At 45.8% G+C, this 133,555-nt stretch overlaps 3 protein-coding genes and 1 long non-coding RNA gene across 8 annotated transcripts; 2 read left to right on the top strand and 2 right to left on the bottom strand.

Moving 5' to 3' along the window:
* Positions 1-13,121: 13,121 nt before the first annotated feature.
* On the top strand, positions 13,122-25,415 carry FABP3 (fatty acid binding protein 3). Its single transcript, XM_040467472.1, has 5 exons — positions 13,122-13,215; positions 18,070-18,168; positions 21,509-21,681; positions 23,678-23,779; positions 25,099-25,415. The coding sequence occupies exons 2-5, from the start codon at positions 18,096-18,098 to the stop codon at positions 25,150-25,152; spliced, it is 402 nt and encodes a 133-aa protein (XP_040323406.1). The 5' UTR covers positions 13,122-13,215; positions 18,070-18,095; the 3' UTR covers positions 25,153-25,415.
* LOC121025080 (uncharacterized) lies at positions 13,835-17,893 on the bottom strand. 3 transcript variants are annotated; one of them, XR_005787920.1, is made up of 3 exons: positions 17,565-17,893; positions 16,912-17,040; positions 13,835-15,191 (listed from the first exon to the last, which is right to left on the bottom strand). It is a non-coding gene; the product is annotated as an uncharacterized LOC121025080 (long non-coding RNA). The 3 variants fall into 3 exon arrangements; XR_005787921.1 differs by having other exon boundaries at positions 17,657-17,893; XR_005787919.1 differs by having other exon boundaries at positions 16,912-17,893.
* A 709-nt stretch (positions 25,416-26,124) lies between the features above and the next one.
* ZCCHC17 (zinc finger CCHC-type containing 17) lies at positions 26,125-87,479 on the bottom strand. 3 transcript variants are annotated; one of them, XR_005787918.1, is made up of 9 exons: positions 87,354-87,478; positions 78,682-78,802; positions 71,491-71,548; positions 57,039-57,139; positions 54,847-54,938; positions 46,937-47,037; positions 45,021-45,166; positions 26,428-27,028; positions 26,125-26,319 (listed from the first exon to the last, which is right to left on the bottom strand). XR_005787918.1 is itself a non-coding variant. In XM_040467452.1 (8 exons), exons 1-8 carry the CDS (start codon positions 87,476-87,478, stop codon positions 26,867-26,869), a joined length of 906 nt encoding a protein of 301 aa, XP_040323386.1. In that variant the 3' UTR covers positions 26,125-26,866. The 3 variants fall into 3 exon arrangements, 2 of the variants coding, with proteins under 2 accessions (XP_040323386.1, XP_040323397.1); XM_040467452.1 differs by having other exon boundaries at positions 26,125-27,028; XM_040467463.1 differs by lacking the exons at positions 26,125-26,319; positions 26,428-27,028 and adding an exon at positions 35,233-35,628 and having other exon boundaries at positions 87,354-87,479.
* Positions 87,480-87,636: 157 nt separating this feature from the next.
* Positions 87,637-122,279, top strand: SNRNP40 (small nuclear ribonucleoprotein U5 subunit 40). The gene is made up of 10 exons (XM_040467436.1): positions 87,637-87,817; positions 90,051-90,180; positions 91,570-91,663; positions 92,856-93,021; positions 106,293-106,415; positions 112,221-112,341; positions 114,074-114,156; positions 115,887-115,948; positions 120,440-120,543; positions 121,756-122,279. The coding sequence occupies exons 1-10, from the start codon at positions 87,674-87,676 to the stop codon at positions 121,803-121,805; spliced, it is 1,077 nt and encodes a 358-aa protein (XP_040323370.1). The 5' UTR covers positions 87,637-87,673; the 3' UTR covers positions 121,806-122,279.
* Positions 122,280-133,555: the final 11,276 nt, after the last annotated feature.

Genomic DNA, 133,555 nt, shown 5'->3' with positions numbered 1-133,555 from the left:
AGGAGGGGTTAAGGGGGAGGACTGAAGGGGGGAAGGGAGGGGGGAAGATTTGAAGGGGGACAGGGAGGGAGGAATTGAAGGAGGAGAAGGGAGGGAGGGAGGAAGGGAGGGAGGGGGTTGGGGAGAAAGAGAGAGAGAGGGAGAGAGTGGAAAGAAAGGAATTAGTCTGTTGCACCTTGAAGAATAAAGTCAGGGGCATTTGCACTGCAAACAAAGTCGAAATGGTATTCCAAGCATGCTAAGGGAACAGGGTGGACAAAGGCACCCATGGGTGAAAATTCTCCAAGGGCAGCACCAGGAGGACCTGTGGTTTCAATGCCCTCAGCTGAATCCCCAGGATTTAGGGGAAGTGGGAGGATGGAGGCAATGCCTGCCCTCTGGAAGGAGCTGTCTCCCTGTCTGTGGGCAGAGAGAAAGTCCTGGAATCCAGAAGAGGATGTGCCAATTAGTGCCCTCACAGGGGCCTCTCCTGTCATTGGGGGGTAGGAGAAATCAGTCCAGGAAGTTGAGGGGAGCCAATGGGACAGCTTGGCTCAGGGCCAGGCCTTCAAGGCTGGATGATTTTCATGACTCCAATCAAAATGCCTTTGCCACCACTGGGCCAGACCTCAGGGCCTCTGACTCAGGGGTCAGCACCTCCTGCCCGGCACCCCATGAGCAAAGAGTCTTCTCTGGGCCTCAAGCTCCACCTTGGCCCCCCTTCCCCCGGAAACTGGTGGTCACCAGAGTCCCAGAACCAATAAGAAGTTCGAAAAGGCCCTGGCAGTGGGTGCCCAGCTGCTGGGCAGAGAGATAATGACCTCTGGGGGGTTGTGGGCATAGAGCTTGGTCCTGCCTGGCAAGGGAAAAGGACCAGAAGGCTACAAACCCTGGAGGAGTTTATATCGCCAATCTGGGTCCCTCTACTCCTCCCCACCTCCTACCTCCCTCTCTCCTTCATTTCCACCCTCCTAGCCCCCGTAGCTTTCTTTCCAACGAGCTTGATAAATCCCGCTCATTCTTGTTTCAGGGCTTTTGCACTTGCTATTGCCTGCCTGCAACGCTTGTCCCCCAGCTCTAGCATGGCTGCTATCATTAGGCAGGTCTCAGCTCAAACACCGCCTCCTCACCAAAGGAAACTGTAAGCGTCTTCCCCAGCTGGACGCATAACCAGCCCCTCTCCGCCTCGTGACCTTGTTTGACTTTCAGCTTGCTGGCCCAGAATCCTACCCCTATCATCTCCTAGCTTGGGCGACTTGCCAGACCTCTCTGTGCCTCCATTTCCTCCCCTATGAAGTGGGGATCCTTGCGGCATTTACATCCTCGTGCTGTTGGAAGGAGTAAATGAGAGGACACAGGGTCCGGCACATAGTAGGGACTCCGTAAAGAATGGCCATGATGACCATCACTGACTGCCCCCCTCCAGCTCCCCTTGAGAGAAGGGACTGTGTCTGTTTGCCCAAGGCTGCAACCCCAGGGCCTGGAGCAGTGCTTGGTACATCAAAGGCGCTCCGGAAATAGGTACTGATGTAACCGATCTGTGTCTTTCTCTCCTGGTATTTTGCCCTCTTCCTACACTATCCTCCCAGTACAGGCAGGCGAGAGGCCTCCCCAGGCTGGAAGGCGAGGAAGGATGGAGGAAGTGCTGAGGACAGAGACATCAGTGGCCCTGCAGAGGGCAGCCGGAGTCCCAAGGGAGGACCTGCCACAAGGATCCCAAGCCTCAGTGTGACCCCCAACTCAGCAGAGTTGTGCCCTCCGGTATTATAACCCGGAAGTGGAGAGAGAAGTCGGCCACAGAGGAGCCATTCAAAGCAAAAGGGACAACAATGTCACAGAGGTGAGCTGTATGGACAGATGACTGGGAAACACGTGGGCCCACCCAAGCCCGAGCTCTATAGGGATTCATCTCCCACCCTAATTTAGACAAAACCCATTGAGGAAAAAGAAAGTTCTATTTGTTGCACCCTTGGGCGGTGGCCTGGCAACTGGACCTGGTGCCCAACTAGAACGTTACATTGTGTTGCCCACTGGCTGACCTCTCCGAGCCTCAGCTCTGTCATCGGTAAGGTGGAGGGAGTTTCACCCCTCTCCCAGGATGCCAGCACAGGTTTTAGTCGTGATAAAAAGCTCCCGAGGACTTTCTGTGCCTCTCACTGAATCCTTTCAACAACTCTAAGGACGACTATGATCTCCGCTTTACAGTTAAGGAAACGGAGGCACAAAGAGCTGAGTCACCTGCTCTGAGGTTGAGTAGTGGGTCTGACGGCAGCCCCCCTGGTCTAACCCCAGCCCCACCCTCTCCTCCACGCAGACAGAGCAGATATGCAGAGAGCGCCCCTGTCCCCGAAACCACAGATCTGGGCTGATAAAAGGGAGGGGAGGGGACGGGGTGCCACTGGACACAGCAGGGACCAGGCAGAGGTGTGGCTCAGCACAGCCTGGCCCAGGACCACCTTCCCAGGGCTGCAGATCTTTAATGAAAGGAAAAGCCCCGCCCCCAGCCCCCTTCAGCCATCCATACGGCTGGTGTCAGGAGGCCTGGGTCAAGTGCCAGTTCTGTCTCTGGCTCTCAGGGTGACCTTGGCAAGGACCTCGCAGGACCTCTCTTTTGGCGGCCGGCCCCCAGTACAGATGAACCAGGGCTCAGTGAGCAGATCACTCTCCCAGCTGGGCTCGGTAGTGCCCCCTGGTGGACAAATGAGCGCATGCTTCTAGCAGCTCTGAGACTGGGACCCCTGGAACCGCTCCTCTTCGCCCTGAATGCATGAAGGAGACACCCTCAAGTCTCATTTCCAGGCCCCAGGAGGAGGGGGAAGGTCTGGAGGAGATCTGGGTGGGCCAGGAGAATTCTCTGGTTTTGTCCTTCACTTGCTGTGTGGCTTTGTGCTCACCTGCCTCTCTCTAGGCCTGTTTCCCTGACTGTTAAGAAGGGAATCCTTTAAAAAAAATTTTTTTTAATGTTTATTTATTTATGAGAGTGGGAGTGGGAGAGGGGCAGAGAGAGGGGGAGACACAGAATCCAAAACAGGCTCCAGGCTCCGAGCTGTCAGCACAGAGCCCAACACAGAGCGGGGCTTAAACCCACAAACCCTGAGATCAGGACCTGAGCTGAAGTCGGACGCTTAACCGACTGAGGCACCCAGGTGCCCCATCTAAGAAGGGAATCCTAGGGGCACCTGGGTGGCACAGTCTGTTAGGCATCTGACTCTCGGTTTGGGCTCAGGTCATGCTCTCACGGTTTCTGGAGTCCGAGCCCCGCATCACACTCCGCGCTGACAGGGCAGAGCCTGCTTGGGATTCTCTGTCTCCCTCTCTCTCTCTCTCTCTCTGCCCCTCCGCTTCTTGTGCTGTCTCTCTCTCTCAAAATGAATAAATAAACTTAAAAAAAAAAGACAGGAATCCTGATCTGGGAGGCATAAGGTTTGAATGAGCTGTGCGAGCTTGGGCAACTCCCTGCCCTTCTCGGACCAAATGGCCTCAGGTCCCCTCTGGCTTTGACATTCAGAGGTCCAAGGGGAAACTATGTATTTAGGGAGATTTAAGAGGAGGTGCAGGGGTGCCTGGGTGGCTCAGTTGGTTGACTGTCCGACTTCGGCTCAGGTCATGATCTCACGGTTTGTGGGTTCGAGCCCCGTGTTGGGCTCTGGGCTGACAGCTCAGAGCCTGGAGCCTGCTTCGGATTCTGTGTCTCCCTCTCTGCCTCTGCCCCTCCCTTGCTCATGCTCTGTCTCTCTCTGCCTCTCAAAAATAAAGAAACGTAATAAAAAAAAATTAAAAAAAAAAAAAAAAGAGGAGGTACAAGGGGCCCCAAGGGGAACTTCCTTGAGGGAAGAACTGAGTCCAAATCGTCTCCCAGGGCTCAAAGGAGTCCACCTGGCATTGACTACGTATTCAGGTTTTTTAATTTGACATATTTAATGAGAAAATATCCAGCGCCAGACCCTGCACGAATCGTCACTGTCCACACAGTAACATACAACACACACAGTCTTTGCCCTTGAGGAAAACTTGACAGCCTAGTCGAGGGCAGTGATTACTGGGCAGACATTCACATTCTTGTCTCAAGTAACAAGAGGAATAGGGACAAGTCATAGCCACAGCACTGTTGGAAGATGAGTCTTCAGAAGAGAAGGGGCGTGTGAGTGGGGTTTTGAAGAATGGACAGGAGCCTATCAGACGCTGCGTTCTTTTCAATTTAAACAGCTTTTTCCTGTCACACTGGCTTGTGCAAAGATACCGATCTTAGTGAGAGTTCCGCCTTTCCCTGGGGAAGAGAGTTGTGATGCGGGTGGAAAAACCTAACCAACAAGATCTGGCTGCTCCCCTGGGGGTCTGGGGTGAGAACAGGCAACTACTGACCATGATGAGTGGGGTGAGTTTCAGGCACAGGGTGGGAGGCAGAGGTAGGCTGAGGCCACGGGTCAGACGCCTCACATGTTGATGTGGAGGAAAGAAAAAGGCCGTGACAAACCAGCTGTGTGGATGTGTCCCGCCCTTAAGTTTGCCCTTGAATCTCTTCGCGTCGTTTCTTCCTCTGCTCCAAGGCACAAACCAGCTCAGACTTTCCCAGGGCAAATGGGCCTCACCAAGTCTCTCCCGCCACGGGAGTCTCTTGTTGCCACTGTGCCGCGGGATGCCTTTGGGTGGAGACGTGTCCGCAGTGCTCTGGAGCTGTCACGAGTTGGCGGAGTTTCAGGAGTTTTGCAAACCAGTTGTTGGGCAGTCATCATTAAAAATGAAATAACCTAACTTTACAATCAACTAATCTTTACAATCAAATGCAGTTTATTAAAATAAAGACAAGACTCAAAACTCTTCACTTCCTCGTGATTTTACATTTTGCCATCATCGAGTCTCTTGAGGTCATCCGCGTCGATGGTATCTGTCTACCGGAGACTTGACATAACGACGTGCTTCGGCACATCTCTTCCCAACTCTGTGTGTGGTGACATCACATTGGTAACTTGAAACTGGCCAAGGCGGGATTATTTACTACCAGGAAATTGGTAAACGCTGCACATCAGGGCTTGATTTGCTGTTTTGACTTTCTAAAGAAAGTGATGGACAAAATGGTAATGGCACAGACTATACCGAAGTGATGAAATATAGTATGACAGTAGTTCATGTATCAGACCTAATGACAATAATTTATTGAGAAAAGAGTTAGGAGACCGGAATGGAACCCCGCTGCAAATTTTGATTGAGTTGCAACCATAGGCTGACCAGAGATACAAGGGTTTGGCAACAATTAACAACAGCATTCTGTGAAATTAATGGACTATACAGAATGTACAGTCAAGGGTGCATGCCCTGTGTTATTTGTAAACTGTGTGCAACACATCCTTTATATCCGTGAAATTCATAATAGACATACATACGTGTATAATGAATGTCTTTGGATTTCTGAAGAACCAGTCGTCAAACATTTGCCAGCACACCACTGGACAAATCTAAATCCAGGTTTAATAAAGTCCTTTTCAGAGCACGTTTCTTCTGGGGGAAGCCCTTTTCACCACAGGGAAGTGATTTCAGGACAAAGAGACAGGTGACCTCACGCTTCCATTGTGGACATTCCCCTGACCTCGGTGGCTCTGTGCCTTTGAGCTCCGTCATTTTCAACAATGACAATAAAAGCAACACATCCAGGGCCTTTGTGGTACTTTATTTACATTTGCCAACTGAAGCGCCTTAAAAAAGGCCGATTTGACCGCAAGTAACAGCAATTTCGCGGGCTCGTTGAAACAAGGCAGGAATTGCCGGAAGTATGAATTCGGGCAGAGCGCGAGAACTCTCCTCTGCAAACCTTCATCACTCCCTCACCCTTCCCCGGCCTGCGCACAGCTTCCTGCTTCTTTTCTCTTGTGCAAACAGCAATGAGGGGAAAGGCAGTTACTTTACAGTCAACAGGTTGACCCTTTCTTAGGTCAGGGACCAGCCTGAACGAGTTGTGCCAGTCCGTATCCCCCGAAGGATCTGATTGGCCCGCTTGGATCAGGTAGGCTTTCCTGGACCAATCAGCCGCGGCCATGGGCGTGGAGGGGCGGAGTCACACGCGCGTTGCCCTGGCCTCCAAGTCAGCGCCACCGACTCGGACGGGAGGGGCTCCTCCGGGGAGACGGAGGGTGGAGCAAGGGCTGGGCCAACGCTCGGAAGGTCGTGTATCAAAGGAGGTCACACGTGAAGTGCAGCCGGGTGGACGCCCAGGACTCCCCGGCAGGGCCGATTTCCTTTCATTCCCAGGGAGAAAGTCTTCTGGGTAACAGGCCACCTCGTGCACTGTCCGGTATCACATTCAGTTGCCGCTGAATATGCCTTAATTACACACTTGATAGTTTTGTCTGTAAAGAGGTGAAAAACATGGCTTGCGCTCAGATAGCTTCTAAATATTGAGATCGAAGTAGAAGACAGTCATCTCTGTTTCTCCGGTCTGGTGACCAACCTGGGGCTCCCAGGGTTGCCCGTGGGTCCCCATGGGGGGGGGAGGATTATGATGCAGATTATGATGCTGCGTCATAATCATGTTGTTTCCTTACTTCACAATACGCCCTGAGCACCTCCCCGCCCCCTTGCCCAGGGTGGGCCACAGAGCCACAGGGTCCACAGGGCCTGGCACACTCCAGGTACTGAAGCAGCTGACAGAGCAGGCTCTTCCGGGGGCGGATGGCCTGCCTGGGTTCGAATCCCGACTTCCCTACTAGCTGTGAGAGTCAGGCAAGTGACAACTATTCTGTGCCTCAGTTTCCTCACCTGTAAAATCGAGATAAATAACTGTGCCTACCACATATGGTTGTAAGGACTGAATGAGTTTGCTTTTTTAAATTTTTAATATTTATTTATTTTTGAGAGAGAGAGAGAGAGCGCAGGGGAGGGGCAGAGAGAGAGGGAGACACAGAATCCGAAGCAGGCTCCAGGCTCCGAGCTATCAGCAACAAAGCCTGATGCAGGGCTCGAACCCATGAACTGAGAGATCATGACCCAAGCTGAAGTTGGATGCTCAACCGACTGTACCACCCAGGTACCCCAATGTTCAAGTCTTAAGTATTATTATTATTAGCATTAGCATTCCACTCTCAGCTGCACCCCTGCAGACTGGCGTGCAGAGTGGCTGGAGGGGCTAGCATTTGCCGTCTCGTCTGTCATCCACTCCAAGCCGGCAGGCAGGCTGGTGTGTGTAGGGGGAGGAGCTGTGTGGGGCAGAGGGCAGGAGAGAGATGGCAGTCCTGATAAGGGGTGAGTGTAAGGGCCCTGGGGGTGGCTCCATCTGGCCCTCCGGGGAGAGGCCCGGGCTCAGGGGAGGCTCCAGCAGCACAGGGGCCCTTACAGCGGCGTGTTTGGGGCGTATGGCCTCAGTGCGGTGAGTGTAGGGGTGCGAATGTCTGCAGGTGAGTGTGTCTCCGGCCGGTGTCTGTGGGACTGTGGGTCCCGAGGAATGGCCTGAAAGCCCTGGGGATGGGACCACCCTCAGGGGTGTGCAGTCTAACAGCGCCTTCTGCTCTGAAGGGCTCTGCTCTTGGTCTAATGCTTGGCTGTCACCGTCTCGACATTCTTAACACATTTTTTTTTTAACCAGGGGCCCCTATTTTCACTGTGCAGTGGGCCCGCCAGTTATCTAACCAGTCAAGGGTCGGGGGTACGTGTGTATGTATCTGGGGGTGCGTGCGAGGTCATGTGCGGTTTTAGGTATATGTGTGTCACGTCTGGGCTTGCATGTGTGTCTCTGGGATGGGTCTTCCTCTGGACTAGGGGACCAGGATGCTGGTCTCTGTGGGAATTACCTCCCCCACCCCCACCCAAGACACAGAGAAAAGCCTCTCGCATCAGTTCCGCCCTGCACCCCCCAGCCCAACCTCACACCCACACCAGGACCCCTCTGTCTCTGCAAGATCCCAGCGCCCCACTGGACCCCTAGTCCTGCCCCTGTGGGAAGATGGGAAGAGAAAAAAAAAAAAAAAAAAAAAATCAGTCCTGGGGAAAGGGCTGGGAGAGGAGAGGAGAAAGTGTGGCCCTGACAAGGGACCACGTTCACCAACCTAGTGGCAGAGGCCGAGCTCAAACTGAGTCTTCCCGGCAACCTTGCCCCAGCCTCTGACCCCCTCCACGCCTCTGACGGCTGCGCCCGCCATCACTGCCTCTGAACTATGAGCAGGATTCTATCTCTCTTGGGAAACACGGCACCCATAGCACAGTCTCCACCAGCCCCCATCTCTCCTCCGGCCACAAATGAGAAAGGGGCTGAGGACATTGACATCATCGCGTTCATCCCTCATTGTTCAGACGGGGAAACTGAGACCCAGAGAGGCATGGCGGCTGCTCCAGATCACTTACCCAGGGTGGCACCAGGAGCTTCCTAACCCCAAATCTCGTGGTCTTGTGCTCACTCCAGCCCAGGGACCGGAGGGGTCTTCAGGGGTGGTGATTGCTGCCAGCTCCCAGGGATAGAAGGGCAACCTAGGGTGGGGGTTCTGCCTGCTGTTTGTCACAGCTGCCTGGACCCCCATCCCCACCCCGCCTCCACCCCAGGCTGCAGAAAGAGCAGGCGGTGGGGGGGGGGGGGGTGGTGGGCAGCCAGGCCCACAGAGGCCCAGAGATCCGGCCGGCACTCTTCACCAGCAAGGGCCAGGCCCTTTCTCGGCTTCCACCATACAGCCTTCTCTTATCTCCTGGACGTGCATCTAAGAGTTTGTTTGAAGACAGCGTTCTCCGGTGTAAACGTAGATCACCTGACCCACCCGCCCCCGTTAGCTCTCTCGTCCCACCCTGTTTTACAGTCCGCAGCCTGGGGACTGGAACACAGGCCAGATGAGGGAGAAGTCAGGACAGCAAGTGGCTGCAACGCTCCGCCCTCCTGGGAGGGGTCACACTATCATCTTTGGCGACCCATCCCTCCCGGGTGTTTAGCCCTGCAGACGCAGGCCAGTTTCAGAGCCAGGACAAACATCTTCTCAGCCATGTGGCCAGAAGGCTGGGCCAATCGATCTCCAGCTTCTGGGTGGGAAAACCGAGGTCCGGAGAGGGGCAATGGTGGCTGGAGGCCTGGGCTCACACAGCAGCTATGAGCCTGAGCCCCGCTTCAGGTGCCCTTGACTCAAAACTAACCACGTCCTCCTGGTTCTGGGGGATCTGTAGTCCCGTGAGAAGGAGCTCAGGGCTGGGCTGCCTCTGAAACTCCTGAGTCCCGGGGTATCTTTTCTTGAGCTACCTATTCTTTTTTGTCGTTGTTGTTAATGTTAAGATTAAGAAAAAAAGTTTTATTTATCTTTTGAGAGAGAGAGAGAGCACAAGCAGGGGAGGGGCAGAGAGAGGGGGGTGGGGAACAGAGGATCTGGGCTGACAGGCTGACAGCAGTGAGCCGATACGGCGTTCGAACTCCTGAACCGCAAGATCATGACCTGAGCCGAAGTCAGACGTTGGGTTTCCTATTCTTGAATCCCCTCCAAAATCAACCTTTCTTTTCCCAACATCTTCTCCCTGCCTCTTCTGCCTCAGCTAAACCATTGGTTTAAGGGGTGGGGGCTGGATAGTTCCAGATGTCCCAGCCATACATCAGCCCCCCTATGGGTACCTCAGCCCTGCCAGGGCGCTCAGGCAGAACCTGTCCCCAGAACATCCCCTTGTCTCAGAAACTAAAGACAGCCCTGGACCTCACTGCGTGCCAGGCTCTACTCTAAGACTTGGCGTATCAGCTCGTTGTGCCTCGACGAGGTGACGGAGGTGCAGAGAAGGCACGTAATCTGCCCACAAAGCTGACATGGTAAGGTAAGGCTTTAGCTCAGGAAACCTGGTTTCAGAGAGAGGACTTTTAACCACTGTGTCAGGGACCTTGTGTCCCGTGATGGCCACCCTCTCTGTTTTCCAGACGCACAGGCCGTCCAGAACAATGAGCATGTGTCCCAGTTTCGCTTGCAACTAGATGTGGCCACGTGCCTCATTTCTGGCCAAGAGGGAGGCCATAAGTGCAGCTGCCAGGTCACGCCTTTAATTAGGAGAGGTGTGTCCTCCTCTGTCCCCTGCCTGCTGGCTGCTGGTGAGAGCCTGGGACGACTGCCATAGCCTCCTAACTAACCAGTGTCCAGTCCAGCCTCCACACGACAGCCAGAGAACTCTTAACCATGATCTGAGTCAGATCATCGTGCTCCCCCACCTGAGCCCTCAGTGACTCCCCATGGCCTTCGGAAGAAAGGCCAGCCTCCTTGATGGTGGGCAAGGCCTTTTTTTCTCCGGGCCGAAACGATCTTCCTATCTTTATTTATTGTTTATTTATTTATTTGAGAGACAGACAGAGAGAGAGCCTGCACATGAGCGGGGGAGGGGCGGAGAGGACAGAGAGGGAGGGAGAGAGAGAGAATCCCAAGTGCCACCCGTGCACAGCCGGACGCGGGGCTCGATCCCGCGAACCGTGAGACCATGACCTGAGCCGAGATCAAGAGCCGGACGCCCAACCCACCGAGCTACCCGGGCGCCCCTCATTTGCCGCTTTTATCCTCTGCCCTCATCCCAGATCAATCACCAGGAAAATCTCATCTTTCCTTAACTGTCTACTCCTCCTCTGCCTTCCCAATTTCTCACCCCACACCTGGCAAACTGCTATGCATCCTTTAAGATCTAGTCCAAAGGGTACGTCCGGTATGAAGCCTTTCCTGACTCTCTGGGCAGAGTGAGTGGCTTCCCGCTCCTGGCCTTCCGTGGTCCGTGGTCCGTGGTCCGTGTGCGGTCCACACGTGGGATAATGATAGCCTTTCTGTATTGCCATAGTCTGTAGGCATCCACCTCTCCCCTCTCTCTGTAGGGGTGGGACCTAAGTTTAGGCCATCGGTTGGTTGCCAGTACGGGTCCAGGCACCAAGCCAATGGCAGTCAAGTTCAAGAATGCGTGTGTGTGTGTGTGTGTGTGTGTGCATGTCCTGAGCTGGCTGGAGGCCCAGGCCAAGGAGACAGGCAGGACATCTAGAAATAGCCACCTCCCTGGGTCCAGACCAGGCCTGGCCCCCTGATTAACTGACCCTGAGTGAGGGTGTCGGGGCCCAGGATGGGTGGGTGGAGACCAAGAGGTATGACTCAGGCAGAATGTGGCCCTACTGCCCTCTGGGGTCTGCTAGCCAAGGCAGATGGGCCCTGCCTGACCGTTAGTGGTCTGTTCTGGGACTCAGACCTCAGTCACCCTCAGTGACCAGTGGGTATTTCAGGCCAGGGCTGGGCATCACCTGCTTCTTTGGCCCCGCGGCTTGTAGGTCAAAGGGGAGCCTGCCAGCCTACCCCCTGAGGAGGTGACGGGATTGGAGCAGAGACACTGGAAAAGTTTGTCCTCTCCTGGTTCTGGCCCCACCCCACCCTCTTCCCCCACTTGGAAGTACCCTCCCTGAACCACCAACTGCCAAAGCTTGAAGGATTAAAGGGTTCATCTGGCCCAACCCCCTGCCATGGCGTTGGGGACACTGAAAGAAAGAGACTGGCCCAAGGTCACAGAGCGAGGCAGGGCAGACTGTCTCTGGGAAAGGTGTGGAATGGTGGCAGGCCATACAAGGCCTCGGGGCCAGGGTCCTGGGTCCAAATCTCGGCTCTCATCTGTAACCTGGGGATGGGAACCAAAGTGCCTACATCACTGGGTTACTGTCAGAACCGCAAGAGCTGCGAGGCTGAAACCTGCTGAATCCAGTGCCCGGCGCTTCGTGAGTGCCGCACGGCCGCGGGCAATCGTTTCCCGCACCGCGCGTCACAGCGTGTAAAGGTGCTCTGTCCCCACGATCTCATGCGCTCCTTCCTCCCACCCTGGAAGGTAGACATGACTGTCCCCATCACGCAGAAAAGGAGACAGGCACAGAGAGATTGACTGGCCAGGCTCACACAGCCGGTTATCGGGTCTCCCAACTGCCCTGCCCGTGGTCTTTCCCCCTCTTCCTCCTGGCCCCTGACAGCTCATACAGTGACTCAAATGGAGAGAGTGACCGCGCACAGGCCAGTCCTCAGCTCCTGATGCCACCCTGGGCTGTTCTGACCCCTGCACGGAACAACCCCATTGCCCATCTGACGTCACCCTCCCGACTCTGGTCCCACCCTTCTAATCTCTTCCTACCTCCCACCTCTAGGAGGGCAGCTCTTTCACCCAAGTCCACCCAGTTCAAGTCCAAGTAGGCTCCTTGCCTTTCCTATCTAGTGTCTTTGGTGACTACGGGGCCCAGAGATGCTGCCCCCCCCCCACACACCACTCCCCACCCAAACAGCCGACCCCAAGATCCCAGGTCCCAGACTCCTGAGTCCAAGATCCCTTCTCTGCCAGACCCCTGCCAGGGCTTGCCAACCAGCTGTCCTCACCTAAGGACACACAGGGGTCACCTGTCCACACCAGCTAGGCTCATCAGATCTCCTGGAGCTGCCTGCCTCTTTCCAGAATCTTAAGCGGGCTGTTCCTGAATGAAGTGTGCTCTAGGGAGCGACCATTGAACCAAACGTCTGTTTGCCGCTAGGTCACATGGCACATGAACCCGCCCCGGACCTCGGGGTAGTGTGCTGTTGATAGGTTTCCCTTTCTTATTATACTTTACTCAATCTCATATTATTTGTAGTTTTATAGGCATTAGGTTTCCCTTATTATACTTCACTCAGTCTAATCTAATATTATTTGTAGTTTTGCAGAGGCAAATTTTTCATTGGATAGAGGGGAAGGAGTGTGGGGAAGGAGCCAGGGGCTGTGTGGAATCTGGTTTGATTGACTTCCCAGGACCGGAGCTGTCCCTAAAGAGAGCTACTGTCCCTAAAGAGGCACCTGGCTGGCTCAGTCAGTAGAGCAGGCAACTCTTGATCTTGGCGTCGTGAGTTCAAGCCCCACGCTGGGGATAAAACTCACTTACACACGGATGATAATAAATTAAAAAATAATAAAGAGCTACAGTTGAGATTCTGGCTACAGCTATGTGCTCAGAAGGGCAGTTCTCAGCCCCACGACCCACAGGACAGGGCGCCGTCTCAGGGCCCTCAGGGATGGAGTGGAAAGGAGGCTACGAGACAGGATACTCTGGCAAGAGAAAAGTTGAAAGTAACGGGAAAGTGGGGGGGACAAGTGGGGGCAGATTTTGCAAACCGAGAACTCTGAAGGAGACAAGCGATTTCCGTTGCTCTCAGGGAGACTGTCTACTTCGCAGACCCATGCCAGGCCCTGTGAGAGGCTCCGTGGACATGGCAGGGTCGGTGTAATAGGAAAAGTCAGACTCTGAGTCGAGTGGACCACATGGAAAGCGGGGTGAGTGCTTTGCTAGGGAAGACGGGGCTTCCCGGAGGAGGGACAGTCAAGCTGAAAAGTAAGGAATAACTAAGAGAGTAGCAGCTAGGGAGGAAGAGTCCTCTTAGGCAAACACAAAAGAGATACATGGCACCCCTTTGAGATACGAGAACAGAGTGGCTGCAGCGTGGAGGGTGTGGAGAGGCAGGTGGAGGCCAGAGCCTGGGGGCCTCCCTGGAAGGAGGCTGAGAAGAGAAACAATTACTCTTTGTACTGCATTCCCAAGCTTATCTCCCCAGAGGCCCTGGGAGGCTGGCTTGGTGGGAACTGTGATGTGCTTTTCTCAGATAAAGAAATACAGACCCAGAGAGGTGGTGACTTTGCCCAAGGCCACACAGCTGGTCTGTAAGCAACAGGGGCAGGAATGGAAGCCAAGTGAGTCTCACTCCAGAGCCCCCAAAGCTAGAGACGTAGACAGATTCACTCACGCACCCACTCGTTCATTCATTCATTCAATCAATATTCCATACACTCCTTCATTCATTCGTTCAATATTCATTCATTTATGCCAACCATCTGCCAGGCACTATTCTCGGAATAGGATTTCAGTAATAAACTTAACTAATGAAACAGACGGAGCAAGGCGGAAGAGTTTGGGCTTTATTCTGCCAACAGGGAGGACAGCTGGCTTCTGGGAAAGCCGAGGTGACCGCCCCACCACCCTGAGCTACCCCCTCTCCTCCCTGGGCAGAGAGAACCATTGTTCTCCTTCCAGGGAGCATGTGCCACAGGCAGCAGTTTCTCAGAAGCAACTGGTGTTGAGTAAATCCCGACCTCTTGCCATCATTTGTTCTCTCAGACCCACAGTATCTAGAACTCTTGGGGAACGAGGAAGCGATTTCCTTGTGGCAGAAAGAACACGGCATTCCAGCCACCGCGCTGCAATCCCCCTACATAGTGAGCTCAGGGAGGATGGGGGCTGTGGCTCTTCTGTCTCCCCTGGAACCTGCTGAGCCCAGCACAGCGTCTGGGCGCAGGAGGTACTCACGGAGACTGGGAGAGATGTGGAAAACTTGTCTGCAGTATCTGAAGGCACTTAATGGCCCCAGTGAGGAGACAGACACACCTGGTCCTTTGCTATTGGTTCAATGTCTCAAAGGGCCTTGGCTCATTCACGTGCGTCTCTGGGAAAACTGCTCCGGGGAGACCCAGAAGGGAGAACGTAATCACCACTCATTGAGTATTCTGTGTGTTAGGCTTCCATATGTTGTCTCTTTTAATCCTCCTGTCAACCCTGGGAGTAGATGGCCCTTCCTCCATTTGGGAGGAAAGGAGACTCAGAAGGGGAAGGGACTGGCTCCTAGTCTCTTGACTAGTAAGTTGCAGGCTTGGGATTTAGAACCAGGCTTCTTTCCAAAGATGCCGCTTCTGAATACATCATGCACCAGGGGAAGCTATGGAGGGTGTGGAGAGAAGGGTTAAGGACTTGATTCCGTGGCAGAGGGCTGCACCACCATTACCATAAAAAAAAAAAAAAAAAATTCCAGCAGCAGGTCCTGGGGGTGGAGTGGGGCAGTCAACATGCACAGATTAGGCCCCGAAGAGGTTATGGGGGGGTCTCTATGTCCCTGGGTCAGTGGAGGCTCCAGCTCAGCTTCTTTGGCCTCTACCTCCGGCATTTCTCCCCGTGCCAGTGGCACATCCCCTATCGGAGGCGTCCAGATGGCGGGGAGGGTCCAGGAAGCAGCCCAAGATGCTGAGTAGGCCCCCTGCTCTCCCCCCAGCCCCGCCCCATGGCCCCACGGATCATCCGGTGCAGCTGGCCCATCTCATTGGCTCTCTCTCGGTTACTCGGCTCTCCTCTTCTCCATCTTCCCAGCCTGTGGTTGCCGTGGAGACACAGAACAGTGACATCACCATAGGGCGAGGGCTGCGGAGATGCGCTCTTGGCAGGGACTGGCCCTGCGGCCTGACAGATGTTGTATCCACAGCTGGATCTGCCAAGGGCAAGAAGGAGGGGCAGGAAAAGGGAAGGGCTCACATTCCCTCCCCTTACCCCTCGTTCCCCAGATGCAGGGAGTATCACGGGGCAGAGAGGATGCAGGTAATCGGAGGGATGAGAAGCTGTACATATTTGGAAGGGAGAAGACAGCCCAGTGGAAAGCAGATAGGGCGTGCCTGAGGAGTCAACTGACTCAGGTCTGGGTGTGCTGGGGAGATGGGGGTAGGGCAGCAAGGCTAATGGGTCTAGGCTTTGTCTCCAGGCTGCTCAGCTTAGGCAGGGGACAAAAGAACTTTGTGGCAGTGTCCTTCTCAACCCATCCCCCAAGTCTCTGCAGCTCCTTCCCCACGGCTGCAGCAGGTTCTAATCCTGCCCAGAAATGAGAAGACTGAGGATTGGAGAAGCCAAGCGATCTGCTGGGGGGGGGGGGCCCGGCAGGTGAGGGACAGGGCCTGAGAATCCCACCCTATCCAAGGATGACAGTAACGATAAAGCAGTGGAATCGAGCATGGAAGTCCCCCATGCTCAGCGTTTTAAATGCATGATCTCGTTTGCTCCCCAGACATCTCTAGCGGGGTAAATACTGTCGTCACTTCCATTTTCAACATGAAACTGAGACCCACGGCCACACGCCCAGTACCCAAGGGAATCAGAACTGGCTCACAGATCTACCTGCCCGCAGCTGTTAGCCCCAGCCCTCCACGGCTGCATCGGAAGGACCATGTAGGGAGACCGCTCTGGCCTCTGGGGTCTCTGGCCACTTGGTCCTTCAGAGAGGAGGTCCAGTGTCTAAAGGTTGTGACCTTGACTTAGAAACCATCCCACTCTCCTCCCCACCCTCCGCTGCACCTGCTCCGGCAATGAGGTCAGCAGGGCTCCGTGCCCGGCCCTAAGGCCTTCTGGCAAGTGGACCTGTCCGCACAAACCAAGAGCTTGGCCAAGCGAGGGCTCTCCCTCCCTGGCTTCTTCCCAGAAAGTCAGGTAGGGGCAGATGCTGTCCACTTCCACATGGAGACACAGAGGCCCAGGGAGGAGGGTCTGCCACACTGCACATGTGCAGAGCTGCTGGGACCCCAGGGCTAGTGTGCCCTGCGCTCCTGCAAGCCCCCTGGGTGGACCTCTGCTGGCTTCAGTTCCGTCGGGCACCATTCACTTTTTTTTTTTTAATATTTATTCATTTTTGAAAGGCAGAGAGAGAGAGAGAGAGAGAGAGAGAGAGAGAGCACGCGATGTGGGGGAGAGGCAGAGAGAGAGGGAGACACAGAAACAGAAGCAGGCTCCAGGCTCTGGGCTACCAGCACAGAGCCCGACGCCGGGCTCGAACTCACGGACCCTGAGATCATGACCTGAGCCGAAGTCGGCCACTTAACAGACTGAGCCACCCAGGCACCCGGGCACCATTTACTTCTGCAGGGCTTCCTATCTGTTCGGCACTCGCTTACCGCTCACTTCCTCTGGGGAGTCTCCTCCAAGCCCCTAGGTCAGGACAGGTCTCCCCTCAAAGCCACCAGGCTAGGTGAGGTCTGCCTGCCCAAAGGGAAGCTACACGAGTGCGTCTTATTCATGGTGGTCTCTCCAGAGCCTAGCCCAAGGCCTGGTGAAAAGTAGGCGCTTTAATAACGGGCCCCCCCCCCCCCCCCCAGATTAAGAAATGAATGGACCCCTCCAAGCTTCAGTTTGCTCATCTGTAAAACAGTGGAAATGATAAAACCTACTTGGTGGACTTTGCTCCGGAAGTTCAAGGAGAAAATGCACTTAAAGCCCTCGGTGTGCAAAAAAACCACATCAATACAAGGTGGATCTTCCTATTAAAAGCGCTTTGTAAAGTGTCCACACCGCAGGCTCTGTAAAGGAGGTGAGGGACATTCTGTGAAAGAGGTCAGAGAAGGGCCGGCAGGCAGGTCGGGGCTGCAGCGGTCAGGAGGCGGGGAGCTGCCCTTGGGCCTGTCAGGTGGCTGGGGGACGGAACTTCGGAAGGAGGTGAGGGGGCAAGTGACCCGATCAAATGCTCTGAGCCCTGCGTACAGGTCAGAGAAGCCTGAAGCGTTGGCAAGGAGGATGGGGAGCAGCCCTGCAGGGCGGAAAGGCCCGCGCCGGTGACATTCCACGGGGAGGGGCGAGCACGTGCGGGGCGGGAAGGGTGCGGCGGCTTGGGTCGCTTTCGCCAGGGGCAGGTGGAGGGCACAGGGGCAGCTCAGCCTCCCACTGGTGCCCCCCTGGTCTCTTCCCGCCACCGGCCAGTGCGGAGTGGCGGGAAAGCGCGGCTTCCGGGACCAGCTAAGACCAGGCTTGCAATCTGGGCTCCAATTAACCCTCGCCTTATTGCCTGCGACCTTGTCACTTCCCCTCTGAGCCTTGGGCTCCTCACCTGCAAAATGAGGACCGAGATGCCTGCGCCGCTTAGGGTCAGCGAGAGCTTTCCCGGCGTGGGCATCAGCCCTGTCTCCTCTAGTCTCTCACCTCTGCTCTAACCCCAAGCTCGGGGAGTCACTGGGGGACGAAGATGTCCGGAGCGCGCGCCCCACCTCGCGGGCACCGTGCCCTCAATTGCTTCCTCCTCAGATTGCGACGAGCGCCTGGAGGCCTGGGAAGAGAGCAGGTCCCGCCAGCGCGGGGCAGGGACTCGGAGGCCGGGCCCCCGCGCTGACGCAGGAGAGCCGGGAGCCACTAGCTGTCCCCCTCCCCCGGCCGGGCGGGTCGTGGGGGATGGGCAGCCAGCTCCGGGCGGTGGAGCGCCCGCCTGAGGCTTCCTATTTCGGGAGCTGGGGGTGTGGGCCACGCCTCACCACGTGATGCAAGGGCTATTTAAAGCGGCAGCGCGGGCAGGGAACCGCGGGTCCCGGAGTCCTTGCACGCGTGTTCTGTCTCCTCAGCTTTCTCGGCCTAGCCCAGCCTCACCATGGTGGACGCCTTCGTGGGCACCTGGAAGCTAGTGGACAGCAAGAATTTCGATGACTACATGAAGTCGATTGGTGAGTGCGACTCGGGATGCTGGGCGGGAGAGGGCCTGGCCGCGTGCGCAGCCCCGCGCAGCGTTCTGGCTCTGGGTGTTACTACGCGAGCCTGCTGCGTCCCTCCTGCTCAAGGTTGGGGAGTAAGGGAACGCGGAGGGGGTGGCAGCATGGGCTAGGGCACGCGAGGCCTGTTGGAAGGGGGTTTTCATGGTCTGAACCCGGCTAGAGGGATTCCCAGGTAGGGAGGAGCAAGGAGGTAGGTAGATATATATATATATGTATGTATATATATATAGGATCTGGAGCTAGGAGGTGGGTTTGTATGAAAGGAGAGCATTGACCTAGAAGGTGGGAGGCTAGCCAGAGGAGCAAAAAACCAGGAGCATGGGTGGTTTAGGGATTGGAAAGTGTAAATTCGCAAAGGGAATGGGGCGGATGGGGAGTGTACTATGGCGTAAAGAAGCGGGAACCCCGAGGAGGAAGGAGATAGAAGAGGGAACTACCGGAGAATGGGATATGAGGAGGCGCTGCACAGTTAGCAACAACCCCTGCCCCTCCACGTTGAACTAGGGAAAGGATGGCTGCTGGAGGATGCCCTCCTTCTCACCATCCAGTCTCTGACCTTGTCCCGCAGTGGTGTGTAACCAGGCTCTAATCGCGGTCCGAGAGCCTAGTGGTAGGGTGGGGCAAGAGGACCCATTATAAGCTGGCTCAGCCACTTGTTGGGGAGGGGTCTGGTGGAGAAAACCAGTGGACTTCTGGAGTGCAGCAAGGGTCCTGGAACAAGGCCAAGATCTGTTAAAGGCAGGGAGGGTCTTTGGTCTCTGAGGGCGTGGTGTTGGCTGGGGAAGAATAAAGATTCCGACTCTTTACAGGTGAGGTGCTTGGAGATCCCCATGCCTTGCCTAGTTTGACAGATGGGGAGACTGAGACCCAGAGAGACTGGAAACTGGTCAGATCAGCCCCACAGCAGAGCTGATAAGAAAACCTAGATTTCTAGATGTGCAACCCAGAACTATTTTCCCCTCTGGACCCTGGGGGTGGGAGTGGTAGGAACTGCTTAGCTAAGAATTGGTCTCCGCGTTTCCCCTCCTTGTCTGGGCTTCGATGGAGGTGATGATGCCCTTTCACCCAAATCCCCAGGTGTGAGATTATCTTAGTCCCCCAGGCTGGGACAGGGAAACCAGCATATCGTTCATAGTCGAGCTCCATTCCATGCCTTCCTACTAGGGAAAGGGGGCTGGATTCTGGCAGATATCCAAATAAGGTGTGGGGGACCCACCTCTTAGCTCTGTTCCTAACCGTTTCCTGAACTAGGGACCACAGGTGTTGGCTCTTGAAACCAAAGCTCTCAACTGCCCCAGCACAGTATGCTGGGTACTATGCCCACAGACCCCAGGAAAGCAGCCACACTTGGAGCAAGTGAGCCCCGGGACAGCTGCTGGGAAGTCGGGATGCCCAGAGCCAGCCCCTCCTCCCTTAGTAGACATTCCAGCCAAAACCTGTGTCCCTGAAGTGAGCTGCAACATCCTTACCACCTTTGTCCCCTTATTTTGCCCCAAATAAGGGGGCGAATTTGGGCTGCAGGGCTGAGAATCCATCCGGCCTGCTCTTCTCCATATACAGATGTAAAGAATGAGAGGCCCATGGGGGAGAAAAGACCGTGTTCAGCTCTGACAGTAAATAGCTTCAGCTTCATCTCTAAGTAGAACCCAGCTCTTTCTGAGCCTCCAAAATTGTCAGCCCCATTTTTGGTCTCAGTTTCTCTTGGCTCAGTCCCTCACTCACCTCTCAGTGGTTTCCTTCCTCAAACACACCACACCTCTGGGTGGGTCCTGTGCAAACAGAGCTCCTTCCATGGCGACAAGGCCCTGCTCTCTGCTGGGGAGTGGGATCGGCCTCACTCTGACAGCAGGGCTAAGGCCAGTGCCCTTACTGGCCAGGCAGGACAGAATCCGCCCTCGCCCCTCTAGTGTTAGACCCAGGGTTCTCAGGACATCCAGGCAGACAGACCCAGCCCAGTTAGTACCAGTGATCACAGGCACACCTGGTGGCCGTGCTGGGAGAATGGCCCAGGGAGGAACAGCGAACAAGTTTTGGAGCCTAGATCTGTGTCTAGGTCAGTCACTCACTCTTTGACTTTGGCGCAAGTCACCTCTCTCCAAGCCTCATCTGTTAATTGGGGATATTAAAATCTGTCCGGGGCTGTTACGAGCATCAAGTGAAACAACCCGTGTAGGGTCTGGGTGAAGTCCCTCACTTCCAGCCAGGGCTGTGTAGCCCGGCACACCACCTCCCCACGCTGGGCTGCTTCTGCAGGGCTCACCACAGCTGCTGGGGGCAGAAGGGTGGGCAGGGTGTCGTGATGGGACGTTGGAGGCAAGAGGGCAGATCTCAGGGAAGCCATGACCCGAGGGGCTGAAAGCTCTGTCCAAGAGCTCTTTGTTGCACACTCTTGCGGGACACTCGGGCTTTGCCCAGCACCCAAGGAAGCGGGGCTTGGGTCAGCAGGGAGTTCCCACAGGGCCTCAAGACTAGGAGCCAAGAGACCCGGACTTGCATCCTGACTGCACTAGCACCTGAGGCGTCTCGTAAATCTGTATACTGACACACACACTCCCTTCTGGGTTATGGATGAGAGGCTTTGAAAATACCTTGCCAATAAATAAATAAATAAATAAATAAATAAATAAATAAATAAATAAATAAAATGTTTTTAAAAGGTTAAAAAGAAAAATAGAAAATATCTTACTGCTATACATAGGGGACAAGGGTACCAGTGCATTTCAGGGCAAACACTTCCAAGGTGGGAAATTCTTCTCCCTCAGGCTCTGGAAGGCAAAGTCTACATTTCTCTTCTTTCCTCAGCCTGTGGGCTGAAAGCTGCTCAGGTGCCCTGGAAGGCAGCCCTTGCTCCAGCCTAGGGAGGCCATATAAGCCCGCTCTTCAGTCTAACAGTTCTGGGTGTGAATTCCAGGTCTGTGACCTTTGGGCTTCAGCTCTGTTTTTTTGCATCTGTAAAGCAGAGCTAATAGCATCAAGCCTTCAGGGAGAATGGGAGGGCCGAGGGCGATAACATGCACACGAGGACAGTCCTCACCACACAGAGGCCCCTGGGCCACCGACTTGCTGTGGCATGCCTGTCCCTTAAGGTTCTCTTCTGTCTATTGCAATCAAGTGTCTCTTCACTGCACAGAGCTAACAGGAAAACTGAATTTAAAAATGGCCAGGGTCTCTGAAAGCTCTCATACTCCTCTGCTCTCGGTCCCACGTCCAGGCCTGAGAGTTGTTCACTGAGGTCCCTGTGCTCTGCCTTCCCGCTTCACTCATATGCTCATAACCTTCCCCCTGCTCTCAGGTGTGGGTTTTGCTACCAGGCAGGTGGCCAACATGACCAAGCCTACCACAATCATCGAAAGAAATGGGGACACTGTCACCATAAAAACACATAGCACCTTCAAGAACACGGAGATCAGCTTCCAGCTAGGGGTGGAGTTCGACGAGACAACAGCGGATGACAGGAAGGTCAAGGTGAGTCATGGAAGGGGGTCTGGGAGTTGGAGGGTGTGGAGACGTGGCACCTTACTGTTGCACCCCGAGGGGCAGGTGGTTATGGGGGACTGAAATGAACAAGGTACATAAAGCCTGTGCAGTGCTGGGATGCCCCAGGTGCTAGAAGCACACTAGTCCTGTCTTCCTCCCTCTCTTCTTGGGGAGCATCTATCTGGGAGTGGGCAGCACAGGGCCAGGATGTTCTTCTGACCTCAGCGTTGACTCCAGCTCCAGCTCAGTGACCATGCATGGCACGCACTAGTTCTGGACTTCTTTCCAATCCATAGACGGGAGAGTTATGTGGCCATGGCTGTGACCTCCAAGTGCTTTAGGAAGAATGCCCAGAATTCACAGCTCTTCCCTGATTGAGCAGATCATCCTGGCCTCCAGCAGCACAGGGGGCAGCTGGGAACAAGAGGTGGGGACCTACTCAGAGGCTTCCTTTTCTCCAACCTCCACCTCCCAGCCTTGGCCAGTGACCCTGAGGAACTATTTCCAATGTTGCCAGCCCACAGGCAGGAAAAGCTGTGTTCTGGATGGGGCATGGTCTATGGTGTGTTTGTATGGCTTCTCACCAGGCCTTAGCCCCTCTCCTCCTAGGGAGGGAGGGGACATCTACCTCTAGTCTCAGGGCTTCTCACCTGCGGTGGCTCTTGTCTTTGCTGCTTGCCTCAGGCCTCCCAGCCCTCTCGGCCACGCATGGCAGAGAGAGAACTAAGGGGCTTTGATCTCTAAAGGGAGTTCCTATAGCAGTATCTCCACCAGACCCTATCAGTCAGCCCCTCAGCTGTTTCCCGGCTTCCTCACAACTGCCCCAGAAAAGACAGGACAGGGTCTGGTCTTCTCCTTGTGAAGGAAGCTGGAGCCCAGGCCAGAATCAACAGGAAGCTGGCGGCAGAGCTGGGATGGTGCCCAAAGATGTCATCCTACCTTGGAGAGAGGTAGCTGCCCTATCACATGCATGCATCTGCCTCCTTGACTAGCCCACTTTTTGAGGAATAAGAATCCCAATGAAACAGTAGTGCTCTGGGATGCCTAGGCTAAAAATAATCTGGAGTGGGCCAAAAAAAAAAAAAAAAACTAAGAAAAAAAAAAAAAAGAAAAGAAAAAAAAAGAAAAGAAAAGAAAAGAAAAGAAAAAAACCACCACCTTGGGGGATGGGAATCAGGAGTAAGGTGGTGGGAGCAAGGATGCACAACTACTCCCCATGTGGCCCCGAACACACACAGAGCCTCCTCAGATTCTCCTACTGAAGCCTGCTCAGCCAGAGTCCCCTAGCCTGACCTAGAGCCCCCAAATTCCTCAACAAGAGAGACCTGGGAGAGCTGCCAAATGAGAACCAGCTGATGCAGGCTGGCAGAGCCCAGAAGACTAAGTGGGCATTTGACCAGGGTCTGGAACACTCCAAGGGCACCCAGACCCAGGACCCGGCAGTTGCTGTCCACTTGTCAGCTGAAGGGGTCACATGATGTGGATCGGGAAGAGAGAGGAATACAGAGCAGGAAGTCTGATTTCCCAGCACCTCCCATCTCCACGGTCTGTTAGACGTTATGTGTGATCAGCACTCGGGCGGAAGGTCTCAGGACCCCTCCTCACCGGTCTTTCCTGGGGATATAGGATGATTCATGTCCCCTGTATCTAAGGGGCTCTAGGGCTGTGGACATCACCCAGAGGAGGGGATGAGTGCCCATTCCGAAGGCTGGTGGCACTTCTCAGAACCGGGCTGTCTGGCTCCACCATGCTGCCGGCGTCTCCCTACCCGCGCAACACCTGAAGGCCCCCGCCCCAGCCAGGCAGTCGTGGAGCAGAGGCTGGAGGAGGACTAGACCGCCTGCGGGGCTAGGTCGGAGGCGGCCGCCTGAACTCCGTTAGTTTGGGACAGAGGCAGGGTCCTCTGTGGCCCCAATGACCGGACACCATCCTGTCACTCAGTCCTGGCTCAGATCGCAGCTCAGACCTCTACCCTCTTTCACAGTCCATCGTGACGCTGGATGGAGGCAAACTTGTCCACCTGCAGAAGTGGAACGGGCAAGAGACAACACTGGTGCGGGAGCTAGTTGATGGGAAACTCATCCTGGTAAGACGGACAACTTTGGAGCCTCACCCAACCAGTTACCACTCCTTCCCCTTCAGTCAAGCCTGTGGGAAAGCCAGGGAAAGTCTTCCCCTGGGAGCAGTGGAGGGCGGAGGCGGGGTTGGGATGGCTTTAGGTGGGAGTTTTCTGTGTGGTAGCTTTGGACTCAAACAGGCCTGGATTCACATCTCAGTTATACGAAACAGGGCTTCACACACGTCACCTTCTCCGTGTCCCACTGTAAAAGGGGCGGGAGCAACACCAAACTCGTGGGCCGCTGGGGCATCAGGAGACCGTGACGTAGAGCACACAGCATCACACGGGCGAGGCAGAGGGCCACCACACGTGCTCCACGGCCTTAGTGTCCTCCTCTGTTGCCACCTTGCCTCACCCGGGAGTAGAAAGCAGGGCCAAGCTGGATCCCAGGCCCCTAGGAGAGGCTTCCCTCTCCTCCCTGGGACGGCGCTGCCACACAGAAAGCCTCTGGGCAGGGACAGTGGGGCAGTGACAGACCAGCCCTTTCCACCTCATTCCAGCCCCACCGCCGGTCAGTGCTTTGCATGCCTGGCCCTCTGCGAGTACCTGATAACAGCCTGGGGAGGAAGGGACAGCCAGGCTGGCACGTGGGCCTGTTTGGGGACAAACTTGGGGCCTTCGCTGGAAGAATGTAGCCGTGACTGAACACCCCCAGGCCTGGGGCAGAGACAGCAGCCCCTGTGGTCTCTGTAACGCTCTCCCTGCATTGTTGCATCCAGGAGGCCCTGCAGAGTGAAGAATGAGGTGTCTAGGTCTGGTGGGAATGTGATACGCAGGACCAAACACTCACTGGGCAGTTCGGCCTGTGGTGAGGCCACGGGCCTGGCTCTACGATGCCAGGCTGGATGATGGTGGCTCGAGCCTCTGGTCCCTGCACTACTCTAAGTCGGGGAAGGAACGGAGAGTTGGTGGCCTAGCACAGTTCTTGCCCAAGAGTCTCTGGACATTTGTATTCACTATTTGTCTTCTACGCGCCAGGCACCATCTTAGGCACTACGGGAATGGTGCAAGGGAGAGAGAACACCCTGAGATCTTGACCAGTCACTTCCTCTCTCATAGCTCGTTTCCCCAACTTTCTAACAGAGGAAGTAAGTGCCTAACGAAACTAAAAGCTTGGTGCTAAGTATTAGAAAAAAAGACATGTAAAGTACCTGGCACACAGCAGGCAGTCAATAAATGAAGATTATTGGGATGAAGGTAGAGGCCCCTCCCATCAGGATGCGGAGTGCCCCGATACCTTCGATGCCCTCACCCCTGCCCTAATCTGACTCTGTCTCTCCTTCCAGACACTCACCCACGGCAGTGTAGTTTGCACTCGTACTTACGAGAAGGAGGCATGACCTGTCCACTCCTTCACCGACTGCTCCTCTGCCAATCGACTAGCCCTGGACTCAGCACCGAATTGCCTCATTTTTCCCTTTGGCGTTTTGTATAAATCCACCTGGGTTGGGGAAATTCTTCTGGGGTCAGGCGACACCAGCCTAGATCCGTTTCTGGCTCCCAGTGTGTATGTTTGTTTTTTCAACTGCATCCAAAGGGTGCTCTAAGGTCAATAAAGCAGAGCCAAGGTCACCAAATTGCCTTTTTGCCTTTGGTGACACGACTCTGGGAGTCTTGGTTTCCTGTGTGTCGGAGAGTGGGCAGAAATACTGCCTGAAGGTCACTCAGAAGCGGCACAGATGAGAGACTGAACTGGAGAGTCTCAGGGACAGCGGTAGCTGATCACGTAACGCGTATAAGAGCAGAAGAGCTGCACCTACACCTTGCCTTTACACTGTCCCCCCACCCCATGGCCAAACGAGCTAGTCCAACCTGGAATAATCCATCAGTGGCCCGGCTTCCCCAGGCTTGGCTACTAAACTGTCCCCTCAGGCCCATCCTGCACTGAATGCCCTTGGGTTTGGGAAGCCGCTCTTGTCTGTGAAATGCTGTGGTCTCTCTCTTTGCAGAACGTAGGCTCGGGACACAGGATGCAGGCTTGTGCCTTCGTAGTAGGAGCAAATGCTCGCTGGCCAAGATGACTGCTAAGCTCCCTTCTATGCCCTCGGCCATTCAGGGTTATGAATTCTTACCGGTTCTCTAATCAGCTCTGGGGGGAGAGGTCATCTAATCATTACAGAAGGGAGGGCTTGTAAGTGATCTCCTAAGAAGGCTGTGACCTGCTGGTGCCTCTGGCTCTGTACCTCAGCTGGGCCTCTCTCCAAGGTCTGAAGTAACATATTAAATGGTTTTCTGTCAACTAATACAGACTCAGTGACTTTTAAGGCTGTAAATTACCCAGGAAGAGGGATTACGGCAATAAGAACCTTCAGTAAGTTTAAAACCAAACACACTTCCGTTTAGTGCCAGGAATTGAAGCAGAGACCTGAAGTGGGACCAAGGGACTCACACGGTAGTGAATACAAAGTAAAGCAATGATCTTGGCTTGAGCTGTCTGGTTCAGTGGTCTGGCAGAATGTCACACACAAGCTCAGTCACTGCAGACGATGGTTTTCTGGCTGTCACTTCTAGCATGACTGAATCATGTCAGGGGGAATGGAAAAAGTGAGCACCACTTCTTACCATGTTCTCCCTCATCCCGCCGATCTCCCTCAGCACCCGTGTTGGATGCTCACCAAGCAGCCCAGGGCAGACCCGACGGGGAGGGGCCACTCACTCTGTTCTCCAACTACAGCCAGACTCGCCTCCACAGCGGTACCTGTGGCTGGAGCCTGGACCCCTGTGCAGGAATCTGGCTCTGGCAGTGGCAGCTGGAGAGGGTAATAGGACCTCCTGCTGGATGAAGGAAGTTGAGTGAACGAACGGGCGAGCTGCAGGGGTCACTTGCAAAGGGACCAGGAGTGATAAGTGGACGACAACTCATTCGGGCAGATGCTTCTGACTTCTAACTCCCAAACCTGCCTGCTGCATGAGGGGAAGTCATCTCCCATGGGCAAGAAGCCAGCGGGGTGGGAGGCCACTTTCTCACTACTGAGTCCTTCCGGGAGCCAGGGCCACAAGGCACCGGGCTCCTGGTTCCTCCTCCTCTCAGCCACCCCCCTACTCTCTCCGCTCTCACTCCTTGTGCTTCTTCTTGTGCTTCTTCTTCTTCTTCTTCTTCTTCGCTGCCTTGCTGTCCTTGCAGGTGTGCCTTGCCCTCTTGCCTGTGTCACTCTCGGAGTCTGAGCTGTCCGAGTCAGATGACTTCCTGTCTCTGTGTTTCTTTTTCTTCTTCTCCTGAAAAGAAAATTTAAAAAGCGGCGTTGCATGTGTGCGTTTGCTTGAAAGTCTTGCGGCATATAATCGATAGGGGACCATTTAACAGATTATAAAGCATTAAGAAGAGTACGTTAAACCTTCAAGTATCAACGAGAAAAGATACCCCAAACGAGTGACAGGGCCGAGTCATGCTACAGCATGTGTCCTAGAGTCCAGCGTGTTTACCATACCATACAATGTGTGTATTTACACATACCTGTAGACGTGTAAAATACACAGGTGTGTGAAATACACAGAACAACGGGAAGGACACAAACTGGCGACGAGTGACCTCAGGAATGAATGAATGGAGGGAAAGATGGAGTCTTTTACTTTTTACTTCATAGAACTCTGTCCAGTTAGATTCAAAAAACCAAAAAAAAAAACAAAACACGAGTGTCCTTACTTTTATTTTTAAAAAGCACAGGTGAAGGGAGTCCTTAGAGATCATCTAGCGTAGCTGGAGGCAGCGCCCCCAGGGGCCCGAGGTCCGCGGAATCAGAGTGAGAGCTCCAGGACCTGGGGGTCCCGCGCTGGTTTCCAACAGACCCTGATGCAGGGAGCAGAGCTGCCATCAATTAGAAAGGCTCCCGCTGCCGCCCTTGATGTGTGTCCTCTCTAACCTGCGCAACGGCCCTGTGAGATTTTACTGCGAGAGGGAAGAGCCCAGAAAGAACTTTCTCCAAACTACAACCACCACACCATGCCGCCAAAGGAACAGCACAGACTCAAAGGATGGGAGGCAGATTTCTAGACTTCCGTGCGGGGCTTCAAGCGGTTTTTAAGCAGTGCGTAGCTTTTTCCTTGAATTTCCAACGTCTGTATTGCCTCAGGGAGGTTTCTAAGAAGGGGATATTAGGGGTAAGAAAGAGACGGGGCTGAAGAGGCACGGCTCCTGCTCCCTCTACGGGTTCCCAGCCGGCATCCCGAGGGCTGTCGAGTGCGTGAGTGATACGCCAGGTCTTAGGAGCCGCTGTGAGAAATGATGGGCGGAACACCGGACCAGGTGTCAGACCCAGATTCGAGTTCTGGCTTTGCCACTTACGATCACTGCTCTGCAACTCAGCGCGAGCCATTTTATCTCACGAGACCTACTCTCCTCAAATGTGACGTGGAGCTGGGAACAACACCTGTGTCACACGTCTGTGGTGAAGATGTGATGAGACCGTATCCGCAGCTCAAGAGGTTGAGAGCCACTTGCCCCAGACCACATGGGCAGGGCTGGGACCCGCACGGCACACGCATGAGACAACTGGCAAGTTTTCCTGTGTGGAAAGTTTTCCTGTGTGGCGCACGGCCTCTCCTCCCATACAGCAATGGCAGGCCTTGTGGTATGGTGGCCAGTGCAACGATTTTGGAATCAGACAGAGTGAAGTTCAAATTCCAGCTGCCGTTTACTAGCTATGTCACTTGGGACGAGAGACTTAACTTTTTGGAACCTCGGTTTTTTCTTTTGTTAAAGAAGCTATGCGGATTAAACAAGACAAGCACTAGTTACCAGGCACAAAACGCCTGATACGTGGTAGGCGCTCAGCGGTAGCTACAAGTACTGTTCTCTCATTTCAGAGAACTCCCGGAATGTTCTGACAGTCTAGTCAGGCATCTCTGGCAGGTGCGTCAAAGTTTTGAGAGAAGAGTAGACCAAAACTGTTTCTTGAAGTCTCCAGTGGAGTAGGGACACGGGAACAAAGCCGCCCCGGCCACATCACCAAGCTGTAGGGACCGCGGCTGGGGGAGCGGAGAGCCAGCAGATGCACGGTGCTGCACCTTCCGCTGACAGGCTCATGGAGACCAGTCACGGGGTACGGGGCCCGGGGAGCCTCACTGCGTTCTGCCCCTGAGGTAGGGCAGGGTCCTGGCGGAGCGAGTCTGGCACCTGTCCCTCCAAGCCTGGCACGGCGTGGATAAATATGTGAGGAAGGGGAGCAGTAGCGTTTTACATCCAAACAGTACTTTAGTTTATCGAGCTTTCTGCACCCGTCCCGCTACAACAGTAATCCGGTAAGGTCAGACTTCAGGAATCCCCACCCCCACCGTGCAGATGGGAAGGCTGCAAGTAAGAGCATCACTACAAGGTGACCGAGGCCCAAGCGACAAGAACAGTGTACTTTGTAACTCACAGTGGGCGTGATGTCCACTGTGCTTGCTCTCAAAAATGTAAGCTCAGGAGGAGGAAAGAGAAAAGTCACAGGCCATGTGCGATGTGGACTCTACCTAGAAAGGAGGCCGGGGGGGGGGGGGCGCCGGGGAGGGGAATGGCCTTCTAGACCTCACTCTTGGTGCGAAGGCTCTTTTGTAAGCTGACCAAAGAAAATCTAGTCCTCCAGCAGGTGGCGTCGGTCGCTTCAGCGGGGGGTGGTGCAAGACGAAGGTCTGGAGTTGGGACTAGGGAGCAAGATGCACAGCCAGAGCCTACACCAGCTTCTGGTGCCCTGACTGCATTCAAGGGGCAAGTGGAACGGAAGAGAAAGGGTAAAAAAAATGACCCTGGATGTGAGTCCCTGGCAGACAGGCCAGGAGGTGCATGGGAAAGAAGCCACTGCTCAGAACTGCTCTCCAGGAAAAGCCAGTATCCAGTGACAGCAGCGAGCCCACCCATTTTCTCGGTAGTTCTGCAACAGGTTAGCAGCAGCCCAGGAGGAGAAAAAAAACAAAAACAAAAACTGCGAAAGGGGAATAACAGCAGCTAACTTTTAATAAGCACTTCATTCTCTAGGTGCTGAGCTGGGCACTTTGTACACATACCTCCCTCTGACCTTCACAACAAATCTGTTGTTTTTTTTTAATGTTTATTTTGGAGAGAGAGACAGAGAGACAGAGCACGAGCGGGGGCAGTGCAGACAGAGAGGCAGACAAAGAATCCAAAGCAGGCTCTAGGCTCTGAGCTGTCAGCACAGAGCCCAACGCGGGGCTCGAACTCATAAATCATGAGATCATGCCCTGAGCCAAAGTCAGACGCTTAACTGAGCTACCCAGGTGCCCCTCACAACAAATCTATTAAGTGGGCATAATTGCCCCTATATTTTCAGGAAAGAAAAAGGTAACTTCAGAGGGGATGACTGAGATGGACTTGCCCACATGGTAGGACATGGATTTGACTCAAGTTGAGTCCCAGAGGAGACGTTCTTTTTAGCCCTGTCTGCATTAAAGGCAGCACCTAACTTAGTACCTGCCAACCAAAGGCACTGATTTTTGGCCCAAAATCAATCAAGTGAGCATTTATTCTTATTTATTCTTAAGAATTATTCTTGAGAAATGATTAGTTCTCAAACTGAGAAGTTCACTGGGGTGAACTTTCGGGAACTAAGATAGAGTGTAATTCCTTGATAGAATTTACCTATAATGCACCAGTTTACCATAGCTTGGAAAGGGTAAGACCAGAAGAAAAAGGTTTATCAATCAACTCATAAATATTTATTTAACTTTACCTACAAAGCACTTTAGGGAGCCACAGGGGCATACAGTGTTGCTTAAGAGATAAGGAGAACATACCAATTTTTAATAGAATTCAGGCACAGTACCTACTATTTCACTGAGTAGTGGAACTTGGCACCATTCCTCCAAACCTGAGCCAACCTCGTCAAATCGGAATAACTCATCCGACATTTATTGAGTGCCTTCTGAGAGCCAGGAATATCCATTAATTAATTTGTCTCTTAAAATAGGATAGTCGAGTGAGGTCGGAAATCAGGGATCATGAGCCTTCAAGAAACAAATTATCAAAGATAAAAACTAATGGAGATACTAGGGAGTCCATGGTGGTAATGTTAAGCACAAAAAACATGCCATTAACACACAAGGGAAAAATCGATCGTGTCTGAGGAATCTGAGGCTGGCTTCATGAGAGATAATATGTAATGTGTTATGCTTCCGAAGCATGAATATGGTTTTGGCAGGTCGAATGGTGGTGGTGGTGCTGATGGAAGAAGGAAAGTGGGGGGGGAGACGGGATGAAGGCAAATGCTTGGAAGATCTTTCAGGGGGTGACAGATCACCTCCTGTGTAGCTATTTACTATGCACTGGATTCCATCCTTTCTCTTCTACTCAAAGTCATCGATCCAGGAATTGTCCTCTCTCCTGGATCAATTTCCCCCTCTTTACTGGCTCATTCCCACCAATAAACAAATATGCTATAATAGTCCCATGAAAAAAAAAAAAAAAACAAACCACAAAACCTGGGGGGAGGGGTACTTGAGCAGCTGAGTGGGTTAAACATCCAATTCTTGATTTTGGCTCAGGTCTCACAATTTCTGGGATTGAGGTCCATATTGGGCGCTGCACTGCCACAGCAGGGGTTTTCTCTCTTTTTCTCTCTCTCTCTGCCCTTCCTCTGCTCACATGCTCTGTCTCTTTCAAAACAAATAAATAAAGTTAAAAAAAAAACAAAAAAAACAAAAGCCTCCTGGGGCACCTGGGTGGCTCAGTCAGATGGGCATCCGACTCTTGATTTCGGCTCAGGTTAATTATCTCGCGGTCGTGAGATCCAGCCTCAAGTTGGGGCTCAGCACGGAGCCTACTTGGGATTCTCTCTCCCCGCCTCTGCCCCTCCCCCACTTGCTCATGCTCTCTCTAAAAAAACAAAAACAAAACAAAAACCTCCTGAACAACTTTAACCACACTGTCATCCTGGCACTCCACTGAAACAGCTCTTGTCCGGGTTACCAACGACCTCCACGTGGCCAAATCCACGGTCCTCATTTACTTGACCTGCCAGATGCATCTGACACACTCCATCTTCCTTGGAACATACTCCTCACTAACTTCCACCGCATTCTCTTACTTGTCCGCTAACTTCGCTGGCTGTTCCTTTTCAGTCTCCTTTGCTAGTTCGTCCTCACCTCCATAACCCCTAAAAGTTGGGACACTCCAGTGTTCAAAGACCTGCCCCCTTCCTAGATTTATTCTCCAGGTGATCTCACACATGAACGTAAACACCGTCTGTATGCGCCGACTCCCACATTTATCTCTCTTACCTGGGCCTCTCCTCTGAACTCCAAACTACACATGCAACCGCCTACCGTGGGTGGGTCCGCGTGGGTACCTGGCCGGGGTCACTACCGCCGCACCCTGCCCTCACGCCACCCCCTCCAGCTTTCCTCCCCACCATCGTATGTAGCAACTCAAACCAAACCCCGACTACTCCCCACTCCCCTACTTACTTCTGCATTCCTTCTCCTCTCAACTCGAATCTTCCAGTTACTCAGTCCAAAACCTCTAGAGCGCTCTTCAACTGGTCTCTTCCCTACCTCACATCCAATCCGTCAACAAATTCTGTCAACTCTGCCTTCAAAACACATCCCCACCTCGACTCCCTGCTCACCACCCCCACCGCCTCTCACGGGGACTGTGAATACTGTCTGCTGACGAACGAGCTCGCTGCCCAGTCCCCACACAGCAGCCAGGATGACTCTCCTCAACGGCAAGCCAGATCATGTCGTGTCTCCAGGCAGAGCTCTGACGACACCCGCCTCCCTCTACTAGCACAGCTGCAGTCCTCACGCTCTCCTATGAGGCCCCCCATGACCCGGCTCCCCAAACTTCCTCTATTCTCCCTCGCTTCACCCTGGCTACTCTGGCTTCCTTACTGTTCTTTAAACATGCCAGCTCATCCCCAGCATCTGGCTACTGTACTGGCTGAAATACTCTTTCCACTTATCGGAGGGGCCTGCCTCCCCTCTTCCTCCAAATACCCACTCTGATGATGCTTTGAGAAAGGCCTGCCCTCACCACTCAGCCTGCGATGGTGAGCCACCCCTCCTCCATCCTCCCATTCCAGCACTCCCTCTCTCTCAGAATCAAATAGGCTTTTCACCACAGCACTTAGCACTACCTGGCATATTGGTATTACTCTGCGTTTGCTTACCAGTTCATTGGCAGTGACCCCCGTTGGAATGCAAGTGCCGTGAAGACAGGGACTTACAGTTTTGTTCACTACTGTCCCTGCAGTGACTAGAACAGAGCTTGGCACCCAGAAGCTCTTTTAATGAATGAGGTTAAAGAACAGTTGTGTGTGGGAAGGAACTGGTCAGAGATGATGCTGGGAGGCTGGACAGATTGTGAAGAGTCTCAAACTCAGACTTCATTCCATAGAAGGGGAATGAATCACTCAAGGTTTTTGAGTAGACCACCCTAGACAGCTCTGTGTGCTCTATCTGAATGGGCCCAGGATTGGCAACCACCTCTCTCTCGCAGATGAGCACCAGAAGTTCTCTGGACAAGAGGACAAAGCCAGCACTGCAGCCAAGGAATGACATTGCTATTTCTGTTCTCCTGGATACAGTACAGCAGAGAGTAATTGCGGTAGCCACATCAAAAGAAAATTATATTCTGGGGATCAAATATAGTTAAATGTCACTATAATTAGTGGGCAGCCTTACCTCAAGGCACATGCTATCTCATAATATCGTACTGATTCAGAAAGATCCATGGTGGCATACAGTTAAGTGAAAGAAGCCAGCAACGTACAGACCGCAGGTTCATGGAAACATTACCCAGGGTTTTGCAACAAAAACCGCTATTCCTATTTTACCAACCACTTCATATCCCATTTCCATTTTCCATACACAGTTTCCTCTTGTTCTAATTATGCCCAACAAAAATGACTTACAATTTTCAGACACTTGGACAAAAATTGTCATGGTACTGAATGGGTTTATAGGACTAAACCAGTGCATACTAGATGTTTGGACAATGCGTGCATTCAGTGTGTGTATGTGTGTATTTTAATGTTTTTATTATTTGAGAGAGAGACAGAGAACAAGCAGCGGAGGGAGACACAGAATCGGAAGCAGGCTCCAGGATCTGAGCTGCCAGTACAGAGCCCGACTCAAACCCACACACCGCGAGATCATGACCTGAGCTGAAGTCGGCCGCTTAACTGACTGAGACACCCAGGCGCCCCCCCAGTGTGTGTATATTTGATAAAACGAGGTGGGGGCCTTCGGGCCGGGAAGCTCTCATACTCCTGTCCCTGTTCCCTTCATTATTACCTACTGGCACAGCAACAGGAGTCAGTCTTTGCTCCAAACTAAGGGCAGGTCTCACTGAGTCAAGGGACCTACAGAGCTGAGAGCAGAGATTATGGATCTATCTATTCAAAGGTAGCTAGCGTATGCCTATTATATGCCAGGCATTATGTGGAACAGGTGACATCCTTCCTTTATCCTGGACCACTTTCTGGTTTCCCAACATGCCTAGCACCTTCTCCTGTCTGAGAAGCTTTGCGTTAGACATTCTCTTCACCAGATTGCAAAAAAGACGTGGGACAATGAAGTAGTCTAATAAAGAAGCAGAGATGAGGGGTGCCTGGGTGGCTCTGTCAGTTAAGTGTCCAACCCTTGATTTCGGCTCAGGTCATGATCTCACAGTTGGTGAGTTAACCCCCCGCACCCCTCCTTAGGGCTCCATGCTGACAGCATGGAACCTGCTTGGGATTCTTCTCTTCCCTGTCTCTCTGCCTCTCCCCTGCTTATGCACTCTTTCTCTCACTCTCTCCTTCCCTCCCTCCCTCAAAATAAATAAATAAATAATTAAAAAAAAAAAAAAAAGAAGAAGAAAGAAAACAAGCAGAGATGAGAACCCAATAGCCTATTTCTGACTTTCTGGTTCCAGTTCTGAGTGGCCCAACCACACTTCATTTCCTGTTGCTAGATTTCTATGGGATCCGATAACCACCCCTCCTTGGAGTGGGTGCCTGTCCTTCGTCCCCAGAAATACCTTGGGTGCTTATCTTTCTCCTTCTGCTATTAGCCGTTGGGTGTAGCTGTCGTGTATAACCTTTATATCATGTGACTTGCCCGTTGCCTAGGCCTTCCAGACACTAGGCACTCCCGCTACCCACTAATTTATTCAGCAGCATGGACTGCTAAAGGCATTTCCCTTCAGGTGACTCTACCTGGTCCCACATTTGGTTCCCAGAGCCAACTAGTCTGCGACAGGTATCTGAATCTGCCACTGTCACACCCCCAAAACTTGCATCGCAAGTAGAAGTGTTTGCTGGTAAGGAAAGTCAATCTCCTGTTGGAATCAAAGGTTTGGAGGGTAGGGGAGCCTGGCTGGTGCTTGTGACATCCAATCTTGGGGTTGTGAGTTGGAACCCCACGTTGGTTTTAGAGATTACTTAAGGACATTTTTAAAAGTATTGAAAAAAAAAAAAGATCTAGAAGGTAAAAGGAAACAGACAGGAGGCCTAGAATCTTGATTTATGCTTGTGAACAGAAAGAAATAGATCCACATGAGAAAACAGATCAATAGATAATGTCAAATGGTTGCTAAGGGGTAGCTGGTGACAGAGCAAAACTAGCAAAAAAGTGACCTTACGAGTCCTGATAAGTCGAGCTCCTAGCAACATACAATGACATGTATAAGGCACTCAATACGTATTTGCTGAGTAAATAAAGAGAGCGCTAACTGAATTAGTGGTTGACGTGCAGGATATAAAAAAGAACACAGGGTGTGCAATCCAAGGGCCTGGTTCTTACTGTAGGTCCATCTCTGGTAGCCGTGTGCTTTAGGGGAGACAGCTTCTTTTCCTCTCCATTTTCCATGTAAAATGGAACAGTAGTACCTACTCTGGCCACTTCACAGGAGTGATAAGGATAAAACAAAATAAAAAACATGAGGATATTTTATAAACTGTCAGCCCTAAAGAAATACAAAGCATAAAAGATAATGAAGGGATTAACAAGGAGGTGAAAAGACAACACTAGATGAGATCTTCGTAGAAACGGGTGGGGGGAGTTTTCACAGTTTCAATTCTCTAGAGCACTTTTTAATCAAAAATGACTGATGAAGTTAGAAGTTCAAATACACAAAGGTACTTGAAAAAATAACGAGATACGATGATTATTACTGTCATTGTTCATCAGACCATTCCTCTACTAAGTGAGGTGGAGGGTAGGATAATGGGTTGACTAACCAGGTCATAAAGAGCCTCACATCTAGCTGATCCTTAATAACTGTTTTTGATGAAATGAAATACACATTTCGAAGCAGCTTTAGAAACAAAGCAAAAACTTGGGAACGCAAGCTGGTGCAGCCACTCTGGAAACCAGTATGGAGGTTCCTCAAAAAAACTAAAAATAGAACTAACTACCCTATGACCCAACAATTGCACTACTAGGCATTTATCCACGGGATACAGGTGTGCTGTTTCGAAGGGACACGTGCACCCCCGTGTTTATAGCAGCACTATCAACAGTAGCCAAAGTATGGAATGAAATGTTGTCATTGGCAACTATGTGGATGGAACTGGAGGGTATTAGGCTAAGTGAAATTCGTCAGTCAGAAAAAGACAAAAATCATATGACTTCACTCATATGAGGACTTTAAGATGAACGTAAGGGAAGGGAAACAAAAATAATCTAAAAACAGGGAGGGGGACCAAACAGAAGAGACTCATAAATATGGAGAACAAACTGAGGGTTGCTGGAGGGGTTGTGGGAGGGGGGATGGACTAAATGGGTAAGGGGCACTAAGGAGTCTACTCCTGAAATCATTGTTGCACTATATGCTAACTAATTTGGATGTAAATTAAAAAAAAAAAAAAAAAAACAGAGCAAAAACTAATTGTACCAGATGTATTAAGCAATGCAAAACAATTTAACCAAAGACCCACAGAAGTGAAACAGCCACAGAACCACTTTAGGAATCTGACAATATCATTTACACACTAAAAGGTTAAAAGAGAAAGAACAATCCTTGGAACACAGAAGCAGAATTGCAGTCAAATATCAAGCTCTATTAAAGAAGTTAAATGGCCTGTTTGTAGACATGTTCTTAAATGCAGAAAATCCTAAAGATTCCATGAAACAACTCTTAGAACTAATAATGAATTCAGCAAAGTTGCAGAAATACAAAATCAACACCCAAAAATCAGTTGCATTTCTATACACTAACAATGAGCAATCCAAAATGGAAATTAAGAAAACAATTTCACTGACAATAGCATCAAAAAGAATAAACTTAACCAAGGAGGCAAAAAGACCTATAATCTGAAAAGTACAAAATGCTGCTGAAAGAAATTAAGAACACCACAAATAAATGGAAAAACACCCATGTTCATGGATTGGGAGACTTAACATGGTTAAGCTGTCAATACTACACAAAGCGATCCACAGATCTGATGCAACCCTATCAAAATCCCAGTAACATTTTTCGTAGAAATAAAAAAATCCGTCCTAATGTTCATATGGAATCTCAAGCGATCAAAAATAGTCAAAATAATCTTGAAAAAGAAGAACCAAGTTGGGGGACTGACCTATCCTGATTCCAAAACTTACTACAAAGTTAGAGTAATGAAAATCATGTGGCACTAGCCTAAAGACAGACATACAGACCCATGGAATAGTGTAGAGAGCCAGAACTAAATAAACCCTCACATATACAGTTAAATGATTTTCAACGATGATGCCAAGATAAATCAATGGGGAAACGTTTTATTTTTGGGACAGAGAGAGACAGAGCATGAACAGGGGAGGGGCAGAGAGAGAGGGAGACACAGAATCGGAAACAGGCTCCAGGCTCTGAGCCATCAGCCCAGAGCCTGACGCAGGGCTCGAACTCACGGAGCGCGAGATCGTGACCTGGCTGAAGTTGGACGCTTAACCGACTGCGCCACCCAGGCGCCCCAAGGATAGTCTTTTCAAAAACTGGTGCTGGGAAAATTGGAGATAAACATGCAAAAAAAAAAAAAAAAAATGAATTTGGAGCCACACCATATACCAAAAAACCCTCAAGATGGATCAAAGACCTAAATAAATGTATGAGTTAAAACTATAAAACTCTTAGAAGAAAACGGAGAAGAAAAGCTTCGTAACACTGGCTTTGACAGTGGTTTCTTGAGTGTGACACCAAAAGCACATGACACGAAAGGAAAAAATACGTATGCTGGGCTTCATCAAGATAAAAATTTTTGTGCATCAAAACATAATCACAGGGTGCATGGGTGGCTCAGTCAGTTAAGCGTCCAACTCTGATTCTGGCTCAGGTCATGATCTCCTGGTTTAGTTCGTGAGATTTTACTCCGCACCTGCTTGAGATTCTCTCTCCCTCTCTCTCTGCCCCTCTCTGCCCCTTTTTCTCTCTCAAAATAAACACACACAAAATCATGTGAATGTACTTAACACTGTCACAAAAAAACATACACTTAAAAGTGACTAACATGGGAAGTTTGAAGTGTGTTTTCACCACGAGTTTTTTTTAAATGTAAATATGGAATAAAAACAGGACACTATCAATAGAATGAAAATGCAATTCAGATAATGAAAGAAGTATTTGTAAGAAGTCCTGTATCTAATCAGGGATTGACATCCAGAAAATGTAACAAACTCCTTGAACCTAGTCTACTTGAACCTAGTCTCTGACCACAAAGCCTCTATTTTGAAGCACCAGCTACTCATGGCTGACATGCACTGGGCTGTGCTGTATGCCGCCCTCTGTGCTCAGAGTTTTACATGCATTACCTCATCCTAACAACCTTATGAAGGAGATGCTTATTATTCCCATAGTGGGGCACATGGGTGGCTTAGTCGGTTAAGCATGGACTTTGGATCAGGTCATGAACTCACAGCTTGTGAGTTCAAGCCCTGTCTCCAGCTCTGTGCTGACAGCCCAGAGCCTGGAGTCTGCTTCATATTCTGTGTTTCCGTCTCTCTCTGCCTCTCCCTTGCTCGTGCTCTCTCTCTCTCTCTCAAAAATAAACATTAAAAACAAACAGTGTTCAGAGAAGGTTAGTAGTAATTAGTCTAAGTTCCACAGTGAGAACGTGGCTAAGCTAAGATTGGAAACTGGGCAATCTGTCTCACAGCCCAGGTTCTAAAGTGCCACTCTTTACTGCCTCCACAAATCCCTCCACATTCACCTGATATTGTATAGCACTGCAAACGAGCATCATGAGACCATGTGACACAAATGGAAAGATGCTTATGGCAAAGCAAAAAGAGCAGGAAACAAAACTACATACATGTTTATTACATGTAGGTAAAACAGGCATCTGAAAACAGAAGCAGTGTTGCCACAATAATACATATTCTGGGGGTGCCTGGGTGGCTCGGTCCACTGAGCGACTGACTCTCGATTTCGACCTCATGATTTGTGAAGTCGAGCCCCACGTCGGGCTCTGTGCTGGTAGCGTGGAGCCTGCTTGGGATTCTCTCCCCCTCTCTCAGACCCTCCCCCGCTCATGCATGCACAACTTTCTCTCAAAATAAATAAACTTAAAAAAATTTTTTTTAAATATAAATTCTGGCAAAGGAGTGTGGTTATGGGTTGCCTTTCTTTTGTTGTGCATTTCATATTCTTATCTGTACACGTAATATTCTTATTACAACATTAAGAATAATGTTATAAAATAGTGGAAACTTCCCTTTTCCCTCTTTTTATAAATTTTTTTCTAATTTATTTTTGAGACAGAGACAGAGCATGAGCAGGGGAGGGGCAGAGAGAGAGGGAGACACAGAATCTGAAGCAGGCTCCAGGCTCTGAGTTGTCAGCACAGAGCCCGACGCGGGGCTCGAACTCATGGACTGTGAGATCATGACTTGAACTGAAGTCGGATGCTTAACCAACTTAGCCCCCCAGGCGCCCCCCCCCCCCCCTTTCCCTCTTTAAATCAAGTCCTCAGACCTCTGTGTAGAAGCCTCTGGAAACACTAGCATGAAAAACAAAGGTATGTAAGGCCAAGCCCTGCGTTAAAAAATCAGCAATACTGCAGACAGGATGGGTCTGGGGTTGCCCCTGTGAGGGAGCAAGGCTAAATGTGGCAGTGCTGAAGGTTTGCAGAGGCTCCGAGAAGACAGTGCTGCAAGCAGGGGCTTTTGTAAGTTTCTATTTCTTTGGTTCACAGGAGAACAGTACCGAACAGAAAAATATCTCCACAGTTCTAAATCAGTGTTTTCCAAGTGCCAGTCATTCTTACAATATGATCACAGTTTTTATTCCATGTGTTTACAAACTGCTAATTTTTTACTTAAAATTTTAAAATTTTATTACTTTTCTTTTTACTTTAAGAAGTTTTACTTTATTTATTTATTTTTTTTTTAATTTTTTTTTCAATGTTTATTTATTTTTGGGACAGAGAGAGACAGAGCATGAACGGGGGAGGGGCAGAGAGAGAGGGAGACACAGAATCGGAAACAGGCTCCAGGCTCTGAGCCATCAGCCCAGAGCCCGACGCGGGGCTCGAACTCACGGACCGCGAGATCGTGACCTGGCTGAAGTCGGACGCTTAACCGACTGCGCCACCCAGGCGCCCCTAAGAAGTTTTACTTTAAAAACAACAACAACAAGAAAGTTTTACTTAAAAGGGAAACTTTATAACAATAACTATAAATAGAAAGCCTGCATCCCTTGCTGTAAGTAGAAGGGAACTATAAAAATAAGTACATAGGGGCATCTGGGTGGCTCAGTCAGTTAAGCATCTTGACTCTTGATTTCAGCTCAGGTCATGAGCTTATGGGGTCGTGAGATCCAGCCCCACATCTGGTTCTGGGCTGGTGGTGCAGAGTCTGCTTGGGATTCTGTCTCCTTCTCTCTGCCCTTCCCCTGCTCGTGCACATTCTCTCTTAAAATAAAAATACACCAAGAGACGAAACAATGCTTTAGCTAGATATAATTCACTGCCTGCTAAAAGCAGTAGCTGTGGGGTTAGACAGTTTGCTTTCAAGGAGGCGGTTTGGATTTTATTTTAAGTACAGTGGAAAATCACTGAAGGATTTTAAGTAGGAAGACACATGGTCTGATTGGATATCTTAACAACCCTCTCTTGGAAGTTTTTTAAAAATGAGAAAAAAATGAGAAAAGACACAGAAGAACTGAACTGAACAACACCATCATCTACTTTTACCTAAATGACAATCACCAAATGCTACACCCTGATGGAACCCTTGTGCACTACCGGTAGGAATGTGAAATGATACAGTCACTGTGAAAAACTGTATGGTGGTTCCTTAAAAAAAAAAAAAAAAAAAAAAAAGAACAATCTAAACAGAATTACCCACTAATCCTGCAACTCCAATTCTGGGTATATACGCAAAGGAACTGAAAGCAGGCCTTGAAGAAATATCTGTACAACTATGTTCATAGCAGCATTATTCACAATAGCCAAACAGTAGAAGAAACCCAAAGTCAGTAACAAAATGAATAAATAAACAAAATGTAGTATATATACACGATGAAACATTATTCAGTCTTAAAATGTAAGGAAAGTGACCCATGCTATAACATGGATGACCCCTCAGGAAAATTTATTAAGTCAAATAAGCCAGTCACAAAAAGACAGGTACTGTGTTATTGCACTTACCTGAGGCACCTACGGTAGTCTAATTCTTAGGGACAGAAAGTGCTATGGAACTGTATGACGTTTCTGGACATAAGAGACTCCATTTGGAAGCTCTTTTTTCCTCCCCAAACTGGAGAATGCTCGAACTGGGACAGAATGTCAATCGTCTTACAGGCGGTTGCTCATAAAATTTCAACACGGCAACTGGTATTTGGATCATATGAGGACAGTAAAGTTCATTAATACATACCAGGGCCAGTTTCATTTGACAGCGCAAGTCAAATAATCAATAAGAGAGTCATCAGAAGTGGCTCAAGCGGTCAACCCCAAACTAGCCGCGTCTTTCTTTTCTTTTCTTCTTTACCTAAATCATGTAATTACCCCATTTCCATCTCTCTCATAAAAAACCCTGCTTTCCCTAGATGAGTGGGACACTTCTCTGGTTATTCCAAAATCTGTGCTCCCCAGATTGCAATTCTGAGACCCCAAATAAAGGATTTTGCTCTTTTTCAGTTTTGCCCCTCTTCTCAGTTGACAACAGGACGGTGGTTCCCAGGTGCCGGGTGGGGAGAATGAGGAGTTAGTGTTTAATGGGTACAGAGTCTCAGCTGTGCAAAATGAATGGTTCTGGAGACGGGTGCCGGTGAGGACAACCATCTGCACTTAATGCCAAAGAACTGTACGCTTAAACATGGCTAAGGCGGTGGGCGCCTGGCTGGCAAAGTGGCAAGAGCATGTGACTCTTGATCTCGGGGTCCTGAGTTCGAGCCCCACACTGGGTATAGAGATTACTTAATAAAACTTAAAAAAAAAAAAAAAAGTTTTTTACATGGTGAAGATGGTAAACTTTATGTAATGGATATTTTACCACAATTTAAAGAAAACAACATTAACACCAAATCCAAAGGCTGCAGATTTTGCCTTGACGAACTCGGTGAGTGGTGACCTATTCACGGAGATAGGGCAGAATGTGGAAAGAGCAGTTCTGGGTAGAAAATACAAGAGTTTTGGGGTGGGGCGCCTGGGCGGCTCAGTCGTTAAGCACCTGACTTCGACTCAGGTCACAATCTCACGGTTCCTGAGTTGGAGTCCCACATCAGGTGAGCACGAGCCCCACTTCGGGTGAGTGTGAGCCCTGTTTTGGATGAGCTTGAGCCCTGCTTTGGGTGAGCCCGGCTTCTCTCTCTCTTTTTCTCTGCCCCTTGTGGGACTGTCTCTCTCTCTCTCTGCCCCTTGCTCACTTGTGCCCCACCCCCCAAATAAATAAAAAAAGAGTTTTGGGGTATGTTAAGCCTGATGCAAACTTGACAATTAGATGGAGATGTTAAGTGAGCAGTTAAATTTCTTTTTAAGCGTATTTATTCTGAGAGAAAGAGGAAGAGGGTAGGAGAGGGGCAGAGGGAGATGGAGAGAGAGAATCCCAAGCAGGATCCGCTGTCAGCACAGAGCCTGATGCGGGGCTCGGACCCATGAACCATGAGATCATGACCTGAGCTGAAATTAAGAGTCTACGTGTAATTGACTGAGCTGCCCAGATGGCCCTAGACAGCTGGATTTCCAAATGTGAAGTTCCAAAGAAAAAGTCAGGCACAGAATTACAGATCTAGACAAAAATAAGGATACAAATACTTAATTGGGGATTATTGGCATGTAAATAGGATTCAAAACCACAGGACGGGGTGAGATTACCCAGGGAGGAGGCAGAGAATAGAAGAGGGAGTAACAAGACAACCTTGGAGCACCCCATTATTGAGAGTGAAAGCACAGGGCAAAAAAGCATAATAATGAAAAGAATCAAGCAGTGAGGGAAATAAGGGGCCGCTTAAAAAAAAATCAGATGTCTAGACCTAAGCCTGGGAACTTGGAACTAAGAGGCGAAGGGCAAATAAAATCTCCCTAGGCTGTGAGAGCCGGGAGGGAATGCGCACGTGGCAGAGGCGGCGGGAGGAAGAAGGAGAACTGAATATTTGGAAGGTGCCACCGACAGGACTTGGTGACTGACTAGATGTGGGATGGAAAGGAGAGGAAATTAAATGACACGGTGGTTTCTTTTTGGCAGGTTACTGCTGTCATTAAAAGAAGTAATACAAGGGGCGCCTGGGTGGCTCAGTCGGCTGAGCGTCCGACTTCGGCTCAGGTCACGATCTTGCAGTTCGTGGGTTCGAGCCCCGCATCGGGCTCTGTGCTGACAGCTCAGAGCCTGGAGCCTGTTTCAGATTCTGAGTCTCCCTCTATCTCTGACTCTCCCCCATTCATGCTCTGTCTCTCTCTGTCTCAAAAATAAATAAAAACGTTAAAAAAAAAATTAAAAAAAAAAAAAAACAAGTAATACAAGATGGAAGGACAGAAATAAGGGATTTGAGTTGTTTCTATAGTGGTGGGTCGTGTGTGTGTGTGTGTGTGTGTGTGTGTGTGTGTGTGAGCGCGTGTGTAGGGAGGAGGGCCGAAGAAGAATGTTAGTCATGACAGCCAACATTAATTGAGCACCTGTCAGTGCTATCTATCTATTTTGGAGAGCTGGGGCATCCGTTTGCAAAGAACACTGTCATCAAGGAGCACAAAAATCCTACGTTGAAAATTAAGGAAGTGAAGTTAGCCCAAAGCCACACAGGTGGTATGCAGCACAGAGGGCCTCAAACCTGGGTCTGATGGACTCCGAGCCCAAGTTTGAGGTACCCATGGGATAGTAGTTAGGGATGCGGGAGTCATCAAGGCAGTTAAAGTCTTAGGAGGGATGTGATCACCCATGGAGAAAATATGCAGGTCAGTGAATTATATTATTCATACACTTGACTAACTCTTACAATGGTACAATAGACCTTTTCCTCACCTACAAAAAGGAAGTAATACCTAATTTGTAAGTAATGCCACTGAGGGCAGTTTTTGTATTCCTAGGGTTGTATTACCTGGAACAAAAGGACCACTCCACAAAAGCTTGCTGAAGCTGTGAAAAACCAAAACCAAAACCAAAACCCAATAACTGGCCACAATTAGAAAGTTATTAAACAATGTGAGAACAACTATTTCCTGACCAAATTACAGCATAGTTTTTTTTCGTTCCCTCTCTGTGTGGCACGTGACAAATGAACTGGTTCTTCCTGCACCACAATAGTGTCTGTTTTATGAATTGTTCTGTGATAAGTAGTACATGGGAGACAGAACTCAGTGAGACAGGACCTCTTACCTACCACTGAAAGGTTAAGTAGGATCTGGAAAGACAATGTGATACAATGTATCAAGAGCCTCAAGGCCTTAACTCAGTAATCTTATTTAGGAATTCATCCAAAGAAAACATTAAGAGATGTGGCCAAAGGTTTAGGTTAGAAGTAATAAAATATCCAACCATAGAAAAATTATTAAATAAGCCATCATACAGACATAGGGTAGAGCACCATATGTGGCTCTCAAATCAAGTTTTTGAAGAACACTTAAAAATACAAGAAAATGATTTTGATAAGTATAATGAAAAAAGTAGAATATAAACTAGACTGAGTACGACCATCTTTCAATGTTTCAATGTTTCCGTGTTTAAATGTAGATGTAGCTATCTATTTATCATTACCCAGCAAAAAGATTACAGGAGATCATAATATTCTTTATGTTTTTCGGGATTTCTAAAATTTCTGCAGAAGGTACATTTTCACTTTACAACTCAAAAATGTATGGTAAATAAAATGAAAGACAGCACTCACCTTCTTTCTTTTCCTAGAAGAATTCCTCGTGGGGTCAGGCTTCTCAAACTCTGCTGACTTTGCCTCTTCCTTCTCCTCTTCCTCATCTGGTATCAGAGAATATTTGGTCCCTCCTGGTTGCATAAAACAATCCTTTGCAAAGTGGCCTGCAGAGGAGAGGCAGAAGAGGTAAGCAGGGGAGAAGCAGCCTCTCCGCTCAGCATGTGGACCTTCCCCAGAGGCTCCTGAAAGGGGTAGCTGGTCCAGGAGGTATGACTGAGTTCGCTCAGAGCGGCTGCTGGGTTCAGAGCAGATTTTCTGGCACCTCAAGATGCCATCGCTCACGCAGCCAGAGTCAGGCCAGCATCTGGTCCTAGAGCCGGGGGAACGACTGGCACTCCTGTGGACATGGCAAAGGAGATGAGGAAGCGGGTCTGTGCTTCCTTCCACTAGCAATGGGGCTTATTTTTGAAGATCTATTTGGAACTTACTCCTGACATCCAAAGGCTGCTCCAGAGACAATGCTTAGCAGAGGGAGCTGAGTGGCAGGCCAAGCCCTACAGGAAGACAGCTCTCAGGCAGCCGGCAGGAAGGTGGCATTCGCCTCCGAGCTAACACACTGAGACAGGCAGTCGCCTGGGGGCACTCAACATCCAGACGGTCAGGTCTGGCAAGGGCCTTAGAGCTCATCAAATCCAACACGGCATGTGCAGAGGATATAAAGGCCCAGGGTAGAGAAGTAGCTCAACGTCACAAAGAGAGCAGCAGAGCTAAAAGTTACCCCTGGTTCCTGCCTCCCTGCGCTGTGCTCTTCGGGCTGCACCAAGACCGACCACCTTGGGTCTCTGCTGACTGGGCCCAATTCCGCGTGTTATATTCTCTGCCCCACGTAACACCTGGAGGACGCAAGCCGAAGGTAAGAGAACCCCACCTTAGGCTCCTACATTAGGGAGCCTAATGTGCTGTCAGGGGGCCCTTTAACAGCTGCCACGGAGCTGGTTTTGTCCAAGCTTGCTACAGACCCTGTTTCGGGGGCACAGATGATCCCATGAGATCATCAAAAAGCTCTGTGTCAACTGCTTTGCAACTCTGAGTCCAGAAGCTGGATGGTGCCTTCAAGGGGAATACAGCATTAAGTTTTCCAAATATCTGGACTGTTCCCACAATTCCCCTGAGGAGGTAGTCTTTCAATGTCATTTTTCCCTTCCTCCCTCTACATTAATGGTAAGTAGGGGCTTAAACCCCACCACAACAATCGGGGCACAAATCTGCTATAGAAAATTCAAGAGAGAAGGGTAAAAGGAAGGCAAGGGAGATGGGGTGACAAATTGAGGTCACCCTGAAATGAGACGCTGGCAGTCCCTCTCATGATAGCTCCGGAGAGGGAAGTCAGGCTGAGTGAGCTCTTTAACACCCGAGTAAGACTAGAAGAAACCTGAGGAGGCAGCTTCAAGGAAGAGGCCAGCCTGTGTTCTTTATTACTCAAAGGGTACTGTATTTGGAACTCTGAAGTTAAAGAGATAAAGAGGGGAGCAAGAAAGGGTTTGACTTGGATCCCTGAGGAATATATTTCCAAGTCACTTCGTTTCTGCAGAATAATAATGGTCCTTGGAGGTAAAACTTTACGGTGCTCACCATAATCCAACACTCTCCCCCCTCCTGGCGTAGCACATGGGGACCTTGCCTGGACAGGGCATCAGCCGTGAAGAGGGGGAGCGGGGTGACAGTATAGCATTCAGCGGGGCCAGCATTCCGAAAACGAAACAGGAAGAGCAGGAACTCTGGTGAGAGTCTAGTAGGAATAACAGCAGGAGCAGGTGAGGCCATCGCCAGACTAAAAAGCAGGGTGAGCCACACGCAAACCAGGCGGCCTCCCGCATCCAGTAAGGAGCCATCACAAGGAGAGGAGGACTGGCGCGGCAGAGGCTTCACCTTACCTTTACAGCCACACTTCTTGCAGGTGGTGTTCAGGACAGCCTCGAGGGTGATCTTCTGCCCAGTGTAATCCTGGAAGGACCGCCTCCGCCTCTCTTCCTGCCTGTAACGAAAAGGACACCGACTGACGGCCCTCTTAAGAGATGTGCCGGAGATACTAGAAGGTAATGCCGTATACTGGTTTTTTGTTTTGTTTTTTGGCAGGTAGAAGGAAAAAAGAAGGAAAAGCGTCGTGCATGAGGAGACAAGCAGTGAAAGCAGCGCCATGAAACAGATGATTTTTTTCATTCAGGACAGGCTCTGAATTAATAATTATGAATGAGACAACTTCAGCTCACCGAAGCACAGAGGATAAAGCTATAATTACTCACCTCACTAAGCCCTCTATAACCATGACAAGGTCACTCCTGGGGTTTAAAAGACCTCCAAAGGCTTCCTAAAAAATCAGGTCCAAATCCCTTACTTTGGTGCTTGAGGCCTTTCCCAGTCTGGCTCTAACCTGCTTCTCTGGCCCCTTCTTTACTTGTACGAGATGCTCTAGCCAAACAGGTTTAGTTTACCTTCTCCAGATGGTTCGCTGCCCTCACCTGGGCAGCTCCCTCCCCCTGAAATGCTGCCTCCCTCTCTCCTCCCACCTCACCACCCCCAAACATCTCAAGGCTCAGTCAATGACCATCTCTCCTTCTATCAGGTCTTGTCCCGAGCCCTCAGCCAGAATTCATCTCTTTGTTCACATTCCTGTAGCGCTTCTTAAAAGTTCTAAAGGTACTACTAACGTATATGTGCAAAAAGGCGTTCATAAGCATACAGCTTGACCGGCTTTCACGATCTGAACACACCCAGGAAACCAGGATTCAGACAAGGAAACAGAAGGTGGCCAGCACCTCCAAAGCCCCGCTAGTCACCATGCCTCCCCCAAGGGTAACCACTACTCTCATTTCTAACAGCATAGTTTCATGGATTTTTGTAAATTATGTGAAGGGAACCCTAGAGTACGGACGCTTCTCTGTTTGGCTTCTTTCACTTGTTTGGGAGATTCACCTGTATTGCTGTGTGCACTTATGCGTCACCAATTCTCACTGCTGCAAAGTATTTAGCTGTCGAGAGGTATCTGAGTAGTCTCTATCAAAAACAGTGCTTCTGTGAACTTTCTAGCACGTCTTTCAGTGAACAGATATATACGCATTTCTGTTGGGAAATGCCTACTTCCAGGGAGCAGAGGAACAGTATACTGGGCTGTAGGGCATCAGCCGTAGCAGACACTGCCGGCCGGTTTTCCGTGGCGTTTACCAATTACACTCCTACCAGCTGTCATAGCTTTCTTTGACCTTTACTGTAACACACAGTACCTGCACAGAGTGGGCACTCAGGAATGTTCGATCGCGGTGTTACCCTCGATCACTCTTTCTTTCAAACTCAAACTGTAGTCAAACACACTTCAGTCCCAGCACACATCACACTTTATAGCCTGATGCCCTGACGTTTCTTCTCTGGACTGTGAGCCCTTTCTACAACACCCTACTTGTCTTTGTTCTCCCAGCACCTTAGCCCAAGGCTTAGCAAGCGACCACATCAATGAGTGAATGCTGAAATTTCTGTGGTCTTGACCCCAAATGTTTTTTCTTTACCTAAACCTCTTTAACTTTGAACACTGACTTCACCTAAGCTTTTCCAACTATTCTCCAGGTCTCTAGAGAGTCCAGCAAAACCAGAAATATTTTGCCAAAAACACCCCCTCACCCAGAGAAATGCAGGAAGACCATATCAAAGCAGAACAAAACTGCCCACCTCACATATTTTAGTTCACAGTTTCATGGGATATGCAGGCTCAAGAGAGGAAACAGAAAAGACTGAGATACTCCGTACTCTGTCCTGGTCTTTCTTCAGTTCAGCTCACACACATCTTCTCTAACATGTTCCCTGCTACCACAGGCAGAGTTAATGACTCTTCTGTGCTCCCACACCGGTTTACTCTCTGATCATTTTGTTACATTTGTTTACATTTTGGCTCACCCTCCTACCCCAAGCAGGACTTCAAAGATAAAGTCCATGTCTGACTTTTCCCCATATCTGAACAGCAAGCATGTTCTCTAGCATACCGCTGTCCCACAGAATGCAATGATGGACAAGTTCTCCAAGTTTATGTCTGTACTGCTGACTAATATTTATATCTGTGGCTACTGAGCACTTAAAATGTGGTTAGTGTAACTGACGAATTAGATACTAAATTTTATTTAATTTTAACTTACATTTAAATAACCATACGTAACTCAGTGGCTACCTAGTGGGACAGTGCAGACAAGCGTCATAAGTTCTGAAAATGTCTGCTCAAATCCCCAGCTTTTGCCCTAGGATAATCTTACTCAAAGAATAGGGGGTCACTGTCTAGCATGGGTCATGGGAGAGGGTCCTTTCAAAGAGTAAAGCTTGAGTTACAGAAACCAAGGTGAGGGGACACCTGGCTGGCTTAGTGGGTGGAGCATGTGACTCTTGAGCTCGGGGTTGTGAGTTCAAGCCCCATGCTGGGTGTGGGGATTACTTAAAAAAAAAAAATCTTTAAAAAAACGAAAACAAAAACGGGTACCTGGGTGGCTCAGTTGGCTGAGCGTCATGACTTCGGTCATGATCTCACGGTTTGTAAGTTTGAGCCCCACATCAAGATCTCTACGCAGATCTCCGTGCAGGATCTCAGCACAGAGCCCGCTTTGGAAGCTCTGCCTCCCCTGCCCTTCCCCACTCACACTTTCTGTCTCAAAAATGGATAAACACTTATTTAAAAAAAAAAAAAAAAAAGGTGAGGTGAGTAGAGAGAGAAATGGGAGTTACTTGTCAAGAGGCATAAAGTTTCAGTTAAACAAAATGAACTAAGTTCTAGAGCCCTGCTGTACAACACCGTACCTAGTAAACAACACCCTAAGTACACTTAAGATTTTGTTAAGAGGGTAGATCTCATGGTAAGTATTCTTCCCACAATAAAACTCATTTTTCTTAAAAACCAGGGCAGGATCTTGGGGACATAACTTGAGAAAGTCACACACTTCATGGCATTCAGATGTCCTTATCTGCTGAGCTGAGTTTCAAGTGATTATGAGCTGCAGCTTAAACAAATCCTTATTATAATCAATTCCAATATTCTGTGGGTCCTAACATACCAGAAGCTAAACGTAAGTCCCACTTAATACTCAATTCAACAAACGTGTCATTTACCACATCTCCCTTTCTGTGCTCACTGTCATTGTGCTGCTTTAGGCTTCTAACTACATCACATCTAAGTCGTAATAATCCCCTCACGGGTCTCCCTGCCTCCAAGTTTCCTCCTCCAACCCATCCAGTGCACATAGTTGAATTAAACTTTCTTTTTTTCAGTTCAACTATTAAGTGATAGGCATCGGTGCGAGTACTAGGGATATAAGTACGTTAAAATGACAGAACATGGTCCTTCTCCTCAAGGAGCTAACAGACTAGCAGCAGAGGGAGACGTACACATGGGGAACTACAGTGGTGAACCATAAATACTCTTTTTTTTTTAAGTTTATTTATTTATTTTGAGAGAGAGAGAAAGCATGAGCGGAGGGGCAGAGAGAGAGGGAGAGAGAGAGAGAATCTCAAGTAGGTTCTGCACGGTCAGTGCGGAGCCCCACGCGGGGCTCAAACTCACAAACCGTGTGATCACGACCTGAGCCAAAATCAAGAGTCAGATGCTTAACAGACTGACCCACGCAGCTGTCCCCCATAAATACTCCTCTAAAAGACTATGCTATACTGGCTAAACCTACCTGGAAACTGTCTTTCACCCTTTCCATTTACAGATTCACTTTAACATTCTGGGACTGAAGGGACGAAATGTAAGACATATATTGATGAAAAACAAAAGGCAGCTGACAGACTGTGTGGCTGGAGACAGCATGAGGACACTGAGCATAAGAAGGCAAGGTTAGAGAATGGGACATGAGGGGAGATTAATCTGATCAGGTGCCTCTACTCCTCCTCAAAGGCTTTAAGAAAATTACTACTACTCTTTGGCTGATAAGCTCTCTACAATCTGACCCCAACATACCTTTTAAGCCCTACATTCTAGACCTTGACCACACCCCCCCTCTTTTTTTTTAATTTACATCCAAATTAGTTAGCATATAGTGCAACAATGATTTCAGGTGTAGATTCCTTAGTGCCCCTCACCCATTTAGCCCATCCTCCCTCCCACAATCCCTCCAGTAACCCTCTGTTTGTTCTCCATATTTGAGAGTCTCTTTGTCCTCCTCCGCTTCTATATTATTTTTGCTTCCCTTCCCTTATGTTCATCTGTTCTGTGTCTTAAAGTCCTCATATGAGTGAAGTCATATGATATTTGTCTTTCTCTGACTAATTTCGCTTAGCATAATACACTCTAGTTCCATCCATGTAGTTGCAAATGGCAAGATTTCATTCTTTTTGATTGCTGAGTAATACTCCATTGTGTGTGTGTGTGTGTGTGTGTGTGTGTGTGTGTGTGTGTGTATCACATATATCCATATATATCCACATATATCCATCAATGCACATTTGGACTCTTTCCATACTTTGGCTATTGTCGATAGTGCTGCTATAAACATTGGGGTGCACGTGTCCCTTCGAAACAGCACACCTGTATCCTATGGATAAATGCCTAGTAGTGTAATTGCTGGGTCGTAGGGTAGTTCTATTTTTAATCTTTTGAGGAACCCCCATACTGCTTCTGGAGTGGCTGGACCCCCCTCTTTTCTTAAACAAGACTCCTAACTGTGCCCTGTGTTTTCCTGTCTCATGCCTTTCCTTAACCCCTTTCTTCTATATGGAATAGCACTCCCTTCCCTGCTGCCTGACAAAATTGTATCCATTCTTCTAGACCTAGCTCAAATGCAACCTCTCTTCTAACCATCACGGACTGAAACTCACTTGTCCTCTTTAAGCTAATTCCTAGAATTCTTCCTTTAATCCATTCTTTTGGCATTTATCCCACTTGCCTTCTATTAAAGTTATTTGCATAATGATCTCATTACACTAGGCCCTGAGGCCCTTAGGCAGAAACCTTGGTATTGCCACTGCACCTAATGTAGAACACGAACCTCTAAGATAATTGTTGAATAAATGAGTAAAAGAAAGCCCCAGCTAAATGAGCGATATGCATCAGGCACGATGGGAGATAAGAAAGAGGTGCAACCCCTGTTCTCCTGGGTCTTACATGTTCTTTCAAAAGAAAAGTTGTGCTAACCACAGAGAAAAATGAGATCTTTGAAAACAATAACTACAATGGGGTGCCTGGGTGGCTCAGGCACTTGAGTGGCGGACGTCAGCTCAGGTCATGATCTCAAGGCTTGTGAGTTCGAGCCCTGCATTGGGCTCTGTGCTGTCAGCTCAGAGCCTGGAGCCTACTTCAGATTCTGTGTCTCCCTCTCTCTCTGTCCCTTCCCTGCTCTCACTCTGTCTCTGTCTCAAAAATAAAGATTAAACGAGATTAAAGAGGGGTACCTAGGTGGTTCAGTCCGTTGAGCATCTGACTTTGGCTCAGGTCATTATCTCTTTCATGAGTTCGAGCCCCACATCAGGTTTTGTGCTGACAGTGCAGAGCCTGGAGCCTGCTTCGGATTCTGTCTCCCTCTCTCTCTGCCCTTACTCTGCTCACACTCTCTCTCTTTCTCAAAAATAAACATTAAAAAAAAAATTTAAAAAACCCCAATAACTACAAGTAGCCACCATCTGTCAAGTTTCTACTGTAAACTAGATGCTAATCTGACTCTTTACAAACAAGACTGTATCGAGATCATTCCATCATTTCTGAGATGTAGGTATCATTCTCTCCCACTGATAGTGAAGAAGCTGAGGTTCAGAGACTCAAGGTGGTCTGTTCAAGGCCATACATCAGCTTATAGCAGAACTAGGACTCTTTCTGCTTTACGTAGAGCTCTAAAACCTCTTATCATCCCACTATACCATGCTTCTTTCCTGGATGCAATTCTAGAAATAGTTTACAAGTTACTGTTCGGCCACTTGGTTATTACTAGAAATAGCCTACACACAGAAACATGGACACCCCCAAAAGCAAGTAAATGCCAAACTTAAAATAACCTTACTGAGCTCTGAGTTATAAAACATTTCTACTGTAACCGAAAAGTATTCTGTCAATAATCAGACTTACAAATGTCAATATCTGGAGACAAAACTATAGAAATATGGAAAAACTCTTAAGTCACATGCAACAGCTAGAAGCATCATGTGTCAAAAACAGGCATTAGCCTTAATGTCAAGGAAACCTAGATTCAGGTCCTTGACCCACTATAATTTGCTACTAACCACAGGCAAATTATTTATCACCAAGCATTAAGTTCAAAGTTAGGAATCCAGGGGCACCAGGCTGGCTCAGTCAATGGAGCATGTGACTCTTGATCTCAGGGTTGTAAGTTCAAGCCCCACAATAGGTGTGGAGATTGCTTAAAAATAAAATCTTAAAAAAAAAAACACCCCGCCCCCCACAACTAGGAATAAAAAGTAAAATGAAGATAATACCCATTTGGAGGTTATTATGAGAATCAGATACACAAATGTATGTAAACTGTCTTGCATAATGCCCGGCACATAATATGTATCCAATAAAAATCAGTTCCTTCCCTTTTAGGTAAAACTCTTATGTATCCAAACTGATTTTGCTTATGGGACGTGTGGGTGGGTGGCTCAGTTGGTTAAGCATCTGACTTCAGCTCAGGTCATGATCTCATAGTTCGTGAGTTCAAGCCCCACATGGGGCTCTGTGTTGACAGCCTGGAGCGTGGAGCCTGCTTCAGATTCTGTGTCTCCCTCTCTTTCTGCCCCTCCCCCACTCGTGCTCTGTGTGTGTCTCTCTCTCCAAAATAAACATCAAACTGATTTTGCTTAGAACTATAAACACAGGTTTCCAAACTTTTCCCCACCAAGATCCCACACAAACATTTATTTTTTTCTTATTTTTTAAATTAATCAATAACATAACTCCACTGAGAGCACCTGATTAGCCTGAGATAAACAATGTGCTATTTTAACAATATCAAAAGCAATAAAATAATGTTTTTTTTTTCTTTAGAGAGAGCGTGTGTGCAAGTGGGGTAGAGGGGCGGAGGAAGAGAGAGAGAGAATCCCAAGTAGGCGCCAAGATCAGCACAGAGCCTGATGCAGGGCTCGATCCCACAACCCTAGGATCAGGACCTGAGCCAAAATCAAGAGTCAGACATTCAACCAACTGAACCACCCAGGTGCTCTAACATATGGTTAACCTGAAGGTAAATGCATGATTTGGCTGGCTTTCTGAAATACTGGAAACAGTTCATAAACCCTTCAGGGAACCTGAGGGAACTAGGAACCTCTAATCAGAAATCCCACTGGCATATATTCAGGAAAGACTTTGAGACAGATAGCAAATTCCCCTGTATCACCAGACATTAGCCTACATGGATAGCAAATCTTCCATTCCTAAATGAAAGGTCCGAAGAGCCAATAAAACTAAGATGTGGTGTTCAGAACACAGTTATCCCAAGATGTGTTGCTTCCAGATTACCCTACCCTCCCACATGGTCTCTGTCTTCTTTGAGCCCCAGTGCTAGGACACAAGGAACAGGGGCCTCATGAATGCTTGTTGGCTGACTGGTTAAAGGGCTAATGCAGAAAGAATAAGGGGAAGGAAACAAAACCACTGATGGGGCACTTCTGTGCTAGGAGCTTGGCATGTTAGCATTCCATCCTCGAACTCTACACAGCACAGTGTGACCTACACTTTAGACCTCTAAATCCAAATATCACCAAGGCTACTTAACTCCTCAATATCAGAGACTATATATGGTAGAGTTCCCAGGTCAGTCTGATTCACTACAGCATTCTTTAGTTTGAGAAGCAGAAGGATTTTAGCCTTTCCAAACCTTTTACCTACTCAATGATAACGTTGTTGGGGTCAAGGTCTTTCCCAGTCCCTTGGTTGACGACTTTCATGGAGAGGGACACTTTTATCCTATCATTTTTCATCTGTAAAAGACAAAAGGCAAAGTCACCAAAAGTTAAGAGTACATCATTTAGACTGCTGATCTACAATTATCTAACTGAGAATCAAAGCTTTTATCATCATAACAAACACCGAGCTCCTCTAATGGTTGAGGTCCTGTACTGGGACCTAGCACTGGGAGTGCTAATGAGGATAAATAGATCTTGTGGCAGAATAACTGTAGGAAGTAGTTTTTACCTTATTTTTGTTCCTCTGGGGAGGAAAGACAGAAATGGCTGCTCAGAAATTCAAGGCCTGTGGAGGTAGCCAGGCAGAAAAATAAAAGCCATTTTTCAAGTTCAGCATAATGATTAGTTCAGAGACCCATGAGCCCAGAATGGGTTTCTGAAACATTCCAGACTAGACTAGATCCTCCTTTGGACTTGGTCTAGAGCATCTTTCTTTTCTTTTCTTTCTCTCTCTCTCTCTCTTTCTTTCTTGTTTAAACATTTTTATTTATTGATTTTTAGAGCATTTTTAAACAGGAAGGTGATTGTTAGCCACATTGGTCTTCTTTTGAAAAAAAAAATTTTTTTTCAACGTTTTTATTTATTTTTGAGACAGAGAGAGACAGAGCATGAACGGGGGAGGGGCAGAGACAGAGGGAGACACAGAATCGGAAACAGGCTCCAGGCTCCGAGCCATCAGCCCAGAGCCCGACGCGGGGCTCGAACTCACAGACCGCGAGATCGTGACCTGAGCTAAAGTCGGCCGCTTCACCGACTGCGCCACCCAGGCGCCCCTACATTGGTCTTCTTTTGCTCCCTCCAGCCCTTGCAGCCCTTCTCCATTTCAGGGTCTTTGCATCAGCTGCTCTCCTGGCCTAGAACATGCTTATCCCAGCTTCTCACGTGGCCACTGCCTTTCCCTTTAGGTCTCAGCTCATGTGTCATTTCCTCAGAGAGCCTGTGCCTGACCACTAAATCTACCTCTGACGCTGCCTGAGCCCATTACAGCACTTATCAGAACTTCCAATTTTTTTTTTTTTTAAACGTTTATTTATTTTTGGGACAGAGAGAGACAGAGCATGAACGGGGGAGGGGCAGAGAGAGAGGGAGACACAGAATCGGAAACAGTCTCCAGGCTCTGAGCCATCAGCCCAAGAGCCTGACGCGGGGCTCGAACTCACGGACCGCCGAGATCGTGACCTGGCTGAAGTCGGACGCTTAACCGACTGCGCCACCCAGGCGCCCCTAGAACTTCCAATTTTTAAAAAAATGTTTATATTTATTTGAGAGACAGAGAGAGAGAGCACACACGTGCATGGGGAGGGGTGGCAGTGGAACGGAGGATCTGAAGAGGGCTCAGATCCTAAGCCACCCAGGCACCCCTAACTTACAATTATTTTATACATATGCTTGCTCATTTTAATGTTTGTGTCTTCCAGTTACATTCTGTATAAGCTCCATAACAGCTGATGTCACCTATGTCTGCTTCGCTCTTATATCCCTCAGACTAGTACATGGAAGCACTCAAACATTATCGAATGGCGTCTCTTTCAGCCCTATCTGCCCCGGCTGTTCTCTGGTGGAGGTCTCAGTGTCTGATCACATTTCTCCTGTAGGCTGCCCACACCCGCAGCCCACATGCCCTCAAGGGAGTTGCTGTTAACAGGGTCCTTCAGACTTTTCTCACTTCCCTCACACTGCATGGTGCCAGGTATTAGGATCAATAATGGTAAACTCTGTGTCTGCCCTTGTTTGGGTCCAAACTGAAGTGTACCTGGCAGCTGTTCTCTGAAGTTTGATAAAGACTCGTCCCAGCAATTAAGCTGCCTTCTCTCTTTTTGGTTCTTTTCTTTTCTGTTTTTTTTTTTTTTTCTTGCCACCGGCCATTTGGATAAACTTCAGGGAGGAAAGTCTTGTAAATGTGTACTTATTGCACCACTCTTATTACAGTTTACACCACGTTCCTTCTGAGTTTACAGGACAGCGGGCCAGAAGGTTTCAATTCAGGACAGAATTCAGCGGCAGGATTCAAAAATAAGATCATCAGCCACAGTTAATAACATATACACATTCACCATCTTGCCCCTAGTTTTCCTTCATTCCTTCTCACCACATGAAAGTTGCACAGAACCTTACCTCTCGGCCAATAAGCTTCACCCACACTTTGTCCCCGACATCTACTATCTCTGAGGGCTTATCCACGCGACAGGAGGACATGTGAGTTCGATGGACCAAACCTGGGCACAAGAGGAAATGAAGTAAAGCACAGGGTATATCTGGTATTTATACTCTAAATAACAAGGTAAGGAGAAAATGGGAGTGGAGAATTCATTGCAAAATGTCTGTTAATTTAAAACTTTAAATTAAGACGATGTGGGATCATGTTTTGTAGCTAATCAACAAATATTCTTTAAAAATAATGCTCAGGGGCGCTTGAGTGGCTCAGTCGGTTAAGGGTCCAACCTCAGCTCAGGTCATGCTCTCGAGGTTTTTGAGTTCGAGTCCCACATTGAGCTGTCTGCTGTCAGCACAGAGCCCGCTTTGGATCTTCTGTCTTCTCTCTCTCTGCCCCTCCCCGACTTGCATGCACACACACACACACACACACACACACACACACACACACACACTCTCTTTCTCTCTCAAAAATAGACATTTTTGGGGCGCCTGGGTGGCTCAGTCGGTTGAGCGGCCGACTTTGGCTCAGGTCACGATCTCGCGGTCTGTGAGTTCAAGCCCTGTGTCGGGCTCTGTGCTGACAGCTCGGAGCCTGGAGCCTGTTTCAGATTTTGTGTCTCCCTCTCTCTGACCCTCCCCTGTTCATGCTCTGTCTCTCTCTGTCTCAAAAATAAATAAACGTTAAAAAAAAAATTTTTTTTTAAATATACATTTTTAAAAATAAATTAAAAAAATAATGCTCAATGTTAGCAAACATGTGATACAATAACCACACTTACACTAGTAAAAACACAAGTCAATGAAAGTCTCTGAAAGCAAGGGCATCAAGATGTTTTTACCTTTGATGCACGAATATCATCATTAGAATTTTTCCAAAAGAAAAAACCCAATAAAGGCAAAAGACCTATGGGTATGGAAAAATACCTGCAGTATTATTATCTAGAAAAGTTTTTAAAAACCTATAAGGCAACCTAAATGATTAGCTTGGTAAACCGTGGTAAATCAACCAAACGGAAAAGTAAGCAGCCATTTAATTTACAATTATGGAAAATAATTATGAGAAATAAGTGAAAAAAAAATCTAAACAAGGTGCTATTTTTAACCTATTAAATTAGCAAAATATTTAGAAAATAACAATACCCACTGGAGAGAGCATAGTCAAGTAAGAAATATTGCTAGGGCTAGTACAAAATGTTAGAAATCATTTAGCAATCACTATCAAGAGTGGTAAAAATATTTAATAAAATTTGTTAAAAGTTAGGGGCACCTGGATGGCTCAGGTGGTTAAGCATCCAACTTTGGCTCAGGTCCTGATCTCATGGTTTGTGAGTTCAAGCCCTACATCGGGCTCTCTGCTGTTAATGCAGAGCCTGCTTCAGATCCTTTGTCTCCCTCTCTCTCTGCCCCTCTCCCACTCATATGCGAGTGCGCACGTACTCTCTCTCAAAAATAAACATTAAAAAAAATTAAAAGTTAAATAATAGTCATTAAGTAATTTAATAAAATATTTGTAATAGATATCCTTTTCCTGTCTGTCCAAACTCCTTTCCTGGGAGAACCACCTTCCCTATTTTCTTTTTGTTGTTGTTGTTAGACAATTACAGATTTTTTAAAAGTTTTTATTTATTTACAATCTCTACACCCAATGTGGGGCTGGAACTCATGCCTCTGAGATCAACTTCAGATTTTTATGGAAAAAGTTATTAAAGCATTAATCAACATCACCTTCCCTGCTTTCTAAAATAAATCTGGTCAGTTCATGTGATTTGGTTGAAGCTGACACAACCCCCAACTATGGACACATGACACAAGCTTAGTCAATCAAGATGCCTCACCCAGCTAGCCACAGTAACTGATTGGTTCAGGGATAGACACGAGACATTAGCTAAATCAATTCATCTTTTTCAAGATGTTGGGATTACGAACTACAAAAATTTACCAATGCCCATATTAACCACCAGGTGGCAAGATGTGACCAAAGGTAAGAGACCAAGCCCTCAGGGTGTAATCTCAGCACCTGATAGAGCCCTAGGGAAGCCAGATTTATCCTGCACATCCCAATGGGAAGAGTCAAAACATTTCTCAACTGTTTCTGTCCCTTGCAACCAAGAGTTCTGACTAAATTAATATGACCCATAATCACTTCTGGGAATCTGTCCAAAGGAAGTAATCATATACACAGAAAAAGTGATATGCATCAGGAAAAGTGACATACATAAAAATACTCATGTATTTATAAGACAAAAAAATTAGAAACAACCTAATATTCAACAACAGAGCAATGGTTAAGTCAACTGTGGTACAGCCATTGAATGGTCCATTAAAAATGTTGCTCAAAAGATGATGTAAAAATATATCCATAATTCATTCTTTAGTAAGCAAACATCTGATTGCCGACTCTGTGTCGAGCACTGAAAACAACCAGTATTTCCCCATGTAAATAACAAAATACAACACAAAATTGTATACAGTATGACTACAAATGCTTCAAAAAGATTTTAAAAGTCAGAATGATCCAAAATGCTGTAACAACGATTATACTAGTGTACAAGATTACACGTTCATTTTTTTCTTTATTTTCAAGTGTTTCAATAAAGAAAATTGTCTCTATTCTGGGGGAAATAGATACAATATACAATTATTTTGAATGAACATAAACCAGGAATGTAAACTAGAGAAAAAACCGGTAAGTCAAAGAGTTACGTCTAAAATGACTGCCCTTCCTTAAGTTTCTTGGGGGAATTATTAGCCTGTATTCTCTCTCTCAAGCTGTCTTGCACATGTGTGTGCCCACAAAGTCATCGGCACGGCAGGCACACACCTATAATTCGAAGCACCTGGCCTCTGCTTAGAGCTCCTACTGGAAGTGCCTGCCTGCTCTGACCACCGTCACTGGGTCTCACCTACCTATGTCGGCTCATTCTGGAGGTTGATAGCCTATGAAGAACTCTGGGGCCTCCAAAATGTGTTATATACATCTTATACGTTCTTATGTTTTTAATTTTAGACACATCACGTAACCTCCAAATCGGATAAAATTTGTGAAGCTGTGTTTTTTCCCCCATGATGGTGTAATGGGCAGAGCTGCCTAATTGGGAAGTCTAGAGGGGAAATCCAGATAATCTGAAGGAAAGGGAAACCTTTCCCTTTGACATTTTTTGCAACTGTCCTCTCATGTTAAAATTTACTTCTTTCCTCTGTTAATGAAAGTTATGAAGGAAATTAATGTTGAACCTAATAATACTTGAGAGATTTTTTTTTCCCTTTCCTAAAACAGAAGGTCTGTACCACAAACAAGGAAATAATGGCACTAACCATTTGTCCTCCCCTCTGATCCCAAAGTAGAATATTTTTTGGTCCAGGCATCTCTCCTGGTTCAATAAGGTATTTCTCGAAGTATTAGTAGTGAAAAATTGAAAACAACTTAAAACAATTATGTGGTACATCTGAATGACAGAATAATGTCATTTAAATGTTTACAAAAGTATGTTAAACAATGGAGAAATGTTTAAGGTTCACTAAGTGTAAAAAGCTACAATGTATATATAGACAGTATAATCTTAATCTCAGTATGTCAAATTTTATGTACATGTGACTAATAAAGAAATATACCAAAATGTTAATAGCACCTGTCTCTGTGTGGTAATGGTATCATATAATTCCTTTAAAGTTTTCCCCCTTGGGGTGTCTAGGTGGCTCAGCTGGTTGAGCACCCAATTCTTGATTTCAGCTCAGCTCCTGATCTCACGGTCCATGAGTCTGAGCCCTGCATCGGGCTCTGTGCTGATAGCTGACAGTGATGGTGCAGGGCCTGCTTGTGATTCTCTCTCTTTCTCTGCCCCTCCTCCACCCACATGCACGTGCTCTCTCTCTCTCTCTCTCAAAATAAATAAATAAAATAAACTAACTAAATAAACTTAAGGCCCCTGGGTGGCTCAGTCAGTTAAGCATATGACTTTGGCTCAGGTCATGATCTCACTGTTTGTGAGCTCAAGCCCCACATCAGGCTCTCTGCTGTCAGCACAGAACCTGCTTCAGATCCTCTGTCCCCCTCTCTCTGCCCCTCCTCCACTTGCACTCTCTCTCTCAAAAACAAATAAACATTTGGGGCGCCTGGGTGGCGCAGTCGGTTAAGCGTCCGACTTCAGCCAGGTCACGATCTCGCGCTCCGTGAGTTCGAGCCCCGCGTCAGGCTCTGGGCTGATGGCTCGGAGCCTGGAGCCTGTTTCCGATTCTGTGTCTCCCTCTCTCTCTGCCCCTCCCCCGTTCATGCTCTGTCTCTCTCTGTCCCAAAAAAATAAATAAAAAACGTTGAAAAAAAAAATTAAAAAAACAACAAATAAACATTAAAAAATAAAAATAAATAAACTTAAAAAAATTTCCCCCTTAATTTTCTATAGTAAGCATGCAGTATTTTTATTTTTTTAAGTTTATTTTGAGAGAGACAGAGAGAGAGAGAGAGAGAGAGAGAGAATCTTAAGCAGGCTCTGCACTGTCAGTGTGGAGCCTCATGTGAGGCTTCAACTCACGAACCATGGGATCACGACCTGAGCCCAAGTCCAACGCTGAACCGACTGAGCCAACCAGGCACCCCAGCGTGCAATATTTTTAATCATAAATATCTTAAAAGCAAAATGAAAAATGATATGTGTACTATGACCAAAATAAAACTATGTCTCATATAGACTCAGACTAAAGAGGAATATAAAAAGCTATGCTAAGGTACAGGATTTTTATAGTTGAGACATTAATGGCTTATTACCAAAAGCTTATGGGGTGAATTAAACAAGGGAAATGGTCTAGCTGTCGGTCTTGAATGCAGATGTCAGGTGGGCAGTTGGATATGTAAGTCTGTCAAAGTTCAGAGGATGTGTATGAACTGAAGATACAAATATATGTAGGAGTCTTCAGCATACAAATGTTTATGTACTAAAATATATTAACCAGATTGTCAACTTAGTGATTGGTACAGGGATAGACACAATTCACCAGTTTATCAATTTACAACAGAGGACATACTTTGTTTATTCCTAGTTCTCATCTCATAAACTACCCACCACCGCTCCAGTATCAAATACCTAAAAAATTAGATAAGTGATTGGAAACTGCTTCAACACAGAATCAGAACAAAAAGGAGATACATGTTTTAAGATAGGTTTACAGTCCACAAAAGTTTAATGGACTTATCACTTCCTCATAAAAGAATCCATCTCTCTCCAGTTCCTGGCATCAGATTCATTTCTGCCCTAAATAAGGTAAGACAAACACTGCTATCTTCAGATTCTCGGACTTTCTTTTAGTATGTTCCAGGTTGACAACCCCCACCTGCTCATATAATCTCCCCCTACATAGAATGATAGTCAATTAGATTTCAGTCTCCTGAGTTATAATTTCATTCCAATCTTTTCCCTGGAATCACACCCAAATTATCTTGTCAAAGTCGTGAGTGCTCTCATCTCTCTGGTCACAGATTTATAGCCAATTGCCTGGTATATTTCTATCCATGGCTAATCCCATCCTCTGTGTGGGGGAATCCATCACTAGGTTTCATTCTCAGAAGCCAGTCTACATTCTTGGGAGGTGTTTCACTGCTAACCACATAAGCCACCAACAGCTGGATTAAGTGACATAGTAGAGGGCACCAAATAACACACTTGAGGTCCCCTCACCCTGTGCTGGATTCCTCACTATATACAGTATATTCACTTGTTCATTTCCTCCTTTGATCAACCCTGTGACGTAGGTTCACATGAGAAAATACTGTAGAAGCATATTGGCCAAGGTCACAAAGCTGGTAAGAAAGAACTGCAATTCAAATATGAGTCTGTGGGGCACCTGGGTAGTAGCTCAGTGGGTTAAGCAGCCGACTCTTGATTTTGGCTCAGGTCAGGATCTCACGGTCATGGGATCTCACGGGTCATGAGCCCTGCGTCTGGGCACCGCGATGAGCATGGAGCCTGCTTGGGATTCTCCCTCTCTCTGCTCCTCTCCTGCTCTCACCCACACACGCACGCGTGCTCTCTCTCTCTCTCGCTCATTTCAAAATGAATAAGCTTAAAAAAAAAAGAACTATGAGTCTGTCAGGTCTTCTATAGCATACTGATATTTCTCCATTTATTATTAATGATCTGTGCTATCTTTTCAATTAAAAAAAAAAAAAGAAAGAAACATGGTCTCATCTACAAGTAGTAGAAACGCATCTAATTCTGCTTTAGCATACGCTCCGAAATGAACAGAAACAAGTATGCTCTGCTTGTCAGTCTACGTGGAAGGGAGTTGTTCGGAAGTAGTCTGTGCCTGGATTTCTGACATGAAGCCATAAATGCCCAAAGGGCATATCAAATCCATCATCATGTTCAGTAAACCCAACATGACACTTGAACAGAATGAATCTCATCTGAGTAGATGCTGGTAAAAGAACGAAAAAAAAATTCTGACAACTTGGAAAGAGCTAGCATCTCAATCACCATATTAAAAAAAAAAAAAAGGAGTAAGCCTATTATTGTTCCCTTGAAAATATTCTCCCAAATGCATTGTTCAACCTTAATTTCTTTCACAACTTCCACTGGCAATAAAGGAAAGAGGTGAAAAGTACAAACCATTAGAAAACAGCTGCAGCCAAAATCTGTCAAAATAAAAGGTCTCCTTTATCTTTGGGGGATATGAATTCCCTTTCTAGAATTTTCAAATAACTTATCTCCAATCAATGGTTTATGATTATAATGTAAGCCCATAAATTAAAGTGCTTTCATATCCTTTATCTTGTTGGGATCATAAATTCATTCAAATAGTTACAAAACATCCACAATATTACAGGCAACTGTGGATTCAAGGACAAGACATGATCCTGACAGATAAGAAACTCTAAAACAGGCACATCATTCCCATTTCACAGATAAGGAAACTAAGGCTCAAGTCCAAAGCAACTTGAAGTCAAAAGCCAGTAAATGGTGGGGCTGGAACTAGAATTAATGTATTCATTTAATAAAATGTATTGAACAGCCACTATTCCTCAGGTGGATATCTCACAGCTCAGTGGATAACCACAACCTCACTTATATCATTGCGCTACATTGTAATTTGTTCGTATCTCTAGACTACCAACAGTAGGGCAGGAGGGACTATGTTTTCTTATCTCTTATCTCTGTGTTCACATCTAACATAGTGGCCAGGTAATGGAAGTCAATAATTATTCGCCACACTGATTTCATTGCGAAAAATATTTGAGCTTCTACCATAAGCAGTACATTTTAAAGTGTAACATTGGGAAGCGCCTGGGTGGCTCAGTTGGTTAAGTGTCCAACTCCTGGTTTTGGCTCAGGTTACGATCTCCCAGTTTGTGAGTTTAGCTCTGTGCTGGGCTCCATGCTGACAGTGTAGAGCCTGCTTGGTGTTCTCTCTCCCTCTCTCCCACACACAATAAATAAAAACAAAAAAAAAAAAAAGTATAACGCTGGGGGCGCGTGGGTGGCTCAGTCGGTTAAGCATCCGACTCTTGATTTCAGCTCAGGTCATGATCTTGCAGTTCAGGAGATCGAGCCCCAGGTCAGGCTCCATGCTGACAAGGCTGAGCCTGCTTGGGATTCTCTCTCTGTCCCTCCCCTCCCCTTCAAAAATAAATAAACATTAGGAAAAAATGTTGAACAATCTGATCCCCAAATCTCATGTGCTAGTGGGGCAAAGGATAGTAGAAAAAAAAATAACGTCATAAAAAGCTGCACTGACACTATGATAGTCGCTAGCCATGTTGCTGTTTTGGTTTTTTTTTTAATATTTATTCCATTTCACTTTCTTTTTAAAATTTCTTACTTTGAGAGAGAGAGAGAGCGCGGACACATACGAACAATGGGGGAGGCATGGGAGAGAAAGAATCCCAAGCAGGCTGTGCACAGTCAGCATGGAGCCTGAAGCAGGGCTCGAACTCATGCACCTCTAGATCATGACCTGAGCGGAAGTCAAATGCTTAACTGACTGAGCCACCCAGGTGTCCCATCATGTTGCTGTTTTAAGTTTAAATTTAAATTAATTAAAATAAACAAGGTTAGGGTACCTGGGTGGCTCAGTCAGTTAGGGGTCTGACTTTGGCTCAGGTCATGATGCCGCAGTTCATGAGTTTGAGCCCCAGGTTGGGCTCCTGTGCTGACAGCTCAGAGCCTGGAGACTACTTCGGATTCTGTCTCCCTCTCTCTCTCTGCCCCCCTCCACCCCCCCCCCCCCGCTCACACTGTCTCTCTCTCTCTCTCTTAAAAATAAACATTAAATGGGGCGCCTGGGTGGTGCAGTCGGTTAAGCGTCCGACTTCAGCCAGGTCACGATCTCGCGGTCCGTGAGTTCGAGCCCCGCGTCAGGCTCTGGGCTGATGGCTCGGAGCCTGGAGCCTGTTTCCGATTCTGTGTCTCCCTCTCTCTCTGACCCTCCCCCGTTCATGCTCTGTCTCTCTCTGTCCCAAAAATAAATAAAAAAATAATAAATAAATAAACATTAAAACATTATTTTAAATAAACAAAGTTAACAGTTAGTGGCTACATTACTGGCCAGCACAGATGTGCTAGAATACCAAAATTTATTTGGTGTATGTCCCTGATTCCTCCACAGAACTCCTATAACTCTTGGAATTTCTCCCGTGATACGACCGTCTTTTGTTATTCATAAGCCCCTTCTGATCACAGAAGAGTTTGCTAAGGAGGTGATTTAGGGTGGGGCTCTAGATGTCTCTGAACGGGGCAAGTCTCCAGAAGATTAAATGATGAGAGGGTTGGGACCACTGGTCTCCAGGAAAGAGGGAGAGGGGCTGAAGAGGCCCAATAAAACTCTTAAAACAGGACTCAGAGAGCTTCCAGGTTAGTGAACATATCAGCTTGTTGGGAGGGTGTTGTGTCAGAGAAGCTTGGAGTACCCCCGCCCCCCACCACCTCCATACCTTGGCCGGGCCTGACTGTATCCTTTATAATAAAACCAGCGAACATAAGAAACAGTGTTTCCCTGAGTCCTGAGAGCTGTTCTAGCAAATGATCAAACTTGAAGAGGGGGTCGTGGGAACCCTTGCTTCACAGCCCACCAATTAGAAGTACAGGTGGCTCAGGACTTACGACTGGCATCTGAAGTAGAGGCAGTCTTGTGAGTCTGAGCCCCTTTAACTTGCTCGAGCTGACACACTAACTCCAGGCAGGTAGTGTCAGAATTAAGACACCTGCAGTTGGAATCCAGAGAATTAGCTGGTGTCAGAAAAACACATCAAAACAGATATAGAACATTTCCATCATCACAGATAGTTCTAGCAGGCAACACTATGAGCCAGGGGAAAATCTAGTTTAGATCTGAGTACGAGGAAGGGGTCTTCAGCTCAGTAGGGACAAAAATTCTGAGAACAGAAGGCTGAGAAAAACAACTCAAGTTAGAGTCTCCCTTCCTGAATCAGAACATTAAAATCCGGAGACCAGAATTATCTTATAGCTCAGTCCTTTTGGCGTGGGACTTGATGATTTTCTCCTTTTGAGAGCAGGGAAGCTAAAATACAACTGCTGGAGTTACGCAGCAAAACCACAGAAAAGCCCAGGATTAGAGACTTCCCGCCTAATTACTTGGCTCCCCGCGCTCTCCCTCTGAGGCTTGTCTCCACCGGCTGTCAGACTAACAGATCCACTTGTAGGCAGGCATCGACAATGAGAGGCATCCCCTGACAGGGCATGGACACAAGTGAGTTGAAGCCTGACTGCTGGGAGGTGTCAGGCCTTTCGTCTACACAGAGTCCCCAGGGTGCCACATAAATGCTCAAGTGAGTAGGTATTACAGTGATGGTGAGTACACTGACAAGATCTGTCTTCAGACCAAAAGAGGGGCATGCCTACAAAGATGGGGATGAGTCCTCTTGTTAAATCCCAGACAACATAAAATGAGCAACTTTATTATCCTCTGCTGACTGTTAGCTTAGAAACTATCGGGGAGCCCTTTCTAATTCCACGATGCCATTCATGGCACAGTAGTCTCCAAGGCTAGATGCACGGCTTTATTATCCAAAGATCAGCGGTTGGACTTTTTATTTTTAAGAAAAATTCTGGGTTAAGAAATTGCACAAAGTAAAAGTCCCTCTTCGGTGTCCATGTCTCCCCTAGCAAACTGAACCCTCCAGGGGTGACCGTTGTCAGCAGTTTGTGGGGCTGCTTCCAGGCTTCCTTCTAAACCTATGCAGTAGTTCAAAAACGACATCGGCACGTGGACACATGCTGTAGAATTTCGGCGGGGCGGGGCACACCATGGAAACTCTGCCGCAGCGTGCGTTTTCATCTTAGCTTGGACATCTTACCATCCCAGGAAAGTGGATGCACCCGTTTCACCAATTCTAAGAGGCATTTCCCTGCCCTCACCTTGGCGTCTCTGAAATCAGAGGGCTTCTTACAACCAGCTCCCAGTCAGGCACTGGTGCCGGAGAGTTGCCATCAACACTTTTCACAGATCCTTTCTGGTAAAATGAAGAAGGCACCAGCATCAAAGTATCAATTTTCTGATCATCTGCATAGTCCACCGCACAGATGTACATCAGGTATCTAAGTCTACACTGCGAACTAAATCCCCTAAGGGGCTGCTGGATCAAAGTCTACACTGCGAACTAAATCCCCTAAGGGGCTGCTGGATCAAAGGGCAAGCACAGTAAAAATGTTAGCGGGAGCGGTGCCTGGGTGGCTCGGTTGGCTGAGCATCTGACTCTTGATTTCAGCTCAGGTCATGATCCCAGGATCCTGGGACGCCCCCCACCCCCTGACCCTCCTGGCTCCATACTCAGCATGGAGCCTGCTTAGGATTCTCTCTCTCTCTCTGTCTCTCTCTGTCTCTCTCTCGCCCCCTCTCTCTCCCCCCTGCCCCTCCCCCACTCACGCTCTCTTCCTACAATTAAAAAAACCTTGTATATAAAAAACTGTTAATAAGTGTTGCCAAAATCTGTAACAATTTATGTTCCCAACAGTGAGTAAAACTATTGTTGGAAATAGCCATTTCCAAAACTGGGTATTAACAGAGATTTTTTAAAAAAGTTCTTATTTAAATTCCAGTTAGTTAACATACAGTGTAATGCAATCACTTTAAAAAATATTTGGAAAATTTTAGGGGCGCCTGGGTGGCTCAGAAGCGTCTGATTTCGGCTCAGGTCATGATCTCATGGTCCATGGGTTCGAGCCCTGCATAGGGCTCTGTGCTGACAGCCCAGAACCTGGAGCCTGCTTCAGATTCTGTGTCTCCCCCTCTCTCTCTCTGCTCCTCCCCCACTCATGCTCTGTCTCTCAAAAATGAATAAACGTCAATAAATAATTTAATTATTTGGAGAATTTTAGATTCACATGTAGTCAGAAGAGAATACAGAAAAATCCTGGGTACCCTTTACCCAGTTTCCTCCAGTGGCAACATTCCGCAAAACTATAGTACACTATTGCAGCCAGGATTTTGAGCACTGATACTATAGTGTAATAGGAAATATACATTTGGTCTTTATCTCTGGTTCCCGGCACAGAACTCATAAGCTCTTGGAACTTCCTGAGTGATAGGAGCATCTTGTTATATTCATAGGCCCCTTTCAGCATTACCCAAGTTTATGCTATACGGAGACTATTAGTGGGCCCCTAGAAAGCTTCAAGATGGGGACTGATAACCACCAGAACCAATCCTGTGATGAGAGGGCTGGAACTTTCAGCCCTACCCTCTACCTTCCAGGAAGGAGAGAGGGGCTGGAGATGGAGTTAAGCCAATAATTTAATCAATTATGCTTATGTATTGGAGCCTCTACAAAAAACCCTCAACAATAAGGTCTAGAGAGCTTCTGGGTTGGCAAATACATCCACATGCCGAGGGTGATACACCTCAACTCCACCGAAACAGGGGCTCTTGCACTTGGGACCCTTCTGGATCTTACCCTATGTACTTCCTCATTTGGCTATTCATTTGTATCCTTTATTATAAACTGTAACAGTAAGTATAACATTTCTGGTGTTCTCTGGGTTGTTCTGGCAAATTACTGAAACTGGGGAGGTGGTGTGGGAACATCCAAATATGTAGCCAAGTCTGACAGAAGTGTGGGTAACCTGGGGACTCAATAATTGTAACTGGCATCTGAAGTGAGGAGAGTCTTAATGGGATCGAGCCCTTAAATACTGTTGAGTTTGATGCTACCTCTGGGTAGTCAGTGTCAGAACTGAATTGAAGTGTAGGATACCCAGTTGGCATCAGAGAATCAACCAATCAGATAGCTGAAGAACTGGTTATTAATTACATCCCACATTTTGGAAAGGCAATAAAAACAACTAAGGTACTGATGCTTCTGAATGGAGGAATCTTGAAAAAATGTGAAGTGAAAGAAGCCAATCACAAAAGACCACGTGTTGTCTGACTCCACTTATAAGAAATGTCCAGACTAGGCAAACATATAAAGAAAGAAGGTAGACTAGTGGTTGCCTAAGGCTGGGGCAGGTGCGACCGTAATCTGGAGTGACTGCTAACAGGTATAGAGTTTCTTTCTGGCATGACGAAAATGTTCTCAAATTAGATCGTAGCTGCAAAACTGTAAATATTCAAACAACCACTGAACTGTATATTTGGGTGAAATGTATGGCATGTGAATTACATCTCAATAACACTAGGAAAGAAAAAAGAATGTTTCACAAAAGGAATCGTAAGGTATGCAACCTTTTGGGATTAGCTTTTCCCCCTCAACATAATTTCCTAGAGACTGATTCAGGTTGCGTCACGGATACTTCATTCTTGTTCCTTTCTACTGCCAAGTGGTATTCCATTGTGTGTATATGCCACAGTTTAAGTTAGTTTTTTTTTTGTTGTTGTTGTTTTTAATGTTTATTTATTTCTGAGCAAGAGAGAGAGTGCTTGTGAGCAGGGGAGGTGCAGAGAGGGAGGAAGAGAGAGAATCCCAGGCAGGCTCCAGGCTGCCAGCACAGAGCCTGATGCAGGGCTGGATCTCATGAACTGTGAGATCATGACCTGAGCTGAAATCAAGAGTTGGACGTTTAACCAACTCAACTGAGCCACCCAGGAGGCCCCTAAGTTAGTTTTAAATCAATCCTGAGAATGAGCATCTTTTAAGACATTTACTGATTAGTTGCTATTCTTTCTCCTGTGAATTCTTTCCATATTCTTGGCCCCTTGTCCTACTCCTTTTTTTATTAGTCTTTTGCCATGTGTGCTACAAATCCTTTTTCCCAACTTAACTTTGCTTATGATTTTTGAGAGAAAGTTTTTTACCTTTATGTAGTCAAATATCATTCTTTGTTTTTAATTTCTGCTTTTCTATTCTTTATAAATGTTTGTTTATTTTTGAGAAAGAGGGTGCACACAAGAGTGGGGGAGGGACAGAGAGAGAAGGGGTCCGAAGCGGGGTCTGTGCTAATAGCAGAGAGCCAGATGTGGGGCCCGAACCCACGAACTGCAAAATCAGATGCTCAACCAACTGAGCCACCCAGGTGCCCAGTCAAATATCATTCTATATTTTCTTCTAATAATATCCTTATAGTTATATTTTTTACATTAAAATCTTCGATAAATCCTTAATTTATTATAGCATGAGGAACCAGCAAGTTGAGTTTTTGGATGTACTAGCACTGTGATATGGCAGAAAGCCAACTAGGCTAGGAAGCAGGAGGTACGGGTTCTAGACCCGGCTGTGCCATTACCTAGCTAAATCACTCTAAGCAGACCACCAGTTTGTGGAACTTGTCCTTCCTACTTAACACAATTATTTTAAGAAACAAGTAAGATTACAGACGTGAAGGGGAATCTCAAAAAATGTTCAACAAAGACCTATCACTTTAAAAACGTAGAGCATGATATATATACATATCTCTCTCTCTCTCTCTCTCTATATATATATATCTATACCTCTGTATCTATATATGTATCTATGTAACATATATGCTATATATACTATATATATGCACCTATATACTTTCTCCCTCTCTCTCTCTCTCTCTCTATATATATATATAGATAGATAGATAGATACATAGATAGATAGATATATCAAATTTGTATTGGTTATGGCACTATTCTCATTCCATGTGCCATATATTAGAAAACTCACAATGTTAGCCTCAGAGTGTAAGTAACTTGTCCTACCCCAAATCGTAAGACCAAAGAGGTCAAGTGACTTGCCTAGGGTCACAGGAGAAATTTAGGCAAGAGCTGGTTCTGGAAGTGAACCCAAGTAGCTATACCCACCCTCCACCAAGTCAGAGAGCACTTCTGAGTGAAGACCTACGAAAACATGGACTGTCATCACTTGTCTATATTCCTATCTCTACACTAAAGACAAAAAGAAAACTACTGTTTGAAAAATGAGCGTCTGTAATCAGGATGTGGCGGGGGTGACAGAAGAGAGTGGAATGGGAGGTCAGAATTTCAAGTTATAAACTCCCACCTTGCTTCCGACAGCCTGGGATTTTGATAAAGGCTCCATAGTCTGTCACCATAGCAACCTATAGAGACAAAAAAAAAAACACAAAAAAACAAAAAAAGAATCAATGTCACACAAATGAGAATCTCTCTTCTGTGGCATTTAACCTAGTCTCCCTGAATTTCTACTTGCTACTGACTGCTGCAAAGCTGCCTAAATTTATGTTCTGTCAAATATTCTTTCTGTTCTTTATGAAATTCAGACTGGCAGGTATGTGCGAACACGTTAAGAACACCGGTGAGATGGAAGTGTTGTCAGATGGCATGACAGTATCTAGGGATGCCCAAGTCCCACACCTACTGAAATCCCCAAAGGAGGTATTTCAAGAAAAGGAACAAACAGCAAAAAATCTAGTCACACTTTCCATTAGCTGGGACTGAAGCCTCCAATCCTAACACTTAAATAATTTGGGACAGATTATGGAGGACATCCTTTTTTCCTAAACTTCGAGTCAAACCAGACTATATATAGCCTGCTTGATTTCACTCCAAACTAGCCTTGGGTTTTATCAAGACAACTACAGAAAAAGCCAATATACACACATCTGGCAGAACCTAAAAAGAAGTAATCACAGGGAAAAAGAGTTGTCTCCAAGTCTTTTGTGGATAAATCATTATCCCAAACTCTATCTCTACCTCTCATCCATCCTCTAGCCTACCATCCAACCTGTGGACCGGGATTAAAGTTGTCACTACACTCCATATTTATCACCTAATTCATTATTATTTATCAGGTATTCAATACAATCTTATAAACTTCATTTTTTCAGTGACTTCAATTAGTTGTTTCATCTTGGGTACTCTCTATTTCAGCCTCACAGTAACTAAGAGAAGGGGCATGAACAGGACAAACCCTGCAGCCCTGCTCTCCGCTAATCTACACTGAATGCTCACTACATGTAAAAAGCTGTTCAAGGTGCTTCACATAATCCTCGTGATACCCTATGATATTGGTGCTCTTACCATTCTCACTTGATAGATGACAAAACTTATGCATGGACAGACTAAGTGACTCACCCAGTGTTCAAAGCTAGGAGGTGGCACAGCTGGGATTTGAACCCAGTGAGTCTTAACTACATTAGGGCTACTCACGGGCTCCTTTTAATTACACAGTTCTAACACAGAAGCAATGTGACATTTGACATTTCATCTGTTCCTGGGAATGATCTTCAGAAGCGTACACGATAGGTTTCCATGCTGCAGATGAGGTAGAAGGACACAGGTGTAGGAAGAGAATGGGCTTTGGAGCAAAAGATTGGCTTCCAATCCCAACCCTGTCATTCCTGACTTGTGGGATCTTGAACATGACTTGCCTTTCAGGGCCTAAGTTCCCAAATGTATTCACTTCCTGCTGCAGATAACAAATGAGCACATAAAGTGCCTCGCAGCTGTATTTGACACCTAATGTACATTCAATAAATTGCAGCTTTTTAATAATTTATAGTTCAAGACACCGATGCACAAAAAGGTTGGCGACTAGTGGAAACAAAACACAAGGCACAGAACCTAAATCCCTTGATGTCTAGTCCAGTCAGGGCCCCTAACTCCACCAAATACCATTACTCACTTCAATGTTAGGATGGAAAAAGACTTCCATTAGCCTCATTTATTTTATTTTATTTTATTCTATCCTATCCTATCCTATCTTATTTTATTCTATCCTATCTTATTTTATTTTATTTTATTTGGGAGAGAGAGAAAGATAGCAGGGAAGTGGGGCAGAGGGGGAAAGAGGGGGGGGAGGGAGAGAGAGAGAGAGAGGGAGAGAGAGGGAGAGAGAGAGGGAGAGAGAGGGAGAGAGGGAGAGAGAGAGAATATCTCAAGCAAGCTCCATGCTCAGTGTGGAGCCCTACAGGGGGCTCAATCCCATGACCCTGGGATCATGACCTGAAATCAAGAGTTGGACATTCAACTGAATGAACCACCGAGGCATCCCCATTCACCTCATTTTATAAATGGACACTTGAAACTAACTCTCCAAGATACAGCATTAATGGGTTAAGAACCAGAAGTTCTAAAATCCTCTTCTGTACTGATGAATGTGCTACACTGGGGTAGGGACCAGACAGTCCCAAAGAAGCAGTACAACCAGGCAGATGCTAGTACTTGAAATCAAGGTAAAGTGGAACTGAAGAAGGGACCTTAGACATTAGCTGGTACAATCCTATCATGTTTCGAATGAAGAAAGTGAAGACCAGAGACACAAAGTGCTTACCTAAGCCCACAGAGCAAGTTGTTTTCCGTAAAATAGAGCCACATGGATAAAGATAAGACTGTAAGTTTTTAATTACAATAAAAGCAAATCTCTTCTTTCTGGACCAACTAAAGGCTTTTGCTCCACAGTTCTAAAAAGATGGCTGAGGTGTTTCATACTGCATAACCACATTATTAAAGGGCATAGTTATCTCACAAACTTAAAAGAAGCATCTGGAAGTTGGAGCCCAACTGGCTTTGCTGCTGTAAATTAAGACCATCTCACTTTTCAATCCTGAAACTCCAGTGTCACATTACGATCTTTTGAGAAAAGATCATTAACAGACCTTAATTTGGCTTCTCCCAAAAGGGAAAGTTAATGTGTTCCAGAATGGATGCAGTCGAGTGTTCAGTCAGGCAAAGGCATTCTTGCCGATTTCCAGGGCCAGGTGTTTCCATCACTGTGTCTCCTAGGGTGCAGTCAGACTTGCAATGAACAGAATGGCACCTGCTGCAGATGATCACACAGTCTGCCTGGTGTCCCAAGAATAATTAGTCAAATAGCTCAGGGGGAAAAATTCAGTAATTATCTCAACTGAACTCAGGACTTAGGTAAAATGAATCTGCCATCTTCAGATTAGAGGTTGCACTGGCCTTGGAACTAGTTAGCCCCATAATGTGAATGAGAAGCTTGAGGCTCAGAGACCTAAGTTGCCTGTCCGAAATCACAAAGGTAGAAAGTAGCAAGAACAGAAGTTTCCTTTTTACTTTGTCCCATGCTATTTCCACCTCACCAACACCAATTTCCCCTCCGCATTTCTTTGGCTATGGCTGGGCTGAGCCAAATCCCAACTCCCACTGCTATGCTTGTACCTGCTACCAGGCTGCACTGACGTGGGCACTAAGATGCCTCTCCGAGGGTGGGAGAAGGACGAATATTGGCTTCTCAGCTGTTTGGCTGCTAAGCTGCCCAGCCCTGCTGAGCCTGCTCAGAGAAGAAGCGCTAGGTTATAGGCTGCACCACCAGTTTTCTTCAAGGATGATTGGTCCTGAGAGGCTTGGGTTCCATTGTATTCACACATTTACTGAGCACCTATAGGCGAGATACCACATCAGGTACTGTGAGATTAAAACTTTAAAAAAAATTTTCAGCCTATTTTTAAGTGAATTTGAAGTAGTTACCAAGATATATGAGACAACCCTAGCACTTGCTCTCCAGTAACTCACAATCTAGTGGAGGAGACAAATACATACACGAGTAACAATCCTACAAGACACTGCGATAGGGGCCATAACTGAGAAAGAAACAAAGGACTGTGGAACAACCAGATTTACCGTCTACCTTCCTCCTCTACCTCAATTCAGTTGAAAGAGTTCTTTTAGGGTTCTTTCGGCTCCTCCATGCATTTATGCACAGGTGCACAACCCCAGGTGCAGTTAGCAGAAAGCAGACTCGGAGAGAGGACTTGATTTAAAATCCCAGTTTTAGGGGCACCTGGGTGGCTCAGTTGGTTAAGTGTCTGACTTTGGCTCAGGTTCCTGGGTTCAAGCCCCACATCGGGCTCTGGGCTGACAGCTTAGAGCCTGCTGTGGATTCTGTTTTTTTCTCTTTCTCTGCCCCTCCCCTGCTCATGCTCTCTCTCTCTCAAAAATAAATAAACATTAAAAAAAAAAAAAAAACTTTAGGGGTGCCTGAGTGGCTCAGTCGGTTAAGTGTCTGATTTCGGCTAGGGTCATGATCTCATGGTTCGTGGGTTTAAGCCCCACGTCGGGCTCTGTGCCGACAGCTTGGATCCTGGAGCTTGCTCTGGATTCTGTGTCTCCTTCTCTCTGTTCCTCCCTCCTCCAAGAATAAACATTTAAAATAAATAAATAAATAAATAAATAAATAAATAAATAAATAAATACTTAGAATAAAATCCCAGTTTTTGCCATTTATTAACCATTGGGCAATTACTTAACTTTTGAGAGACGTTTCCTTATCCGTAAAACAGAGTTAACAATTTTTTGGAGAGAATCAAAGACAGAGTGTGTCAAAGTGCTGACATATGTTAAGCTTACAAAGTTTTTGAGTTTCAATGTAACAGGGTCTTGGGGCGCCTGGGTGGCTCAGTTGGTTGAGCGTCAGACTTCAACTCAGGTCATGATCTTGTGTCTCGTGAGTTCAAGTCCTACATCGGGCTCGCTGCTGTCAGTGCAGATCCTCTGTCTCCCTGTCTCTCTACCCCTCACCTGCCTGAGCACGCATGTGTGCTCTCTTGCTCTCTCTCAAAAATAGATATAAATTCATAAGTAAATAAATAGAATTTAACGTAACCAGGTCTTCTTTTAAATATCAGGCACTCATTAAATGTTTGTGGATGAAGGGGTGCCTGGGTAGCTCAGTCGGTTGAGCATGCAACTCTGTTTCAGCTCAGGTTATAATCCCAGGGTCATGGGATCGAGCTCTGCATCGGGCTCTATGCTGAGCATGGAGCCTGCTTGAGATATTCTCTCTCTCTCTGCCCCCCCCCACCCCACCCCCTGCTCACGTGTGCTCTAATAAAAAAATAAGAATAAATAAAAATGTTTGTAGATGAATATTCTGAAAAATAGTTTCTTCTTTCTGATTTATCAAGCAACTTCTCTCTCCCTAATTCTATTCACCTCTAAACCATCATTTTTCAAACTGTGCTCCTGAAATACTAAGCTAGAACTACTAAGTTCTCTCCAAATATTCTCCTAGCCCATCCATCCTTAATAGTAAAATATATAAACCCTACACTAATTCAAGTCCCACCTCATTTAAGAAGCTGTCAGTCGGCAGCCACTTTAAAAATCTGAGTCAGGGGGCGCCTGGGTGGCTCAGTGGGTCGGGTGTCCGACTTCGGCTCAGGTCATGATCTCGCCCTCCGTGAGTTCGAGCCCCGCGTCAGGCTCTGTGCTGAGTGCTCAGAGCCTGGAGCCTGTTTCCGATTCTGTGTCTCCCTCTCTCTGACCCTCCCCCGTTCATGCTCTGTCTCAAAAATAAATAAACGTTAAAAAAAAATATTTAAAAAAAAAAATCTGAGTCAGTTTGTGAAAGGGAACAGCACTCTTCTGTCTTTTGTGCAACATCTGACAAATGAAGGCTTCGTCGCGAGAAAAATCAATTTCATCTCTGGTGCTACTACTTCCTTTTCCTGAGCCCTTGTACCTACCTCACTGATCTTTGGAGATACCTCGGGCCTTAAAGAAAAATATAAAGGCTCTGAAGAGCAGAAGTTTCCTATACGCTAGAATGTTATTAACCTTTGTATCTTGACTTCATATTACAAGTCGGGACTGACTTAACAGGAGTCAAAAGCCACGATTATCTACAACCGACTGACAGACACAAAGTCTGTCCTCAAAGGCTTTACATTATTAGAAGATGAAACTTTTGTGAACCCTAAAGCAAGTATGAATACCACAGGAATGATACTGTGAAAATACCATGGGCACTCATAAGGCAGTAAAAACAATTTTTTGGCTCTACTTTTGCTTTGAGAAGAGGAAGGCAACATTAATGAATTCCTACTGTATCTCAGGCATTGTTTTTACAGATGACAGCTTATTGAACCATCAGGGCAATCCTCTGGAAGGAGTTATTATCTCCATTTAACAAATGCGAAAACTGAGGCCCCAAAGAGAGTAAGTGGCAGTCTCGAGTAAAAGCGCCAGGACAGGAATCCAGGTTTTGTCTGCTCTCCAAATACAACGCCTTCTTCCTCAAAGGCCGATCGTTCATTCAGTCACCAAAGATGTGATGAGCACCTATTATTTTCCACCCACCTACTTGGGACTGAGATACACAACCACGAACCAAACACTCAGGGCTCTGTCCTCATGCAGCTGAGTATCTTGTGAGGAAGACAGACATTACACAAGTACGCAACTACAGGGTGAGCCTATTGATTTATGGTGGGGCAGAGATCTCTGAGGAGACGGCGCTAGGGTTGAGACCAAAAACATGAAAAGAAGTTGGTGGGAGAGTGGGGTAGTTACAGACAGCATATGCAAAAGTCCTGAGAAGGAAGCAAGCTTAGAATACTCAGAGTTGTAGGGAGGCCAGTGTGGCTGGTGTGTAAGGAGAATGAAACAAAACCACACTGTCCACGTAAGCAGAGGCCAAGTCATGTAGGGATCATGAAATTGTTTGGATGAATTCAAGTACAATGAGAAGCCCAGAAGTGCGAGAAAGCAGCATGTTCAATCTGTTCTAGATGTTATTCTGACTGCAACGGAAAGAACAGATTGGAGAGGAACTACAATAGACATTGGGGCCCCAGTAAGCCAGGTCAAGAGATGGCGGGCTTGAACTAACGGGGTGCCATAGGGGTAAAGAAGTATACAGATAAGAGATGCATTTGGGAGGTAGTAATGACACACGTTGCTGGCGGACTGGAGAGAGAGGAAAAATCAAAATCAAATCAAGAGGAGAAATGAAGGGCGAGACCCAGACATTTAGCATGGGTACCTGGAAGGGTAGTGGCTGCATCTGCTGAGATGAGAAAGACCAGAAGAACAGATTTGGCTAGAAAAGGGAAAAAATTAAGGGGCCCCTGGATGGCTCAGTCAGTGAAGCATCTGACTCTTGACCTCAGGGTCTTGAGTCCGAGCCCCACGTCTGGTGTTGAGATTACTTAAAACAAACAAACAAACAAAAAAAAACATTTCTAGAAAGAGAGAAAGAGATAATAAAGGGAGAAAGAAGAGAGAAAATTCAGTTTAAAACATAAATTAGACCCGCTGTGAGGTATCCAAATGAAGATGTCAAGTATGCAGTAGGGAGTCTGGAGCTTAGAGGAGGTACAAGTGGTAGCCAGACACTCCTCAAGTCCTTCCTTTTGGAACTGCAATGCTTAACATATTCTCAAGTGGACAGGAGCTCCAGACCCAGCAGCTTTTCACCTTCAGTCCATGCTTAACATAAAGAGTAGGTGTTCAAGCCAAAAGAGTATACCTCTCCTTGGAAAATAGTGTAGAGAGCAGGCAAGTTCTCCATGGTCTCGGGTCTTCCTGAATTCATCCTTGATGTTCTATGGCTCCTCCATTTCTCCTCTGGTAAAGCTAATTCAAATGTCCTATCACAAAGAAATAAGACAACACTATGAAAGACATCTGCATTAAAGAAGAAACGTGCACATAACCCACAGCTCATCTCTACAGAGTAACAGCATTAGATTTAACACCATGTGCTTTCATCCACCTCGCTCTTGCCCACTGTGATCACGGTAAGTTGTGGAAACTTCGCTCTCTCTCTTTTTTTTTTTCCAATTTGATACCTACCCAAAGGCATTAGTCTGGTTTTTTTTTTGTCTTCTAATTGCTATTATTACTATTCTTTTGTCAAGGGAAGGCTTTTGAGATGTGCGTGTGAGGGACTGAATCTTGAAAAAGGGAATGATAGTAGCAATAAGAGCTAACGGTTATCAAGAACTTACTATATCCAGGTACTGTGCTAAGCACTGGACATCCAGTATCTCATTTAATCCTCAAAACTCTCAAGATGTAGGTTGTATTCTTATATAAATGACTTCCAGAGGTCAAATTACTAGGCCTATGTCAAAAAGCTAGGAAATACTGAAGTCAAATTCTGGCTGACACCAGAGTCCCCATCTGTTTCGTTTTGTTTTGTTCTGGTAGTTAATTTACGTGATGTCTACACCAAACACGGGGCTCAAACTTACAACCCCGAGGATCAAGTGTAGGATTCTCTACCGAGTAAACCTGCCAGTGCCCCCTACCCCCGCCTGCTTTTAAACACCATGCTAGGGGCGCCTGGGTGGCGCAGTCGGTTAAGCGTCGGACTTCAGCCAGGTCACGATCTCGCGGTCCGTGAGTTCGAGCCCCGCGTCGGGCTCTGGGCTGATGGCTCGGAGCCTGGAGCCTGTTTCCGATTCTGTGTCTCCCTCTCTCTTTGCCCCTCCCCCATTCATGCTCTGTCTCTCTCTGTCCCAAAAATAAATAAAAAACGTTGAAAAAAAAATTTTTTTTTTAAACACCATGCTAGGTGTTAATCTGAAGTGACTTTCAAAAGAGACAATAGCTTATTTTTTTCCTTATAAAACTAAAACCACACATGCTCATTTTAAAAGTTCAGATGATAATACGTACAGTCATAATAAAGAAAAAAAATCAGGGGCGCCTGGGTGGCGCAGTCGGTTAAGCGTCCGACTTCAGCCAGGTCACGATCTCGCGGTCCGGGAGTTCGAGCCCCGCGTCGGGCTCTGGGCTGATGGCTCAGAGCCTGGAGCCTGTTTCTGATTCTGTGTCTCCCTCTCTCTCTGCCCCTCCCCTGTTCATGCTCTGTCTCTCTCTGTCCCAAAAATAAATAAACGTTGAAAAAAAAAATGTTTTTTAATTAAAAAAAAAAGAAAAAAAATCACTCATCATTCAATTCTGTTTATATTCTTTAAAATTTCTTTATATATATATAGGTTTTTTAATGGAATCATGAAATTATTAACCGTTAATTAACAATCATTTAAAAATATATTTTAGTAATTTATACACACACATATGCACTTGTATGCACCAATTTTATTTATGAATCATGTTAAAATGCAGACTGCAATTCAGTAAGTCCGAGGTGGTGCCCGAGACTGTGCATTTCCACAAGCTCCCAGACGATGCTGATGCTGCCTGAGTAGAAAGTCTCACAGCTTTGGGTGTGTCTGGGTGGCTCAGTCGGTTAGGCATCTGACTTTGGCTCAGATCATGATCTCACAGTTTGTGGGTTCGAGCCCTGCGTCGGGCTCTGTGCTGACAGCTCGGAGCCTGGAGCCTGCTTTGGATTGTGTCTCCCTGTCTCTCAGCCCCTCCCCCTCTCGTGCTCTGTCTTCTGTCTCTCAAAAATGTATACATGTTAAAAAAAATAATTAAAAAATTAAAAAAAAAAAAAGGAAAGTCTTACAGCTTTGGAGTTGGAAGGGACCTCAGTCTCCTGGTTTTATCAGAGAGGAAACTAGCAGTCCAGTGGCTTTTAACCATGCCACTTTACTCTGCCGAATAAAATCAGTGCTACACAAAGATAAATCTAATGGTACTGCCCTCAGTTCGGTTTTTCCCATTTACATTTGCCAACAGTAAGACTTGAACCTCTATTTTCCCTAGATTTTCATAACCAAATACTTTCTTTTCTCCTCAATTCCCAGCACAACCCCTCACTTTCACATGATGGCTCTGGGTCCTGGTTTTGGAAACTCTACCTGATCTATAGCATCGTCTATTAACTGCACTGCCTCACTTAAAACAGAACTGAAAGAAATCCCACCAGCTTTCCAAACCCTGGTTCTTGTATCATCCCCAGGTTCCTACATCCTTGTCCTTGAGTTACATAAGACAACTTTGCAAATTTGCAAAGATCAACCCAGTGTGAAAAGGAGCAGGGTAATGATGGCGTCCACATATTGGGCTGTCCAGGATGACAGGGCCTAAAGACTAGAAGAAGTAGGGGCGCCTGGGTGGCTCAGTCGGTTAAGCTTCTGACTTCGGCTCGGGTCATGATCTCACGGTTTGTGGGTTCGACCCCCCGCATCGGGCTCTGTGCTGACAGCTCAGAGCCTGGAGCCTGTTTCAGATTCTGTGTCTCCCTCTCTCTCTGCCCCTCCCCCACTCGTGCTCTCTCTCCCTCTGTCTCAAAAATAAATAAGCATTTAAAAAAGTAAAAAAAAAAAAGACCAGAAGAAGTGATGCAATGTTAACTTTCTGATGATAGTAGTTACAGTGTGGTTATACAGGAGAATGTCCTTGTTTGTAGGAAAACTAAAGTATTCAGGGATGATGGGACATCAGGTCGGCAACTTAGCTCGCAAATGATTCATAAAAAAAATGTTATTTGTACTGTACCTCCAGTTTTGTGACTATTTCAAACTTGTTTTTTTAAATGTGCATGCAATTAAAAAAGAAAAACATCCTGCTCTCCCTTCTCTCAAGCAACGTGAAGCTCATAGAACAATATTAAATTGGTAAGATACTGTTTTTTGTTTTTTGAGAAAAAGCAACATGAGCAGGGGAGGGCCAGAGAGTGAGGGAGAGAGAAAATCCCAAGCAAGCCACACACTGTCAGCTCAGAACCCACCCCCCCCCCACTCCCCGATGCAAGGCTCAAACCCATGAACTGCGAGATCATGACCTGAACCGAAACCAAGAGTCAGATGTTCAACCGACTGAGCCACCCAGGCGCCCCAAATTGGAAGATATTTTAAGGCATCTTTGGAACTTCATTTCATGTGTCACCTTACTGATCTGGCCAAGATTGTTGTTGCTGTAGTTAAGTTTGTTTGAATTTAGATTTGTTGTGGTTGTAACAGAACAATAATAACTAGATAGAACCCTAAGAGTTAAAGGGATTTTAATTTATCTTTAACCTGTGCATACGAATTGAGAGGAGAATCAGTTGATAAGTAAAAATACTGGGATATGAGCAAAGACAGAATGACTCCAGAGCCTGCATTCTCAACCACTATTCTCCATGGCCTCAAAAGAATTCACAGTGCACATCTAAATCTTGTGAGAATTTCTAACATGAACTAAGTCCCAACATTAGAGATTCCAAGGAGGAGTCATCGTCAGGAGGGCATTATTCATGGATGAGGCTATGATGAGCTGGGTCTGGATTAATTCATCTAAACATATAACCAAGGATCATTTCTTATTTGGTCTTCTGTTCCTCATACCTGGTATGCAGTAGGTACTCAAAATTTTGTGGGTTTTTTGTTTGTTTGTTTTTAAAGTTTATTTATTTTTGAGACAGAGAGAAACAGAGCATGAACAGGGGAGGGGCGGAGAGAGAGGGAGACACAGAATCAGAAGCAGGCTCCAGCTCTGCTGGACCATCAGCCCAGAGCCCGACGCGGGGCTCAAACTCACGGACTGCGAGATCGTGACCTGAGTGGAAGTCGGACGCTTAACCGACTGAGCCACCCAGACGCCCCTGTTTGTTTGTTTTTGAATGAGTGAATGGCCTCACTATACGCCAAACACAGGGAAAGAAAGAAGGGAGAAAGCATTCTGGTCTAAAGAATGTAGAGGAAATAACTTCCACCCAATATGTTGGCTAGATTAGAAGGGGGAGATTTTCAAATGCCACAATGGTAGCCAAACTTCCTCCTTCCCATCAACTTGATAGAATGACTATCTGAGACAGATGCTTCTTCCTTTTTGAACTTCAGTCATGGATTGATTGAGAAAATGTCCAAAAGCAGGAAAGAGAATAGTAAAGTGCAAAGAAAAACACAAAAAACGGACTCATAAAATGTGAAAGATGAAAAGGAATCATTCCCCTCATTACTTTTACTTAACTGAAAATAGGGCTAACAGAGGTCAAGTGACTTGACAGAGGCTGCTTACAGCCAGCCATTGGCACGAGACCCCATGACCAGTACTTACGCTCTACCCCACACTGTTCTTAGTCAATAATCTTGGAGGTCCTCTCTAAGTCGTCTGATAACAACAGCTAGTGTTCGAGTATTTATTTGCTGTACGTTAACCTAAGAGCTTTACTTGTCTTAAGTAATTTGATTCTCTTTCGGACCACTCGACAAGATAGGCAATTATCATTGCCACATTATAGATGAAAAAGCTAAGACATGAGAGAAGCTAAGTAACTTACTCAAGATTACAAAGCTATGAATGATGAAGATGGGATTCAAATCATATGGACATTTTTTCTTCCCTTTCTAGATTGTGAAATTCTTCTGTGCATGCCCTTGTCTTACACAGTATCATATCCACCCCCCTCCAAATCTGCAGCGTCTAGCACACTGAAATTTAGAACTGTCTACTGAAATACTGAAGTACTTCGTTTAATCCTACTTCAAACTGTTAACTCATCAGTTCAGCGCATTTACCGATGTTTACGCCAGGCTCTGTGGTAAGCACTTCATAAACCTCCCTTCAGGCCTTAAAACAACTCTACAAAGTAGGTATTCCTGTGTACAGAAATGAAGTAAGTTGCCCAAAATGCATGGCTAGAAAGAGACAAATACTAGGCCATTCCAAGGGTCATATGCCCAGGCCACTGTTACTGCCCCTTTCAACACAGTCCCTGTCCTCACAGACCTCCTAGTCTGGCAGGGATAATGGTAACCATTTGCAATGCAATGTGACCAGTGCTAAAACAGTGGCTAGGTTCAAAGTGCTGAGAAAACAAGAGACCAAGGGTTTGGAGGACACAGGGAAGTTTAAGAGGTGACAACTGAAGAGGACTTTAAGGATAAATGGAAGTCCTATAGCAGAGAACACTGTTCTCTGACCTCATTAGAATCCTAATCTATCGACCTCTACTTTCTTCCAACCTGTTAGCCCTCTCCAGCTTGGACTCCATAGCCCATCATTTTATTTTATTTTATTTTATTTTAACGTTTATTTATTTTTTTTTTTGGGACAGAGAGAGACAGAGCATGAACGGGGGAGGGGCAGAGAGAGAGGGAGACACAGAATCGGAAACAGGCTCCAGTCTCTGAGCCATCAGCCCAGAGCCCGACGCGGGGCTCGAACTCACGGACCGCGAGATCGTGACCTGGCTGAAGTCGACCGCTTAACCGACTGCGCCACCCAGGCGCCCCGCCCATCATTTTAATAATACCCTGACCACCCTTTAACTCCTTGTCTTTACAGCTCACCTGTCTGGCATGAGTGAAGTATGGTTGCAGACAACAGAACCCATGCCAGCTAAGATAAGCCAAAAGGGAGTTATCGCCAGGGATCATGTGGCTTACAAAATTACTTGAAGGGCTATGGGAGCAGGCTCTGTTAGAACTTACAGGAACAAGTCCTAACCCGCAAAATAACTCTTCGCCATGATCAAGAAAGTTATGGCTATCATTGCAGAAAGTCACTAAACCAGAAAGTTGGTGACTAAAGAGACATCAGCTCTGCTACGAAATTTGCCAGCAGAATTGGATGGCTCTCACTCTCTTTGTCTCCACATCTAACTCAGTTCCAAATTCAATTCTCACCTTAGGTGCAAAGGAGTCTACGAAATCGTTTTTGGCATCTCAGAATTTTCAGTAAGAGAAGGCAATGTGCGCTGCCTTGTAAGAGGTAGAGGTAGAAACGTGTGCTGAGCAAGTCAAACCCACAGTCCTCACCACCATACCTTGGTATGTTTTCTGCACGCCGGCACAGAATAGCCTGATGTTGCTAGAAAAAAATTATGATCTCCAACCTCAAATCTGCAAGACAATTCTACATTTCTCTGGTCACACAATTCTCCCACGATCTACAACGTCTTTCACACCTTCTGCAATCTTCTCAAATCTCTGATCTCCTCTCACTCTAAGCATATGATCACATCACCTACTTTACAGAGAAAATAAAAGCCATGAGACAGGAATTCATTTTATCAGTACCAAATATACAAACAGACTGTACCTACTGCCTTCATTTCCTTCTTCCTTTCTATTCACTGGAGAAACTGTCCATCTTCCTAAGGTTGCTCTAACTGTACTTTGGATCCCATCCATTCCCACGTTTTCACAACACGATCAATGACCCAATTTCTCTCTCTCTCACTTTCTCCTTCACCCTCTCAGTTGGATCCTTGGTGACCCCTCATCTCCTTCAGCTTCCACATCCTCTCCTCTCCTTTACAATCTTATGTATGAAAAATACTCTGTAGATTCACTGCCTCCATTTCCTTTCCTGAATCTCTGCCTCATATCTGGCTTCTGGTCTCATCACACCAACTCTCACAAAGGACACCATAAGCTCCATGATGATAAAGCCAACAGACATGTTTCAATTCTCATGTTATTTAAATTCCAGGATTTTCTAAAAAAATTTTTTTAACGTTTTTTATTTATTTTTGAGACAGAGAGAGACAGAGCATGAACAGGGGAGGGTCAGAGAGAGGGAGACACAGAATCTGAAACAGGCTCCAGGCTCTGAGCTGTCAGCACAGAGCCCGACGCGGGGCTTGAACTCACGGACCGCGAGATCATGACCTGAGCCGAAGTCGGCCGCTTAACCAACTGAGCCACCCAGGCGCCCCAAATCCCAGGATTTTCTAACACAGAAACTTTTTCTAACGCAGAATCTTTTTTTTTTTTTTTAAAGATTTTATTTTTATGCAATCTCTACACCGAGTATGGGGCTCAAACTCACAACCTCAAGATCAACAGTTGGCACACTCTACCGACTGGACCAGCCAGGCACCACTACACAGACCATTTCCTGCTGCTGAGGCAACATTCCTCTGGTCCTCCTCTATAGCTCTTGTGTTTCTCTTGTGGACTCATGCTTTCATTCTTGGCCATTACAAGTTGGGACCACTCAAGGTTCTCTTACCCACACTTATGGCTCATATTGTCACCTATATGCAATTATTCCCAAGTAAATGTTTCCCGAAAACTCGCTTCTGAGTTCCAAAGCCGTATTTCAAACTGCCTCCTGGATATCATACCACCTCCCTCTTCTTCTTCCAAAAAAAGAACTACCCTGTTGCATAAGCCAGAAACCTAGGACCTACAGTTTGATTTCTCTCCTTTCACTTCCTAAATCCAATCCATCATTAAATCCTACTCATTTTACCTCCTATATATCTCTAGAAAACTGTCCAGTTCCTGCAGTTGTACAAATACCTCAGTCTTCATTGCTAATAGCTCTCACCCGAGTAGTCTATCTGTACCTATCTCTCCTCCTATCTGTTCATGCTACTGGGCCTGAGGGATCAAGCCACTCTCCCACCAGACCACCTCCCTCTCCCCCATAAAAAACATCCAGTGGCTTCCCATCATTCTCACAGTAAGATTTCTGCACCTCTACCCCCCCTCCGGCTACATCCTGTACGAGACTCTCCTTCATCTCCTCTGTATTGGCCACAGTGGCCTCTTTTTGCCTTTTAGTCATTTGCCACAGGGCCCCTGCACATGCTGTTCTAGATGGAATATTCTGCCTTCCTCTCTTGACCTAAGTAATTAGAATTCTCCCTTTAGGTTACCAGTTCAGGCACCTTTTGTTCACAGATGCCTTTCTGCTTATTTTAGGCACGCATAACATCAGGCCCCTCTCTTAGGCAGCACTATTTTACAGTTCTTAGTGAGATCATTGTTTTTACATGTTTGCACCACCAGACTCAAGCCCCTGAGGTCTGGGACCATGTCTGGTTCACAATGTATCCCGAGGCTCTGCACAATAAGTATCAGTTGGACGATTAAGGAGGAGACCTGGTTCCCACGTATGAATCCAAAACTCTCAACAAGACCGTACTCAGGAGAAGCAGGCGTCGGACATTTCCCTCATCTCTGTTTCTCTGAGGCACAAAGCAGGCCCTAGTACAAGGCTGCACCATCAGTGGTAGAAACAAGCCGGCCTCCTCAGCCATAGAGGAACCTGGTGGAGCTGGGAGACAGGCCTTTCCTCCCAGGAAAGCGTCCGGCACAGGGTTCTACACTGCAGGCGCTGGACAAACAAGCCAGTCGTCGAGAGCCCCAGGCGGCCGCAAAGACCCCAACGCTCTGCCCCAGCCTAGAAGCGGAACCCACGCTGCTACCTACCGGCGCGGCGAACTCTGGGCCCGCCTCTGCCTCCTGCAAACCTTCCGCTGACAAGGGCCAGGCTCAGGCCACACAACCGAGGCGCCGCCTCCAAATGCCGCAGCCACCCACCCCCGACCTTCCTTCCACTTACTCGGTATCAGCTCCGGGTCTCCCCACCGCAGCATTGCGCGAAACGCCAAAACCCAGACAGCGCTTCCACCCACAAGACACAGCGCGCCTAGGTGGGACTCCAGCTCTACCCACCAATCCTGGCATCGTACTCTCGTGACGCCAGGAAGAGCTGACCAATAAAAGAAGAGCGTTCAGGGGGCGGTGCAGAGGAGATTACTGGAAGCCGATTGGTTTCTCCAAGCCGGAAGTTCTGGGGGAAGAACTAAGTCGGAACCAATCGCGCGGTGCCTGAGCCTGTCGGCGCGGTCAGCGGCGGCGCTGAGAAGAGCGGTTGCCGCCATGATAGAACAGCAGAAGCGCAAGGGCCCAGAGTTGCCGCTGGTACCAGTCAAACGGCAGCGGCATGAGTTGCTGTTGGGAGCGGCGGGGTCGGGCCCCGGAGCCGGGCAGCAGCAGACGGCGCCGGGAGCTTTGCTGCAAGCGGTAAGTGAAGTAGGAGGCGGCCTTCGGCCCTCAGCTCATTCTTCATCTCCGAGAGCCCTGCACCGGGAGATCCCGCACTGCGGGGGCGGAACGAGAATCGCTACCTGCAGTTAAAGCAGAAAACTCTGTAAAAGCCGTCGACACCCCCCCGCCCCCCACCCCCCCCCTCCCCCCGCGGATGCTGCGTTCGTTAGCCCGTCGGACTCCTGTTTTCAGCGTCTCGACCACCCTGTGGCGTGGCGTTAGAATTAGAGTTTAAGGACCTTGAACTCAAAACCAGTACCAGGGCTTTCTCATACTTAATCTCCCAGGGATCCGACATAGAGTCAACATTCAGAAAAGTTTGTAGAATGGACGGATGAATGAATGAGTGAATGAGGGGAGAAAGGAAATGAGTGACAGCGACTCGCTTTGGGACTTCGGGCAAGTTGCTTTCCTCTTTACCTCTCAGCGCTAGTACTGTTACTAACAACAACCGAACAATAGCTAACATTCATCGAGTCCTTGTGTTAAGTACTTTGTACATGAAAACTCTGTTAATCTTGGTTAATAGCTAAAGAGGTAGGAACTGTTAGTATCCTGTTTTGTAAACTCTTATCTGGTAAATGATAGAAACAGATTTTAAGCCCAGAATCCATGCTCCTAACTGCGTTTCTTGTGAGATAGAGGTAATGATCACACCTCTCCTCCTGGACTGTTAGGCTCAGATCAAGAAATACATGGGTCTCCTGTCTCAACCTCTCTGCCAGTCCATGAACAAATCGTGCTGGCACCCTCCTCAAAATATATCCCAAATTGCGACCACTTCTACCAACTCCATCACTAGCTCCTGGTCTAAGCCATGATCGTCTCATCTGACAATTGCAGTGAGGTTCTAACTGGTATTCTTGTTTTCTGCTCTTGTCTGGTCAATCTGTTCTCAGTCCAGCAGCCAGAGGAATCCTGCTAAACGTTAGATCACGTTACCCTCTGCTGCAGACTTTCGGTGGCTTTCCACTTCCCCCAAAGTTAAACCCAAACCCTTACAGCCTTTTGCCCTCTTTCCCTTTACCGCTCAGATGTGCCAATTTTCCATTGCTCACCCTGCTCCAGTCACACTGGCTTCCATGTTCTTGCCCCGAAGCCTTTTCATATGCTACACTCTACTGAAGTGCTCTTCTTCAAAATACCCGCATGGTTTACACACTCAGCTCCTCCAAATCTTTGTTCAGATACCACTTTATCAGTGAGGGCTTTCCTGACGACCCTGTTCTAAGTTGCAATTCACCATATGCATTAACCCACATTGCTTTTTTTCCTCCATAGTACCTACCACCTGCCATCTGTTTTATTTGTTTTCTCTCTTCCTCCCTCCTCTTCCTCCTTCTCTCTAGAACACAAACTCCATTGTTTGTTTTTATTTTGTTCAGTACCGTTTTCCCAGTGCCTAGAGAGTGTCTGGCACATAATATATTTTTTTTTAATAAATGCATAAACTGGAAATGACTGAAGAGGTTTGGGGATTACTGATAGTGTACTAGTTTTTCTCTCTGACAAGAGTATGCGGTTTTAGTGACTTGTCCAAGCCTAGGCTTAGTGTCGAGACCATAATCAAAACTACTTTCCCCAGTAATCTGTACCCTGCGGAGTTGTTGGGAAGGTCAGTTCACTCATTCATTCATTAAATGAGCTAGAGACTGGGAAGACAGTGTTGAATGACGCAAGCAGGGTCCCTGCACTCACAAACCTTTTGTAGTGGGGAAAAAGGACGAGATACGTTAAAAATAAGGTAAACTAAGGAAGGTAATTGCAGGTAGTGATAAGTGCTATGGGGAAATACAGTAGGACTAACCGAATGCAGAGGGAAGGTGTGGTGCTGCTTGAGTTTGAGTGTCAAAGAAACACTTTCTGAAGTGGAAACATTTGAAAGGAGCTAAACACAGGAAGATCTAAGGGAAGAAGATCCCAGTCAGGGACAACAACAAGGATAGAGATCCTGAGGCAGAAATGAGTTTCACATGTTTGAGCAATTACAAGTTGGCTATGGGACGGGAGCAGAATGAGGGAGTAGTTAGAATAACAGATAGACACTGGACACTTCAGCAGGACCGCGTCGCATTGGAGGCAGAAGTTCACGTGAGAAAAGTTGCTGTTCTCTAAATCAGAAGAAATCCACTCGATTATTGTTCCCCGTGTCTTTTGCAGCCTCCTTTGCCTGTATGCAGTGACTACCCTATACTTCTGTCTTGTTTAGGGACCTCCCAGGTGTTCCTCCCTTCAAGCTCCAATCATGCTTCTCTCAGGACATGAAGGGGAAGTGTACTGCTGCAAGTTTCATCCCAACGGATCCACCTTAGCATCTGCAGGATTCGATCGACTGATATGTAAGAGAGTTTTTGAAGCTGGAGTAATTGTTCTTTGCCAAATAGTGATTCTTCTTTTAAAACCTTCAGTGCCACAGAAGGTATCAGTCTGAGCTGGTCACATCACAAACTGCCTGGCTAACATGCTGAAAGAGTGTCATGAAAATGTTGAGTGATCTTGGGTATAGAACTCAAGGTCCATGTAGTACAGGAGGAATCATGTTACTCCTTGGAAAGTGAGTTGTCCTAGTTTGAGGGTATCTTCCTCATGGAGGCAAATCTTGAGCTGATTTAGCCAGACAAGAGATCTAGGCATACCAGGTTAATGGAAGTAATGGAGAGATAGCTTTTCCTTTTCCCAAAGGTGTGAGGCCTTCCTCTTGATCCACTCATAGAATCCTAGCATATGAAAAGAAGGAGGGGACATGGGGATCCTAAAGTGGCAACTCACTTGGATAATCTACCTGTACGTCATCAGGATCATACGGCATTTAGATTCTCAGCTGCTAGTTGGGAATACCCATTTTTCAGAAATAAGTAGAAAAAATCACTTCAGAAGAGTCATGAGAAAAAACAAGAGAGAAGATACCAGAAATATCTGACTCTTTTATCCTGGCATCGTTTGTTGTATTGTGAGATTAAGTGAGTCCTTTAGCTCTTTGCTTATAAGATTGTACCTCAAGGTAGATGATAGCTGTCTTTGCTGTCTTGATGTAGGTATTCTAGTTCTGTGATCCTTCAACTTAACAGTGACCAAGCATCTGGAAGAGTTGGGAATCTTTGCAGAAGATTAATTAAGATCAATCCCTTAAATTGATGTGCTTAATTTCATCAAACAAAAAAATGGTTTATCAACAGAAGAATACCATATGTACATGCCTTATTGCATATAGAGGTGCTCCTTAATAATACTCAAGCCTCATTCCTTGCTAAACCAAGCTGCCTGAGGACAGGAACCGTGTCTATTCACTTATCTAATTTTACCCCAGCATCTGGCTTGTTACGGGTACATGGTACATGTGGAATGAGTAAATGTAATATAAAGTCATTGCCATGTGCCCTTCAAGTCAGTTTGCAGCTTCTTGGGTTTTCTGTAAGTGCCATCATTTTGCAGTTCTCTTATACTCATAGCAGACATGTAGGAGTGAGTACCAGCTTTTTTAACATTACAGCAGAAAACTTTCAGATTTAAAAAATTAATTTTTTCAACCTTATGAAATATGAAAATACGGCATTACTTTTGTTTTAGTGTCAGGAAAATCGGTCCAGCTGGGAGAACCAATAGGGAGAATACTCCCAGGGAGTATAATTTCAAAACTGTTGTGATAAATTTAGAAGTACCTTTTCTGTGGCCAATGGTGACTTTTCTTTTGCGTAGTAATGATCACAGAACCCCTGTCTCCCTGACAGTGCTGTGGAATGTCTATGGTGACTGTGATAACTATGCCACATTGAAGGGACACAGTGGGGCGGTGATGGAGCTGCATTATAATACCGATGGCAGGTGAGTAGTTCGCACAGTGGAATGACAGCTGCTTCTCCTACGAACTTGTCTCGGCATCCTTTCACGTTGCATCCTTGAGTTTTCTCTTTCAGGAGACTATGCCATCAAAAACTACTGCATTTTGAGCAGCTACTTTATTATCCTATCACTGTTAAGCCAAGTTTGGTGTTTCTTGCTCCATGTACGCATACGTGAATACATCTCTATCACCTAACATCGACAGCTCAGGCAAATTTGTTTCTTTTTAAAACAAAACAAAATGTAATTTGCATATGCAGATATCAGTTATTTTTTTTTAATAAAAACAATAACGTTTCTTTTGAGAAACTCAAAAACATAAATGAAAAAATAGCCCATATTCCTACCACTCCAAAGTTTATCACTGTTAATCTTATGATATGTTTTTCTCAAGTTTTTTTCCTACTCAAAGCCATTTGGTTTTTCGTATACGTTAGAGCTTCATGTGTGATCTTTTCTGCTGCTTTTTTCCTTACTGTTACTCACCTGTTGTATCTGTATCATAGTATACATTTTATCATAAACATTTTAATGACCGCATAATTTTACAATAACCTAGGTAATATAAAAATGTGATCATACAAAGTCATTTAATCCTATGAGGTATTTTAGTGAACATTCATTGTTTTATACCTCTGGCCTCTAAAATCTTAGGGTCCCGGAATCAACTGGTACATAACCTTGTATACATTTTCCCTGTTAGTATTTGAGTAAAGAATGCCTTATGAAATCAATTATAACTTAGAAATCATTTTTGGAAACAAAGTAAAAACTTTACCGAGCCACCAGGTCAGGAACTGGCTACGGTGTGTCTTCACTCTGCAGCAGGGAGTGATTAAACATTTCCAGATGGGAAAATGTCTAAAGTGTTGTCTATCTCAAAGGAGAAAAAGATTGAGAAACCTACCGGTATTAGGTTGTAATACATCATGGGGACTGACAGAAGGAAATTTTTTTGACATTGCATAGAGTAGACCTTGTAACTGGGTCTAGAAAACCAGCAGGATTTTGTTCGGGAGGGTGAAGCATTCCTGCATCATGTGTCAAACTGTCAGAGCACAACCTGTCAGTGGCCTTAAAGAGTAGCACGTTTTGGCAAGTGTTGTGTGTGGGCGGGGAGGGGGTGGGTTGCCGTTGCTTTTCTTCACTTATTTCTTTTTTGTTCTTCTTGTAGTATGCTCTTCTCCGCATCCACAGATAAAACTGTGGCAGTATGGGACAGTGAGACAGGCGAGAGGGTTAAAAGGCTGAAAGGACATACTTCCTTTGTGAATTCCTGTTACCCAGCCAGGAGGGGCCCCCAGCTTGTCTGCACTGGCAGTGATGATGGTACAGTTAAGGTGGGTGTTGTCTGTCTGTCTGTTGCAGTTTCTGAGGTTACATAATGGGAGCCTATCTTGCTTTCCACCTGTGCCATACACTCCTCTCCACAACTTTGCTTTAGCGGTCATTTCTCAAAACAGAGGCCTTTTAAAATAATACGTTTTTTTTGTTTTAATTTTTTTTTTTTTAACATTTATTTATTTTTGAGACAGAGAGAGACAGAGCATGAACAGGGGAGAGGGGCAGAGAGAGAGAGGGAGACACAGAATCTGAAGCAGGCTCCAGGCTCTGAGCTGTCAGCACAGAGCCCGACGCGGGGCTCGAACTCACATGACTGCGAGGTCATGACCTGAGCCAAAGTTGGACGCTTAACCGACTGAGGCACCCCTAAAATAATACGTTTTAAGTATCCTCTAGAATAATAAATATTAGAACCATGTGGAACCATTGTGACGTGAAACGACATGAATCACCCAAATTGAAGTTTTGACTCAGCTATTTACTTAATTATGTGATCTCAGGTAGTTCACTTTCCTGATCCTGTTTCTCAATCTTTAGAACAGTGACCGTAATATACATGTCTTCCAAAGCTGTTGTAAAAGTATAGTCACTATATGAAAAGGTCAATATGTGGTTTAGTAACAGGGTCATTTATTTAGTCCAGTGATTTCCAACCTGTCTTCATATCAGACTCACCTGAAGAACCTGTTAAAAATACCCAGATTCTAGTTCAGTAGGTCTGGAGTGAGAATTTTGGGAGCTTTTGTTTCTGTTTTCTTAAATTTTTTTTTTAATCTTTATTTATTTTTGAGAGAGAGAGAGTGCAAGTGGGGGAGGAACAGAGAGAGAGGGAGACACAGAATCCAAAGCAGGCTCCAGGCTCCAGGCTCCAGGCTCCAAGCTGTCAGCACAAAGCCCAACGCGGGGCTCGAACTCACAAACCGTGAGATCATGACCTGAGCTGAAGTCGGACGCCCAACCAACTGAGACACCCAGGCGCCCCAAGGGAATTTTTGTTTTTAAATTAAGACATTTTTTTTAGAAGAGCTTCAGGTTGGCAGCAAAATTGAGGGGAAGATACAAAGATTTCCCATATACCCACTGCCCCCACATGCACAGCCTCCCCCATTTTCCCCACCAGAGTGGTACATTTTTTACAATTGATAAACCTACAGTGACACATGATAATCACTCAAAGTCCATAGTTTTTGTTGGGGTTCACGTTTAGTGTTATACATTTTGTGGTTTGGGACCAGCATATAATGACATGTATCCATCACTGTGGTACATTTCAGAGTATTTTTCCTGCCTGGAAAATTGTGCTCCTTCTATTCATCCCTCCCACCCCTGGCAACCACTGATCTTTTTACTGTCTTCAGCGTTTTGCCTTTTTGAAATTGGCTTCTTTTACTTAGTAATACGCATTTAAGATTCTTTCATGTCTTTTCATGGCTTGATAGCTCATTTGTTTTTAGTGCCAAATAATATTCCATCATCGGGATGTAACAGTTTATCCATTCACCTACTAAAGGATATCTTGGTTGCTTCCAAGAGTTGGTAATGATGAATAAAGCTGCTGGAAACATCTACGTGCAAGTTTTTGTGTGGACCTAAGTTTCTCAACTCTCTTAGGTAAATGCTAAGGGCCGTGATTACTAGATCATATGGTAAGAGTATGTTTAGGTTTGTTTTTTTTTAATGTTTTTTATTTTTGAGAGAGAGCACATGTGTGTTCAAGCGGGGGAAGGGCAGAGAGAGACCGAGACCCAGACTACGAAGCGGGCTCCAGGCCCTGAGCTGTCAACACAGAGCCCAACGCAGGGCTCGAACTCCCAAGCCGTGAGATATTGACCTGAGCCGAAGTCAGACACTTAACTGACTGAGCCACCCAGGCACCCCTGAATGTGTTTGAGAAACCACCAATCTGGGGCACCTAGCTGGCTTAGTCAGTAGAGCGTGCAACTCTTGATCTCAGGGTTGTAAGTTTGAGCCCCACATTGGGTGTAGAGATTACTTAAAAATAAAATCTTAAAAAAGAAGGAAAGAAAGAAAGAAACCACCAATCTCTCTTCCCAAGTGTCTATACCATTTTACATTCCCACCAGCAATGAACGTGAGTCTCCATTGTGCCACATCATCATTTGGTGGTGTCATTGCTTCAGATTTTTGCTCTTCCAATAAGTGTGTAGTGGTACCTCATTGTTGATTTAATTTGCATTTTCGGGATGACATTTGATACGGAGCATCTTTTTATATGCGTTTTGTTATCAGTGTATCTTCTTTGGTGAGATGTCTGCTATCTTTAACTCATTTTTTTTAATCATGTTGTTTTCTTATTGTTGAGTTTTAAGCGTTCTTTGTACATTTTGGATAATAGTCCCTTATCAGATGTACAAATATTTTCTCCCTGTCTTGTGGCCTGTCTTCTCATTGTCTTGACATTGTCTTTAGCAGGCAGAAGTTTTTAATTTTTTTAAATTTTTAAAAAATGTTTGATTATTTTTGAGAGCATGAGAGCACACCAGCAGGGAAGGGGCAGAGAGAGGCGGGGACAGAGGATTCAAAGCAGGCTGCGTGCTGACAGCAGAGAGCCTAATGCAGGGCTCGATCTCATGAACCAGGAGATCATGACCTGAGCTAAAGTTGGGATGCTTAACCGACTGAGCCACCCAGGCGCCCCCAGAAGTTTTTAATTTTAATGGAGCTCAGCTCATCAGTGTTTTATGGGTTGTGCTTTGGTGTTGTGTCTGAAAGTCTTTGCTAAACCCAAGGTCATCTATGTTTTCTTCTGTTACCTTCTCGGAGTTATATTTTACATTTTATATTAGGTCTGTGATCCATTTTGAGTTGGTTTCTGTAAAAGGTGCAAGGTCTGTGTCTAGACGCATGTTTTTTCATGTGAATGTGCAGTTGTTCTAGTACCATTTGTTGAAGAAACTCTGTTTGCTCCATTGTGTTGCCTTTGCTCTTTTGTCAAAGATCAGTTGACTATATTTATGGGGTTCCACTTCTGGGCTCTCTATTCTCTTCCACTGATGTATTCTTTCCCCAGTACCACGCTGTCTTGATTACCGTAGCCTTATAGTAAGTCTTGAAGTCAGGTAGTATCAGTCCTCCTCCTCCAATCTTTTCCTATCGTGTTGGAAATCTTGGGTCTTTGTCTCTCCACATAAACATTAGAATGAATTTGTTGATTTCCACAACACATTTTGGTTGGGATTGCATTGAATTTATAAAGTTGAGAATGACAAAACTGAGTTTTCCTATCCATGAACATGGAAAAACCATTTATTTAGTTCTTTGATTTTGTTCATCAGAGTTTTGTTTTTTGGGGGTTTTTTGTTTTGTTTTTTTAAACTATTTTTTTTAAAGTTTACTTATTTATTTTGAGAGAGACAGTGTGAGCAGGGGAGAGGCAGAGAGAGAGAGACGGAGAGAGTGAATCCCAAGCAGGCTCTGTACTGCCAGCACAGAGCCCTATATGGGACTGAAACCCACCAACTGTGGGATCATGACCCGAACCAAAAGTTGAACACTTAACTGACTGAGCCACCCAGGTGCCGCCATTCATCAGAGTTTTGAAGTTTCCTTCATTTGGATTGTACATATTTTGTTAAATCTATACCTAAATATTTCTCTTTTGTTTTGGGTGCTAATGTAAATGACATCGTGTTTTTTAAGAACCAGGATTTTTTTTTTTTTTTTTTTTTTTTTTTTTTTAATGTTTATTGGGGCACTGGATTACTCAGTCAATTGAGTGTCTGACTTTGGCCCAGGTCATGATCTTATGGTTTGTGGGTTTGAGCCCCATGTTGGACTCTGTGCTGATAGCTCAGAGCCTGGAGCTTGCCTCAGATTCTGTGTCTGCCTCTCTCTCTGCCCCTCCCCTGCTCACGCTGTATCCCTTTTTGTCTCTCAAAAATGAATAAATGTTTAAAAAAATGTTTTTTTAAGTAAAATGTTTATTTTTGAAAGAGAAAGCATGGGGGTGGGGACAGAAGATCTGAAGTGGGCTCTGTGCTGACAGCAGAAAGCCCAGTGTGGGACTTAACTCACAAATCGGAGACCATGACCTAGGCCAAAGTCGGATGCTTAACTGACTGATCCACCCAGGTGCCCCACGAACCAGGATTATTAAACATGTTCCTCAACATGACTTGATGTAGCAGGTCTGACATTTTGGAAGCCATTGATCTCATCCAGCATCCTCATTTTATTTTTTTATTATTGTTTTTATTTGAATATGGTGATACATAATGGTACATTAGATTCAGATGTACGACATAGTGATTCAACAAGTTTATACATTATGCTATGTTTACCACTGCATCCTCGTTATCAAATGAGGAAAATGAGGCCTAAAAATACTTATTTCAAGAGCACACAAGGACATACTACTCTGTAGTACCACCATTTTTATTCTTTCTTTGGCACTAATTTGGTACTCTGGGAAGTATTTTAGTGATTAAACAAGGAGGGACTTGAAAGGAGTATATCCGAGAAACCACACTAACCTTGTGATTGTTGCTTTTTAAAATGAATTTGCTTTCTTTTCATAATTAAAGTGGTGACACTGACATACTGAATCGTCTGCTTGGAGATACTGTCCTACTAAATCATTTTTATAATAAACCCAGTCACTTGGAGCCTGGTGCTTAGCTAGGAAGAGAGTGTATGGCTTAGGAATGATTCCAAAGCCCAGAGCTCTTGATCTCCGTGTGCCATGGTTGGAGAGTCTTCTTTGTAAACTGATTCGCCAAAGGGCCTTTCAAAAGGTGGTAGGAGACGACAGGGCCCTAAGGAATTTTACCCAGGGCCTGCTCTATCAACATCTAGGAACTCACTCCTGTTTATTTTTGGCTTTCCTTCACCTTTTCTCTTACTTTCTCTCATTTTGCCTTTCCTTTACCTCTTTCCTCATGTTTGCCTTTCTGTCTCTCCTCGGCTTTTCTTTTTTCAACTACTCCTTTGTGAGTACATGTTTGTGTTTTCTGTCCTCCTTTCAGTTTCTTGCTTCTCTTCTCCTCTAATTAAACATGATTTGAAATCAGTGTTTTAACTTTATCACTCAAGCTAATATTTATCTTAGTGTGCAATATGTCACATCAACTAAAGGTGACTGTTTTTTAACCAATTTCTTATTCTTAATTTCAACATATTTTTTATAATTAATGCTTTGTCGAGCAGCCTTTTACATATGCCTTTTAGTTAGTTATCAGGTTGGAATGCTTTGTTGATTATTTTCTGTTTTAGGTTTGTAGGTGTAGGAATTTAATAACCTCTGTTTCTCTAAGGGGGGAACCTTGTGTTAATTTGACGTATCAGGATTCGCAACAGAAGATGAAGCTTTCAGTAATGCTTGCATTTTCAGTCTAGAAATGGCATCCTGAGCATTGTCCATACTAGTAGTTTTTTCTGTTGCTTTTAACAATATTTCATACTGTTTTTCACAGTTTTTTCATATTGTTTTTAGCAATCTATTCTTTCTTGTAAAGTACCTAGAAAATCATTTTTATATCATATCGTATGTTTAAGGCATATATATTACTATAGATGTGATATATACACACATACATATAAATACAAATTGTTACAATTCAGTCCTAGTGCCATTATGTAGACGAAGACACAGAAGGTTTTCAGGTTAGAGGTGGAGGTGTGGGCCATTGTGACCCAGAGTGGAGTATGAGGCCCAAGTGAGGTGAGGAGAGCATCCATGCAAGTTGGGGGCAGTCCATTGTAGGGAGATGGGGACTGAGAAGGGTGAGGAGGGCAACCACATAACACAGGGTCGGTAGCCCAGAATAGGGAATTGAAGCGGGGAGCAGCCCAGCATGGAGAGTTGGTACCCTAGCAGAATAAAAGGGTCATCTGTACGTTAGTGGAGTAGGGGGAAGTATGGGTGTCACAGCCTGAGCTGAGGGTGTCCACATAGTGTGGGAGCAGTTTGGGTAGGGAGTCTGGGGCTGAGGCTAGCATTCCTGAGGAAAGGCAGCCTGGAGAGGGATATTAGAGCCAGAGCAGGGTGAAGGGGGTATTCATACAAAGGGATGACCCATATGGGATGAGGAGGGGTTCACATAAGATCAGCCCAGGATGGGAATCACAGTTCAAACAGGGAAGGAAGGGGAGAAGGGTAGAAAAGGATGTGGGAGATTGGTTACATTCAGGAAGCTTGATCAGATAAGTAAATATAATAACGGGAGGCAGGTTTCTCATTGTCGGAGAAAGGAGTTACCAATGCAGGAGGGAAAACTAAAATGCATCTTGTGTTGTTGGTATTGAACTGGAAGTGTCAGTGTGAACTGATAAACATTCAACACATAAACAGGCGTAGAAGAAATAGGAGATGTAAATGGGTATTTACAGGTGTGTGTGTGTGTGTGCGTGCGCACCTATGTATGCATATATTGGCAACTGTCCACTGAGAGGGTTTAGGAACAACAGTCCAAAAGCAATGAACACATCTACTGTGCAGGTCTTGGCCTTTAAACACCATTTTCCACTGAAGAAACCAGGGCTCCCTATTTCAGGACTGGGCAGGGAAAGTACCAGATGAACCTGGAACATCTTGTGCAGAAAGCTTGTCAAAAGAACATCTTAAATCAAATGATCAAACTGAACATTATTCATGATGGGACAAAACAAAATTGTGAGCCACTCAGTAAAATACAATGAAGATGCAGCATCACTTTAGTGATATTCCTGCCAAAGAGGCATAACTTGAATCTAACCATGAGGAAACATCAGACAAACCCAAATTGCGGGACATCCTACAAAATAACTGTCCTATAATTTTGAGAAGTGTCAAGGTCAAGGAAAGTCCGAGAAATTCTTCCAGGCTGAAGGAAACTAAAGAAACATAACTGCTAAATTCAACACATGATTCTGAACTGAGTCTTTTTTATAAAAGGCATGTTGGAACAAGTGGTGAAACTTGAATGAAATCTGAGAACCAGTTGGTAGTGATGTGTTGGTGTTAATTTCTGCATTTTGATTGATTGTGCTGAAATTATACAGGATTGTATATGTTATATGTATTATATATATTTTTATAGGATAAATACACTCAAGTATTTAGGAGTGATGGGACATTAGGTCAGCAGTTCTCAAATGATTCGGGCAACAAAAATGTTCTCTTTTACTTCCAACTTTTTGTGTAAGTTTGTGAATATTTCAAAGTAAAATAGTCTTTTAAAAATGATGGTCATCTGGAACTAATATTCTAAAACATTTGAATCAGGGGCACCTGGCTGGCTCAGTCAGTGGAGCATTTGACTCCTGATCTCGGGGTTGTGAAGTTCAAGCCCCACGTTGAGTATAGAGATTACTTAAAAATAAAATCTTTTAAAAAATTAAATATTTGAATCAAACTTTTTTTTTTAATATTTATTTATTTTGAGAGAGAGCACATATGCACATGCGAGTGGGAGGACCAGAGAGAGAGGATTCCAGGCAGGCTCTGTGCTGTCAGCGCAGCCCAACGTGGGACTCGATCTCACGAACCTCAAGAACATGACCTGAGCCGAAATCAAGAGTCAGACGCTTAGCCCACTGAGCCATCCAGGCGCCCCTGAATCAAGCTTTAAATGACTACCATAGCTTTTAGGATAAAATCAAAGGTTGATTTGATCTGTGTAGAGATTATTAAGACAAAGATTGTACTAAATCTGGAAGAGATATGGAGAGGCTAGATTATCAAAGCCTTGAATTCCAAACTAATAGGTTTGGACATGATTCTGTAGCCAGAGGAATTAGTGGGCAGGGGTTAGGTACTGGTTCTCCAGAAGAGGGGTGAAGCACTCTTTTTGGACCATTTACCTGAGTAACCAAACCTAAGCCTTTTTAGGTTATGTTTTCATGAGTTTGCATTCCAAACCATGAGAATTGGGAGGAGGAATCCTTGTTGGCACAGAGATAACAACCCAGACTGCTTGTTTACGGCAGATTTGAATGTAAACTTAAGGCCTTTCCTGAGATTCTATGGCTGGTTCCTTTTTTTTAAGTATTTGTTTTGAGAGACAGAGAGCACAAGCTAGCCAGCGAGCGAGAGCACATGCACCAATAGGGGAGGAGCAGAGAGCAATGGAGAGAGAAGATCCCAGACAGGCTCCGTCCTGTCAGCACAGAGCTCCACTGGGGGCTTGATCTCCCCAACCATGAGATTATGGACCCGTGAGAGTACGACCTGAGCCCCAATCAAGTGTCAGGTGCCCAGCCGACTGAGCCACCCAAGCGCCCCTAAAGATTTTATTTTAAGTAATCTCTACACCCAGTGTGGGGCCCAAGATCAACAGCCACATGCTCCACCGTCTTAGCCAGCCAGGCACCCATCTTTTTTTTTTTTTTTTTTAAATGACATGTGTGTAAAACTTGGGACACCATCACCCCAGTCTTTGTCATTTGAATGAAATAACCCACACTCTTAAAACATCATGGTTCACCTTACCAAGTCTGTCAGTCATTTGTTGCAACATCTCTAAGGTGCCTGGGTGGCTCATTAGGTTAAGCATCGGACTCTTGTTTTCAGCTCAGGTCATGATCCTGTGGTTCTCGAGTTTGAGCCCCAAGTTGGGCTCCACACTGGCAGTGCAGAGCCTGCTTGGGATTCTGTCTCCCTCTCTGCCCCTCCCCTACACACACATGCGTGTATTCGCTCCCTCTCTCCCTCTCCCCCTGTCTCTCCAAGTAAATAAACTTTAAAAGAAAGGAAGGGGGGTCGCCTGGGTGGCTCAGTCGGTTGAGCGTCCAACTTCAACACCGGTCATGGTCTCACAGTTTGTGAGTTCGAGCCCCACATTGGGCTCTGTGCTAACAAACAGCTCAGAGCCTGGAGACTGCTTCAGATTCTGTATCTCTCTCTCTCACCCTCCCCTGCTCATGCTCTGCCTCTCTCTGTCTCTCAAAAATAAATAAATGTTAAAAAAAAAATTTTTTTTTTAAATAAAAGAAAGGAAAGAAACATCTCTAGGCCCTCCCTATTATCCACACTCTATAAATGCAGATCCATGTTGGGGTGCCTGGCTGGTTCAGTCAGTAGAGCATGTGACTCTTGATCCCAGGGTTGTGAGTTTGAGCCCCATGTTGGATGTAGAGATTACTCGAAAATAAAATCTTTAAAAAAAAATGTAGATCCGTGTTATATAAATTTATTTTTTAAAAATAGAGCCTAATTGTTTAGGGTATGGGATTCTAGAGTTGTTATACCTAATTTTTTTTTTTTAACGTTTATTTTATTTTTGAGAGAGAGAGCACGGGGGAAGGGCAGAGAGAGAGGGAGACAGAGGATCTGGAGTAGCCTTTGTGCTAACAGCAGAGAGCCCGATGGGACATCAAACTCAGGAACTGTGAGATCACTACCTGAGCTGAAGTCAGATGCTTAACCAACTGAGCCACCCAGGTGTCTCATTATACCTAATTTTTATCTACTATTACTATTTTTTTTAAGTGTTTATTTTGAGAGAGAGAGGGAGAGCACAAGTAGGGGAAGGGCAGAGAAAAAGGGAGAGAGAAAATCCCAAGCAGGCGCCCCACTGCCAGCACAGAGCCCAAGTCGGGGCCTCATCCCATGAACCGTAAGATCATGACCTGAGCTGAAATCAAGAGTCAGACACTGAACCAACTGAGCCACCCAGGCACCCCTATCTTCTATTATTAATAAATCAAGTAGCCATTAAAAAGTTAACGGTATAAAACAAGTGTAGATTACTTTAGTCGTTATAAGAAATTAGCATATATTTTAGTATGTTTAAGTTAATATAACATGAACATAACAGAATCAGACAGTACTAAATTCTAATCCTTGTTTTGCTATTGACTTGCTGGGTGTTTGTCATCAAGTTAATTCCTTCTTTGAGCTTTAGTTTGCTCATCCATAAAAATTGGAGTTAAACTAGATCCTCTAAGTGTAGTAATTTAAAAAAAAAATTTTAATCTCAATCTGCATTAAGGAATACATTTTAAACTGTGACCCAGTATATACTCCCCTCAGTATGTCTGTGTTTATGAATCAGCCTCTTCTATATGTGACATTATCTTTTCTATATATTTTTTAAATTAGGGTAAAATTTACATAATATAAAATTCACCATTTTAACCATTTTAAAAGATGTACAATTCAGTGATTTTTAGTACATTCACAGTGTGTGTGATCATCACCATGATCCAATACCAGAATATTCTTGGCACCCCCAAAAAGCACCTTCCTACCCATTTAGCAGTCAGTACTTTTTCCCTGCTTTCCAGCCCCTGGCAACCATAATGTACTTACTGTCTCTGTTGGGAATAAAATTGTACAATATGTGGCCTTTTGTGTCTAGTTTCTTTTGATTAGCTTAATGTTTCAGGCTTCATCTTTGTAACATGTATTAATACTTGATTCGTTTTTAACACTGCTACAAAGATTTGTGTACAAGGTTTTGTTTGAACACCTGCTTTCGTTTCTCTTGGGTATATATCTAGGAGCAATCTAGGATTTCTGGGTCAAAGAGTAACTCTAACCTTTTGGGGAACATCCAGACTTTTCCATAGCAGCCACATCATTTTATATTTCCACCAGTGATGTTCAAAGGTTCCAATTTTTCCACATCCTCAACAGCACCCCTTATTTTCTGTGGTTTCTTTTTTTTCCCCACTAGTAAGTGGGAAGCAATATCTAATTGTTTTGATTTGCATTTCCCAAATGATTTATGATGCTAAGCATCTTGTCCTGCGCTTATATCATCTGAAAAGAAATGTTTATTCAGGGCCTTTGCCCAGTTATTGGACTCTTTGTGTTTTTGTTGTTGAACCGTAGCTTCTTTTTCTGGATACTGGATCTTTATCAGGTATATGATTTGCAAATAATGCCTCCCACTATTGGTTTTATTCTCATTTTCTGGATACCATCCTCTGATGTACAAAAGTTTCTAATTTTTAAAAATTTTTAAATGTTTATTTGTTTTTGAGAGAGAGAGAGAGAGAGAGAGACAGGAGGGACAGAGAGTGAGGGAGATACAGACTCTGAAGCAGGCTCCAGGCCTGAGTTGTCAGCACAGAGCCCAACACGGGGCTCAAACTCAAGGACTGTGACATCATGACCTGAGCCGAAGTCAGATGCTTAACTGACTGAGCCACCCAGGTGCCCCTAAGAGTCTCTAATTTTTATGAAGTTTATTTTTTCTTTGGTCACTTGTGCTTTATAATTTCTTCTAAGAATTTCATAGTTTTAATTTTTACATTTGACTCTTTGATCCATGTGGAGTAAATTTTTGCATCTGGTATAAGATAAAGGTCTGCCTTCATATTTTAGGTATGGTTATCCAGTTGTCCCATCATTTTTTAGAAGATTTAATTTCTTTTTTCTTCTGTACAAGCCATACTTTTTTGCTTGTTTTCATGCTTCATAATTTCTTGTTGAAAACTGAACATTTGAATATTATAATGTGGTAACTCTAGAAATTAGATTCTCCCCCTGGGGTTTGCTGTTGCTCCTTGTTGTAGCTGTTTGATGAATTTTCTGAACTGATTTTGTAAAGTCTGTATAGTTTGCCGTACGTAGCCACTGAAATCTCGGTTTCGTTAGCTTGGCGATTCACTAATGATTTTGGTAGAGATTTTCTTAATGGTTTGTGATTAAAAGAAAAACTCCTGGTCTTTGCAGATTTGCTCTGTGTGCGTGTTGGGTCTGTCTCTGCCTCTCAGCCAGGCCGTTTACAACTTTGCATTAGGCTTCACTTCTTGCTTGTGCACAGGTTTGAGCCTGTGCAGATCAGCAAGAGGAGAGCTTAGGGCCTTCTCAGGGCTTTTCTGAGCATGTGCCCAGACACGGGCATGCAAATGGCCTTCTAGAGTCCTAGGAATATGTCAGCTTTTCGACGCCCCTTTTCTCCAAATTGTCTCATTCCCCAGCTTTCCTCACAAGCTTTTTGGTTTGTCTGTGGTTTGCTCCAACTGCCATCCCTTGCTCCAGACAGCAGAGGCTAATGCATTTGCCTTTAAATGTTGTAGACCAATGTCTCTGCCCTGGAAGCGTTCCCAGTTAGGCAAAGTAAAGTCCATCCCTTTAAGCTCATCCTTCAGGGAGCCACCAGACAGTTAAAAACCCCCACAGTTCTTTGAGAATAAGGAGTAAGGTCCCTTCTGCTCCCTCTGGTACCAGGAACCTATCCTGGGGATGTGGGCCATTGTCTTCAAAGCTACTGCTGCGTAAGAGATGGAGCCAGGGTAAGTTAAGACGCTACAGAACTCTGTAAGATTCAGGAGGGTTCGTTCCTCATTAAGCATTTGCCTAGATGCTATAAGCTTCTGATTGGTTTCTAGAGTTCTGACAAAGTTGGTTCTGTCAGTTTTGTCACATAATTCTCTGCTCTTGTAGAGGGACAGCCTTTTAGTATTCCCTCCTCTTCCATTTTTGCTGATGAGAAAAGTTTTTTTCTCTGTATTTTTTCATGTAAGCCACAGCTCATTACTGAGTTAGGATCTCCAGTTTAAAAACACTGGTCCAGGGGCGCCTGGGTGGCGCAGTCGGTTAAGCGTCTGACTTCAGCCAGGTCATGATCTCGCGGTCCGTGAGTTCGAGCCCCGCGTCGGGCTCTGGGCTGATGGCTCAGAGCCTGGAGCCTGTTTCCGATTCCGTGTCTCCCTCTCTCTCTGCCCCTCCCCCGTTCATGCTCTGTCTCTCTCTGTCCCAAAAAATAAATAAACGTTGAAAAAAAATTTAAAAAAAAATAAATAAATAAAAACACTGGTCTGATATCCTTGCTGTGTTAAAAATATATGAACTAGGGGCGCCTGGGTGGCTCAGTTGGTTAAGCGTCCGACTTTAGGTGAGGTCATGATCTCGCAGTTTGTGGGTTCGAGCCCCGTGTCAGGCTCTGTGCTGACAGCTCGGAGCCTGGAGCCTGCTTCGGATTCTGTGTCTCCCTCTCTCTCTCTGCCCCTCCTATGATCATGCTCGCTCTCTCTCTCTCTCTCAAAAAATAAGCATTAAAAAAATTTTTTTTTAAATATCAACTAAACAAGTAGAGGATTTCCATTCTAAGAGCGTGTTGATTAACTGTACTTATTCATACTTTAACAAAGGAATCTGAAAATACAACCAAAGTGATTGGTTCTCCCAGCCTTCAGATACACTGGCAAAATTGTGGTCACTTCTCACCATGTTACTAGGAAATCCAGACAAGTTTCTGAACAGGATCCCTACTAAAAATGTATTCACCTGTACAAAGTCCTTGGATTTCGGGATGTATTATGCAATTACTTCTTAGAATGATGTTTGACCATAGACCCTCTTGTTCCTCTGCTTCAGCTTTGGGACATCCGGAAGAAAGCAGCCATCCAGACATTTCAGAACACCTACCAGGTGTTAGCTGTGACCTTCAATGACACAAGTGATCAGATTATTTCTGGGGGAATAGACAATGATATCAAGGTATGTTTAATGTTTGTGTTACATTTCCCTTTCACCTCTCTTCACTCTCAGAGGTAATGTTTTCAAACTTCTGAGATTTTGGTAGCTTTCCACTTTGTACCAACTACAAGGAGGATAGTAAGTTAAATCTTGTTTTCCTTCTGTCCTGTCTTCATTGACAGAAGTCAAAGGTTGCATTACAGCTCATGTAAATGCCATCAGGGACCAGACAGTTAATGTGAATTGTGAAACCCCGTGTGTGGATTCTGTGAACACGAAGAATGCATTCCCTGCCTAAAGACATTTGCAAACTTTTTGTTTTTTCCCACTGTGATGGCCTGATGAGATAACACTGAAGCAGTTTGTGATTCTCAGCTCCAATCTCTCAGCATATCTTTCTTTTTGAGACTGTGGAAAGGAAGTTTTGGGGAGTCCACAGCTAAGAATGAGGGAAGTGATGATGTCATAGAGAGTGGCAGTAGTCCATACAGCAGTACAGTGTGGCTCTGGCTTTTGAGTAATTGACTTGGATTCTAATCCCAGTTCTATCATTTTCTAGTTTTTTATGACTCCAAGTTGTTTAAGTTCTATAAGCCTCTCAACAGTAACAAGAACGTCTACCTTCTAGGGTTGTTGTGGGGATTAAATGAACCTAATGCATTAGAGCACCTAGCAGTTTCTGGACACAGCAAATGCCAGTAGAAGGGAAGTGTTTTGGGGGGCTACCCAATTTGCGTCTGTCTTTACCTGTTGGCTTCCTTAAATATTTCAAAGATTTTGACCTTACTTTCTGTTGTACTGTTAGAGTGGTAACTGGTGAGTAAATATTCAGCTTCCTGTGTTGTCACCGCCTAAAACTTGGGCTGTATTCCCATCCCTCCTTGCCTCCTTCGCTGTTACAGTGGATGACATGTGCTTGCTTTTGTCTAAAGGTAGTCCCTTTAGCAGAAGGATTTCATCTCCTTTTCCTGTCTGGGCCTTCATGCCATCAGTTTTCCCAGATGGTGTGTTTTCTTTCTTTCTTTCTTTTTTTTTTTTTTTAAATGTTTATTTTTGAGAGAGAGAGAGAGAGAGAAAGAGACAGAGTGTGAACAGGGGAGGGGTAGAGAAAGAGGGAGGCACAGACTGTGAAGCAGGCTCCAGGCTCCAAGCTGTCAGCACAGAGACGGACGCGGGGCTCAAACCCACGAACTGCGAGATCATGACCTGAGCTGAAGTCAGATGTTTCACCGACTGAGCCACCCAGGCACCCCCGCTTCCATGACTTTAATTGTCATCTCTGTGCTGATGACTCCATATTCCTGGCCCAGATCTTCAGCTCCAGACCCCTGTATACGACCAGCCCCTCAGAAGTCCCCACTTGGATATCCCACAATACTTGAAAATTGACCACTTCCAAAATGTAACTTCTCATCCCTTTCTATCATATAACTTGTATGGAGAATATGGGATCCGGGCACAGGAACTTAATTAGATCATCTTAATAGCTAATGCAGTGTTTCCCAGAGAGAAGTTTGGGAGCCCATTAGCTTTAGAATCACTAGAGGGCATCTTCTATACCTGACAGTAGGTTTGTGTCATTAAGGTATTGTAATTTTCATACTTTTAAAATTATTATTGGGGTGGCCTGGTTGACTCAGTCAGTAGAGCATGCGACTCTTGATCTCAGAGCCGTGGGTTCAAGCCCCCCCCCCCCGTGTTGAGCATGTAGCTTACATCAGAAAAAGAAAAAATTCCCATTAAAAAAAAAATACATTACTATTAAAGTTTACACATGGTGAAATTAACTTTGTACAATTCTGTGAATGTTTATGCTTGCATAGATTTGTATAGCTACCACAAACAAGGTTCAGAACAATTTCTATCACCCCCAAAATTTATAGTGCCCTCCTGTATCAAACCCTCTTTCCATTCCTAAGTCCTTGCAACCATTCTTTGTCATATAGTTTCTTTTCTAGAATATCGTACAAATGGAATCATACAGTATGTAACCTTTTGAGACTGGCTTCTTTTACTTAAGGTCTGACAATTTGATGCCCTCATCTACACTGAGGGGATAGACTCGTTTAAGAATAATACTCTTGTGCCAGTAAGGCCTTCTCACCACATACAGTGTGACTTATTCCATACTCTTTATCCTAGCCTATTCCTGGGTCTTCTATAAACAGATATTTTAAATGTATGCTATAGTCCTTAAGGGATACTTGGTTCCTTTTTAGGATTTGAAGGTTTTCCATGTCCTCTCAGACACATACCATATGTTATTCCTTCTCTTAGGGTAGGTGGTTTCTACAGATAGCTAGTCAATCGTACCGGTTTTATTCTGAAGGCTGAACTTATCTTATATAGAGAATGTGTAAATAAAGTCCCATAAGTACAGCAGTTACATATATCACTAGCTTTTTTCTTTTCCTTATTTATTTTTTTTATTTTATTTATTTACTTACTTTTTAATTTTTTTTTAATGTTTATTTTTGAGAAAGAGTGCAAGCGGGGGAGGGGCAGAGAGAGAGAGAGGGAGACACAGAATCCAAAGCAGGCTCCAGGCTCTGAGCTGTCAGCACAGAGCCCAATGTGGGGCTCGAACTCACGAACGGTGAGATCATGACCTGAGCTGAAGTCCACTGCTTAACCGACTGAGCCACCCAGGTGCCCCATATTTTAGAGAAAGAGAGTGTCAGTAAGGGAGAGGGTTAGAGGGAGAGAGAGAATCCTAAGCAGGCTCTATGCTCAACACGGAGCCCAACACGGGGCTCGATCCCACGACCCTGGGATCATGACCTGAGCCAAAATCAAGAGTTAGACACTTAAACCGACTGAGCCACCCTGGTGCCCCTCACTGGCTTTTTTCTAAATTTTTTTTTTCAACGTTTATTTATTTTTGGGACAGAGAGAGACAGAGCATGAACGGGCGAGGGGCAGAGAGAGAGGGAGACACAGAATCGGAAACAGGCTCCAGGCTCTGAGCCATCAGCCCAGAGCCCGACGCGGGGCTCGAACTCACGGACCGCGAGATCGTGACCTGGCTGAAGTCGGACGCTTAACTGACTGCGCCACCCAGGCGCCCCACTGGCTTTTTTCTAAAAGAATGTCCTTCATGTTTCTTTGAGAAGTCCCCTGATTCTGGTTTTGTATAATTTAACGAACTAGTTCCTGGTTATCATATGTGGGTTTCCCCCCCTTTTTTTTGTGAAGTTTATTTATTCATTTATTTTCTTGTAATCTCTACACCCAACAGGGGGCTTGAACTAACGACCCCAAGATCAAGAGTCACATACTGCTGCCACTGAGCCAGCCAGGTGCCCCAGTGCTACGTATTTTTACATCGTATTTTTACATCGTAGCTTTCTATTCTTTATCTTTTAAACTAGTGTATAGACATTCAGATTTTTCTGCCAGTGCTTTGTTTTCAGGAAATTTTTTTTAGGTTCATTTATTTTGGAGAGAGAAAGGGAGGGAGGGAGGGAGAAACAAGTGAGGCAAGTGCAGAGAGAGAGAGGGAGACCCAGAATCCGAAGCAGGCTCCAGGCTCTGAGCTGCCAGCACAGAGCCCAGCGCAGGGCTCGAACCCACAAACAGATCATGACCTGTGCTGAAGTCGGATGCTCAACTGACTGAGCCACCCAGGCACCCCAGGAAATTTTTTTATTAGAAAGTACACAGTATTCCAAAAGCTTAGAAAAGCTTTCTACCCTGTTATACTGTTTCCAGTATGAAAACTCATAGTCTTGCTGCCCACCAATCAGATGCCCAAGCATTCACTGAACAATTGATTTGGGATTTGCGAAATGTCTTGCTTAAATTAGTGCTACTTTCTACAGCAAATCTGGATATGTGTTGGCTGTGCACAACGTGTACATGCCTCAAGAAGGAAGGTCTGGAAATGGCACCCAAGTGCTATGAGGGATGGCTTTGCATTCTCTCCTAACAAGCTGAAGACTTCAACAGTGTCTTCCCTGAAGAGGAGGAACAGTAGCTTGAACAAAAGACGTCAGCCATTTCAAGCTTTCCTGATTATTGAGGCAGCAAACACCTGACACAAAAATGATTGTATATAAAGTGTGTTGGGTTCCACACATGAGTGAGTTATTGATGGGGAAAGTGGAGTTGTCTGCCTTCTGCATTGCTTTGACATGCAGCACCAAACTCATTTCTAGATAAGGGAAGTGCCTTGCTTAAATAGGCAGCAAAAACATTTTTTTTCCCACTCAGAAAAACTACATGGCAGTATTAAATCAAATTTGGAGGAAATTCTGTGTAATACCAATGACCTTACCAAAATTGCTGTTCTTTTTTCCATATGACATTCCAGACCATTGCTATTGGCTTTATTTTTTTTCCACATAGTTGCAGTCTGTGTAAATATAAATGCTATTTTGTATCTTCTTTATTAGCTTAATAGCTTATTATTGGAACATTTTTCCATTTGGTCCTCAGAGTTATTTTTAGAGGTTGCTTAATAATAGCTACCAATTATTGAGGGCCTGCTGCATACCAGGCATCTGCTGAGCATTCTATTTGAGCCATAAGAGGTAAATGTTGTTATCCCCATCTTACAGACCAGAAACAGGCTCAGAGAGGGTTAGTGGCCCAATAAGACAGAACTCTTAGGACTGGGTCAGTCTGACCCTAAATCCTCACTCTGCTGTACTGTCTCTAGCAAAGTCCTGTGCTGTTGCAGTGTGTTCATGGGCTGTAACTTAATGAACCATTTATATTCCCTGTTTGATGTTAGGTTATTTTTAGCTGAAATGTTTCTTCTACGTTTCCTACCCAGGCAACAGTGAATCTGCAGTTCATTTTTCTTTTAATAAATATGCTTTTCTGTAGTGTGTGTGTGTGTGTGTGTGTTGTGTACCTGTAACATTAAATGAAAATTTTTAAGCGTGTATATTTCTGAGTATTATCTTAAGATACATTTACATGTAATCGTAATGCTCTTTTCAAATGACATGTTCACTTGTTTTTCTGTAGTTTGTTTTTTTTTTTAAGTTTATTTATTTTGAGAGAGAGCGTGCATGCGCGTGTGTACGCATGATTAGGGGCGTTGGGGAGAGGTGGGTACAGAGAGAATCCCAAGCAGGCTCCATTCTTTCAGCACAGAGCCTGATGCAGTTCTCATCCTCACGAACTGTGAGATCGTGCATGCCCTGAACCAAAATCAAGGGTGAGATGCTTCAACTGAGCCACCTAGGTGCCCCTTCTGTAGTTCTAATAGTTTAAATTGCTAAGAATCATAGTTGAAGCATTTTAAATGCTACTTAGTTTTTTAATTTCTTTTTTTTTTTTTTTTAATTTTTTTTCAACGTTTTTTTATTTATTTTTGGGACAGAGAGAGACAGAGCATGAACGGGGGAGGGGCAGAGAGAGAGGGAGACACAGAATCGGAAACAGGCTCCAGGCTCTGAGCCATCCGCCCAGAGCCCGACGCGGGGCTCGAACTCACGGACCGCGAGATCGTGACCTGGCTGAAGTCGGACACTTAACCGACTGCGCCACCCAGGCGCCCCTAGTTTTTTAATTTCTAATACATTTTGTTATGATTTGAGAACAGTCTCTGTAAATTTTATTAATTTTTGTTAAACATAAGTCTTGACATTTATTAGCCTTCTGGTCAGACATAGCACTTTTGACTCCCTTTTTAGAAAGACAAGAATTTTTTTCCTCTTTGACAGAAATCCTCTATTTTGTGCTAAAGTTATACTTGGCCCACAGCCAGATTGAGAAGGGTTACCAGTTTCTCCAGGCCATTGAGTCTTTAGTAAAAACTCTGTTTCTTTGCTATTCTCAATTTGATTTCTGGGAGCAACTTTTTTGTTTTTATAGGTCTGGGACTTGCGCCAAAACAAGCTCACCTACACCATGAGAGGCCATGCAGATTCAGTGACGGGCCTGAGTTTAAGTTCTGAAGGCTCTTATCTCTTGTCCAATGCAATGGACAATACAGGTAACATTAAAAAGGAAAGCCCTCCAAGTGCCCAGTCACTGTGGACCCTAAAGAAAGTGGGCATTGGGTGGTAGAAATTGTGCTGGGATAAACGTGGATCCAAGGAAAGAGTCAAAAGTGGCTCGCAGGTTTCTACCAGGGCAGTTAGGAAAACACATTGTAACAGAAAAAGCTTTAAAAGATATGGTCAAGAAGCCAGGATTCTGGTCCCAGATCTGCCATCTAATCCCTGAGCAACTTGACACAAGCTTTTAAGACCCATTTCAGCGTCTGGTGTGCTGCGGATGTAGGCAGCATACTAGAAACTCTTGGTGATCATTAGTTTGTTGAGAAACGTGGGTCTGCAGATCCATCCAAAGCAGTTCGCAAGCATTTCAGAGAGCACCGAGCTTGGCTGGTCAGCAGAGCTGTGGGTAGAACTGTGCTCTTTCTGCCAGCGCGTCTGCCCTCACTTCAGAGCACTGACTGGTGTGACAAGAGGTCCTCATTACGACATCGCAACATTCCGCATTCACACAAACACTCTCCTCTGCTTGTTTCTGAGTTGCTATGTGGGAGGATGGGTTTACTATAGCAAAAAGGAGGATGGAGTATATGCTTTGTGTTGGGAGAGCTTAGAGATGCCCCTCTGGTGTACAAGTTCATAGGCTTGTCAGGAACTGAAATGCTTTCACTGACATTTTGTAAAACAAACAGAGCCTAGCATTCAGCGGGTTCTTGAATGAATGAGCACCCTTATTTTCTGACTGTCCTCAACTCAGTAGCAAACTTTCATGCATACCTTCACCTTTCTGTGCCTGATTTCAAGGACTGTTTTGTTTTTCACACTCAATTAAAATGACATCGTCACTTGAATTCCACTATAGTTATAACGTTTGTTAACAACTGTAGCCACTGCTTACCACGCATGTTTATATCCTGATCGTGATGTGTTTACCATTGACTAATTGTAGCAGTGTTCGCCCTATATAAGGAAAGATGAGATTCCCTGAATGGTTAGTAAAATAATAAGAATTTTTATTATGGCTGTATGATAAAATTTATAAAATCCTTTTGTTTATTGCCTCCACTCTCTTAGAGCCCTGTCCCTTGTATCCTGAAAATACTCATGAAAAAGTAAAAGAACAGATGGTATTCTCATTTTACAGAGACAAAACACAAAAACTCACTTTTTACCTGATATCACCCATACATATAACAGAGCTAGAATGAGAATCACAGCTCACTTTTTCTAATTCTTAGTATGGTACTCTCTGGATATATTTCCTTGTTCAAGTTCAGACTGTCAGGTGTCCCTGTGAGCGAAGTTAGAAAAGGTCAGTCCTGGGTTTGGTTTTTGTAGATGATTGTCACAGTAGTCCATGGTATTTAGAGTGTCATGTTTAAGGCTTTGTTAGATGTGACTTTTGGGGTTGGCAAGAGAAATCCTTTGCAAATGTTTGGTGAAATTAATGTCACACCCACCTACTTTCTGTTGCAGACCCCCAGCTATGTGTTTGGCATTTCCCCTTCCTGCCTCCTCAGCTTTCCTCTGTGCCCTTAGTCACTGTTCATGGAATTTGTATGCATTTCATTTTTGTTAGAAAAAACGAGAGAGAGAGCCTTCCCATGTACCTTCTACCGTGTTGGCCCTCCTTCGTCCAGGAAACAGCATCTGTCATTGACATGACACTGACTTCGGTTGGGTTCTCAGGAGGCCTCCAGCTGATAACATGTTTTGCTCCGTTTGCAGTGCGGGTCTGGGATGTCCGGCCATTTGCTCCCAAAGAGAGGTGTGTGAAGATATTTCAAGGAAATGTGCACAACTTTGAAAAGGTGAGTCCTGCATGGCTAAAGAGTTTTACTGTCCATTTGACTCGGAGATACATTTAAGGTGGTGCCAAGGCCGATATTTATATATATCAAATCATTATGTTGTACACCTAAAACTAAAACAGTGTTATATGTCAGCTATATCTCAATTAAAAAAAAAAAGTGGTGCTAAGGATAGAGGGCAGTAGCTCTACTAGGAAGGGGCTATATTCCAGTGAACACTGTTCTCCATCAAAACCGTTCTTGCCAGAAATAAAACTAATGGAAGCATAGGGAGGAAGGAAAGTTACATAGATAGACGGTGGTGTGACCGCCTTCAAATTCAAGACTTCTGACTTCAACAAGATAGTCTTAACCTCCTTTTCATTCCTTGGAAACTTTGACCCTCTTGGGTCAGTGTTACATATGGGACTCAGGCTTCCTGTCTGTTACTCAGGTGGCTTCCCTCACCTTCCCAGTGACCCACTGTTAGAGCCCTGAGAATACATCCCTTTCCTCAGTAAGGACCATGGCCCAGATTTTGAGAGAAATTTTTCTTAAATCTCAAGTCCTAGGTCAGTTTTTGATAGCAGCTTTTCCTCCAGATACTTTGTTAATAATAAGACTAATGTTTTTTCTTTTGAGAGTCTGTATGATTCAGTTTCACTTTATATTTAGAAATATATTTATTCATGTTTTTTTGTTTTGTTTTGTTTTGTTTTTTTGTTTTATTTATTTTTGAGAGAGAGAGACAGAGAGGGAAAGAGGATCCAAAGCGGGCTCTGCACTGACAACAGAGAGCCCGATGTGGGGCTCAAACTCATGAACCATGAGATCATGACCTGAGCCAAAGTCAGACGCTTTAACTGACTGGGCCACCCAGGCGCCCATTCAGTTTCACTTTATAAATCAAATCTTGTTTTTTGTTGGATTTGGTTTTATTTTTATTTTCCTTCAAAATGGAATTTTTTTTTTAATTTTTTTTTTTTTTTTACATTTATTTATTTTTGAGACAGAGAGAGACAGAGCATGAACGGGGGAGGGTCAGAGAGAGAGAGGGAGACACAGAATCTGAAACAGGCTCCAGGCTCTGAGCTGTCAGCACAGAGCCCGACGTGGGGCTCAAACTCACGGACCACGAGATCATGACCTGAGCTGAAGTCGGCTGCTTAACTGACTGAGCCACCCAGGCGCCCCCAAAATGAAATTATTAATGAGGATCGAGATCAGTGAGCACAGAAAACCTTCATTTGTAGGCAGAACAACATTTTGTTGCCAGGTCCACTCTAATTTACTGTGAATGACGCATTTTCTACAGTTGGTTTGAATGTTGTATGAAATAAAGTATGCTGTCTTAGGCCACACAATATAAGATGATTGCTGATCATCTTTCTGGGGAGACTAATTGAAACTCTGCTTAAGAAATTTAAAGTCTTGGGGCACCTGGGTGGCTCAGTCGGTTAAGTTCCGACTTTGGCTCAGGTCGTGATCTCACAGTCCGTGAGTTCAAGCCCCGTGTCGGGCTCTGTGCTGACAGCTCAGAGCCTGGAGCCTGTTTCCGATTCTGTGTCTCCCTCTCTCTCTGACCCTTCCCCATTCATGCTCTGTCTCTCTGTCTCAAAAATAAATAAATGTTAAAAAAAAAATTTTTTTTTTTTAAATGAGAAATTTAAAGTCTCTTGGTGATTCTGTGGTCCAGTAAAGAGGGGTGTGGTGCATTAATCACTGTATTCATTGAATTCCAATCTTTATAGAATCTCCTGAGATGTTCTTGGTCACCTGATGGAAGCAAGATAGCAGCTGGTTCAGCTGACAGGTAAGGATTACCGGGTGTGCGGTGAAGAATGATGGAGCTCTGCAGGTGCCTGCTTGTGTCTAATCCATTAAGTGCAGATGGCGAGCCAGCACGGACGTAGAGCTACAGCCGTGCTCAGCGATGAAGCCAGATGCAGTAAGAAGGGCCTAAGGACCATGTCAGACAAACACAGCTTCTCTGCTCTCTATGGATACCTTTTTGACCTGGAAGGTAAACAGTTTTTTTCAATTCTGTTGGATTCCTTTTGCCATCAGAGTGAAATTTAGACTCCTAATCTAGCTCCAGTTTCCCTCCTCAGATTCTTCCGCGGCGCTCCAGTTCGCTCAAATGCGTGTTGTGTCCTCTCCTCCCTCACCATCGCCACGGTGCTTCACTCACACGGAACTCTCCCTGTTCTTACACCCCTCGTGCCTCCAGGCTTCTCCTAGCCCCTCTTCTCCATTTTCCAGATTTCTGTGTCTCCCTATGAATCACCTCTGTGTTATGTCTGTAAACTTCCCTGGTCCTCTCTCCCTTTCCTCTGGGGTATGACTAACTGCTCTTTACTCTGCACTGTAGTCACACCTTATACATCAAACCGTTCTCAGCATCCAACACGTCTTACCGTGAGATAAACAGAGTGGGGCACCCTCACCTAATTATTTGTTCCTAGAGGTCAGGAAATGAGTCTTAGTCGTCTCTGAACCCAGAGCAGTATTTGACCTGTTCTAAGCACTTAGTGAATCTTACATGAATGAATTCCTAGCTCAAGGATGGCAGTCAGATTTTACTCTACATATCAGCTCAGCTATTGGTAATGGCTGCCTGTGTTGGGGGTGATTCAGAGCTGGGTGTGGGCTCAATAGGAAAAGTGCCATGATTGCTAGATGAGGGTTGTGTCAACACGTGAGCTCGGTATTTTCCACCCCTGAATTCAGAGACCATGAGACTTTCTTAGCTGTCACTTTAAACTGGCTCAGCCATTCGGTGATGAATTAGAAAGAGAAGGGAGAGAATTCTTCTATCAGACCCTGCTGTTTAGTATATCTGTGGTGACCCGCACTTAGGACGGGGTCAGAGGCGGGGGTGTGGGTGCCCATGCCAGACTAATGGGCCACAGATGTGGAGTGGTGAAGACTGTTAAGGCCCTCTGATGGCCGACTCTGGCTTTAACTTCCACTGAGAGATGTCTTAACCCTTTTTAGCTTAACCCCATCTTTCTCTCCGTTGAGAGATTTTCCTACTACCGTACTAAAACAGGCACCATCTTACAAACATGAAGCCTTTTGTGGCATAGCTTGGACTCTTCAGCATGTTCCAGGGTTTTCTTCTCTATTTGGGGCCCTACTACAGCCATAGAAAAGCCTCATGTTGTTGGTCTGTCCTACACCTTGTTTCTTGTGGACAGTGCTGAACATACCTGAAGATTCCAGAGTCCACTTTTTTTCCCTAGCAAGTTTCATACTGAGATAAAAGGCCAAGTACTGGGGTGTTTTCTGGGGGTAAAAGGTCCAGGCCATCAGTGCCACATTGATGATTTGTAACCCGTTGGTGTAGAGAGCTGCCTTGCAGAGGAAATCTAAGGGATTTTCAGTAGTCAGGTTACTAAAGAAGACCTTAAGAAACAGGTCCACAGCCTAAGGTATCTTGCATTCTAACAGAGTAAGAATGATTCGAAGTGTTTTTACATAATTCTCAACAGAGATCTCTTTTTTTATGTAGTTAAGCTTTTAAATTTTTTTTTTTTCAACGTTTTTTATTTTATTTTTGGGACAGAGAGAGACAGAGCATGAACGGGGGAGGGGCAGAGAGAGAGGGAGACACAGAATCGGAAACAGGCTCCAGGCTCCGAGCCATCAGCCCAGAGCCTGACGCGGGGCTCGAACTCACGGACCGCGAGATCGTGACCTGGCTGAAGTCGGACGCTCAACCGACTGCGCCACCCAGGCGCCCCAACGTAGTTAAGCTTTTAAATGATATTTGCCTAAGCTTTTCTTCTGAGCAGTTTGTTTCTGACATTGGTCCTTTCTGACTTTCAGTGTCCTCTCTTCTTCTTTCCCTCCCCACTGTTCCTTTAAACCTTACATGCGGGAAGCATGGCCCTGGTCTGGGCACAGCCCGTGTGTCTACCTGCTGGGGTTGGCCAGATTTCACAGGCCACCTCGCCAATTAGCCCCAAGTCAACAAGCAACTCTGTTATATAAGGAACCTGGTTCCTGCCGAATGTTCCCGTGCCAAAGTAAGGAGAGGACAAGGAACCCCTCTAAATTTAGCACCTAATTGGCAGCCATGGAGAGTGAGGCCTTCAAGTAAACCCTTGGAGATCTGGGGTTCTGCTGGCTTTTATGTGCCTGGGAAATGTATCCTTCTCAGAAATTTGCTTTTTAGCTTGGCCTGGATTTGGCACATTTCCCCTCTCTACTCGCAAATCACCTACCGCCTCACATTCAAACTCGAAACCCTTCAACAGTTCCTATCCAGGACTGTGGGAAGACTGGTCAGTCTGTCTGCCATGAGTGAGTTAGTCAGCCTCCTGACTTCATGTTCTTCTGTTTTGATAATAAATGTCTTCATCATAACAACAGCTGTCATGTGTGTGCCAAACACTGTGCATATATTATCTCCTCTTTTCTCTCAACCAAGCTGTGAGATCAGTATAGTATCCATCATCACAACTAAAGAAAGAGAAGCTCAGAGAAGTTAAATATTGTCTAAGCTTACTTAGTGATTAAACAGTTGCATGAGACTTGAGCCCAGGTCTTTTGGAGCCCAGAGCTCATACACTTTGTTACTCTGTCATATCTTCCTGGGCTGGGTTAATGAGGACGTTATTTGTGCACAGCAAGAACGAACACAGTAGGGAGAGCGGGAACATCGGAGCCAAGAAGTCTGGAGACAGATGGGCTTCCTGCTTCCCTTCCATCTTGCTTGGAACTTTTATTAAGTTCCTATGGAGCCTAGCACTTGAGAACTAAACAGGGTAAATAAGCTCGTGTTTAGTTGTATTTTAAACCACAAGTGTGATGTTACTTCAACACCAGGCATTTTATTTTATTTTATTATTTTTTTATGTTTGTTTTTTTTTTTAAACGTTTATTTATTTTTGAGAGAGAGAGAGAGACAGAGTGCAAGTGGGGGAGGGGCAGAGAGAGAGGAAGACACAGAATCTGAAGCAGGCTCCAGGCTCCGAGCTGTCAGCACAGAGCCCGATGCGGGGCTCGAACCCACAAACCGTGAGATCATGACCTGAGCTGAAGTCAGACACTTAACGGACTGAGCCACCCAGGCGCCCCTATGTTTGGTTACTTTTGAGAAATAGATAAGAGACAGAGCACGAGCAGGGGAGAGAGAGGGAGAGACAGAATCCGAAGCAGGCTCCAGGCTTTGAGCTGTCCCACAGAGCCCAACACGGGGCTCAAACCCATGGACCATGAGATCATGACCTGAGCTGAAGTTGAACACTCAACTGACTGAGCCACCCAGACACCCCAGCACTAGACATTTTAATATCAAGTGCTGGTAACTGTACCTACCCTTTTAGATGTTGACTGAACAAAACAAATATGCAAGTAATGTTTATAACCTGCTTGAAAACCACCAGCCCTTTAAATTTACCCACAGATTATTTTTGCATGGGTATGTGAAGATAATGTCTCTTTATTTTACCCTTCAGCCCCAAAATAACCCAAGCGAGGTTGAAGGTCAGAAGAACTTCCGAGGGGCGAGAGGAATTAGAAGATGTTTGAGGGTGGTAAGAGAAAGGAGATTACTAGAATATATTAAGAGTTCTGATTATAGGGGCACCTGGCTGACTCAGTCAGTGGAGCATGTGACTCTTAATCTCAGGGTTGCGAGTTGAAGCCCCATATTAGGCATGGAGCCTACTTTAAAAAAAAAAAGTTCCAATTTTAGTTCTGCCTCTGATGAACTGTGTCACCTTGGAAGAGTCACTATACCTTAGTTTTCTTATCTGTAAACTGAGTTTTGACCAGCTGGTCATGGAGTTCCCATGAATTCAGGGCAAGATTGGGTCAAGTCTGTATTTGGTGTGGGTTAATACTGCAGAAATTTCCTGTCCCTTCTCTCAGCTCTGTGATTTGAACGCAGTCCTGGGAGGCTCACATGGGCCCGCACCCTAGGCTCCCAGCCTGCTGAGAATTGCGTTAGCTTTAAGACATCCTAGATGCCTATCAGATGCCCTTTGAAGATTTCTGTGTGGGGACCGTAGGAAAAACGGTCTTCCTCCACGTTCTTTCCTATTTCAAAAGCTTACGTTTGAAATACAAGGAATGCTTATAGTTGTAGCTGTTCCAGTTTCTCTATTCAGTTGCTCAAGGGTCCATCCGTTATTCAGAATCTGTATTTCTAGTCTGTAAACACCAGAACACAGTTCAATAAATATGGGGTGGATGAATGAGTAAATTGTTGCTTCCATCTCTGTTAAAAAGCCGTGCCTCTACCCTACCCTCAGCTCTGGGAAGTTTTAACACTGCTCTTCATGATACCTTGCAGGTTTGTGTATGTGTGGGATACCACAAGCAGGAGGATTTTGTATAAGCTGCCTGGACACGCTGGCTCCATCAATGAAGTGGCTTTCCACCCCGATGAACCCATCAGTAAGTCTGTCCCGACTTTGGGGAAAGGGAAACTGGGGGAAATCTCCCTCAAGGGGCCCTGCAAATACAAAGGCAGAAGTGGATGTCTGTTTTATGTGAATTTCCTTGTTGTCTTTATGGCTGTCCATTGACAGCCTCACCAGTGTTTTAAGTGATGAAGTCAAGAGCAATGTTCCATTTCCAGTGACTCTCAAAAGAAGACTGGTTAATCTATTTCTAGTTCTCTTGAGTTTACTTGCTTCAAGTCTGTGTTTCAGTTACACGTTTGGGTAAAAGAATAATGTTTCTTAATGTTCAGATATAAATTGCAGCTTATGTTATATTGGCTAGCTAATTAAACAATGAGCCTTGAATTAAAGGAGAAAGTATAACTTTCTCCAGGGCTAAATAGAACCAGCAGAAGCACATTTACAAAATGACTGGCACAGACGTTGATTCTTCTGGAGATTGGCTGAAAAGGTCTTTTCAATTTGTTTTTTTTTTTTCAATGTTTTTATTTTATTTTTGGGACAGAGAGAGACAGAGCATGAACGGGGAGGGGCAGAGAGAGAGGGAGACACAGAATCGGAAACAGGCCCCAGGCTCTGAGCCATCAGCCCAGAGCCCGACGCGGGGCTCGAACTCACGGACCGCGAGATCGTGACCTGGCTGAAGTCGGACGCTTAACCGACTGCGCCACCCAGGCGCCCCTGAGAAGGTCTTTTCATAGGGTGTGGCTGAAGAGGGACATCGGGGTTTAGACCCTGATAGATGCATTTCCCATAGCACAGTCCACCCTTGTGGTTGGTTTCAAGAGGACTTGAACTGGGGCACCTGGGTGGTTCGGTCAGTTAAGCATCCGACTTTCGCCCAGGTCATGATCTCGTGGTTCACGAATTTGAGCCCCACGTGGGGCTCTGCTGACAGCTCGGAGCCTGGAGCCTGCTTCGGATTCTGTGTCTCCCTCTCTCTTTGCCCCTCCCCCGTTCACGCTGTCTCTCTCTCTCTCTCTCAAAAGCAAATAAAACATTTAAAAAAAAAAAGGAGGACTTGAACTAAAAAGCCAGGCTACAGTTTTCCTGTGAATGGTGTTGGAGAGGAGGGGAATTTAAGCTAAATCCAATGGCTCTTTTTACCAAAATTGGCTCTTGACACAAGAGCCCTTGAGCACCAAGTCTCCTTGAGCCTTCATTAGCTCCCCTCATCTCATCTTCTCTGTTCTTCTCACCTCAGTTCTGTCAGCGTCCAGTGACAAGAGACTGTATATGGGGGAGATTCAGTGAGACACAGAATGGAAGACTCCACCGCTGCTTGGCCTTGAGACCTCAGACTACAGAAGCGGCATCGAATAGTGCCCAGGCCAGCATCCTACCTGCAGACGAAGATCATTCATAGCAAAAGGCAAGGAGGATGTGGCCATATCCCAACCACCACTGGTATCCCATTTTACCAGGATGATTAAGGCAAGCTTACAGTGGCCTCTAAAAACCACCTGCCAGATTTCAGGGACTGTTTGGTTTTTGCCTCCTTTTTTTTTTTTTTTTTTTTTTAAATAAGATTTCTTCAAAGAGACAGACATTGGTTGGTTTGCAGTTTCCTGTCTTCTAATCCAGGCTGAAAACAGGAAATGTGACTGAAATTTGTTTGTTGGGTTGTTTTTTTTTTTAATTCAATAACTGGCTTGTATGATATTTTCTTTCTGTGTTTCTCTGAGTCGTTTTGTATTAAAAACCAAATAGATGCCTTTTTACAAGAGCCATGTGGATTGGATTTATTGCTGTCTTTTCTTTGAAGCTTGATGGCTGTAAATCTGAGCAGGGCATGATGTGGCCAAGGGATACAATCCATTTGAACTTACAGGATGCCGTTTACAGGGATGTTTAGAGGTTTTCCCCCTTCTCATGTTTCTTGATTTACTCCCGTGAAGATTTATTCCCAGAGAGTATCCATAACGAATGCTTTCTCTCCTACTTAGAGACTAGCAGTCAAAAGGTAATAAGGTCTGAAAGAACCTAGTTTTTGTATACTTTTACATGATCTTTAATGAACAGGATCTACTTCGACTCTGCCTTCTGCCACAGTTCTGAGCAGCAGACCCTACAGTCAGGGCTCCTGAAGTGGGCAAACAGATGTGGGCAGTCTCAGCCAGTAGCGGTGATGGGCTGGAACACCGCACCGGTCTCCACTCAGAAGGAATATGTGAAGGTTTTGGCGAAACTGGACCATGACGTTAGGGACAGTAAGAAATGCTGTTAGTTGCTTTCTATCCTCAAAACAGGTTACTGTCCCCCTGGATCCTTGGATGACTGCGCCCAGCACACAGATTGACACTAATGAGTCCCATCTGGCACGGGGGAGTAGTGTGTGTCTTTTTTATTTTTGTTTAGAGAGAGAGGATGCACGCGTGCAGTGGGAGGGGGAGGGGCAGAGAGAGAGAATGTTGTTACTCAAAAAAAATTTTTTTTGGCTTTTACATTTTTATTTATTTTAATTTCATTTTTTTAAATTTACATCCAAATTAGCATATAGTGCAACAATGATTTCAGGAGTAGATTCCTTAATGCCCCTTACCCATTTAGCCATCCCCTCTCCCACAACCCCTCCCATAACCCTCTGTTTGTCCTCCATATTTAAGAGTCTTTTATGTTTTTGTCCCCCTCCCTGTTTTTATATTATTTTTGCTTCCCTTCCCTTGTGTTCATCTGTTTTGTCTCTTAAAGTCCTCATACGAGTGAAGTCATATGATATTTGTCTTTCTCTGACTAATTTCGCTTAGCATAATATCCTCCGGTTCCATCCACGTAGTTGCGTGTGGCAAGATTTCATTCTCTTTGATTGTCAAGTAATACTCCATTGTATATATATACCACATCTTTATCCATTCATCCATCGATGGACATTTGGGCTTTTTCCATACTTTAGCTATTGTTGATAGTGCTGCTATAAACATTGGGGTGCATGTGCTCCTTCAAAACAGCATACCTGTATCCCTCGGACAAATACCTAGTAGTGCAATTGCTGGGTCATAGGGTAGTTCTATTTTTAGTTTTTTGGGGACCCTCCATACTGTTTTCCAGAGTGGCTGCACCAGCTTGCATTCCCACCTGCAGTGCAAAAGAGATCCTCTTTCCCCGCATCCTCGCCAATATCTATTGTTGCCTGAGTTGTTCATGTTAGCCATTCTGACAGGTGTGAGGTGGTATCTCATTGTGGTTTTGATTTGTATTTCCCTGATGATGAGTGATGTTGAGCATTTTTTCATGTGTCGGTTGGCCATCTGGATGTCCTCTCTGGAGAAGTGTCTATTCATGTCTTTTGCCCATTTCTTCACTGGATTATTTTTTTCTTTGAGTGCTGAGTTTGATAAGTTCTTTATAGATTTTGGATACTAACCCTTTATATCCGATATGTCGTTTACAAATATCTTCTGCCATTCCGTTGGTTGCCTTTTAGTTTTGCTGATTGTTTGCTTCACTGTGCAGCAGCTTTTTATTTTGATGAGGTCCTACCAGTTAATTTTTGCTTTTGTTTCCCTTGCCTCTGGAGACGTGTTGAGTAAGAAGTTGCTGTGGGCAAGATCAAAGAGGTTTTTGCCTGCTTTCTCCTCGGACATTTTGATGGCTTCCTGTCTCACATTTAGGTCTTTCATCCACTTTGAGTTTACTTTTGTGTATGGTGTAAGAAAGTGGTCCAGGTTCATTCTTCTGCATGTCGCTGTCCAGTTTTCCCAGCCCCACTTGCTGAAGAGACTGTCTTTATTCCATTGGATATTCTTTCCTGTTTTGTCAAAGATTAGTTGGCTGTATGTTTGTGGGTCCATTTCTGGGTTCTCTGTTCTGTTCCATTGATCTGAGTGTCTGTTCTTGTGCCAGTACCATACTGTCTTGATGATTACAGCTTTGTAGTATAGCTTGAAGTCTGGGATTGTGAGGCCTCCTGCTTTAGTTTTCTTTTTCAAGATTGCTTTGGTTATTTGGGGTCTTTTCTGGTTCCATACAAATTTTAGGATTATTTGTTCTAGCTCTGTGAAGAATGCTGGTGTTATTTTGATAGGGATCGCATTCAATATGTAGATTGCTTTGGGTAGTATCAACATTTTAACAATATTTGTTCTTCCTCTCCAGGAGCATGGAATCTTTTTCCATTTTTTTGTGTTTTCTTCAATTTCTTTCATAAGCTTTCTGTAGTTTTCAGTGTATAGATTTTTCACCTCTTTGGTTAGATTTATTGCTAGGTATTTTATGGTTTTGGGTGCAATTGTAAATGGAATTGATTCCTTGATTTCTCTTTCTGTTGCTTCATTGCTGGTGAATAGGAATGCAACCGATTACTGTGCATTGATTTTATATCCTGTAACCTTGCTGAATTCATGAATCAGTTCTAGCAGTTTTTTGGTGGAATCTTTTGGGTTTTCCATATAGAGTATCATGTCATCTGCGAAGAGTGAAAGATTGACCTCCTCCCGGCCGATTTGGATCCCTTTTATTTCTTTGTGTTGTCTGATTGCAGAGGCTAAGACTTCCAATACTATGTTGAATAACAGTGGCGAGAGTGGACATCCCTGTCTTGTTCCTGACCTTAGGAAAGCTCTCAGTTTTTCCCCGTTGAGGATGATATTAGCGTTGGGTCATTCATATATGGCTTTTATGATCTCGAGGTATGATCCTTCTATCCCTACTTTCTTGAAGGTTTTTATCAAGAAAGGATGCTGTATTTTGTCAAATGTTTTCTCTGCATCTATTGAGAGGATCATACGGTTCTTGTTCTTTCTTTTACTGATGTGATGAATCACCTTAATTGTTTTGTGGATATTGAACCAGCCCTGCATCCCAGGTATAAATCCCACTTGGTCGTGGTGAATAATTTTTTTAATGTATTGTTAGATCCGGTTGGCTAATGTCTTGTTGAGGATTTTTGCATCCATGTTCATCAGGGAAATTGGTCTGGGAAATTCTCCTTTTAGTGGGGTCTCTGTCTGGTTTTGGAATCAAGGTAATGCTAGCTTCATAGAAAGAGTTTGGAAGGTTTCCTTCCATTTCTATTTTTTGGAACAGTTTCAAGAGAATAGGTGTTAACTTTTCCTTAAATCTTTGGTAGAATTCCCCTGGAAAGCCATCTGGCCCTGGACTCTTGTTTTTTGGGAGAGTTTTGATTACTAATTCGATTTCTTTACTGGTTATGGGTCTGTTCAAATTTTCTATTTGTTCTTGTTTCAGTTTTGGTAGTGTATGTGTTTCTAGGAATTTGTCCATTTCTTTCCAGGTTGCCCATTTTATTGGCATATAATTGCTCATAATATTCTCTTATTATTGTTTTTATTCCTGGTGTGTTGGTTGTGATCTCGAGAGAGAGAGAGAATGTTAATCAGACTCCACACTCAGCAGGGAGCCTGACACAGGGCTGTATCCCATGACCCTGGGATCATGTCCTGAACCGACATCAAGAGTTGGACACTGAACTGACTGAGCCTCACAGACGCCCTCATGTGTCTTTTCTGGATCTCCTGTCAGAACACAGAGGGCTTCACATCTCCAGCCTGTTTGGAACATAATTTGGTTTTATATGTTTAGCACCCAAACCTCAGTCATCTATTTCTCTCAAGAAATAGATTTCTCTTTTGTAAGAGAGAGGGTAGTTTTAAGTGAGCACATGTCCAAGATTTAGTTAAGTCATTAAGGAAGGAGCCAATTAGTAAAGTTGTCAAACCAATTACTTTTATTATTTTAATTAATTTATTTTTTAAAAGTTCATGCCCTCAATGCAGGGCGTGAACTTACAACCCTGAGATCAAGACCTGAGCTGAGATCAAGAGTCTGATGCTTGACAGACTGAGCCACCCAGGCGCCCCACAAAGCAAGTACTTTTAATACAGTCAATGGAATTTCAATAAAGTGCCTAGAAACAAATTTATTGTGGGGAGCCTGGGTGGCTCAGTCAGTTAAGTGTCTGACTTTGGCTCAGGTCATGATCTCGCGGTTTGTGGGTTCGACCCCCCGCATCGGGCTCTGTGCTGACAGCTCAGAGCCTAGAGTCTGCTTTAGATTCTGTGTCTCCGAGACTCTCTCTCTCTTTCCCCCCCTCCCCTGTTAGTGCTCTGTCTCTCTCTCTCAAAAATAAATAAACGTAAAAACAAAAAAAAAATTTTTTTTAATTTATCGTGCCTATAAGAATTAAGGAAGTCTCACCGATGGTGCAACTATGCTTAGTTTGAGACTTACAAGGGCTTTGCCAGGTGGACAAAGAATGTATCCATTCCAAGAAACTGCAGGCATGAGCTTGAAAGCCTAGCACATTTCCTGAACCAAAAGAACTTCAGCTTGGTCAGAGGTGATAGGGACAGGAAAGTGGTAGAATTCAGTAGGAGCCAAATCTCAGAGAGTTTGTCCTTCACGTGCTAGATCCTATAGGTTGAGGTTTCCTAAAGTGTATTCCACAGAGCAGTTTCCCTGATTTGTGAGGTCCATTGGGGCATGAAGATCCCATGCTCAGATAAGTTTGGAGGAAACTGGGTTCAATAAAAAACCAGTTTCTTTACTGCAGGACTGCTCAGAGCCTTTAATACACAAAACCTAGTTGGATCTTCAAAGGGAATGATGACTCAGATTTCAGGCCTGAGCAATTATTATATAGAAGATTATGCCTTTACCCAGGAGAGATTTAGCCAAGAATGGTTTGCAGGCTCTTCTTCACACCTCTAGCACTGTCACAGGTTACTCTCTGATCCCTCTTAAACACCAGGCCCACCTACCCCATCATTCACCCAGGCCCCTCCACCCATCCTCATCTCCCTTGGCTTGGGGTAGAACAGGGCTTGAACCTTAACACCACTTTCAAAGCCTACCGATCCCTTGAGAAGTTGGCTGTGATTGGGAGGAACCAAGGCCCTGGAGACCACAAGGGCTTTCCTCCAACCTCAGCCTCTTCACTCCTCCCAAGTGCCTTCTTCAAAGGCTGGCTAGAAGCCATTAGCAGGAAATAGCAACACCACTTAGAATTTGAAGGGAATAGAGGCCCTTGCCTGGGGAATAAAGATTTGAGTATAAAACATCCCCAGAGGGTGCAAATTGTATTCTCACTTTGGGAGAGATAGATTGCTCCCGAATGAGTAATGGCATCTCTGGTTTTCAGTTAATTTCCCTTTATGACTTCCACAGTCTCTAGCACTTAATATCATTGGCACTTAAAGAGCCAAGTCTTTTTTTGCTGGGTGGTTGAGTTTTGTGGGCTGAGTTCTGAGAGAGGTGGGTTTGGACAGGTCAGGAATCTTACCAGAGTTGCTTCTTCACAGCAAAACTACAGAGTTACTGGTTTCTCACGGGTAGACCTACAGTCTGCTGCTTGTTAATATCTCAAAAGTGCATGAATGGGAAACTGAGGTGAGAGAGACGTCTGAACAATTTGGGGCTGCAGGCACTTGAGCCTTAGGGAAAGGCCATCAAGCCATTTGAGTTAAGACGGAATTGCCCCTTCTAGGAGACTTCAGGGCTGGATAACTGTGTCTCAGAACAAAAGGAGGGGCCAGACTTAAAGCCCCTATTCCTGTGGGATCAAATAAAGCCAAGACAGCTCTGAGCCTGCCCTCTGCCCTCTGGTCAATTGTCTCTGTACTCTAGACCCATAATGATCCCTCAAAAAAGCCCTGATAGGCACCCACCCCCTCTGCATCAAGCCCTGAGCCATCTCCAACTCTTCTTTCTTTTAGGCTTCAACTTTTCATCACTTGGTTCTGATACCCACCTAGACCCTTAGATTGTTCTTTAACTTATATCCTCCAAATCAGTAGTTCTCAGCTCAGCAATTTTGCCTCCCAAGGGACATTTGGCAATGTCTGGAGACGTGTGTGTGTGTGTGTGTGTGTGTGTGTGTGTGTGTGTCTGTTTTTGTTTTTTAATTTTAGATAGAGCTAGCTGGGAAAAGGGGCATAGGGAGAGTGAGAGAGACAGGTTTCATGCTCAGCCCAGGTCCCAACACAGGGCTCGATCCCATGACCCTGAGATCATGACCTGAGCCAAAGTCAAGAGACAGGCTCAACCCACTGAGCCATCCAGGCGCTCCTGTTTGGAGACTTTTGATTGTCGCAACTGGAGGGATGCCGTGCACATCCAGTGGGTAGAGGCCAGAAATGTTCAAAGAATTAGTTGCTCCAAAATATCAGTGATGCTCTTGAGAAACCCTACTCCAGAGCAGTGATGTTCCAAGTGTGCTCTCGGGGACAACAGCAGCAGCATCACCTGAGAACATGCTAGAGATGCACATTCTAGAGCCCCACCTGAGACCTACTGAATCGGAAACCTAGGGAGAAGGAAGTCTTCAGCAATCTGTTTTCACAAGCCCTGCAAGTGATTCTGATGCAAGCTTGGAGAGCCACTGCTCCACAGGCTCAGAGAGTTCTAATCTTTCCTAGGAGAGCCACAGAGCCTTCTGTTCACTCATTCATAGTTACCCCTAACTACGTAGCCGTTCTTTCTGGCTCAGTTTCGTACATGCATTATCTCACTTGATTGTCAAGTACTAAGCAACAGGTTCATAGAGAAGTAACACCCAAGCTTAACCAGTAAGTGGCAAAGCCAGGATGTAAACCTAGCTGGAGATCTTAACCCCATCACCACAATGTAGCCTTAGTGGCTTTTAACCTTGAATTCACATTAGAATCAGCTGGGGAGCCTTTAAAAATCCAGAGGCTTAGATCATACTACCCCAGGCCAGTTAAATCCGAATCTCCAGGGTGAACAGGAGTATTCTTTTTTTTTTTTTTTTTTAATTTTTTTTTCAACGTTTATTTATTTTTGGGACAGAGAGAGACAGAGCATGAACGGGGGAGGGGCAGAGAGAGAGGGAGACACAGAATCGGAAACAGGCTCCAGGCTCTGAGCCATCCGCCCAGAGCCCGACGCGGGGCTCGAACTCACGGACCGCGAGATCGTGACCTGGCTGAAGTCGGACGCTTAACCGACTGCGCCACCCAGGCGCCCCCAGGAGTATTCTTTTAAAGCTTCGTTCGGGGATTGCAATATGAAATGAAGGTTAAGGACATGGCTGCAGCTATAGCCAGGAGGACAGCACAAAGCCAAATTGGCTTCCCCTGCGACCCCTTGGCTCTCCAGGAAACAGCTCTGGCTCATGGTCTGCGTGAGCTTACGCCCACTTCTCCCAAGCCTATGGTTGAGCTAAAACTTTGGACCTTGGCCAGAGAGTAGAGATTGATCTAGTGTGATCATCTCTGCCTGATGGCTCCGGGGCTTTATTTTGAAAAAAAGACGTGTGGCTTTCCTTTGGAACTCCAGGTATAGCTTCGGAAGGTGCTAGAGCTAGAAAGAGCCTCCCAGCTACTCAGGTCAGTCATCTAGTCCAACCTCATTTTACAGAAGGGGAAACTGAGGGGAGATACAGCTTACGTGCCTATTATTAAGTTAGGGGTTCTGCTCACTCGGGAAGCATTTATTTAACATCCCTCTGTGACGAGCCCTGTGCTGGCTTCTGAGAATACAGAAATGACTGAGTCATATATTCTTTGGGAGTTCCCAGGGCAGAGGGTGAGGACAAAAACAAAAATCAGGGCCTCTCAAACTTTTCCCCTTAAGTGTCCTTAATGGCATGGGGCGCCTGATACATGATACATGGCATCCGGTAAGTGTCCGACTTCAGCTTAGGGCATGATCTCATGGTTTGTGGGTTCAAGCCCTGCAGCTGTTAGCTCAGAGCCTGGAGCCTGCTTCAGATTCTGTGTCTCCCTCTGTCTCTGCCCCTCCCTTACTTGTGCTGTCTCTCTCTCTCTCTCTCTCTCTCTCTCTCTCAAAAATAAATAAATAAACATTAAAAAAAAAATTGGCAAGTGTCCTTAATGGCACGGGAGAATGGGGGCGCCTGGGTGGCTCAGTCGGTTAAGCATCCGACTTTGGCTCAGGTCATAATCTCACAGCTCGTGAGTTCGAGCCCCGCATCGGGCTCTGTGCTGACAGCTCGGAACCTGGAGCCTGCTTCAGTGTCTCCCTCTCTCTCTGACCCTCCACCGTTCATGTTCTGTCTCTGTTTACATTAAAAAAAAATTTTTTTTTCATTTAAAAAAAAATGGCAGAGGAGAATGAACTGGGGCAGAGAGACTATTGAAGTTAATAACCTTGAAATTTTACTTCGTATCTATAAAATATAAGACCCTCCCCGCTAACTTTTTATTTTGAAAAATTGCAAACAAAAATTGAAAGATGAGTAGAATGAATATCTCTTCATGCTCCACCTAGATTCAATAATCTCTGTCTGTCACACACACATATATATGACTTTGAATGACTACTGAGAGTAAGATACAGACCTCATAATTCTTCACTCCCAAATATTCCTAAATACTTCGACAAGCATCTGCCAAGAATATTCTCCTTCATAATCACAGTACCATTACCCCACCTAAGAAAATTAACAGCAATTCCATAGTACTATCTAATGATCATATTAAAATGTCTTCAGTATCAAAAATGTCTTTTATAGCTATTTTTTCCAATCTGGAATCGATCAGGTTTCATGTATCTGGCTATTCTGTGTCTCTAGTGTCTCTTACCTCGGAACAGCCCCCCTACCTTTTTCCTGGTGAAATTGACTATTTAAATGTATGTGGTTTTGTGTGCTGCTTCACGATGTAGCTCTGTTTGTTTTACATTAATAAATGTTTTCAATGACTGAGCACCAAGTAAAATTGACACTCCAGGACAACGTACCACATTTATCTGGGCTTTGTGTCCTCTCCTGTACTTGCTCTAGAAACAGATAACAAATGAGCAATTCGAGTATAATCTAATCCATACTGTCAGAGGCAGTACCAAAGAGCTCTGGAGTTAGAGCAAGTTTTACCGAGGAAATGAGTCTTAAGGAATCTTAAATTTTTTTTTTTTAACGTTTATTTATTTTTGAGACAGAGAGAGAGCATGAACAGGGGAGGGGCAGAGAGAGAGGGAGACACAGAATCTGAAACAGGGTCCAGGCTCTGAGCTGTCAGCACAGAGCCCGACGCGGGGCTTGAACTCACGGACTATGAGATCATGACCTGAGCCGAAGTCGGACACTTAACCGACCAAGCCACCCAGGCGCCCCAAGAATCTTAAAGGAGGCTTGGAACCCGGGGAGAAGCACGTGGGAGCTGGGAGCTGGGAAGTATAGTTGAGGTGATGGGGAAAAAAAAACAAAACAAAACAGGGACAGCAGCACAGATCACCAAATCAGGTGTGTTCAAAAATGACACACCGCACGGGGTAGTGGTAACAGGATGCTGGGGGAGTTGCAGGCAGATGAGGAACCTTGGGAAGCACTGGAGCCGGATTGCAAAGGGTTTCAAAAGCTAGGGTGGCAGATTTGGGGCTCGTTCTGTGGAAAGGGAGCCAGCCGAGGTCGTGACTCCGCACAGGAGGACGACCACGCCTGAGGATGCTGTCGGTTCTGGGTACCCTCTCAGAAGATCATCGCGAGGAACGGTTGCGGGAACTAGGGGAGACAGATCACTGTCTTCGTAAGGCAAATGGCTACACTGGACAAGAGAAAACACTCATTCTGGGAAGCTTCAAAAGTGCAGAGCCAAGGCAAAGTGGAATTTAAGAGGCAGATTTGCACTCAACAGAGAAAGCAGAGCTGCCCACGGATAGAAGGATAGAGAGTTCTTCCCCTCTGGAGGTGTGCAGGCGGAAGCTGGGTGACCATTTGACAGAAGTGTTTATGTTGTATTGATTCAGAGGGCCCAGGCTGTTCATAGAATCCCTGGGGAGTATATTTCAAAATCCCGGTAAGCAGGTCCTGCCTCCAGAGATGTTGTTTGGGCTGGGCTGGTGTGGGGGCCCTGATCCAGACACAGATGGTCTGCACACTAGCATCAGGAGCCATGCGATTAGAGGACCCCTTTCCCAGCTCCGCTGTCCCATGATTATAGATGCCGTTTGCCTCAGACTCTAAGATGGTAATTTTAGGATTCAGTGAATTGTTTTCTGTGAAAGGCCACCTGGGTGACGGCTTATGGAAAATGATAAGGGGTGGGGAGCCAGCAGGGGACTGGGAATCCTGTCAGGGCCTGGGGGCCTGAGGCCTGAGCTAACCCTGCCTGTCTTCCTATCCCCAGGTGGCCCCTAGACAAGCCCTGTGTATAATGAAGGCCCAGCGAAGTGTGGGGCTGATTGGAGGGGCCATCTCACAATGTCCCCAGCTCAGCTGGCCTGAGGGCAAACTAACGGGAAGCCCATGTGGCCACCAAGGGCTAGTGGAAAGGGAGATTTGTCTCGGCTGTCAGCAGATGCTGTGCTAGGGATTCTGGACCCCAGAGCCCCAGACAAGGAGACGAAACGTTCTCTGAGCTGTTTAGGGTTTTCCTGACCTAGACCCTAAACCCTGCCCTGTTCCATCCTATTCTTTTTCTCTCAACCATTCCTTCTTATCAGAGCTTTTTTTTTTTTTTTCCTTTTAAGATTTGCTCTAGGGGCACCTGGGTGGGTCAGTCGGTTGAGCGTCAGACTTCGGCTCGGGTCATGATCTCGCGGTTTGTGAGTTCGAGCCCCGTGTCGGGCTCTGCTGACAGCTCGGAGCCTGGAGCCTGCTTCGGATTCTGTGTCTCCTCTTTCTGCCCATCCCCTGCTTGTGCTCTCTCTCTGTCTCTCAAAAATAAATAAATGTAAAAAAAAAAAATAAGATTTGCTCTAAAACTGGGATTTTAAAGGGAGTTGGTTGGAGAGGAGAGGTGGCAGTAAGGAGGCAATAGGAAGAAGTATGTGCCGAAGTTAAAGAAAGGAAGGGCTCACAGTTCCTGAAACACCCCTGGCTGTTAGACGCTTCTGTGTCTGCATTTCTTTTTGGCCTGGCAACCTGTATTTCAGTCAGCATCACCTTTTCTCTGAAGTTTTCCATCACTACCTAATCCCAAGCAGAGTTAACCATTCTTTCCACCATTCTTGTAGGCGCTAGGCCTCTCTATTCATTGCTAGTAACTGCCTGTTTATATGTTCTGCCTCGGCCACAGGCCCACGAGTCCCAAACTCAGGTGCCATCAGGGGCCAGAGAGGGAAGG

Source organism: Herpailurus yagouaroundi, unplaced genomic scaffold, assembly GCF_014898765.1.
Source record: "Herpailurus yagouaroundi ecotype Mexico unplaced genomic scaffold, PumYag 77, whole genome shotgun sequence".
NCBI lineage: Eukaryota > Metazoa > Chordata > Mammalia > Carnivora > Felidae > Herpailurus > Herpailurus yagouaroundi.
The sequence above is the reverse complement of the archived record's forward strand: the minus strand, read 5'-3'. Positions and strand labels throughout refer to the sequence as shown.

Coding starts and splice junctions, on each gene's coding strand:
- FABP3 (XM_040467472.1), top strand. CDS start 18,096: ATGGTGGACGCCTTCGTGGGCACCTGGAAGCTAGTGGACAGCAAGAAT. Junction 18,169..21,508: donor TGACTACATGAAGTCGATTG/GTGAGTGCGACT, acceptor CCCTGCTCTCAG/GTGTGGGTTTTGCTACCAGG. Junction 21,682..23,677: donor CGGATGACAGGAAGGTCAAG/GTGAGTCATGGA, acceptor CCTCTTTCACAG/TCCATCGTGACGCTGGATGG.
- ZCCHC17 (XM_040467452.1), bottom strand. CDS start 87,478: ATGCCAGGATTGGTGGGTAGAGCTGGAGTCCCACCTAGGCGCGCTGTG. Junction 78,803..87,353: donor AGACCCGGAGCTGATACCGA/GTAAGTGGAAGG, acceptor TCTTTGTGATAG/GACATTTGAATTAGCTTTAC. Junction 71,549..78,681: donor ACACTATTTTCCAAGGAGAG/GTATACTCTTTT, acceptor TTGTCTCTATAG/GTTGCTATGGTGACAGACTA.
- SNRNP40 (XM_040467436.1), top strand. CDS start 87,674: ATGATAGAACAGCAGAAGCGCAAGGGCCCAGAGTTGCCGCTGGTACCA. Junction 106,416..112,220: donor GAATAGACAATGATATCAAG/GTATGTTTAATG, acceptor TTGTTTTTATAG/GTCTGGGACTTGCGCCAAAA. Junction 112,342..114,073: donor CAATGCAATGGACAATACAG/GTAACATTAAAA, acceptor CTCCGTTTGCAG/TGCGGGTCTGGGATGTCCGG.